The sequence below is a fragment of the Chenopodium quinoa genome, unplaced genomic scaffold, assembly GCF_001683475.1.
Source record: "Chenopodium quinoa cultivar QQ74 unplaced genomic scaffold, ASM168347v1, whole genome shotgun sequence".
NCBI lineage: Eukaryota > Viridiplantae > Streptophyta > Magnoliopsida > Caryophyllales > Amaranthaceae > Chenopodium > Chenopodium quinoa.
The window spans coordinates 10,530,840-10,675,018 of record NW_018743292.1 but is presented as its reverse complement, the minus strand read 5'-3'; the positions used below and the strand labels follow the sequence as shown (position 1 = coordinate 10,675,018).

The following is a 144,179-nucleotide window of genomic DNA, read 5'->3' as shown; positions in this document are numbered from 1 at the left end:
TGGCTTCTCGAAGATTGAAATTCTGTTTCATCGAAATATCACAAGTAGCCGCGCCAACTTCCCACAATAGTTCAACTCCTCTATCAACGGTTGCATGTAAACATCCAAGTTGCCCTTAGGGTTTTTAGGACCAGGAACGAGAAACGAAAGGAACATGAATTGTCTTTTCATACACATTGAGGGAGGCAAGTTATAAGGGGTCAAAATGACAGGCCAACAAGAATATTGTCCCCCAAACTTACCATGAGGAGCAAAACCATCTGTACACAAGCCAAGTCTCACATTACGAGGCTCGGAAGCAAACTCTGGAAAGCGACTATCGAGGTGTTTCCAAGCTTCACTGTCACTAGGGTGTGCCATTGTGCCTTGAACTCGGGGATTTTTCGAATGCCATGTCATTTCCTCCGAAATGTTCTTGGTTGCAAACAGTCTTTGCAACCTAGGTGTGATCGGGAAATAAAACAGAACATTCAAAGGCACTAGGCTACCTTTGGAAGTCTGCTTGTATCGGTCGCTGCCACACACCCTACATGTAGACAGCTGAGCATCATCCTTCCAAAACAACATAAACCCTTTCGGGCATGCATAAATCTTTTGATGGGACAATTCCAACCCCTTCACAATCTTCTTCACCTCGTAGAAAGTGTCGGCCATATGGCTGTTGTTCGGAATCGCCTCACTTAGCAAAGAAGCAAACCCATCAACACATCTGTGAGGCAAATTATACTCACACTTTAGACTAGTGATTCTAGCGGCCATCTCTAACACAGACAAAGAACTCCCTTCGTATAATGGCCCTTCAGAAGCTTTCAACAAATCCAGGAAATGCTTAGCTATTGCATTAGGCTCCTCCTCTGATGAAACACTAGCCTGATCTGAGTGCCCCTGATCTTGACTATGACCAAAAGCATCGAAAACCATGTCACGGTATTCATTCGACCGCCGTTCGGGAACTCCCGGATACCCTTCCCCGTGACACATCCACTCATAGTAGTTAGGTATGAAACCCTTGCGATACAGATGAATTTTAACTGTATACGCATCCCAAAGGCGTTTTTTCTTACATTTAACACATGGACACCTAACTTCATTCGGGTTATTACTCTCGGGATAATCTGTGACGTACTGAATGAATTCATCAACCCCTTTCACGAACTCTGGATTAATACTTTGCCCAACCATCCTTTCATACATCCAGCTACGTTCTCTTCGTTTCATGATTACAACTTCTACACAGCTCACGCATATGTACAATCACATTAGTCATAAACCGTATTTCGTAGTCATTATCCACCAAAGCGTTATGAAAATGCAAATGAGATTTGAAATGCTTCCAAAGGATCCTTATCACTCCAACCTAACCCATCCTTGTACGTTTATTTTCACTAGTGAATGTAACCCAGGTTTTCAATTCTATGGAAAAACCGCCAACATTTCCCTACAGTTCTCCAAGTACACGATGTAGGCGATTAAACACACCTACATATGTACCTAGAGAACACGGTAGAGAAATGCATGAAAAGGCAGGATTTTCCCTAGAATAAAAAACAAGGCTTACATTCACCACCTAAGTGAGAATAAGCGTACAAGGACAGTCCCAACCGGGGACTATTCAAGACATACTCCTAATGTGTATGCCTTGAACGGGTATCTAGGCATATGATTATGCAAATGATTCATTTATTATATATATAAAGTGAAGGACACATGCATTTTACTAAACAGAGATATATCATAATTAAACTAAACTAAGCAAATAAATAAGCACGCTTATTAAATATTATATTAAACATTATATCAAACAAAAATATTAAACTAAATACACTAACATACACTTTATTAAACTAAACTAAACTAAACTAAACTAAAATAATAAACTAAACTAAACTAAACTAAAATAAACTAAACTAACATACATTATTACCCTAAACTAAACCAAACTAAACTAACATGTTATAATACAATAATTAAAAACTAAACTTAAATAAACTTAACTAAACTAACATATCATAACACATTCATTTCAAATATTTCAACAAATTAAAATATAAATACAACAAATTGTAAATACAATAACTAAAAACAATAATAAACTAACATATATCTACACACCATTAGTCACTAACATGCCAAGTATAAACTAAATTTATAATTTTAGCTTTTAAATACTCTCTAACCTGTAGATCTGAAGTTGTTATTGCCAAAGAACCAAGTAAAGCTACAAATCCTACAAATATTCAAATTACAAACAAAAAATAAAAGTATAAACTAAATTTATAATTTTAGCTTTTAAGTTTATGCTTGCATTTTGTATAAAAAAATGAATAAATGATGTGAACTTATATTAAAAAATAAACAAAAAAAAAAAGGGGAAGAGTACCTACTGGCGGCGGCGGCTGGGGGGCGTGATGGTTGCAAACTGGCCAGCGGGTGTTCAAGTGGGGTTGGTGGTTGTTAGTAACAACTCCAAAAAAAAAATTAAGAAAAAACACCCAAAAAACCCGAAAAAAAAACCAAACAAACAAACACCACTTACCACTATCCAACTGCGGCGGCTGTGAGTGTTGGTGGTTGTGCTAAAATTCGGGGGTGGTTCTGTTGAACTCCGGTAAGCCCTAGGTGACATGGTGGTGGTTAGGGTTTTCCTCAAAATTGTAAAAAAAATAAAATTAAACCAAAAATGCTACACTTACCGGCGGCGGAACAGCGGCGGTACAGCAGCGGGATGGTGGTGCCGGCGTCGATCTCCTTCTCCCTCTCTCTCTTTCTCCCTTTCTCTCTCTTCCTCTTCCTCTTTCTCGCTCTTCCTTTTTCTCTCTGGTTTCTGGTTCTGTTGCTGTTCTGTTTCTGTCGCAACTCGCCTTATTTTTTTAATTGTTGTTGCCTTCCGACGGAAATTATTTCCTCGGTATATCCAGGTTGCGACGGAATATTCTGTCGGAAATTATTTTCCTACGGAATATTCCCTCGGAACTTGAAGATTCCGAGGGAATATTCCGTCGGAACCTGAATATTCCGACGGATTTTTCCAACAACTCCGATTTCCATCGGAAATTTTGAATTTTGCGAGGGAATTTTATTCCGTCGGAGCAATTTCGTCGGAAATAAGCCTATTTCTAGTAGTGTACATAGAGCCCGTGTGTAGACACCTGATTATGTCTCCCCAAAAACCAAACCCAATGATGAGTACCTTTCACGTCTTTGATTATCGAGTTAGGTGAAGAGTTGAAGATTCTCGTGAATTCCCTTTAGCCTTGACCATTTATAACCTTTCCTAAAATGTTTTAACCCAAAATCATTTATTTCGTGTCCCTCAAAATCATCCATTTCGTGTCATCTTTATAAAATCGTCCAAACCAGTTATTTTGGTCCATGATTCTGGTCCAATTGTTGTTTAGTTGTATGGGGCTTGAAAAGAAATTTCCAACGATATATTATAAGCCCAAATACGACTTATAACGAATAAGTTATGGCCAAAATACTAAAACGAGTCCAAACCGGACCTAGGTCCATCATACCTACGACCCAATGATCATGTGGAGGGTCCAATACCTTAATCCCACTCCTAAACCAATTAGGATTCATTAGGAACTTCTAGAAGTCTTTATATGGTTCTAATCTATCCTTTTCGAAAGATAAAGATCAAAGAGTTTGAAATTGAATAAAACTTCTCTTTTGAAAATCCTTATTCTATTTGAATTCAAAGACGTTCATATATGATTTTTTTGCCTCATAATTTTTATCCAAATCTTGGATGGTTGGATATCCCTTGAAATTATCTTTTCAATGATATGTCATAATCCCAATTCCAAGCTATAACGAAAAAGATATGAATAAAATACCAAACTCTATCCAAAATTGACACTATCCCACTATTTCGACCATATATTTTATTCTACAAAAGATATCAATTTGATTCTAATTGTGTTGGAAAGTAGACTTCCAGAGTTTTCCAACGGTATATTATTTATCTTATTCCAATTTCTGGATCAAAAGTTATAAAAAAAAAAAAACAAAATTCGCAAAATTGCAGGGTCATCGAGTCGTGACAAGGCTGTCGCGCCGCGATGGAACCTGTTTTACTTTGATTTAATTTCTGACTCTTTTCTGATCCTTCGACCCTCTTTTTTACTTATAAATAGAGGTCGTTTCACCCCATTTTCAATCATCAACAAGCTTGATCACCAACGATCATCATCAGATCCCTTCTCTAATTCTTTCTCTCTCTTGATTCTTTATTTTCTTAGCCTAGCCTAACCACATCCCAACACCTTCTTGATATTCTTTTTTCCCAAGCAAACACCATACCTCCTTCACGAGCCTTGAATATCTCTAGCCAATCTCGAAGTTGCCTTTGACTTCGACGTGAAAGGTTGATAATTCTGAGGGCTTGGTCCCAAATCTTGATTTATTTGATTTAATCTTTCTTGAAGTTACTAACATGTGTATTGTTTTGATAGAAAGAGATAATACGAGACATCAAAGTGAGTAATTTGATCTCCCTAATATTATTTTTTTAATTCCTAGTATTATGTTTAGGGTGTTAATTAATATTTCTAATATCATGTTTCTAGTATCATGTTTAGGTTAATGCTTTGATCTTTATTATTAGTGACATGCAAGGGTTTGTTACTAATCCGTTTAGTAAGCCTAGGATCTTGCTATAAATCATGTTTGATGAGATTATGATTATATCGATTATGATTTTGATTATGATGATGATTTGTTGTGTCAATAATTATGTTACTTGATTATTCATGATTGATTGTTATTGCTTGATCACGCCCCTTTTTGCAGGTTTAAAAGGAATTTGTACTTGAAATCACGTCTAATAAGATAATTAATAGTTTGATTTAGGGCTAATATGATTTTAATTCAAGTGATCACTAATAATAGATTTATTTGTTATTAAATGAAGGGCAAAAACTAACTTTTGATTAGTTGCCAAGGAAATGGGAGGTGGGACAAAGATTACATGAAGTGGAGATGGCAACCTCAAGATTGTGACATTCCAAGGTATTGTTAATTTGTAATTGATAATCCCTTTTGCAATCATTTGTAAATGAAAGCTAAGTTGTTACTCGGACTTGCATTGTTGTTTACGAAATGAGTACGTGTTCAAGTGTTAGACTCGAGTATTTTATGAAGCGTTTTCGTGTTTTATGACATTTTGATCCAAGGAATTGTAGATGTTTATTTTGTAGGTAAAACAGAAATTTTGATTTTGTATGGTAGCTGTATGTGCTAATTGCTAAGCTAGGATTTGGACTGTTTGAAAATAATACTCTTTGATTCAAATGTTAGGTTCAATGCAACAAATATGCTGGAATTGATTAGAGGAAAGAGGCTAGTCTTTGCTGGTGATTCAATTAATAGGAATCAATGGGAATCATTGCTTTGTTTATTGACGAGTGCTGTTAAAGATCCCACTAGGGTGTATGAGACACGAGGTCGAAGGATTACTAAGAATAGAGGGGCTTATAGTTTCAAATTTGTGGTATGTACTCAGCTCCTTCAGTACTTTTGTGTTTCTATAAATTGATCCTCCTTGTTTCGATTCGTTTCCTTAGTTTTCATAGAATATCTGAGCTGATTATTACTCTGGTGATTTGGCAATTTAGGATTATCAGTGCACAGTTGAATTCTATGTGACCCATTTCTTAGTGCGTGAAGCAAGGTGAGGATGGGTAGGAAGCGTAAGGAAAGTTTGCGAATTGATAGCATAAATAGAGATTCAGCAAAATGGAGAGGAGCTGATATCTTCATCTTTAACACTGGAAATTGGTGGACTCATTTCAAGACAAAAGCAGGGTGAGTTAATTTTTATGAAATATTGAAATAGACTGTTTAATACTTGTTGAGTTCAGATTGGAAAGCATCAGCACTATTAGGAATTATGAATCGCATTTATAATAAAATTGTCACATCTCCTAAAATAGCAACAATTATGATTGGGAAGGGAATGAAAACATCGAAAGGATTTATTTTCCCCCGAATCACAAGGGATTGTGACAATGTGATTACTGATTCCAAGTGGAGTAATAATTTAAGACTTTCGTTAAGGATTGTCTCAATTCTCTCAAAGTTATTAGTATCTTATGTACGAATTAGGACTTTCTATTATGCCTTTCTGAATTTGTACTAAACAATGCAATTGCATGAAGGATTAACTATTACCAGGAAGGTAAGCAAGTTTATCCACACCTTGATGCTATAGCAGCTTACAAAAAAGCTCTTCTGACGTGGGCGACATGGGTCGATAGATATATAAATCCTCACACAACCCAGGTTTTCTTTCGAAGTACAGCACCAGCTCATTTCAGGTTGGTTCTCTACACTAACATATAACTTACATAAGAGTATGTGCATCAAAGGTTGCAGTGAACCTTTTCACTTTAACAACCTGTCTGGTTTGCTGAACAGAGGAGGGCAATGGAATACTGGCGGGCATTGTAGAGAAGCAAGGAGGCCACTAAATGAAATGTACATAGACAATCTTGATAAAGATCATATTGCTCGGGAGGTCATCAATACGATGAAAACTTCTGTTACATTTGTGAATGTAACAGGATTATCGTCATATAGGATTGATGGTCATCCTTCCAAGTATGGGAAAAACCCAGGAAAGAAGGGATCGTCAGAAGATTGCAGTCATTGGTGTCTTCCCGGTGTTCCAGATGCTGGAACGAGCTGATTTATCATCAGTTACTTTATAAAACAACAGAAGAATATGTATGCTAGGTGGTGAGCATTAGAACAGTATTATTATAGGCGTTCACACATTCTTTGATTAACTTTTTACATTTGATATCTGCCGTTACTCTGTTAGATACTTAGATTCAGATTTTTTTGTAATCAATTGTCATGAAAGCGGGAAACAATGTATGCTACTGACTAGTGTAATACTTGTAATAACACGATATTGTATGGTTAAGGGAATCAAGATTGATAGCAAGTATGTAATAGAGTATCAATTTACAACGGATTGTAATAAGATTTGATGGAACTAACTTGTATCCGATTATCTTACCTAAACACAGACCTACGCAAAATCAGTATCACTTGATATTATTTGGAGCTTTAGATTGGTTTTTCACAGAGTAGAAAATTAATAGTCAATAGGTATGAAGATGATTCATTCCAAAATTGATCTAAAACAAACCATACTCGAACCATTGACTATTCACTCAAAATGCGACTCAAACAATATTAGACCAAATGGAATATGATCCGAAAGACCACTTTGGCACCTCTAGTCTAAGGTTAGGCTTTAAAGAACAAAATGGTAGTGTAATTAGGGCGCACATAAATGATTCTATCAGAGTAACAGGATCATAGACAAATGATTGGATTTACCCTAATTTGATACGAACTACGTTAATAATCACATTTGCTGAACTAATGACAAGTAAAAATGCCTCATACATCTAAAAGCTGGACTGGAAGCAAGGTCTAAGCTACAAAGGTGCAATACGAGTAAATAAAATGATACTTCCTTTCGTCTCTATATGTTCTTCCTACTTTGACTTTTTCTACGTCTCAAAATTTCAATTAAAAAGAACAAATAGAGACAGAGAGAGTATGATTCAACATGACATTTTCACTTTTATCTCTTACTTAAGATGAAAACATGAATTTACTATTTACTGAAAGGGCATAAATGATCAGATAGATCAACCAGCAGACTGAAAAAAAGAGCACACACTCAAAAGTAGTAGGTCAACTCTGGATTAATTTCTTTTTTCGTCTCAAACTTTCTGCAGAACTATTTTTTATAGCAGCATTACTTATTTGGGTTTTATGAGTTATCAACAGAATTACATAAGCTGTAAAATTTCAAATTCTACCTTGCGTATTAAGGTATCTAAAATAGTAAAATACTAAAATTATACCATGGATGGTATCATGGTACATATGTGGTTCCTACTGTACATGGAACAGTTGCAGTTCATTTTATTAAGATTTTTATTATTATTATTGTTGTGCGACAGCGGAAGCAAAGGTCGAAAACAAACAAGAAAACAATAAAGAAATTCAATGCAAACAATAAGAACAACACCAAGAATTTACGTGGTTCACTATCGATGTGATAGCTACGTCCACGGGCACCGAGATCGAATGATTTCACTATAAACTGCAAAGATTACAAAGATGATTCTTGTATTTCTCAAGAACGGCTCTCACTCTGTCTCTCTTAACCCTAATACTGATATTAGGGAGGTTTTATATTAATCCCTAAAATAAAAGATACTTGGGCAAAAAGATAATAAAATAAGATAACCTAAAACCGCAAAATCCGCGTTCCGTATTTTTCCTTCTCCGCCCGGTCAGACCGGGCAAGGTCTGCCCGATCGGGCGCGAGAAGAAAAATCCATACGAATGCTTCAACGTATCCAACCCCCACCGCCCGGTCAGACCGGGCAAGGTCTGCCCGATCGGGCGAAGGCTCGCCCGGTCGGGCGAAGGCTCGCCCGGTCGGGCGCGAGAGCAGCTTCTTCAACGAATTTGCCAGGCACCTCTTCTTCTTCCGCCCGGTCAGACCGGGCAATGTCCGCCCGATCGGGCGGACAAAGCTACGAAGTACGAGTCACCTAATATACTTATCAACAATCTCCACCTTGACGAGAACTCGTAGTCAGCAAACGACCCCATCAAGACATAGTGAAAAAACATCTCAAGCCAAACCCGATGCAAGACTCATGCATAAGCCATACATCCCGATAAGTCTTCAACCAAGACCCATCACATACTCGTCTCCAAGTATAACAACTCATAATGCTCCACCTGCATCACAAGCCCCGGGCAAGCTCCACCTTAATGCCAACACACCTACACCAGGAGCTCCCCAACTTCGCCCCTCAGGGCCTACTACATCACGTAGTAATCAATATTTAGCAAGTCTAAGCAATGTTTAAACTTGCTAAACGGAACAGGCTTAGTGAAGAAATCAGCCGGGTTGTCAGCAGTCCCAATCTTCTTCACCTTAATCCTCTTGTCAGTACGTAAGAAATGATACCTGACATCAATGTGCTTCGTCCGATCATGGTGTACTTGATCTTTAGCTAAGCAAATCGCACTTAGACTATCACAATACACTGTAGCAAAATCCTGTGCAATACCCAGTTCACCTACTAGGCCTTTGAGCCAAATAGACTCCTTAGCTGCAGAAGTTAAAGCCATATACTCAGCTTCAGTAGTTGACAACGTAACTGATGACTGCAATGTAGACTTCCAACTAACCACAGAACCACCCAAAGTGAACACATAACCAGTCACAGACCTCCTGGTATCCACATCAGCTGCATAATCAGAATCACTGTACCCAGTGACCAAGCATTCCTTATCATTCCCGTACACAAGACCAATATCAGCTGTCCCTCTCAGGTAGCGAAAAATCCTTTTCACCCCTTGCCAGTGTTCCCTCCCAGGTCGAGCCATAAACCTGCTTACAACACTAACAGCATGCGCAATATCCGGCCTAGTACAGACCATAGCATACATCAAACAACCAACCGCGTTTGCATATGGAACTCTAGACATATAAGACAACTCCTCCTCTGATTGAGGTGACATAGACAAAGACAACTTACAACTAACAGTAGTTGGCGTACTTATAGGCTTCGATTTTTCCATCCCAAAACGAGACAGAATCTTTTCAATGTAGCTTTTCTGAGTCAAGAAAAGCTTACCTCTAGCCCGATCCCTGTAGATCTCCATACCCAAAATCTTCCTAGCTGCACCCAAGTCTTTCATGTCAAACTCCGAGTTAAGCATCTCCTTTAATCTAGCAATATCAGATTTATTCTTTGTGGCAACCAACATGTCATCAACATATAACAAAAGATAAATCATGGAACCATTATCCAGCTTACTATGATACACACAGCAATCATATGAATTCCTGTCAAAACCTTGTGAAACCATAAAAGAATCAAACCTTTTGTACCACTGTCGGGGGGATTGCTTAGGTCCATACAATGACTTTAGCAATCTGCAGGCATAGTGTTCCTTTCCAGGAGCTTCGAATCCTTCGGGCTGCTTCATCAGAATCTCCTCCTCCAAATCGCCATGAAGGAAGGCCGTTTTAACATCCAACTGCTCCAGCTCAAGATCAAAATGTGCTACAATTGACAATAACACACGGATAGAAGTATGTCGAAACCACAGGTGAGAATATCTCAACAAAGTCAACCCCTTCTACCTGACTGAACCCCTTAGCAACTAGCCTAGCCTTAAAACGTATTTGCTCAGTTTCCGACAACCCTTCTTTCTTCTTGTAAATCCATTTACAACCCACAAGCTTCCTCCCTTCCGGTACCTTTACCAGTTCCCACACTCTGTTCTTGTAAAGGGACTGCATCTCTTCACCCATTGCGGCAAGCCATTGCGCAGACTCACTACAACTAATTGCTTGTTTATATGTGGCAGGTTCAAATGACTCTACATCATCAGCTACACTCAATGCATAACCTGTCATCGCATCAACACAGCAATTTCTTCCCTCCATCTCTTCAATCAATCTAACAGGCTTCTTGATAACTCGTTTAGGCATCTCAAGAATGGTGTCAGGTTGACTAGATGACCCCTGATTAGATTGCTCCACCTCATCCCCAGAGTTAGAATGAGTAGGAGTAATCTCAGGTTCAGGAGTACCCGGCACTGGAACATCAGCATCATCATCAATATATTGTACCCGAGGTAAATCAGCAATGGTAGACTGATGTACCTCAAGTACCCCATCTGTCTGTAATAAATTGTCTCCTTCCCTTCTCAAATCTGAAATCTCTGCATTTTTAATTGAATACATGGTGTTTTCATCGAAAGTAACATCCCTACTAAGAATGACCCGACCCTCCGAAGGTGAAAAAATTCTAAACCCCTTCACACCATCCCCGTACCCAACAAAACACCCCTTCTTGGCTCGTGGATCCAGCTTACCCTCAATAACATGATAATAAGCAACACAACCAAAAATCTTCAAATTCGAAAAATTAGGCAACTTACCACTCCAGATCTCAAACGGAATTTTGGAATCAATTCCAGAATGAGGACCCCTATTAATGACATAACAAGCTGTTAACACAGCTTCACTCCAGTACCTCCTCCCAAGCCCTGCATTAGAGAGCATGCATCGAACTCTCTCTAGCAGTGTCTGATTAACCCGTTCTGCTACACCGTTCTGCTGTGGTGTCTTCCTGACAGTATGATGCCGACCTATACCCTCATCTGCACAGAACTGATTAAACTCGTCTTTGCAAAACTCTAGCCCATTGTCCGTTCGTAGCTTCTTGATCTTCCTTCCTTGTCGATTTTCCACCAAAGCTTTCCATTGCTTGAAAACTTTGAAGGCCTCATCCTTTGACTTAAGCAACCTAAGCCATGTGTATCGGGACTTGTCATCAACAAATGACACAAAATAGTGGTAACCTCCCATACCTTCAACTCTAGATGGACCCCAGCAATCTGAATGGATGTAATCGAGCACTGCATCAGTAATGTGAGCACCCTTGCTGAACTTTGACCTGTGTTTCTTACCAAACACACAATGCTCACAAAATTCAAGGTTGGCAACCTTGACCCCGGATAGAAGACCCCTCTTGGACAATAGCTGCATCCCCTTCTCCCCCATATGACCAAGCCTCATGTGCCAAATCTTAGTCATCTCCTGGTGAGATACAGATGCGCAAACCGCAGAACTAGGCAGTGTAACACCCTCAAAAACATAGAGGGTGTTCCTTTTGATACCCTTAAGTACCAACTCAGAACCTCTGAAAATACACAACTCCCCATCTGAAAACACACCATTGTACCCCAATTCATCCAGGGTACCCAATGAAATCAGATTCTTTCCTAAAGCAGGAACATGCCGTACATTAGTCAAAGTTAACCTCCGCCCATCAACAGTCCTCAACCTCATGGAACCAATACCTGTGACCTTACATGGAGCATTGTTACCGACTATAACCATACCCCCATTGCGAGGTTCATATGTATCAAACCAATCTCGACGTGGACACATATGGAACGAACACCCCGAATCTAGAACCCAGTTATCAGATAAATCATCAGACCTAGCAGAACTGACTAATGCTAAATCTTCCTCTGAATTATAGCTCTCATTCGGTTTCTCTTCAACTACAGCAGCCTGGGACTTGTTTTTCCTCACCGGACAATTATTCCTAAAGTGACCCGGTTCTTTACAGTAATAACATGTTTTAGTAGTAGTTTTACTAGATCCATCCTTGCCGTTTCCAGCACCCGACCCAGCATTGTTCCCCTTGTTAAACCCCTTATTCTTTTTAGACTTTCCGGACTTAACAAATAACCCACTACCATTATCCCCATTATCACTCGTAGCTTTCATTCTGAGTTCCCTAGTATGAAGTGCTGCCTTCACTTCTTCTAAGGTTATAGAATCCTTACCAACAACAAAAGACTCTACAAAATTCTCAAAGCTAGACGGTAGAGATACAAGTAAAATCAACGCAGCATCCTCATCATCAATTTTAACATCTAAATTACGTAAATCAAGCAAAATAGAGTTAAGTTTTTCTAGATGTTCCCGTAAGGAAGTACCTGACTGCATCCGGAGGCTAAACAACCGCTGTTTCAGTAATAATTTGTTGGTCAACGACTTAGTCATATACAATGACTCCAGCTTCAGCCACAATCCAGCCGCCGTTTCCTGATCAGCAACCTCCGTGATGATTTGATCATCAAGACTAAGTAATATGGTAGAGTGTGCCTTCTCTTCCATAACTTCTAACTGCGAGTCAGTCGGTCCGTCTCCTGACTCCGAAGTAGTACTCTTTGGAGCCAACGGACGCCATATCTGCTGTTGTTTTAACAGAGCCTTCATCTTAATTTGCCATAGCCCGAAACTATTTTTCCCGGTAAACTTCTCAATTCTTATTGTTGAATCTCCTGCCATTGTTATCTTCAAGAAACTCTCCAAGGATTGAACCTGAGCTCTTGATACCAATTGTTGTGCGACAGCGGAAGCAAAGGTCGTAAACAAACAAGAAAACAATAAAGAAATTCAATGCAAACAATAAGAACAACACCAAGAATTTACGTGGTTCACTATCGATGTGATAGCTACGTCCACGGGCACCGAGATCGAATGATTTCACTATAAACTGCAAAGATTACAAAGATGATTCTTGTATTTCTCAAGAACGGCTCTCACTCTGTCTCTCTTAACCCTAATACTGATATTAGGGAGGTTTTATATTAATCCCTAATTAAAAGATACTTGGGCAAAAAGATAATAAAATAAGATAACCTAAAACCGCAAAATCCGCGTTCCGTATTTTTCCTTCTCCGCCCGGTCAGACCGGGCAAGGTCTGCCCGATCGGGCGCGAGAAGAAAACTCCATACGAATGCTTCAACGTATCCAACCCCCACCGCCCGGTCAGACCGGGCAAGGTCTGCCCGATCGGGCGAAGGCTCGCCCGGTCGGGCGAAGGCTCGCCCGGTCGGGCGCGAGAGCAGCTTCTTCAACGAATTTGCCAGGCACCTCTTCTTCTTCCGCCCGGTCAGACCGGGCAATGTCCGCCCGATCGGGCGGACAAAGCTACGAAGTACGAGTCACCTAATATACTTATCAACAATAACAAAGAGGCAACCTTTTCGACAAAGCCATGTGATCCCATTCCACTTTCACCACTTCATTCCTCAACTAGCTAATCCAAACCATAATTTCTCAAATTTCATCCACAAAACTTTAAAAAATAAGGAACAACTCCTTATCAAACATTCCACAATTCCACCACAATTATCCACTGCAACAGTGCAACACTCCATAATCTCACTACAAAAACACGAAATTTCAATCCCTAACCCTAATTCCACAATAATTCAATTCCAATCTCTAATAACAATCATAAAATCACATAAAATATTATACAATTATGATATAAAATAGCATTACACTGAACTTATAACAACAATTAAGGAAAAAAAAAGACCTGAATGTAAGGAGTGAGAAGAGAAAGCTGAAGCGCCCAACCAAACTGAACACCGGCGGCAACCGTACAACTGAGTATCAATTTCATCAAACTATTCTTCTCCGATCTCGAATCCGACGAATGCCGGTGAATTTCCGGCGAATCGCCATTAACAACCCTAGAAATGTTGGGAGAATTATGATCAAAATCAACCATTTCAACATCAGCAGTTTGCTTGAGGTGTTTATAGGGGACTCGGATAGACACCGCTGAGTCGGAGATGTCCGCCATGGCTGAGTCACTGACTCGTTAGACTCAGCGAATCGATTGATTCAGATGAATGTCATGAATTGGGAAGATTGGATTGCAGATCTAGGAGGAGAAAGATTCGTTGACAAGTAAAGTGTTGGGAGATTGACTATGGTGTTTTTTTTGGACCAAATGTAAGAAATACGATACGATGTAGCACTTGTTTTTTTTTTTTTTTTTTTAAATAAAAAATTGCGCGTGTTAGAATAGGTTTCGGGTTTGCTGTCTTTCGTTGGTTAAGCCACCCTTTTCGAGTAAAAAACTAGAGGTCCAATCGGGAGAGGTCGGAATAGGGGTGATTATCAGAGGATTAAGTTTTCAAACTTAGGGTTTGTTTAGTTCACGTCATTTTTATTGATTTGATTTAATCTGATTGTCTAATTTGACCAAATTTTGATCTTACTTATACTATAATTAATAAATAAAGATTTATCGAGTCTTGCTAGATTCTTAATAATCTTTATTTTATTAATACTACGGCTCTGTTCACTTTACCTTAAAAAAAATATTAATTAAAAATAATTTTAGTTCAATAAATAATTTTAGTTCAATAAATATAAGTTCAGTTCAGTAAAAATAAGTTCAGTTTTTCAGTAACTTTAAAGAACAAATATAATAGAAAATTAGTAAAACTAATTCCAGTTCAACAAATATAAATTCAGTTCAGTAAAATTAATTTTAGTTCAGCAAAAATAATTTCAATTCAATAAAAATAATTTCAGTTCAGCAAAATAAGGTGAAATGAACGGGGCCTACCTCCGTTTCATATTATTTGCAACGATTAGACATTTTTTACTTACACTTTATGTCAAATCCTTGCAAATAATATAAAACAAATGTAGTTTGTAATTTTCATAATTTTTTTCATTACAAAATTAAAGATATTTAATTTAGCGATAAAAAAATCGTATAGGCGCACGTTATACGATAAATTAAAGTGTGTTAGAACTTTTTTTTTTTAAATGATTTGAACTTATTTTTTCTGATCTGAACTTATTTTTTCTACATTAAGTAAAAATAAGGCGAACTAAACATGCCTTACTCGTATTCAAAGTTAGGTTAACTTAATACGAAGTACTCCCTCACATGAAAGCCTGTTTAGGGGTCTATCAAACTAATAGTTTAATTTCAAGATTGATTTATATGAAATATACACTATCACAACCCCTCGTCATGATGATGTGTTGATTGATTTATTCTTTACTAACAAGTTAATTGTTACTGGTTTCATTAAAAATCATGATAATCCATAAAGTAATAGCTTGAAGTTTAATCAAATAATTGGCTCAAATTAAAGAATCGATTTTAGACTTTGTAGTTGCTTGCTTTCTTATACGTAGTACTGTAGTAATATTAATATTTGTTGATTTCATTTCATTTCACTTGATGAAGTGTAGCTTGGGCCGAGACATGCAATCCTAGGAGGCATCTAAGATAGTTCCTAAGGGCCGAGGAAACCCTTGATTAGTTTATAGTGGGCTTGGCATAAAGTGTACGTACATTACTAAGGTAATCTTATTGACTATTTTTTTATTCTTATTAATTAGTAATTACTCCATCCGTCCCTAAATTAGAAGCCTATTTCTCTTTATTATGTGAGTAATAAATATTAGAAATAGACTTCTAATAAAGGGACGGAGGGAATACTACATACGTTTCCAAGTTTTCTTGTTTAATCATTTGTACATGGATGTATGCCTGTATTTTTTTATTTTATTTTTTTCTCTCTTTTTTTTTGACAAAGGATTAATTTGCGTATATTGAAAGAGTTAGCTAAAACAATAAGAATTAGGCCTATTAAGACCTTTACAATAACAAAGCTACGAGCAACACTTGTTCTTATGAACATAAGATAACAAACCAACTTAAAAGAAACTGCTTTCTTCGTTATCCCATGAGTGTTGGAACCACTTTGTAGGCAGCACTGTCGTGATTCTAGCGAGCCGAAGCCTACATTACATGTTATTCCCGGTGTCCTTTTTCCACCAAGGGTGAAGCTTGGGTAATTATTGACCATGGTAGAAACTCTTTTTAACTTGTGGAGCTTGAAAAACAAAACCAAAGCAAGAAACGAAAGGAAGGTAATATCACGGTAACAAGTAACTCTCTTATGAACACAAGATAACAAACCAACTTAAAAGAAACTGCTTTCTTAGTTATCCCATGAGTGTTGGAACCACTTTGTAGGCAACACTGTCGTGATTCTAGCGAGCCGAAGCCTACATTACATGTTATTCCCGGTGTCCTTTTTCCACCAAGGGTGAAGCTTGGGTAATTAACCATGGTAGAAACTCTTTGTAACTTGTGGAGCTTGGAAAACAAAACCAAAGCAAGAAACGAAAGGAAGGTAATATCACGGTAACAAGTAACTTGATTTCTCTCTTTTAAAGGAAAGAAATTCATGATTGGTAGCATACTATGAACCCCAAATAATATGGGAGTAGCGTACAGATTTGAAAATTTGAATGTAATGAGTACAAAACCCATCATAGACCTGAAAACATTGAAAGAACTCCAATTATCAAAATTAGAGCCAATTGACGATGAAACAAAACACCAAACCTTCAAGTCGTACACTCGCAAACCTAATAGCTGAAGAGCCATCAACAAATGACTTTCACCCAACTTGTTCTTCAAGGCAAACCCACTGCCAAGGAAGCATAAGCTAAAACTGACTACAACAAGGAGACCAACTGCTCCAAATCCCAGACATGAAACAAAGGCGAAGGGCAGGGCATTTTTCCTCCCCACCACCCAATACCTAGAGTCTAACCCAAAATAACTTCCCCTTACCACTTCAAGATTGGACAAGCCCACCATGGCCATCCAACTAGAAACCAAACAGGGACACATTAGAAGAAAAAAAAAAAACAATCCAACAAAACAAAAGGGGAGACATCCAACCTCACAACAGAAACTTAAACTCAAAACTAAGGGCTTGTTTGGCATCGTTTATTGTTTTTAGTTTTCTGTTTTTATTTTTAAAACACAAAACCAAAAACAGAAAACAAGAAAAAGTTGTTTTCACTTTTCTGTTGTCAGATTTCAAAATTATAATGATTTTAATAAGTTTAACTAATCTTTATTTCATTATATGACATATATCATATGAGTTTAAAAACAAAAAGCCAAAAAATAGAAAACCACATCAATGCCAAACGAACCTTAACATACTAGCTTCAAAATAAGAAGAACTAAGGAGAACGAAGACTTACAGAGCCAACTTCAGAGCAATTTCGAAACTCGCCAAAACCAAAGAAGATAACCAGAACAGAGAATTTTGAAACTGAGCTCAAGAAATCTACGAAACCCTAACTTCACCAAACACCGTCGCGATTTCCTTTTTTCCGGCAACCCCCCGACGGCGGCGTTAGAGTTTGCCCAAGACCCCTAAAATTGTCAATTTCGTCCCCTGAACACACAAATCTGAACCTAGATCCTTCTTCTAAGCGGCGAGAATTCCTGGTGGAACAAGGCTTCCTCGTCTATCTATCGGAAAACTGACGGTAACAATTAACCTTTCCGGTGAGAAGAGGGTAGCACTAAACGGAGTTCGAAGCTCTTCATGGAGCTTGGTTACGCTTCAACTTCACCAAACTAGAACACGAGTAGTATAATACTTGAAAAAAAAGGAAAGGGAACTCGCCGGAGAACCGGCCGCGGCGCCGGAACTTTGGTGAGTTCTAGGTTTCAAATGGGGTTTTTTGTGTGAACGGAGGAGAGAGAACAGAGCGTTTATTGGTTTTTTTTTCTTGTATGTGGTTGTGTACATTGGAGTATTCACGTTTGTCATGCACAAGTTGTATACGTTTTCCAATTCACATTTAGTTTAAAAAAAAAGAAACAAAAAAGTATTAATATTTATTAAATTAGTTAATTCGATTTTATGCCTTTTTTGGGCGTGTTTTTTCCCCTCTCGGTTGTGATCTTCTTTTGATTTTATTTTATTTTGCTTTATATATATGTATAAATGATTATTTTTATTGATTCTTAGCTTAGATTTATATGGAATACTTTGCTTAAAGCTTTAAAGAGTACTAGTAGAGTAACGTAATAGTAGTGAGATTTTATCTATATATATACGAAGTATTTTGCAAGCTTAAAGGATACTTCTAATGTTGTTAAAAGGGTTGGAATATGAATATATGTCTTAGAACATAGAGTGTTTGGCCACCCTAATAAAACATTCTAGCTTCGCCACTAGACTTGATTGATATTGTATGAGAAGTATATGATATGAGAAGTTAAGTCTGTTGCTTCTTTCATCAAGATCTAGTTTGGTGATGTGAAAAGTATGCTTTTGGAGTTTTGGATATGGTGTGAGGCTTAGGTTTAATTTGTAAATGAGACTTATTAATCCATCTACAAAAACTTTGAATGAATTGAAATAGGGATGTCAGTGGGGCGGGTCTAATAGGAGACCCGCCCCATCCCCGCCCCGATGGGGCGGGGATGGGTCTAGCTTTGGCGGGTCGCGGGCGGGATGGGTCTAAAATCCATACCCGCCATGGGTGATGGGGCGGGGATGGTTTTTATGTAATACCCGCCCCGCCTAGACCCGCCCCACACCCGCCCCGCCCCGCCCCGCCTGACCCACCCCGTACCCGCCCCTCCCCGCCCCGCCCCACCCCATACCCGAGCCATACCCGCTTTATACCCGACCCATACATGCGTAAGATAAGTGATTAATGCGATAAAATCATAAAAAAAAAAAAAATTGTGCTAATTGTACTGACTTACCCAGCCCAGTAGCCCACTGCCAGTGCCCACCCTCAAATGCCTCAATCCCTCATTCTCAAAAAACAAAAACCCTAATTTCTCAGAATTCCTCTCACTCTCTCCTCTCAATCTACTTCCACGCATGGTCACACACTCACACCCCTCTCTTCGATTCTTCTTCTTCAACCTCGTGTGCAATCGGATCTTCGTCTTCAACCCGGTATATTTCTCGTCAATTTACTTGATAAATTTTTACGTTTTTGTTTGATCTACTTGAATTCAATTGTATTAACTTTGTTTCCCTTTTTTTTTTCACAGACCACTGTCATTAGCCATTTAGCCCTATTGAAATTACTCCTAAAACAGGTTTTTCTGATACATCTCGAAAGGTAAATGCATGTTGTTTCTATTAATTGTACTGCTAGTATGTGTGTGTGTATTTTTATTCATATTGTTGTATAAAGATTTAAAATTAGTAATTGATTTCCCATAATGTTTATGGTTTTACCTTTTGGCTATGAACGTTTGATGAAGTTCTTTTGTTATAAATCATATTTGTTCATAAACCTAATTTAGTCGGCAAAAGCCTATATTAACTAAAGTTGTCAGGTCCAGGAATCTCTATTGGGGTGACATTATTAATATAGGGATTAGGGAGTATCAAGTATGTGGGGAAACTTATTTCATAATCTAACAAAATTGTCAACTCCCTGGATGTCTTTTAACCATAAAATTATTTATTTCATAATCAAATTTGCATCATACATCAGCATTATATGTAACTTGGGACTACCATTTTCTGAATTGTAAATATGTATGACAGAAAATGCATACTTTCATAGTTTCATGACCATGCAATTCATTGCAAAATATAGGACATAAAATATTGATGCAATTTGCAATAATTCTCACTTCTTTAACACTAAGGTGCAGCAGAAGCTTATAGTAGTGAACAAAACTTCAAATGGTTATTTATTTATTTATTTATTTATTTTATGTTTGGGCTCACCAATTATAGAAGCTGTGCTAGAAGCATGATCTGCCTGACTGCCTGTGCCCTGTGCGGCTGTGCTGTTGTGCATTGCTATTATTATTGCTGTTTCTGAGATATTAAATGTGTTCAATACTGCAGTCAATATGTCTAGTGCATTAATTGTCTTTATTTAATTTTTATAGGGGAGAATGACATCAAAAAATGAGAATAATGCTAGTGTTCCCACTTCAGCTAGTAATACTCCAATTGCATTAGATGATGATGATATTCCTCTGGAGACTAATTCCGATCCTTCTCTCCTACCAATTACTAGTAGGCATACTTCGGCAGTGTGGTCTGACTTTAAGAGAAAGAGAGTTGGTGATGTGATAAAAGCTGAGTGCAACCATTGCTCTAAGCTACTTGCTGGTGGGTCAAAAGCAGGAACTACTCATTTGAAAGATCATATAAAAATATGTCCAAAGAGAGTATGTCAAGATCTTCGACAAACAAGAATGTTTGGTACAAAAAAAAACTTGAATGATAAGAATGACACGATGACATTGGCTCCTTATGAATTCCACCAAGAAGATGGAAGAAGAGACTTGGCAGAGATGATTATTTTGCATGAGTATCCAATTAGCATGGTTGAGCATATTGGTTTTAGAAAATATAGCAAGACACTCCAACCTGGATTTAAAGTGTCGTCTCGCAACACAACTAGAAAAGATATTATGAAAAGATATGAGCTTGAGAAGGATAATGTTGCAACCTTGTTGAGGAAAGCAAAGGGTAAGATTGCCTTAACTACTGACATGTGGACAGCTGACAACCAGAGAAAAGGTTATATGGCGGTCACCTCACATTTTATTGATAATACATGGAAGTTGCAAAGTCGGATCATAAGGTATCGTTTTCTGGTTACTTATGATTTTTTTTTTTTGGTTGTCTTTGTATTGCTATAGTTTTTTGTGTGAAATTTAAAATTATAAGAATTATAAGTTATGATGATAGATGATAATAATGAGCCCATATATCCACAATAGTATTGAATAGACAAATAATATATGTTATTTTCATTGGTTTTGGTAGGTTTTTATATGTCCCCGCCCCTCATACTGCTGAGGTTCTTGCTGATGCTTTGAAAGAAAGCATTCAATCATGGAATCTTGATCTTAGGTTGTCTTCTATAACCGTGGATAATTGTTCAACTAATGATGCAATGATGGAAATTTTGAAAGGAGTGTTTCCATATGGCTCACTTTTATTGCGAGGTGATTTTTTTCATATGCGTTGTTGTGCTCACATATTAAATTTGATTGTTCAAGATGGTTTAAGTGCTGTGGTATCAAATGGTGTTCAAAGAATCAGGGATAGTGTTGTGTTTTGGACTGCTTCTGATAAGAGAGTACAAAGGTTTGAACAAGTGGCTAAGCAAATAGCTCGTGAGTGTAGTAGAAAGTTAGCACTTGATTGCAAAACCCGATGGAATTCTACTTATGAAATGCTTTCTATTGCTACTAGTTATAAAGAAGTGTTTGTTGTTTTAAGTGCTCGTAATAATTTATATAAGAATCCACCGACCCCAGAAGATTGGGAAAAAGTTGAGAAAATATGTGAACATTTGGAAGTGTTTAGTATAACTACCCTTAATTTTTCAGGAACAAATTACCCTACGGCCAATCTTTATTTTCCTAAAATTTGTGCTTTGAGAATTGCTATTTCTGGTTGGCTTTTATCTCCTCATGATTATGTAAGGAAAATGGCCGACATTATGTTACAAAAATATAACAAGTATTGGGCTAGTGTGAATGGTTTAATGGGAGTGGCAACAATACTAGATCCTAGATACAAAATGGCTCTTATTCGCTTTTATTTTGCAAAATTTTTTGAGGAGCATGACTTTGAAATTGAGGTTGGTAGAATTAGTGATCTTCTACGAAGATTGGTTGATGAGTATGGGTCTAAGATGGGTAAAACTCAAGGTAGTAGCAGCCAACAAGCTTTTGATTTGGATAGTAGTAGCAAATCCAATGAGGAGACCTTTATGCAAGAATTTGCAGAATTTTTGCAACAAGATAAGGACTCAAGTCATGAAATTTCAGAATTGGATAAGTATTTAGATGCTGCTAATGTGCCTCTAGTCCAAGATTTTGATATTCTTAACTGGTGGAAGACAAATGGAGGCACATATCCCATTCTTCAGCAAATAGCACGAGATATATTGAGCATTCCTGTTTCTACTGTTGCATCAGAGTCCGCATTTAGCACAAGTGGTTGGGTTCTTAGTCCTTATCGTAGTCGGCTTTTACCGGAAGCTGTCGAAGCTTTGATGTGTACTCAAAATTGGATATGGGCTGCTTTTAAAGGTAAATAGCTAATATAACATTTTATTTAATTAATAATATTATTTATTTATTTATTTTAATTAATTAACATTGTATTTGCAGATTGTGGAGATTTTAAGGATGATAAATATGCTAAATTAGTGGGAGAATTAGAGGAAGGATTTGAAACATGTGATATCGATTCTGGAAACAAGTGGACTTTTGCACCGAATAATTCAAGGCCTAATGAATTTCTTCTTATGTATTTGAATATTTTGTAAACTTGTAGTATTTATAATATTTGTACTGTGGACAATTTGGAGTTACTGTTTTTTTTTTCCTCTTATGTACTATTAATTTTTAGTTATATAATATGCAGGATTTTAATACTAAATTGACGGGTATGGGGCGGGGAATTAGCGGGGATGGGGCGGGGAATTAGCGGGGATGGGGCGGGGACGGGGCGGGGACGGGGATGGGGCGGGGGTGGTTTTGGAGTAGGACCCGCCGGGGCGGGGATGGGGATAATTTTTAGACCCGCGATGGGGATGGGGATGAAAATGTGAGGCGGGGATGGGGATGGGAATGCCAAAATCCGCCCCGCCCCGCCCGTTGACATCCCTAAATTGAAAGGAATAGAGAGAAGACTTTTTGAGTTTGGTAGCCTTAGAAAGTGATGAAGGCTATTGCTCGTACATGATTAATGGCTACTAGTAGCTAGCTATAGTTGTTTTTACTAGGTTGTTGTACAAAAATGATGACTAGGCATACCTTTTCCTAAGTTTGACTAGAAAGAGCTTCTAACAAGGCGATGTTGTTGATTCACCCAAATAATAAAAAAAAAAATAATAATAAAAAAAAAAAAACAGGCCATGTTGTGTTTGCCACTTATTTCAAAAAAAAAAAAAAAGTTCGAATAAGATAACGTATTTTTAGGAATTAAGTTCAAATAAGTTTAATTCACAATACACTAATAAGATCTAATTAATAATTTAGATAAGTTCAAATTAGTTCTAATAAGTTTGGGTAATTAAGTTCAAATAAGTTAAATAATTTCATACAATTGAAAATCTAGTAAATAAGGCGCACTCTTGTTAGGGTGTTAATTTGCTAAGATTGAAGTAACACTATGTTTGGTTTATTAGATGTTGTTTGAATTTTTTCTTTGAGCTTATTTATTTTACATGAGTTTATTTTATAAATTTTGTTTGAACTTAATTATCTGAACTCATTAGATTTTATCTAAATATATCTGAACTTATATAATTTCATTTAGTTTGAACTTATTTTCTTTTTGTTTGAACTTATTTTCTTAGAATCTTTATAACTTATATATTGTGTCTAGCTTTTAATTATCTGAACTCATTTTATTTTATCTAAATATATCTAAACTTATATAATTTCATTTTGTTTGAACTTATTTTCTTAGAATTTTTATAACTTATATATTGTGTCTAGCTTAATATTTTGTTTGAAATTAATTTTTTGAGCTTACTTTATCAGAAATTATTTTTTTCTAAAATAATACAAGCTATGTAAAATTAGATGAAACAAACACACCCTTAATGTATACAATTTATCTTATAGAAAAAAGAAAGTTAGGCCCAAAATAAAATAAATAAGAATTGATAAGTTTAAATCATACTTTGTATAAATAAAGATAAGACAAGATAAATATAAGGGTTGTAAGATAAATAATTTTTTATGGCAATAAGATAAGATAAGTGAAATTCATTTGAAAAGAACACTACCTTAGTGTAATTGATTTTCATCCTTTTATAAGCAAGTTGAGGGTTCAAATGAAACAAAAAAGTTAGGGTTTAGAAGTGTTATAATCTATAGGTAATTTTTCATCCATTAATAAGCGTATAATTTTGACCATATACATTTGTCAATACACTACTTTGATCTTAAATATTAGTTCAGTCTTTGTCACCGAGTCAAAATTTTAACGATATTAAGGTATAATAAATAATATAAGATAAAAGATGATAAGGTAAGATAGAATAAAGATAAGATAAATAATCTAGAGGTCAAGAAGATATATAAGCTAAGATATATTATATAAGTGGAAATCAAGTAAATGGAACATTACCTAAGGCATTATTTTGTTCCTGCTGTTAATAAATTCAATAAGTTTGAATAATATAAGTTGAAGAAAAAATATATTCAGCTAACAAAATAATAATAATTAGTAAAAATAATTTCATTTCATTAAAATAGTTTCAATTCGGTAAAAATAAGTTCAATTTAGCAAAAATAATTTCAATTCACCAGTAAAAATAAGGTTTAATCTGTAACTAAAAATTAGTAACCTTAAAGAGCAAATATAATAGAGAATCAGTAAAAAAATTAAGTTCAATAAAATTAGTTTCTATTCAGTAAAAATAATTTCTATTCAGTAAAATTAAGGTGAAGAGAACAATGACTTAGTAATTTGCTAGTTTTGTGCTAACCTTCTTGCCTAGAAGTGAGAAGGAATAAGAAAGATCCAATATCATGTAACAACGAGCTAAATATATGCTCCCTAATATCAATAAATATAATTGATGGTGCAAGTATATGCACAGTGCATAGTGTACATTCGATAAACACAGAGTACAAAATAAAATAAAAAAACACTAAAACAAAAGAGCATAAACTCCAATTAATGAACATATATAGCATCATTTTAGTTATAGCTCTTTTGTTCATTAAAATTAGTTTTCATGTTCTTTGGTTTTAGCTAGGCTTGATGTATGTTCAATGGATGTACATTGAGGCATTGGGCATTGGGCATTGTGCAAACGCCTTCACTATTATATTTGCGCCTTAAAACGACTTTCCAATTTTTTACAATATTGTAATCGATAAATAGAGAATTTGCCCCCTAAAATGACTTTCCAATTTTTACAATAATACTGTATTGAGATAGCTAGATAAATAAAAGAAATTAAATAATGCAATTATATCTAGGGAAAATAAGCCTGTGATATACTCTCTCTGTCCCAATATATAGTTCTTGTTTTGTTTTTTCACGGTATTTAAGAAATGAGAAAAGAAAGTGAATGAAGCACATAGAAAAAAAGTGAAAAGTACATTTATAGACAAAAGTTAGAGAAGATAAAGTGAATGAAGTAAAAAAAAAGGTGAAAAGTACAATTATAGACAAAAGCTAGAGGGAGAAAGTGGAAAAAAATACAAAGCAAGTGGAAATTTTAAAGGTAATTTAGAAAGTATAATGGATAAAGTTAAAAAATTGAGGGTATAATAGTCTTTAAAAACTATCCAAAAATTGAAATAAGAACAATATTTTGAGTCTCCAAAATAGAAAACAGAAATTATAATAAGGGACGGAGGAAGTACCAAATTCCTAACTTAGTTATGGTTTGATGAGCCATCATATCTTAATAATAACGGTATCGAATCATAAAAAATCTCTCCAACTTTTTGCTGCTTTTTTCATAAGATTGAATGAGTAGCAAATTATGAGATTCCAGCCACATCAATTATATATTTTCTGGATTTTTCTTACTACTAATTCATCTTGGCATTTTCTATGTCGGAGTGCTTATGAACACAAACATATTACATCGAGGGCTAATTAATAGAAATGTCGGACTATAGCAACTTGTTTTTATGTACTACCAAATGTACGTCACCATCAACATTAAACAAAAACCTTAAAATAAACTATTTTTAAATACATTACTAGTCAATATCATAATCTCTAAATGTTATTATTATCAACCTTTAAGCTAAGCTCAATAATTAATTACTTATTCCAAAAAATCCAAGGCCGCAATGCAATGTCAGTGCCATGCAACTTGAATAAAATAGACATTACACTAATGATAGAGTGATATGTAATGTACATAGTTACGCTTGTTTGTAGGATAATCGAATTGTCTAAGTCCCTACTCGAATTTCTATACGTAATTATTTTATTGTCTTTTATCATTATCTGTATACAAAAAAAAAATGTGGAAATTAAATGATAACCATGTAATATATTTATCGTTCTCATCAGCAGCGAAGACTCGAGAGAGATAAGGAGATATATTAATTTACTAAAATACTTATTATTAAAATGTAACAACTAATTATACTATTAAAAGAGCTAGTTAATTAAATACAACACTTGGAGATTTTCTCTCTCTCTCTCACTCAATCTAATCTCTCTTGTTGGTCTAGTTAGAGACCAAACCCTAGATAGAAGGGAGAGAAGCATTTTAAAATTCCAAAAAAAAAAAAAAAAACAAAAACAATAATTTTTGGCCAAACTATCCAGCTAATTACTTAAAATAATTACTTATACTTTTTTTTTTTTTTTTTATTTCTCTCTCTTACATTTTTTTTTTGTTTTTGTTTTTTTTTGTTTACATAAGTAAACTTCTAATAATGGCTGCTTGAGCACTGTCACTGTCAGTTGAAGCCAAGAGCTCGGCTAATCTGTCGCTTAGATCATCCACTTCCCTATGCAAGTTCCTAATATAATTGCAAGTCTCCTGCAAAACCCTATTTGCCGACTGCCCAAATAAATAAAAATAAATGTTAGTCAACACCATATTTTAATTTGTACATCATATATATAATATACAAATATTTTCTACGAATATAATGTACCTAGATGACTTAGGGTTAAAAAAAAATTAAATGCAAGATAAGAAATTAATGGAAGAAAAAAGAGTCCCACATCACAAGCAAATTGTTTGCTAGTTGCACCACATAATAATAAATTTATTTAATATAGTTCTAATATAATGGGCATATATATATGTGTATAATGCCAATAATTTTATAACATCTAACTTATATACTACGATTTAATGAACTTGTGACTTATCTACCCTAACACAATGGAGTCCACACAAAATTTATGCTTCTTCTCATAGTTTCTAAAGTCTTCACAAAATGAAGAATGAATAATAAAATGTGCATAATATTAATTAAAGTTACATTCTATTATTCCTATAATAGTAATGTGAAAGCATTTATATCGTCATTTCAATGTTGTATACAGGACTCCAGAACCATCACATACAGTGGGGTTTGGAAGAGTTCAGATGTATGCAGTCTTATTCGTCTATCTGTAAATAACGCGCAAAAAAGACTATTTACGGATGCTAGCTAGCTAGTTTGTATGTGTATGTATGTATATGTATAAGTATACCTTGTCAGAGCTTCGTCTTCCACGTATCTCAGGAACAAGCTGCTGCAACTTGTGAACGAGGTCCACAATTTGATCATCACTAATGCCAGAGACACCAGCTGATTGCTGCCTTGACCGTGATCGTCGGCTAGACATAGTGATGATACAATGAAGGAGAAAATGCAAGTGATCGACGAATGAATCTAAGAGAATGAAGGTGAATTAAGAAGACGCAAGCAAGGAGAGTTTAGTTTGTATGGTGTTGTTGTTTATTTGTCAGAGAATAAGAAAGAAGGGTTAGTATATAAAGGAAATAGAAAGAAACTGTTTAAAAGATAAAAAAAAAATATTTTAAAAAAAATAAATAAAAATTAAGGACAAAGAGGTGAGGAAAGCATGAAGAAGAGGGAATGGGAGAGAGAAAGAGTGGAGGGTGTTGGAAGTGAAGAAGACAAGTGCATGGGAGAACGCAGTGGGCTAATTTAACTTAAGGGATGGATGGCTAGATACGATCGAGTAGCTTTTATTTAATACAAGTAACAAACAATATAATATAATGTTATTATGTTACATTGCATAATAATAAGTTGAAGAGAGAGAAAATGCATATATTGCATTGTGTTTGTGTTTGTGTTTGTGGCATGTTATTGTAGGGAAGTGTCCTTCTCTTGGTGTCCCCAATTTGGGGTTAGTCTTCAAGTGGGTAAGGGTGAAGTTTGCTTCTATTTCAGCATACGAAAGGGGCCTCTTTGTGTCAGTCTTACCATGCATCCCCATGTATCCTTGCTTACATACTACGATGCCCCGATACTCCCTCTGTTTCCTTTAGCTAGTTACTTTGGACGTAGCTAATTATTGTTGGAGGTTTAAATTGATACGAACAATATATGGTATATTTTGGTAAATGACCTCTTAACTGCTGTGTGTCAAGTCTGTTTATTATTGAAAAATGTGTTACAGTTTGACTAGCTACATAAGCATGCCAGTATTCTGAATAATTTTTCAATTTTTTTTTATTACTATATATGAACAACTAACTTATTAATGCATCGGGTTAGAAGGGGTAAGTAGTGAAGTAGGGGAATTTAGGTAGTTTGACCAAAACAAGAATTGTGAAAGCACGACAAAGTTTACTAAAAGAAAACATGTGAAGTTGTCTTTAAGCTATCCATGAAATATAATATAGTGAAATATTTGAAGGAACAAATGAGTAGATAGAGCTAAATTTATGTTGGTAAATGATCGATCGAGTCATTTAAATCAGTCCAATTTAGATCAATTGATTATTATGATACATTTGGTTAGGGTCAAGTAAACTGACTGGATACGTCAACAAATTAAATTAAAATCTACAAAACAATTGTAGCATTTTAGGCTCATGCATATGTAGCATGTGGTACGTAGAAATTTTTTTGGACTCCTTTGATTTGTCCTTTATATATTTCAAGGTGGCAAGAAAACATGTTATTTGACAATTGTTACTCGTATGTATCAAGAGATGCAACTCATGCTCTAAGACATTATATCTCACGTTGATTACTAGATATTCAAGTTCAATTAATTATCCTTAACTTCGTTAAATCGCCACAACAAGATAAGATCCAAGTAAGGTATATTTATAAGGCAAAAGCTAATGAGCGCCCCCGGGACGTTAAATAAGAGAATTAAATGGGGAAATATTAGAGTAAAACTAACATTAATTACACTGAACGACACGTGATTTTGTCATGCATTCCTAACTTAATACTATTTTAACCAATATAATTATTCTTTATCTAACGCCCCGAGACATTCGTTAACAAGATTCTATTTACAAAGTCACAATCAAGAAATATGATACATGTACAGTAGTATTATTTACCAAACTATACATTAATATGTTATATAATGATCTCATTAACACCACAATATTTCATAATTAGCTGTCGAACACAACTTTATTAAAAATAAAAAACCAATATAACTAGTTTAATTACTATTATCTTTATACTTTCGTAATAGTAAAATTTAGAAATTACTACGAAGTACTAGCTAGCTCAAAAGATCAGATGTACTAATAACATCAGTCTGAGTAAATGAATCAAAGATATATACGATCAACTATAGTGAATTATATATAGGATAATTAAGAGTATGTTGCTATCTAATTAGATACTCCGTATAATGTTAAAACGTATATAATAACGTACTATGTTGAAAATAGAAAGATATAACCCTAGGTATATGTAGCTTGGATGCATTAGGCATAAGCAAAGATTAAGAATTTAAAATCGAAAAATGGCGGTTTTGTAACTCAAAGAGGATCCGTTAGTTGAGGTATTGGGAAAAAGCCACAGAATGAAGGAAGGGAGTTTGACATGGTTGACCAGTCAGACTGATAAAAGGTGACAAATTCTGAAATTCTCTCTTTAAAAATTTGTATGATTACATCACAAATTAAACTCGTGGCATCTTGGAAACTCACATTACACCGACCCGAATCCTAGGCCTCTTATTTGGTTTATTTTTTGTGTAGTTGTACCTTTACACAAACTACGTTGTATCAGTTGTTGGCTTATCAAAATTATTATAATACTCCTTGGAGTATGGAGTAATAGGACTAGTACTAGTAGTTCCTTTTGTAAAAAAAATAAAAAAAATGAAAAAATAACTAGTAATTCCTTGTCAATAATAACTACCGAGTAGTGTGAATAAAACCCTGTTTTTTTCACTTTATTTAGATATTGTATGAATTTTACTAATGATTGTGGCGTTAGAAAAATATTTAAATTATTTCCTAAAATGGTATTAATTTAGGAATGTATATCAAAATCACGCGTCAATCGGTGTAATTAATATTCATTCTAATTTAATAATTCTGCTTTTAGCTATCATATCCAACGCTCGGTGGCTTTCGTTAACATGTGCCTTTATATTTCCTCTAGTTTCTTTAATTTGCAAACAATCTTTGGACATGCTATTTTAAAAGTTGATTAGAGTAGATAATAAGCAAACGACTTTGAAAATTTGTCCGTTTACATTATCTAAACTCTTCTCAATGTGTGTGGCATACCATTAAGGTGTATTGCAATTTACAAATAAGTTTTAAGCTGTAAAAATAATCAGCAACTTTAAAAAACAAATATACTAGAGAATCAGATTACTCGTAGTATAAATGAGTTTTAAGCTATATAAATATAATTAAATACTCCCTCCGTCCTATAATACTTGACAAACTTTCCATTTTCGTCTGTCCCATAATACTTCTCACACTTTGCAATTTCGTTCGTCCTATAATATTTGACACGTTACTAAATATAGAATGGGACACTAATAAAAATATATTTTCCCACATTTTTTCTTTCCTTACCTACCCCACTCCCACCCCACTTGTTGTTTTTCTTGCAATATAAAAATACAAAAGAGAATCTCTTATAAAATAAACAAATGTGTTAAATAGACCCACTTGTAGTTTTCTTAAACTACGTGTCCACCTTAACGTCCCAAGTATTATGGGACGGAGGGAGTACTTTAAAAAAACAAATATAATAGAGAATCAGTTTAAATAAGTTTCAATCCATTAAAATAATTTATGTACAATAAAAAAAGAAAAAGAAAAAAAAAAAGAAAAAAAAAGGTGCCTAATTCCACTTGTTAGCATTTTCTTAATTTATTTATTTATTTTTAATTTTTGAATGGATTTTTATTGCATGGCCGGCCTTATACTCCTTATGTGAAGAAGGTTTGAGATCTGATTGCGGGAAAAATTAAGGTCAAGAATATGATTTTATTTGGAATCAAATTATAAAATTGTGATATCTAGCGCAGATATTTATTTATGGATCGATTTCGACTTTGTTTTAGAAAAAAACAGATATAACGAAAGTGAGTTGAATTTAAGGTATCTAACGGACGAGAGATTAACACATTGGAGCTAATCAACAGCAATAACGACTTAAGGTATCAAAAAGTCATTCCATTTTTGAAAATATAAACACTCAATTTAATAAATAGATAATGAAATCCAAGTTCTGTCTTCTTCTGTAATTATCTACATTATTAGTTTATTACCAGTCCTTGTCTAACTGACTTAGTTGTGAAGCCCTTGTACAGTCGAGTATAACATAAAGTTATGGTATAATATACATGTAACACGGTTAATTAATTATACTTGTATACGTTTGATTAAATTTTATTATATGAACAATAATGCATATAAAATAAGGTTGGTAAGGTCAGAGTGATAAGCTAATTAATAATAAGTATAATTAATTAAATAAGAAGCATGTGGGAGAGATATGATGCCTCTTTTCTCCGGCGAGATTCCTGCTTAAATGTCAGTAATTTGTCGACGTTATAACAAATATTACTTTTTTGGTTAGTCGTTATTTTTGTGGTGGTGGAACTAAAGCTTAGAGCATTAGAGTGGTCATAACTCATAATCCCTTCGATTTGTGCATGCAACACTTGCGCTTAGGTCTTCCTCCCACGCATCTTGCGTCGTCCAAAAGACAGAATCACGCTAACGACAACAAATCAGTGACGTAGATGAGTTTCAATTTCAATTCAATAACTGATACAGGGTATAGTTTCCAAGACTTTATCAGCTGTTCTTTTCAATTGTTTATGTTCAAAAATAGACGAGCGTTTATTGTAAATGTTATCTTTTATGTGTTACTACTCAATCATGCAAATTATATCCGCATCTAATTAATTATTTAGAAAGATTTATTTGAACTCAGTGACATATATATAAGTGGATAATGTTCAACTACTACTCGTTAAAATGACTTTAAATTGTTTTTAAAATTAAAATGATATACATACATACTGCATAAAACAATTTATTTAAAAAATAATAAAAGAATTATACACCATTATTATACTACGACCTAAGTAATACGAGTAGCTTAATTTAGATATAAGTATTATACATAGTCACATACAAATTATAAAATCATAAAAGGTTTACCTTTTGGTTGAGGAAATATTTACAAGGAGGGATGACCGTAATTAACTGACTTAGAATGTAAATAAACACAACTTATATGAATGAATAGAGTAAATATATATATATATATATATATATAATATATATATATATATAATATATATATATATATATATATATATATATATATATATATATATATATATATATATATATATATTTGTGTAAGTTTATTATACTATTTGAACCATCTCTTCGTACTTTTAAAGTAGGCGTTTCATGATCTTGCGGTTGGTATTGTACTTCCTATAATCCTGACCTTGCCGTTGTATTGTACTTCCTATAATCCTATCAATGCACTTTCTTACCACATAGTAGCACATACTAATATACTTCGTACTATGTTTATTTAAGTAGTGAATCACATTTGTTTGTGATCTGACAAAACCATATCTTATACTCCCTTCGTCCCATAATATAGTTCCTATTGTGTTTTTTTCACGGTATTTAAGAAATGGGGAGAAGTGGAAAAAAACTAGACAAAAGTACAAGGCAATGCAACTGGATAATTTAAGGGGGAAAAAGTGAAAACTACAATTATAGACAAAAGTTAGAGTGAGAAAGTGAAAAAAGTACAATGCAAGTGGATAAGTTAAGAGTAAATTAGAAAGTTCAACGAATAAAGTAAACAAATAAGGGTATAATGGTCTTTACATACTATTCAAAAATAGAAAGAGGATCAACATTTTGGGTCTCTAAAATAGGAAAACAGAAACTATATTGTGGGACAGAGGTGAAGATATGATGGTATAGCAAACCCTATTTTGGTGAAGATATGAGCAGCAGCACGTGCCCCTATGTCTTGAGTCTTCGAGAACTTCTGGATCCGCTTCACAATTCAACCGCCTCCTTCTCTAATTCCCCAAGTGTAGAGAAAGAGAAAGGAAGGAAGCCATATCCAATTGCCCGACAACTGGATTCGTACTTGACCCGCTTCCGATGAGCTGCATCAACCACAACTCGTCCAGGAACAAAGTCAGACAACCTAGACTATGTCAAAGGAGAAGACCCTGTCAAGTCAACACAGACATCGCGACCAAGATCCCAAGAATAAAGTAACAAACCTGCAGGTCTGAGGGCCTCGTCATTCCCTCCAGACAACCCAATGTCAACCTCCTTTTTAGCTGAAATCCCAAATGGATAACAAACATCAACAAGGGTATCTCGCACAACGTTATGCCGAACCACTATACCAGCACACGACACCGCGTGATCACCAAAAAAATCCCCAGTAAAAACCCTTGAATAAGCAGAGCACGGCGTCGAGACAGAGAACAATGGAACACCCAAGCGGTAGCACTAAACACACCGGTAAGTCTTTGCGTTCATCGTCTGACCCAGGCCCGAAATACGAACCGCCCGAAGCCAAGCAGAGGTGTGATCTCCCTGCTGCGATTTCCACAATGCTAATTGACGAGGAGATATAGAGAAGGTGGATTCTGCAGAACCGGTACCCTTTGTGAAATTTATATCTGCCAATTTCTTCATGAGTTTAGGGGCAGCGACCTCACTAAGATTACTCAAAATGTCAGACTCCACCGTTCTATTGAACAGGCTCAAAATGTCACTAGGATTATTATTATTATTATTATTATTATTATTATTATTATTATTATTATTATTATTATTATTATTATTATTATTATTATTATTATTATTCTTCAAAGTCATACAACCTACAAAAAAGTAGTGGGAAGCTGAGATACAATCTGGGCCCCCACTCCTCTAGTTATAGCAAATCCTATTCTAGTGAAGATATGAGCAGCAGCACGTGCCCCAATGTCTTGAGTTTTCGAGAACTTCTGGATCCGCTTCAGCAATGCAACCGCCTCCTTCTCTAATTCCCAAAGTGTAGAGAACAAGAAAGGAAAGAAGCCATATCCAATTGCACGACAACTGGATTCGTACTTGACCCGCTTTCGATAAGCCGCATCATCCACAACCCATCCAAGAACAAAGTCAGTAACCCAGATTGTGTCAAAGGGGAAGACTCTGTCAAGTCAACACAGACATCATGACCACAATCCCAAGAATAAAGTAACACATTTGTAGGTCTGAGGGCCTCGTCGTTCCCCCTAGACAACCTAATGTCAACCTCCTATCTAGCTGAAATCCCTAACATTATGCCAATGTTTAATGCCCACAATACCAGCCCAATACATCGTGTGATCACCGAAAATATCCCCAATAAAAACCCTTGAACAAGCAGAGCACGACGTTGTGATAGAGAACAATGGAACACCCAACCGGTAGCACAGCACACATCGGTAAGTCTTGGCGTTTATCGTCTAACCCAACCCCAAAATAGGGATCGCCCGAAGCCAAGCAGAGGTGTGATCTCCCTGCTGTTATTTCCACAATGCTGATTGTCGAGGAGTTAAAGAATAAGCGGATTCTGCAGAAGCGGTAACCATTGTGAAATATATATCTGCCAATTTCTTCATGAGTTTAGGGGCAGCGACCTCACTAGGATTACTCAAAATCTCAGACTCCATCGTTCCATTAAACAGACTCAACGCATCCTCAAAGGCTCGTCCAAGACCAACAATGCAAGCATGTCGTAGAAGCTGTGTCTACAACCCAACAGACTGTAACCGAGAAGCAAGAAAAGCATAATGACACATCACCTGCGGATTAACACCAAGCCCTCCAAACGCAAATGGTAAGGTGGAAAGTCGCCACTGCCAATCGCTAAATCCAGGCCCCGAAGTAGTAACAATACGCTCTAAGGAAGATCGAAGAGCTCCGTCGAATGTGTGCTGAGCCACCTCAAAAATACTAGGAGGAAAGTATGCAATGCAAAGTAGAGTTTAGAAACTCCGGTACATGCCTTAGTAACAGTAGCTCACACCGAGGATCATCCAGCATATCAACCTTATCCATAAGCGCAACTAAAACTAGAATCGGAACTAGCGGGACCACCAAGCAACTTAACATCACGCAAAGGTCGAGCAATATTAGGTGGAAAGACACCCACAAGCCTGCTTCAAGGGTCTTCTGTAGGCCAGAAAAATTCAGTTTTTTTCACGTTAAGATGTAACCCAGAACGAGGCCCTTTCGCCATAATCAACTGCAGAACCTTCCCCACCACCAACGTGTCCCCAATAACAGTGTCGTCATCCAAATACCAAGCCTGAAGACATACATCAAAAGTGTTTTTGATTTTACACACCAGGGGTTGTAAAACCAAAACAAAAAGCAGAGGACCAAGGGGATCACCCTGCTGCACCCCCTGAGACGACCATAAGGTGTGGTCCCCGTAATACAATCTAGCTGGATTAGAGTAGTAGAATTCAACCCATCGCGAAAGGCCCGGACAACGACGACGAACTTCATGTAACATGACCGCACGATCAACTAGATTGAAGGCATTTTGAAAATCCACCAACAACATAGAAAGACCAACATCGGAACCACGATCCTCAATCAACCGATTCACAGCATGAAGAATGGCCTCACCTCCCGAAGAAACCCCAACACCAAATTGGAGATCATCAAAGTAACTTCCTAAAGACTGGCCAACCATAACAGCACCAACCTTCGAAACCAGACGCCGCCAAACAGTACCCACAGCTATAGGACGAACACCACCACCAGGCTTGACAAGAGGTGTGAGAGGAGCACTAGAAATATACTCTCCTAGTTCCATAGGACATCTTCTAGCTAGAAAGTGGTTAATCACCCCGGAAATAGAGTCAACTAACTCATCTGAGACATCCACAGCAGCACCACTCAAGCAATCCATAAGGTGCTGAGCACGTAAACCGTCCCTACCACAAGATATGCCACGCGGAAAACTCTTAATCCGATCAAAAACTACAACAGAAGTAGTAACGAGATGAAGGTGATCAACAGGTATATTAGGCAAGGATAGAGCTGGAGAAGAAGGGCGCTTTAATTGTAAATCCGCAAGAGTGGCCTCATTATAAGGAGCAATGCCTGAAGAAGAAAGAACCCAATGCAGCGGTGTAATGACCATCGCATATCTTCTTATGACACTGCTTGATATTACGCTCTCTCCAAATCAAGGTCCTCATCATCAACCATCGACAAAGTAGGAGAATCCTCTGCCTGAGTTTCCCTCACAAGCTGCAAACTACCACTTGGTGCACTCCAAGAACAAATATAGCACGAGAAATACTGTCTTCCTGATGCCAACATTTCACTGAAGACCGAGACTCATGACTACTCCATGGGCGAAAGGTTTTAAGGGTGCAAAGAGGTAACACCAACAAAGAGACCCAATGAGAAATGTCATCAGGCTTGAAGATCACCTTATCAAGAGCGCCTTTCAAAACCTGAGAAAACCCTAAACGACACTTGGGAGGGATAGACTTCATAGTGCGAAACCCCTTAGAGAACAAACTATCAAGGAGAGCCACATCAAAACCACCGCTATGATCTCGCATCAAACCATCCACATGTCCAATATGAACAGGAGAAGAGGGAGCTTGTGACTTGGAGAAATTATGAAGCACAAAACGAACAATACCATATCCTTCATCCGGGAGTGACACGTCCTCACCCGTACTATGAAGACACTTAGAACGAAGCGTCTGAGTTTTGTAGCAAACCCCACATAACCAAATCCCCATACGCGAAAAAGTAACTTTTGCCTCAATATAAATATCCAAATTAGAAGTAAGAGCATGTCGTGTGACACCAATACAACAATGACGATTGTAAAGATGCTTAATCAAAGAACTTCTAGTAAGGCCATTTCTACTCCCATCTTGACAACCACTAAGACCCACAAAAAAAGGACAATGAAACTTCACGGACATAGCTTCACACGACCACCACCAAAAACCACAACCAAAAGCACCTTGAAACACCAACAAAAACCTATACAAAACAACCAAAAATTGCACCAAAAATAGAAGGTGCAAATAGACACTGCAAACTCATTGCCACAAAACTACACCACAATTGCACCAAAACAGTACCCAAAATTGCACCAAAAATCCTTGAAAAATGGCTGAAAATGCTCCCCCATTTACGTTTGAAACAACCACAAAACGTCATCAGAAAAACCAGAAAGATGCCTGAACATCCACGCTGCCACGCGAGTTGAAACTTGAACTGTTGCCTGAAAAAATGCTGCTCAACCCCCTAGAAACCGCACTAGAAATTGATCATAAAAACTACGACCACGACTGAAATCGCTACACCCTTAATTGATCAACGACAGAAAAAGTGATCACCGAAAATTGATCACCAACGCTGCACCCTTAATTGAAAAGTGAACGCTGATCGCTGAAACCAACAGAGATATGACTTGAGCGCACTGGAAACAGACCTGAATTTACCGCAAAATCACTACTGCCACAGAACGCCGGAATGCTGCCTGAAACACGCCGAAAAGCCGCATGAAACTTGTTTGGAAATTGCGCCTCAAAACTGCACCAAAAATAGCCTGAAACCACCCGAATTTTGCCTAAAAAAAACCGAGAACCCACCTGACCTGAACTCGCCTGACCTGAACGACCCTAATCGCCGAAAAAAGGACGCGAAAGCCTACCCTACCCTAATCGCCCCTAAACGAGAGAAACGAGAGAAAAAAAATTATCACATTATTTAATATTATTATCATTATTATTATTAGTATTATTATTATTATTATTATTATTATTATTATTATTAACATTATTAACATTATTATTATCATTATTATTTTTATTATTAATATTATTATTATTATTATTTTATTTTTAGTATTATTAATATTATCACATTATTTAATTATTATTATTATTATTACTATTTTATTAGTATTATTACTATTTTATTAGTATTATTATTATTTAATAATATTATATATTTAGTATAATTATTAAATATTAATTATTATTATTCTCTCAAAAAAAAAATTAAGTGTTATTATTATGATCGTTAAATATTAGAAATTGTTATTAATTATTAATTATTATTATTAATATTAATTATTATTATTAATATTAATTATTAATTATTAATTATTACGTAGTAATTATTTTTATTGTGAGTTATTAATTATTATTATTATTATTATGATTATTAAATATTATGATAATTAAATATTAATTATTATTATTAAATATTAATTATTATTATTATTATTGTTATTATTAATTATTATTGTTATTATTAATTATTATTTTTAAACAGAACAGAGCAAATTTTAGCAGAGCAGCTCAAAAAAATAGGGCCTCAATCTGCTGTGCTCGTGCTAAACTCAAACTCGTGCTACAAAAACGATGTCCATGCAAGCATACAATGCATTACCACTCCAAAATATCTGAGATCACTAAAAACATTGAGTAACTAAAATAAATCGATACAAATTATGCGATCAGAAGTATCTTCGCTATATAAAAACGAAGTAAAAGTACAAAAAAAAAAAAAAAAGTAAAAGAAACAAAATGGTATAAATAAGCGCCACATGAAAAGGAAAGTGGGTCAGGTGAAAATCGGGGTGACGCGTAGAAGAATGAATGATGAGTAATTAGTGAGTAATTACTAATTAGTGATGAATCTGCCACTGCACTCACTCTACCCCCCTCTCTTGCTCCGCGTCAACTCATCATATAGCCGTAGCCTTTTGCGGACCCCACTTCTCCCACTAATAATGTTATCCGATCAATTTCAAAGTTTCCATTGAAACTTGTCTAAAATTTATTATGGTGAGCTCCTTTTATGGTCTTTGCTTGTCATTCTAAGACATTTTAATTATTAGGTGGAATGTATTTATTGGATTATTTTATGTTTAAGGTTGGCAAGATTTTATTTTTTTATAGAATTATGTGGGCTAGATAGATTGAAGTTCCGGTTACTTAACAATCTATCTATATTAATATATTAAAAAGCATCAGAAGAAAGTTTATATGTCACATAAAGTCATAAACCACTTCATTACACCACATCACCCACTCAACTTTTCATCATATGGCTTTTCCTTCCATTTGTTTCTCATTGCATATCATGCATTCATAAAAATAAAAAAGTTCTCTACAAGATTTAAATATACAACCCCTAATTCGAAAAATGATTGTCTTACCACCAAGCTATGTGAATGATGATTAGGGGATTTTGCTCCTACCAATCGGAATGCGCCACGTGGTCCTATCAGGTCCTGCCAAGTGTCCCCCAGTTGGAACTGTCAGGGCTTGCCACGTGGCACGCGCTTATTCGTCCACCTTGGACCTATTATGTCATGACACGTGGCATACTCCATGCCTAATGGAGAAACCGGCCACCCAGACCCAACTTCCGAGGGAAGCCCAATCAGCCCTAGGTTAACCTAAACCTAGGATTGGCACGTTTCCCAAGGTTATAAATACCTCCCTTAATCCTCATTAAGGGGGGATTACAGAAAAAACACATTGATTACACACAGAGTTACAGGCTGATTACGCTAAAAACTCACATTAAACACTCTCACCTAGAGAGACTCAATCACTTTAATTTCCGCATTAATTACTCCTTATTCAAGTACTAACTTGACCGTTGGAGGCGGAGCTCCCACCACCAGGAGTCTCCGTTGTTTTGCAGGTACATGCGTCCGGTTCCAGTCTCGGAATTGTAACTCTCCCGCAGGACATCAGAAAACCCCGAAACATTTGGCGCCGTCTGTGGGGAGAGTACTTCTGAGATGGCATCCAAGTCTGTACCGACTCCTGAAGGGAGGCGTCCCCTAGACGACCCTCAAGTTCAGTCGGACCACGATACTGAGGATGAATTTGAAGTTGAAGCTCACACAGCTTCAGACGGGACCCTAAGGGCCCGACGTACCCGTCATACCGAAAGGAGGGAACGGGAACATCTTCATACAGGAAGCGAGCCAGCAGGCGCACCGCTTGTTCGGCAACAGCCGTCTGATGGGTCTGCTCCCATCACAAGGAACGAACTCATGACCTTCATGAGGGACTTCAAGGGAAAGATTCAAGAGTTGATCAACAAGAAGCCGCCTGCTCTGGTCAAGGAGCAGTCGGCTAAGAAACCCTCCACTTCACTGAAGAGGAAGCAAGTTCAAGGGCGAGAGGCGACTCCTCATCCTAAATCTAGGAAGCGGGAGCCACCTGCCCTTGATTTCACAAAATTCCGTTTTCCTACAGGAAATAGGAAACCTGTTCGTCATATTCAGGCGGACGGGTCGAAGCAAACATTCACAGACGCTCGGCTACTGCTAGAGCAGAAGAAGAGTGACCGATTGTCAGAGTCGGCCTCTACTTCAAACTTTCAAGACAGTCTGCGAAATGCCTCGATGAGGCATACTCAGTCGTATCATGAGAGTCAGTCAGGCGGCACCTCCCGTCAGTCCGGCTTTCATAGCGACCAGGCGGTACCAAACTTACCATTTGTGCCGCAACAACAGTATTTTTTGCAGCCACCTCCGTTTGGTGGACCTGCAGCAAAAAACGTCCAACCTATGGACTGGCAGCTACGGTTGCTTAGACTTGGTGAACAGTCGTCGGCCTTCTCCAAGGAAATTACTGAAGTCGCTCAGCCGGCCAAAGTGAAAAATGTATTAGTAGGCGCCTATGACGGCACTACTAACCCAGAAGACCATCTTATGGCCTTCACCAACCTGATGTACCTTCAAGGGTTGGATGATCCCACCTGGTGCAAGTGTTTCCCAGCGACTCTCAAAGGAATCGCACAACAATGGTTCGGCAACCTGCCGACTGGTTGTGTAAATAGCTTCAGGACGCTTGCTTACTTATTCACCTCTAACTTTGCCATGAACATCCCTGCAAAGAAGACGACCCTTGATTTAGGAACAATTCAGCAGGGCGAGAAGGAGGGGCTTCGTTCTTACATCAGGCGTTTTAACCTGATGAGAATACAGATTCAAGGGTTACCGGATGAGGTAGCCTATACTGACTTTTTCAGAGGTCTCAAGGACGGGTCGACCTTCAAATTTGACTTGGTCCAAAAGAGGGTGGCGACTCTTCAAGAGGCCTTGATTGAAGCGGAAGCCTATATACAGGCGACTGATCTTTGTACGGTAAAACAGTCGGACGGGAAAAGGTTCGACAAAAGAGAAGGACGACAGAAACACTCGTCAAACAAAGATGAGAAGTGAAAAGAGGTCTGGGCGGCTGATTCCTCTAAACAGCCGGCCCAGAAAAAGAAAAAAGAATTCAAACCATACTCCCCAAAGTATGCGTTTAACAAGGATAACCAGTTTATCCTAAAAGAAATCAAGGGACGGATCTCAATTGAGAAGCCGGTCCCCATGAAGGGTTCTGCAAACAACCGGAACCAAGAAAAATTTTGTGCTTATCATGATGATGTTGGTCATCACACCAATGACTGCATCAGTCTCATGCGGTATCTGGACCGCCTGGCTGAGCAAGGTGATCTTGACACTTATATCAAGAAATCTACGGGGAACACTTCCTCAAAAAAGCAGTCAGCCAAAAAGAATCAACAGGCCGACAGCTCCGATACAGATGATGCAGTCGTCTACACCATTGTTGGCGGCTTCTCAGGAGGTGGCCCCACTATTAGGGGCAACAAAGACAATATCAGGCGGTTAGATGTAAATTCCGTTCACCAAGAACGGCCGTCCAAATATTCATTTCCTGAGATTGTCATCACTGAAGAAGATCTAGGAGGGGTAAGAGGGCCGCATGACGACCCTATCGTTATTGAATGTAAAGTGGCCAACCAGAGAGTTGGCCGAATCCTCATAGATACCGGAAGCTCCTCAGATCTCATCAGTAGCAAATGTCTGTCAAAACTAAAATATTTGACTGATTGCATACATCCGGCCTCCCACCCTTTAGTAGGGTTTGGAGGAGGAGTCGTCCACCCAGTGGGACGAGTGGATTTACCCATCCGTCTGGGCGAAAAAGGGGAAGGACGACACATGGTAGTCCGGTTCCTGGTAGTAGAAGAACTCTCGGCCTACAACATGATTCTGGGACGACCAACCCTGAATAATTCCAAGGCTGTTATAATCCCATCTCTTATGTTGCTCAAGTTTGAGAGGGATAATGGAACAGTCGGCTCCCTAAGGGGAGATCAGAGGATGGACCGAGAGTGCTATCTCTCGGATGTCAAGCCCACTGTTATGGCCACTGGGTCAAGTGGTGGGAAAACAGACCTTGACAACGTCAAGGAGAGTGCGCCTGTTCAAGAAGCAGGCGGAAAGAAGAGAAAGGCATCCCAGACAGGTGCCGCAAAAAAAGACAAAAAATAGCAATCATTGGCAGAGGAGCGGTCGGATGAATTCCGCCCTCAGCCGGCTGGTGAGCATACGGACTTGATCTTAGACGACTCACGTCCTGAGCGAACAGTCAAAGTTGGGACGACTGCTCTGAGAGACCTTGGTGACGACTTTCACAAACTATTGAAAGAATACAAGGACATCTTTGCATTCGAAGTCCATGAAATTCCAGGCATTAGTCCTGATCTGGCGGTACATAAACTGGTCGTGGATCCAAAAAAGAAGCCGGTACGGCAGAAGAAACGGAACCATGGTGAAGAAAGAAGTCAGGCGGCAGCCGCCGAAGTGAAAAAATTACTTAATGCAGGGTTCATTCGGCAATGTTACTTCCCAGACTGGGTTGCAAATGTGGTGCTTGTTTAAAAGCCGAATGGCACCTGGCGAATGTGTGTAGACTACACAGACTTAAACAAGGCGTGCCCCAAAGACAGTTACCCTCTGCCTAAAATTGATAACCTGGTCGACTCAACAGCCGGCCATGCTTTGATGAGCTTTATGGACGCCTACTCTGGTTTCCATCAAATTCCTTTGTGGAAGAAAGATCAGGAGAAGACGACCTTCGTCAATGATCAGGGGTTATACTGTTACACGGTCATGCCGTTTGGTCTTAAGAATGTTCCGGCTACCTTCCAGCGAATGATAAACACTGTGTTCTTTGATCAGATTGGGAGAAATGTCGAGGCATACATTGATGATATGATTGTCAAGACTAAACTTCAGAAAGATCATCTGTCGAACCTCCGAGAAACTTTCGCCACACTCAGGCGGCACCATGTCATGCTCAATCCCAAGAAATGTGTATTTGGGGTTGAGTCTGGGAAATTTCTCGGATTCCTTATCAATCAGAGAGGAATAGAGGCGAACCCTGAGAAGGTGCAGGCGGTCATTGACATGCAGTCGCCTCGTACCATCCGAGAGATTCAGAAGTTAACAGGTTGTCTGGCGGCCTTGGGAAGATTTCTAAGCCGATCAGGCGACAAATGTTTATACTTTTTCCAGGCAATTAAGAAAAAGGCAAGGTTTGAATGGGGGCCGGATGCTGAGGCCGCCTTCCAGAAATTGAAAGTTCACTTGCATTCCTTGCCGAGGCTGGTCAGCCCTTTGCCCAAAGAAGTACTCTACATGTACCTGGCTGTCTCTGATCATGCGTTAAGCGCTGTTCTCCTTGCTGAAAGAGACGGCTGACAGCTCCCGGTCTACTTTGTCAGTCATGTACTGAAAAATGCCGAATTGAGGTATCCCCTAGTGGAGAAATTTGGTCTTGCACTCTTCATGGCTGTTAAAAAATTGAAGCCCTACTTTTTGACACATGCAGTCGTCGTGTATACAGACCAACCTATCAAGCGGCCACTGACCATCATGGAGTCGTCAAGCCGAATGATCAAATGGGCCATAGAAATACAGAGCCTCGAAGTTACTTTCGAGCCTAGAAAAGCAGTGAAGGGGCAAGCCTTTGCTGACTTTATTGTTGAGATGACTCGTCCTCCTGACTCTCAAGTTCCAGACCAAGTCTGGAAGGTATATGTGGACGGAAGCTCTACTTCAAATGGTTGTGGAGCAGGCGTCATATGTCAGTCGCCAGAGGGCGACAGTTACGAGTATGCTCTACGCTTCAGTTTTCAGGCCTCAAACAATGAGGCAGAATATGAAGCTTTACTAGCCGGAATCCGCATGTGCAAGGCGGCAGGGGCAAGAAAAATAGACGCCTGTTCCAATTCACAATTGATAGTGAGTCAGTACAATGGCGAATACGAAGCAACCCATCCGGCCATGATCAAGTATTTACAGGCGGTCCGACAAGCAGTCGGCTCCCTTGAGGATTTCCATCTGATCCAAGTGCCGAGATCAGAAAACAACCAGGCGGATGCACTGTCAAAATTAGCATCGTCCGCCTCCTCTGATACTCCTCGAACTGTTTTTTGGGAAGTAATGGAGAGGAGAAGCATCGAGGAAGACCCTATTGGAATCCTAAACAGAAGCTCAACCTGGATGGATCCAATCAGGGCATATCTGGCAAATGGTACCCTGCCGGATGATCATCAACAGGCGGCAGCACTGAAAAAACGAGCAACCTGTTTTGAAATAATAAAGGGAGAACTTCACAAAAAGGGGTACCTTCAACCCTTCTTAAAGTGTGTTACTCCAGAAAAGGGACGAGAGATACTAGACGATCTTCACTCTAGTTACTGTGCTTCTCATATAGGTGGTAGGACGCTTGCTCAAAGGGCAAGGCGGCAGGGCTACTTTTGGCCTACTTTGGAAGCAGATGCAATGGAGATGGTGAAAAAATGTGACAAGTGCCAAAGGTTTGGCAAGCTAATTCACCGTCCGGCTACTGACCTCACTACCATTCATAGCCCACTACCGTTTGCTAAGTGGGGCATGGATATTCTGGGTCCATATACGCCTGCTACAGGCGGAAGGAGGTACATACTTGTTGCCGTCGACTACTTCACTAAATGGGTAGAGGCGGAGGCTGTAAAGGGAATCAAGACGAAGGATGTAATTTCATTCATTTGGAAAAATGTCGTCACTCGGTTCGGGGTTCCCATGTCTATGGTTTTTGATCATGGTCCCCAATTTGAGACGCCTGTTCTCAAAAGCTGGTTGGGTGACCAAGGAATTGCAAACTACTTTGCATCTGTCGGCCGTCCACAAGCAAACGGCCAGGTAGAAGCCTTTAATAAAATCATCTCAGACGACCTCAAGAAAAAGATTGAACGAGCAGGCGGCCTATGGGCGGATGAATTACCACATGTTCTCTGGGCCATTAGGACGACTGAAAAAGGGGCGACTGGAGAAACTCCATTCCTCCTACCTTATGGTGCGGAAGCTGTTCTTCCAATAGAACACTACGAGCCGACTCTTCGAGTAATGCTATATGACGAAGAGGCAAACTGGGAAGCCATGCGCCTGGCATTAGACTCACTTCCTGAAAGGAGGGGCAATGCTGTCTTGCGCCATGAAATTTACCGCCTGAGAATGACTAGATCATACAACAAAAAAGTACACAGGCGTCCACTCAAAGTGGGGGACTTTGTACTTAGAAAAATGGAAGTAGTTGGTAGGGCTAATGAGTCTGGCAAACTAACTCCCAACTGGGAAGGACCCTACCGAATCTGTGAAGAGGTCAGGGACGGTACCTACCGTCTGGAAACACCAGACGGACGACCGTTGCCTCGAACTTGGAATGTAGACAATCTTAAGAAATATTTCTTTTGAATGATGTAAATAGTCAAGGGCTACTTAATAAAAGTTTGCACTTAATGATCAATTTTGTACTAAGAGGGGCATGCCTGCTGAAAAACAGTCGGCTACTCTCCATGTTTAATTTAAGAGGGGCATGCCGTCTGTACCTTTACAGTCGGCTACTCTCCATTGAGTATTTCACTCTATCTTCAGAGGGGCATGCCGTCTGTACCTTTACAGTCGGCTACTCTCCATTGAGTATTTTACTATCTTCAGAGGGACATGCCGTATGTACCTTTACAGTCGGCTACTCTCCATTGAGTATTTTACTCACAATAGGGGCATGTCGTCTGGACATATAGTCGGCTACTCTCCATAAGAAGATGGCCGACTGGTTCCAAACACATAGCCACCCCCCTAACACTTAGCTAAAAAGATTAGGGCCTGGCCGACCCTGTGCCTAACAGGCGGCTACCCTCCTTTTACTTAGCACCTACGTTCACCAAGAACTTACCAAGGCCACAGGCCGAATAATCAGACCAGGCGCCAAGCCAACTGATCAAATCTTCAAAACTAATACGACCTGTCCCAACATCATAGCAGGCGTCCGGCGGCATCCCTCCGGATGAAATTCGTCGCAGAGAGCAGCTCCCTTTTGGGTGGAACATTGCTCTATAAACTAATTACACGGCACCTATACGACTGCCCCCAAGGGCAACCACGTAGCCGTTTTTGAGACAAGGATAACTCTATCACTAACCAAACCAGTGGTAGCAGTTGACATCTGAGTCAGATGACCGTCTGTATTACTTGGGATAAATGCAAAGGGTACCTCTTGAGTTAATAGCCAACAAACATTGGCGAATCAAGGGGTCTAGCCGGGCTCCGCCGCCTGGTACCTCTACTTCTCAAGCAGGAGTGACGGCGATTGAGTAACTCCAAAGTTAACTCATAGTCACTCCCTCAAACTTGGTATGGAACTTAAAAGGTTTGAGTAGACCGCCTGTTTTTCGCAAACAGGGGCTCTCAACCACTACTCCTGCTAGGTTAACAACTTATGAGTTAAAAGCCAACAAACATTGGCGAATAAAGGGGAACAACCGGTACCCACCGCTTGATACCTCTACTACTCAGTTCCTTGGCAACTAAGTAACAATCATGTTCACTTGGTCAGACCACTTTCCTACTTGGTTAAATTTACAAATGACAGGACCGCCTGCCTAAAGAGGATCCAGTTTAAAATAGTTCGAATACCGATTGGATAAATGGCCGACTGATCGTCTATCCTGGAAACAGACAACCAGTCGTCCAGGGGCATAGGCGGCGTGACTAACTATCCGTACCTGTCTGCAACTATCGGCCATGTAAAACAGTCGGTCTAGTGAACAATTGGATATTAGAATATTCAATACTTAGACAAATTTGAATCAAAACAAAAATTCATTAAAAAGAAGCCGGTCATTAAAGACCGGCAAAATATTCAGAGCCCCGGCCCCCTGGCCGGGTAAATACAAAACAAACGGCACGCAGGCCGTGGAAAGAATACATAAAGCTTAAGAAGGGGGCAGATCTTCAATATTAGCAGTTGCCGCCTGGTCAGCACTCTTCTTGCTGGACTCGGCTTCAGTTGCATCCTTTTTTGATGCATTACCCCCAAGCGGCACAAGCGCCACTACCGGCTCCTCCTCCTCCAACGCTTCCTCCAACGCCTCTTCCTCAGCAGCCGCCAGGATCTCTTGATTATATGTATCAGAACACTGGCGGTACGTTTTTTCCCATGAGGCAAAGTCGGCATTGGGGAAGAGGCGGCCCCAAGTCATGCGCTGGATTTGAGCGGAGTCTTCCATCATCTCCCGGACCAGCTCTTTCTTTTCTTGCTCGGCCTTTTCCGAGAGCTCCTGGGTAAGACTCTTCTCCTGGGTCACCAGGCGTTCCTTTACGTTGGCCAAGGATTTCTCCAAGGCTTCGTATGAGTACATCTTTAGGCGAAGAGGTTTCAGCTCGGCCTTGAGATTGGTGATGGTCGCCTCCAGCTCGCCATTCCTCTTCTGGGCCGCCTCTAACTGAGCCCGAATAGCGGCGGTAGCCTGCGCCTGATAATAAAGAATATCAATGGTCAGAACTTCATTTTGGGCAATTTGAAACATTGCCTTATCACAGTTGGAGGCGGCCATGGCTTTTGCAGCCTTTACCTCTTTGTTCTTCCGGTCAAGCGGCTTGCGAAGGCCGTTCACTCGGAGCAGGGCCTAAGTAAAAAGGAACAGGCGTCAGCTTCCAAACAAAAAAGAAAACAGGCGTCCAGAAATTCAAATACTCAAAAATATGCTAAGTATACCTCAGCAAGGACCCCTGCAATCCCGTCTAGGTCAAGGGTGCCGACACCCCTGACCGCCTCCCTTTCAGCTGGAGGAACGACTCTGATCATAGACTTGGCCACCTCTACCAAGTCAGGCTCCTGAGGGCCGGCTGCATCAAGCATAAACAAACGGATTAGACCTAGTAAAAAAGGGAGCAAGTCTAAAATTTACAAGGACAACTTCATACTTCTAGGCGGCCCAGTTGGAGTTTTAGAAGAAGTGGCCGGCTGTTTCTCAGCCGCCACATGTTTCCTGGCAGATCCAGGAGAGCTCGCAACAGCCGTCCTCCGGGCCTTGGGGTCCGGCTGTTGGGAAGAAGAAGCCCTTGGAGCACCCGTCTAAAAAAGAAGAAAAAAAGTCAGTATATGCATAAACACAACTCCAAAAAAAAAGGGTGAAAGGTTCGAAGCCCACCAAGGGTGCCCCCTTCTTGGGGGAGTCGGTTGAAGCTTGTTGCATGATGGAGGCCCGCAACATGGCCGCCGCAGTCTTGGAGGCGGTAATTTTGCTCATAGCGTCCGCTGCAAAAGCAAACAGCAAAGTTAATAGAAGTTATAACAAAAATGCACGGAACAACAGAGTATTCGACAGGCCGACTACCTCTTGAGCATCGACTGCTGAGGCCACAGGCGGCCAAAAAGTACTCGTCGTAGAGCCATTTGAAGCTCGGGACGCAGTGCAGGGGTACTTGCTCTCGTACCCCTGAAGTAGAGTCGACCCTCGACTCTACTTTAAAGAGTCCTTTATCAAGGATCTCTTTCTTAGCCTTGGGGGGAACAGGCGGCATGCTACGGCCGCCTGCAAGAAGGGGCGGATTCCTGTTCCACCTATTGAAGCGCTTGTTCAGCTCAGTGTCTGAACTCTCAATGATGAGGAAGGTGCTCCGCCAGTCCTTCCACTTGTTTGCTTTACTTCTCGTCATGAGGTAGCCCATGTGGCTTGTCAATTGATACCAGCCGGTACCGCCTGCCTTAGGGGTCCGGCTGAGATAGTTCATATGGGCGAAAGCCTCGAAGCTCGGCTCCACCCCGTGCAGTTCGCACCCGGCCACATAGCCGAGTACATTGACCCAGGAGTTCGGGGCTAACTGCCATAACCCCAACTCATACCCATCCAAGATCCGCTGAACAGCCGGATGTAATGGGAAGCGCAGCCCAGCCTTGATGGCCGCCTCGTAGCAGTCAAAGCAGGCGCTATCATAACTGGTACCAGCCGGCCAGACGACTGTGTCTTCTGGATCCGGCACAAACACTAAAAAGTCGGGGCCCATTGTGTGGTTTGCGATAAAGCTCTCCACTTTCTCTTGCATGACTGTGATCCGGCCCCGAGGTACCGTGCAGTAGTAGGGGGTATTTTGCTCTCGGTAAGAGGCGGATGGCTCCGCCCAATTGTCCCCCTTCTCAACTGCGTGAGAAAGCCTCGCCTCTTGCAGGCGACTGTTTTTCTCTTCTGTGTCCAGAGAAGCATGGCCAGAAGAGCTTGACTCGGAATCGTCCTCTGACGAGTCCGAAGAGGACGACTCCTCCCCTCTCCCGGAGGGGCCCGCCTCCTCTCCTTGAAAAGGAGCAGAATTGTTAACTGTAAAATGGGAAGGGGTCACTATGACTCCTCCCTCAGAATTGCCGGCTTTCAGGCCGCCTGGTTTCACTTCCACATCTGGCGCCTGGTCAGATGTTTCACTAATCGGCACCCTGTGGGAGGAGCCGTCTGAATTTGAGATCTTAGCAGTCTTTTTTGTTCTGGCCATCCTGCTCTGCATAGACACAGATACAGTCGGACTTTGTATAAAGGGAAAAGATGGGTCCGGAAAAGGGCAGGCGGCACTCCTAGTCCTAGATTCAGCCGTCCCCGGTGACCGGCTGATCACTAACCTAGGTCGTGTCGTGTGCTTCCGTGGTGCCATTTCAAAAAAGAATAAAAAGAAAATTAAGAGTAAGAGAACCGACAGTTACCTGAACGAGTGACGGTTGATGAAGTTCTGAAAATCCTTTGCAGGCGACTTGTCAGAACAGGCGGTAGGCAGAAAGGGTCCAAAATGTCAGAGCAAGTTCAGGGGTCCGAATGTTCTCAAAAAGTTCTCAAGTGTGAAAATGACTGAAGTCAACACTCCCTTATATAGGCGAAGTGAGAAGGCGAAGGGTCACTTTCAGAATTCAAAATTTGGGCGGGAAAATCTCTCGGCCTTTCGCCGACTGACACCTGTAGCAGGTCGTCGCCTGTTACAGTGCGACACCTGTCACAGGTAACACGTGACCAGTCACGTGCCACCTGTGAGGGGCAAATGATTAGGGGATTTTGCTCCTACCAATCGGAATGCGCCACGTGGTCCTATCAGGTCCTGCCAAGTGTCCCCCAGTTGGAACTGTCAGGGCTTGCCACGTGGCACGCGCTTATTCGTCCACCTTGGACCTATTATGTCATGACACGTGGCATACTCCATGCCTAATGGAGAAACCGGCCACTCAGGCCCAACTTCCGAGGGAAGCCCAATCAGCCCTAGGTTAACCTAAACCTAGGATTGGCACGTTTCCCAAGGTTATAAATACCTCCCTTAATCCTCATTAAGGGGGGATTACAGAAAAAACACATTGATTACACACAGAGTTACAGGCTGATTACGCTAAAAACTCACATTAAACACTCTCACCTAGAGAGACTCAATCACTTTAATTTCCGCATTAATTACTCCTTAATCAAGTACTAACTTGACCGTTGGAGGCGGAGCTCCCACCACCAGGAGTCTCCGTTGTTTTGCAGGTACAGGCGTCCGGTTCCAGTCTCGGAATTGTAACTCTCCCGCAGGACATCAGAAAACCCCGAAACAAATGACAACAATATGATTAACAAATTTAATTACAAGAAAATTGAGTTATAAATTAAAACGTAAATTAATGATCAACTCCATGTAAATATGTAATGAACCCGGCCTAAAAACTAGTTTTATCCTTAAGTTTTTTTTTTTTTTTTTTTTGAAGCAAAGTTTTATCCTTAAGTATACGTAAATATACTTTTACTAATTTAACAGCATATGCATAATAACGTTTCCGTCAAAATAAAATAACGTTAAATTTTTACAAAGTCTCAAAGTCAAACTATTAGAACAGAAAAGGTATTACCTTAATACAAGTATACTTCATGTCATAATCAAATAAATGATGAATCTACTTGATGAAACTGGGATAAAATTCAGCGAGTCATGTCACATCTTATGGGGGTGTGGACGTGTGGTCAACTGCTCGTGTGGATAAACATCACAATTGTTTTTGGGTAAGTTTCATTTAGGCCCCATGAAGTTAATGAAGTCCAATGTCAATTAATTTTAGCCTTTTGGGTCGCGCTATACAAATGAGGCCCAGTAAGAAGTAATTGTGATTTTGGCCATACTTCTTAAAGTAAGGATGACCTTGCTTAAATGTACGAGTAAGATGACCTTGCTTTTGCTCGAAAAGTTTTACTACTTCCCTTCCTATTAACACTTGTACTACTCCTTATACGTTATAATCCACTTATCTACCATTTTTTGTTTGTAATTTGAAAAATGGTTTTATGATTTTTTTTATTTTTTTTGAGGAAGGTTTTATGAATTTTTTTAATACTAATGCAAATACAAAAGAGAAGTTTAAGTCAAAGAGAATAGAGGGGGACCTTCCACCAGGGCCATTTGGGGCCCGACCCCTGGTAAATTTTGTAATTAATTAGTTAATGAAGTTAAATAAACTTATTTAACTCATAACATATAAGGAAATAGTAATTAATTTTGAGCGAGAGGTAAAATTGATTTGAGTTGCAAGCTTCTTTACATTGAAAAGATTTGAAGAGAAATGAGGAAATCAAGGATAAAAAAGCAACAAAGAACGACAAACATTAGACACAATAGTTTTTTTGAGAAATGAGGAGATGGTCCCTCCATCTCCCCCCTCCCGGGGGTTCGATTCCTCACAACCCCCCATTCTTGTGATCAGTGGCGGAGTCAGGATTTTTATATGGTAGGACACCTTACCATCTAAAACCCTTTTATCAACACCTTTATATTTTATTTTATTTTTTTAATAAAAAAACACACATTTGTGAAAGAATGTTCATAATATCAAGACTCAAAAATTACTTAGCAATTGTATTTGTCAAACCTTTATTATTAAAAAAATACATTAAATATTACACCTATTCAAGGCTTTAAACAATAACCTCGTATTTTTTAGATCTTTTATAATAGGTTTGGAATCAAATAGATTTTTCGTATCAAATAGGATGATCCAAAATACTATTTATAAGGATTTATAACTAATAATTCAAGTATAGTCATACATGTAAAAAGAAATGTTAAAATTAAACTTGACTAGTTTTCAAGTTTTGAAAGCATATTATTATATCATCAATTTCATTATCTTAGGTAGAAAAGTAATCTTGCCTAATGTGATCAAACTTTTATGTTGGTAAGTTTTTGTGTTATTTGGGAAATTGGATTAATAGGACATTAAGAGAAAAGAAAAGAGAAAAAAAAAAGGGGGGGGGATTAAGAAGAATAGACAGTGAGAGGGGACAAAAAAAAAAAAAAAAAAAAAAAAACCAAAATGTTGGGCAAGTGAAAAAAAATAAAAATAAAAGAATGTTGGGCAAGAGATTAGAACCATAACCTTTGGTTGAAAAAGGTGATGCTTTAACCACTAGGCTACTTACTAGTAAGCTCTAACATAATAATACACTTTGTATTATATTTAAACAAAATTTTGACTAAACTTTTTTTTAAAAAAAAAACCTGGCAGTGCATGTGCCCTACCAGGAGACAGCGTGGCTCCTATGAATTACTTGTATTTTGGAGCAATGATAAGACAAAAACATTAAATATAAATTAAAGGGGCATTCCGAGAATTGAACTCGGGACCTCTCGCACCCTAAGCGAGAATCATACCACTAGACCAAATGCCCTGCTGATATTCAAGAAAATGGATAATATGAAATAAACTTAAGTTTTACATTAGTTTGTGAAACACAAGTACAAAATCCTATTTTCATGTTCTTTGTTCCCAAATTAAAAGTTCCTCAACATTTCTGGGCTTTCGTTTGAACTTTTAAGGTAATTCAATTATAAAGCATATATTATTTGATTAATCCTTCACTTTCTTCTTAATTTCTCTATCTCTATATTATTGCTTAATTACACATTTACGTGCTCATTAGTTTCATCTGTGTATTAAGCAATTGGTAATACAGTCAAATTCTTGCTGAAAAATAACCTTGAAACTATCCAATTTAATTTAACTGCGTTATAATTATTGCATCGTGTAACATACGCATTAAACATGAGCTATTGTCTACTTAGCGATAAATTTTTGATTTGTATGTTGGTGGTTTGTGGGGTTTTGAAGTCTAGTGCATACCACATGTTCGACGAAATGCAACATGAGAGTTTTGAACTAAAAAAGTGAAGGAAAACTGTGTAGTGGTGTTTCTTAGCAAATGGGTGTTCTTTAATTTGTGGGGTTTTAGTTTAAAGTTATGGGTTTTAATTAGTTTTGTTTCTTCTATCCCAGTTGAATTGATTTCGAGCTGTTGCAAGAGTTAGATTGTTGATTGGTTCTGCAATGTTGAAGAGTGTATTTGGTGAACTGTTTAGTAAAGAAGTGCACAGCAATGGAGGAAATAAAGCTATGCATTGTTTGTATATGATGACGAAAAACATTCACACCGGAAAGGTATATCGCTTTTTTCTATAATTGTTACTTGTATGGTTTACATGCAGGGGCGGAACCAGGAATTTTATTTAACGGGGGCCAAAGTAAAGGGAACTACGATGACGATAAAAATAATGAACATTTTCACACATCAATTTATTAATCCACATATCACAACAACAAAAATATATTTTATATAAGCAATGAATATAGAGTTATAGAACATATTCCAAAAAAATTACCATAGTACTACATGAAGAAAAACATACCTTATCATTTATCTTATATCATTTTAGTTGTGCTCGTCTCTCTTTCATCATATAAAAAGCATCAATGATGGCATCTTCACTAAGTGTTTCCGCTATCTCCTTTTCTATATACACTATTAAGTAGTCCTTCAAAAAATCGTCCTCCATCTTACTTCGAAGGTTTGTTTTCACTATCTTCATGGCTGAAAAAGCTCTCTCAGTTGTTGCAGTAGATGCTGTAGATGCTGGAAGAGTTAATACGAGACGAATTAACCTTGAAACAAGAGGATAATCTTTTATTTTTTCTGTAGTCACTAATCCTTGACATAAATCACCAAGAGTAGTTAAGTTCTTCAACACTGGATGAATAGGAATATCAAGCCAATAATGTTGCAATTCATAACTCAAATGATCTTTCTCATGTTCTGTGAAATCAATAGGATAAAAATCTCGAGCTAGCTTGCAAATATGCTCTATATTGAATGACTTGTAACCATCTCTTGGATTCAAGGCCGCACTTAAAATGAGAAGTTCAGTAGCTCGCTCACTAAATCTTGCGTTTAGCTCTTGCAATTGACGATCTATAGCAGCCATAAATATATCAACTCTATAGTGATGTTCCATTGTCACATTGTCTTTTTGTCTTGATTGTTGCCTTATAGATTTAAGCACATCAACATAAGGAGAGTCCATGTCGGGAACTGTAACACCATTTTTCTCACAAAAAACTTTAACATTATGTAGCAAACTCTCCCACCCATCATTCCTTAAAGTTTGAAGTAATGTCTTTGTAGTGCAAACTAAATGCATTGCATTTACAATATCTTGGGTCTTCAATTGTAGTGCTTGACAAAGTCCATCGGTGATGGCCATAATCTCCTTCACAACATGTATGTTAAATACGAATTCAAATGACATTAACAACTTAACTCCATTAAGAGCATCTCCTCTCTGAGCATAAGTTGTTCCTTCACTAGCTATGTTAGCAAGAACTAAGCGAGTAGCACAATACATTCTTAACAAACTAGATATTGACTTGTAATGCGAGCTCCATCTAGTATCACCTGGTCGTTGTAATGTACCGATTTGATTGAGACCTTTTCCTGTCTCAAGCCCCTCAATCTCAACTAGATGTTCAATTTCAGCCAATTGAGTTGCTTGTAACTCGTCATGTCGCTTTGAAGAGCTAGTGACCACATTAACAACAAAAATCAATTGTTGAAAGAAAGTATGAATCTGTGGCACTTCCCTAGATGCAGCAACAAGAGCTAGTTGTAGTTGATGTGCCAAACAATGAATGTAATAGGCAGAAGGACACTCCTTCATAAATAAAGCTTGTAACCCATTCCACTCTCCACGCATATTACTTGCACCGTCATACCCTTGACCTCTAATATTTTGAAGGTTAAGGTTATGATGAGACAAGACAGCACAAATTTCCCTTTTTAATGTTTTTGATGTAGTGTCTTTGACATGGACCAAATCCAAAAATCGCTCTCTTACCAATCCACTTCTATCAACATATCTCACTACTAATGCCATTTGTTCTTTCTTAGAAATGTCCCTAGACTCATCAACAATCAAACAAAACTTTGCATCACCAATTTCCTCACGTATACTATTTTGCACTTTTCTTGCATAAACATGTAGAATCTCCTTTTGGATTAGTGGAGAAGTGTATTTGGCATTCTTTGGGGCATTATCCAAAATAACCGAATCAACATCTTTATTATATGATGCTAAAAGTTTTAGCATCTCCAAGAAGTTCCCTTGATTAATTGAACTAGAACGTTCATCATGCCCTCTAAATGCACAAGCTTGGAAAGTTAACCATTTAACAGCATCTATTGATGTCTTAAGGCGTAAACGATTCTTGACAATCTCCTCTGCAGTTACTTTCTCTACTATTTTCTCAATGTGAGCGGATTGATTTTTGAGATTAAAATATCACTTTGTTGAAAAGTTATGAGCAGAATTGGAATCTTTCCCCATGTGACACAAAAATGCACAATCCTTCCCATTATTTACTTTCTTCCAATTTTTAAAGCCCTTCACTGTGAATGTATCCGAACCACATCTTCCAAGAGGCTTTTTAGCAAAAAGAAAGCAATAGAAACAATAAGCAGCATCCATTGTGGGAGAATACTCTAACCAAGGAAACTTCACAAACCAACTTTTTTGGAACCTACGTGGGTGTTTTTCGGAACCAGAGTATGGATAATTATCAAGTTTAGGTTGATATGGCCCAAAATCAATGTAAGATCTCCTAATCAAATCTTTTTCATCTGAATCATATGTCTCAATTTGCTTACGCAACCCAGGATCACGCATTAAAAAATCAAGACCAATACCTTCTTCATTAGGCATTTGCTCATCAACATTGTCATTATTAATATTACGTTCGACTTCTTCATTATCAATGATAATTGGCTGATTTGGCTCAACAACAGGTATATCTTCATCACCCCTGCCCTTTTTTTGTGGAAGAAAATAAGAAGTGATAGTCCTCTTTGTCATTCCTAAATTACAAAAATTAACAGCAAAAAAAGCATAATCAAATCTAATGATTATTGGGCAATATATCAAGTATAATTGCAATTGTATTAATTATTCTAATTATTCACAATTTTCATATAATTGTTTGAATTTACACATTTACTGATTTACATATACAATTAGAGTATTAAACCCCAAAATTTCTAATTCAAAATCTCACTCTAACTATTTATTCAACACACTAAACCTGTAATTAATATGAAAATTGAAGTAAACAAACAAGATTAAGTAGAAATTGATAATTAAATTACCTGAATTAAGGAAAATCAACAACAGCAAGCAAGAAACTTCAATGGTGATATGTACTGTTTGTTTCGTCACTTTGGGGGTTTTCACTACTTTCCTTTTGTAATTTTTTGTTGAAGTGAATTGTAATGTTTGCAAGTTGTTATTTTTTTATTAGATAATTCTTTTATCTTTTATTTTTATTTAGTTGCAATATTTATATTTTGTCTTATCTAACAATATAATATAGTAGAATCTAGAAATATCAAGTACCAAACTCATCACATGCGTTAATATTAGTACATAAAGTGTGAGTTTGGTTTTGTATTAATTTTTTTTTATTTGTTTGGCGGGGGCCACATGAATTTTTTATACTTTTACTTGTACTAAAATCCAAATATTACCAATGTAAAGCAATTCACTTGAGGGGGGCCTTGGCCCCCTTTGGCCCCTACTATCTTCCGCCCCTGTTTACATGATTTACATATTAGTCTCATATATACAGTTCTTTTGCTGTTATAGATGTATTCGTATGATGACATTTGGAAATTTATGCTGTTCTGGTTGATGTGCACTTTGTCATACATACGGAGTAGCTTTTATCATTCATTCCCTTTCTTTGGAGGTAGTGGGTGATGGGCTGATTGTGAACATGAGAATTGTAGACTAAGGTTTGAGTGGAGTAATGTATGAGATGTGAGAATTGACAAGGACGGGGTTCTTTGCATTTTTCGTGACTTGTTTCTCTTTAGAATTTGGCTGTGAGCATAAAAATGTCTGCATTCTGACTTATAGCTAGAGTTCGAGGTTAGTTTTTTTTTTTTTTTTTGAAGAAATTGAGGTTAGTTTTTAGAAGGACGTAACACCTGTCATGAGTATGAAAACAATTTATTTTTTGTTAAATGCTGACCCTTTTGGGATGTAGGAATGGCATTTGAGGTGGACTGCAATACACTTAGCATATTGGTCAAATGTAGATTAACTCTAGGATGAGGTTCGGATCTTTATGCCAGAAATGTGTTATAGATACTGAAGTTTTCCTTAGTGAAGGCAGATTCGAAATTATAACCAATGATTAAATGTTAATAGGAAAAGTAGGAAAAGTAGCTGTGTGTACTGGTGCTTGATTTCAGGGCAATCTTAGGCTGGTGTGAGGATACTGAGGAATATTTCGCAATAGATATTAAATCCGAAAAGCACATTGATATTTGCAATCCTTAAAAAATACAAATGCTACTAGCCAGTATTGGTAAATGTTAGTTCATGAACATGAATCAAGAAATCAGGAGTCTTTCCCTTCAGAATTGATCAATTTCCATCTTCTATAAAAATTTGTAATGCAGTTGATGCATGCTAGGTTTAGTTGTTTGTCGCTACACATCCTGTTTAGGAGAGGAGCTTATTTTAAACGGAACTGAGTCTCACTCTGAAGAGCTTTGTAGCCTTTTGTACATTTTGAACCAAGTTGCGATAAACTATGCTCAATTTAGTGTTACGAGTGGATGTGGGCAATATATTTATGGGTTGTTTGCAAGAACAAGATGCTTTATTATATTGTGCCTGATGGCATGGAGTTTAATAAAGTTATCCAAGTGAGATGATCAAGTACCTGCTTAGGACGATATAATGTTCCAGAGCTGAACTTGTTTAATAGTTGCGATACAGGTTGGTGTTGATGAACAGGTTTAGTTTACTCTAAATGGCGAGTTTGATTTGCCCTTAATTTGCTTGCAATTATAGTTAAATTTTGGGTTTTGAGCTCAAAAACAATTATGATTGGGGATAATTGAGCAGCTTTGTTAGCCATTACTTGCAACCACCATCTTTGAACAACTCCCTTGTGCATATTGTTTACTTTATTTGTGTTTTTATTTAACTGACTAAGGTACATTTCTCTCAGCATTATTGTATTGCATTCTCTGCTTCATAGGCAATCATTTTCACGTGAAATGTGATGCTCATGGTGTCCTGAACTATAGACCCAAGTGAGCTAATGAGTTAAGCTCGAGAGGCATTTTTGAACCCTTGGCAGACTCAATTTTTCAGTGTGCAACTTGATATCTGTTAGTTGTTTGCATTAAATTAATGTGATGGCCTTATATTACTACCCTTATTTCTTGGCTGTATCTGTATCTTAAGCCTGTGAGTCAAAAGTATATTTTGCTATTCAATGTCGATTGACTACATGCGTGCTCCTTTTGTTGTGAGTGGCTCAGAGTCCAATTGCTTAGCTAATCTTTTAAAATAGGAACATTTATGTGCTCTTTTAATTTTTGGTATTTCATCTATGTTGATAAATATGCACACTAGGTCAAGACCTCAGTAGACTTGATCCTTGATGATTAATTCCTGTCTGACATGGCCTCCATTTGCAGTCCCACTGTTCTCCAAGGAGCTTCTTTGGGGTGGAAGATTACCTGGATGATAACAATAGCCGGCCATATACATACCAGAAGGAGAAGAAATCAAAGAATCCGCAAAAGCACATATCATTTAAGCAGCGGACAATTGCTTTCATGGAACCTTTTACCCTGGATGTGTTAATCTCTAAGCGATTTGTCCAGGCCTCTCTCACTCATAGAGTGACATGTAAGCAGGTTGCAGTTTCTGGTACCAATTCCAAGGATATTAAAGCTGCTCTCAAGTCCCGATGTGATATACCAGCTTGTTTGGCTGTTGGTAGGATTCTGGCTGACAGAGCAAGAGAAGCAGATGTTTACACAGCTTCTTACACCCCAAGGGCTAGAGACAAATTCGAAGGGAAGATTAGAGCAGTAGTGCAGTCTCTCATTGATAATGGCATCGATGTTAAAGTCTATCTTGACTGATTATATAATGTGATATCAAATCTTCATGGCTGTTTTTGTGACCTAGCCCTGGATTAGCTCATGCTCTTAGTCTAAGAAACCACTGCTGCATGCCTGAATTATAGATAGGTTGATCGGACTACTTGTATATTAGAATGCTGTGATCATAATTTATGACAGTTGGTTTATTTAGTGTGTTTTCTGCCAAGTATGGAACTCTTCAGATTGAGAATTTTTCTTAACTGTAGTCACAGGTTTTGTGGTTTGAACACAACTAGATTGTTTCATCAACTCTATTCCCAACCCGGATTGCCATAATTTTTTCATATATGACAGATATGTACCAATTGCAAGTGTATACAAGTATAAATTTTGAGTCTTGTGACGGACTGGAACATGCTAAGGAATAAACCTAAGATGCTCAAAACGCAAATTCTTAGCTACACACTTGTGTAGCTAAACTAGCTGCACCACTGTACCCATATATAAACATATAGTAATTCAAAAATGAACATAAGTTTTTTTTCCCTTCTTTATATCTTAACTTTCTCTCTTCTTCTTTCTTACCTCTATTAATTTTCTCTCTCCTCTTTTTTTTTTTATTATTTTTTTTTTTTTTTATTTATAAGTTAATTTTCTTTCTTACCTCACTATTATGTTATAGATCGATAATTATTGTCTCTATGATGAACCAAGATTAGATTTAAGGTGGATATTCAAATTTTTAGAGTTATAAAAATTACAATCGAATTTGTGTTCTGTAAATAAAAAAAATATTAACATACAATACTTTAAAATTGAATATTTTGTACAAAATGAACATTTAGTACATTAAAATGAACATTTAGTACACTAAAAATGAACATTAGTATATAAAAAATGAACATAATTTAACGATATATTTTATCTTTATTTTTTGTTAATTATTATATACAATGAATTTGAACCTATATGAATATATGAAATCATGTTCATTTTTAATATACTAAATGTTCATAAGTTTTTAAATGTGTTCATTTGTTTACGTGTTTATGTTTTTTTGTACTAAATGTTCATTTTATATTATGTATTCACATATTTTTATGAAATGTTCATTTTATTAGGTATGGTTCAGCTATTCTATGATTGTATGATAAATGTTCACTTTTACTATACTAAATATTCATTATTTTTTTTTTGACATGTTCATTTTTTATTACTAAATATTCATTTTTACGTGTTCATTTTTTTATTACTAAATGATCATTTTTATTTTTACGTGTTCAAATTTTTTTTTTTTTATTAAATGTTCATTTTGAAGGTCGTGGTCCATCAATTTTATGATTATATGATAATCATGTTCACTTTTAATATACTAAATAATCAAATTTTTATTTATTTATTTATTTTTTTTAACATGTTCACTTTTTAATACTAAATGGTCATTTTTTCTTACATGTTCATTTTTTTATTACTGAATGTTCATTTTTTTTATGTGTTCATATTATTTTTTTATTTAAATGTTCATATTATATGGCGTGATCCTAGCTACACCATGGTGCAGGTAAGACTTATTGTGCTCAGACTGTCTAATAAATTATGAACCATGGGCTAATTATTCAATCCATATAGCCACGCAGATGATCGCTTTGGATTGGTCCAGCCCAAATTGATCGGTTGTGGCATGATTCATGTCTAGAATTGTATAGCACACGACTATATCCGTAATCTGTTAGTTACTAGGCTTATGTCTCCTTGACAACTTGCAACTTTGCAAGCATCATATTGACTATGCCGGAGGCTGGCAAAATCGCTAGCACGTTTTGTGTTGGGCCGCTATGTTGTAGGTCCTTTTCATATGATCATATGCTGGAAGAATGGTTGCAGCGAATAAAAAACCTGCTGTGGTAAAAAATGTTGCAGAAAAAACTGTTTGTCGTGCAACGCTAAGGATGGATTTCATGTCGATTGACATATGTGTCCAATAACTTTGAATATGTGGTTAACTTTATAAGGTTCAGAATGTAAGTATTTGGTCCGCAAAAATTTTCAGGCTGCCAAGTGGCTAGAATTATGAATTATCTTGGATTAGATCAAACCATATTGGTAATTGGTTTGGGCTATATTAGACCAAGTTAATCAATTATTATTTATTACTTCATTTTACAATATGATTCACATTGTGGTCTCGAATGAACATATAATTCTATATTATTGACCATATAGCTCAAATATAATAAACATAATTATTGTGCTCATATTTTTTTAGCTACGAAAGAGGATTGCAAACTATGGAGTATAAATTAAAAGTGTATTATTATTTTTTTTTTTTACTATGAAAGAAAAAGGATTTTTATTAATAAAAGATAGCCAAACGACACTTATAAACAATACCTAGGAAATCTAAATTCCATAAATCACCTTAAAACTAGTTACATCGCAGATTCGATCAATGATTGCCTTAATAAAAAACTTCATCCGAAGCAATACAATATATGAGTTCGCACTAATTCGGTTTGAGATCCATTGATAAATAGTTGTTTGAGAGAAAATACTCATATGGTTTTCGAGATACTTTCGAAAATTATAAAACCCTAAATCTTCAATCTTCGGCAGACGAACAAAAAAAGAAATTAAGCCTAATCGAATAACCACCATCTTAAAGATGAGATCTATTTATTGAATAACCACCATCTTAAAAATGAGATCTATTTATTGAAAGCAAAGTTTTTGGGGCTTACCACCGCTAAAAACACCGGTGGAAGCTACCGGTGGTAAGCCCTTACAAAGGTTCACAATTGAGACCAAAAGAAAAGATATAAAAGAGAAAGAGAGAAAAGGAGAAGAGTGAAGGAAAAAAAAAAAACAGAAAAAATCTAGCAATGGATCGAAGGCTAGAAAAACCCTCCCAAGGAAGAAATCATAGAGGAAACCAGAAAACCCTCTCAAGATAGCTGCATTACTTCATTTATTTGTATTATTATAATATTTACCACGTGCAATCATACTAATAAAATATTTACCTAGTGCATTGAAAACCAAGTTCCAAAATCTTTAATCTTAAGTCATAATCTATAGTGGACAGGTATCAGTAGGTTACAAAATAATTTAAAAGATCTTAACAGGCAGATTAGATTCAAAATTGTGGTTCTCTAATACTATTTGCTTTCAAGTACCAACCACAAATTTTTCACTAGTGTTTGTCGAAGCTCTCATCCTCACAACTTGTTAACATCATATGGACACCTCGAGGGTCACGTGCTGTCTTGGCAAACATCTCATCCATTCATTCAACTTACATTTATAATGTATATAATTTGAATGTTCTTCAACTTAAACTATGAAATAACATTTTCCTCAAATTCTTTAGTAATTTGCAATGCAATGGTCTTAATCAACTAGTATGTACTCCCTCAAAATGCCTTTGTTGGGTTTGAATCCACGAACGTTATGTTTGACATCTAGAGTTAAAGACATCTTTAGTGCAGGATGCTGTCATGAACAGTGGCGGATCCAGAAATATTCTCCTAATATTGCTTGCTCCTTGACTATAGATCCTAACTCACCCTACTCCAATGAGGGAAGTTTGTGTTACAAGGCGCCGTGTGCTCTCTCATTTTCGCCCATTCGATTTAATTCAACAAAGCAAGGGTCGAGAAATTTGTTGGTTGTTCGAGCAGTTTCGATCCCTGAGAGTGCGGATGGAGGTGCCGAAACGAAATCTAGTAGTGTGGCTCTTCCTTTGCAGCTTGGTGGCATGTTTCTCCTTTGGTATCTTTTGAATATTTATTTCAATATATACAACAAGCAGGTCCATAATCTTTACATAGTCTATATTTCTTTTTTGGCAAATTCCATGAATGTTTTGTTTTAATTGCCCCTTTTTATTATTTTTTTTTTTAATTTTTTTTTTATTTTTGTGTGTGTGTGTGTTTTTTTTTAGGTTAGTAATCAAAATGGGGTGATTTGCATTATTCTACTCTGTTTTTATTAGTTGTATCATATTGACTTGATGCATGTGTCAATGTATAATTAATTACATAGGTTAATAACAATAATTGTTATTATATATACTACCTCCGACCGTTTCATATTTTTTGCAATTTTAGAATATTTTATACCTCACAAATAATAACCCAAAGTTGTAAAAAATATGAAATGGAGGTAGTAGATAATAATATACACATTAAGAGCCATCTAATAAAATCTCACATGATACTAATTGTTTATACATTTAACAACAGATATTCAATATGGTACAAGCCGTACAACTATAAAAATCGAGAAATGAAATTTAGATGAATTTTTAATCTAAGCACTCATGTGAGTTATGTTTGCAGGTTCTTAAGGTATATCCATTCCCTTCAACCATCACAGCATTCCAGTTTGGATGTGGGAGTTTGCTTGTTCTTCTTATGTGGGGTTCTAATCTTCATCCAAAACCAAAGATTACCCGTTCACAGGTATATTACAATCAAGCACTTCAATCTTGAAATTTTATAGAGAAAGTAAAATATAGAGAAGTCATAAATGGGCCTTACCGCCCGAGTAATTGAATAAAAAGGAGGAGAGTTTGATCCAATTACATACCGTACTCAAATAAAGCATCATGCTAAAGTCATTGATAAATTTTTATTGGGCGAGTAATCCACTAGACTTATCAATTAACCCCTTTATATATGTGCCACCTTTAATCTTGCAATCTAAATAGGTCATTACAATTTTGTTGGTATACTTTATCAAGCATATTTCAATTATAAACTCATTATTCAAGCTGTCATTGGGCCCTCCCTTTATTGGGTATTGATCATGGGTCAGGGCCATTCATTTTAATATCATCACACCTAACACGAGTCCATATTGGTTTGACCACATAAAGGCCTATCAAGGTTTCATCCTATAACCAATTGATAATTGAAAAAGTAGTCCACTAATCTTATAAGTTGATCATCCTTTCTTCAATTTCTTTAATGTGAGACAATTATTCTCAATTTACATCCGGGTTATGTTTACTATATATAACATACTATAATAGTATATTCAACAATGGACTAATTTGTTTTTGGTGTATGCATTAATTAAAATAAAGTTTGCAGCAATACTACCATTAGCAATAGCACATGCAATGGGCAACCTTCTAACAAATGTGAGCCTTGGAAAAGTAGCAGTCTCATTCACACACACAATCAAAGCTATGGAGCCCTTCTTCACTGTTCTTCTCTCTGTGCTCTTTCTTGGTGAGGTCAGCTTTATATTAAATGTCCTTAAGTTATAGTAATAACTTGTTATATTCCAAAGTTTGTTGTTTAAGTACAATAATTTTGATCAAATTAATTTGTTGCTAAGCTAACTTAAGAATATAATTACAGAGGCCTAATATTTGGGTGGTTTTAACCCTGGTGCCTATTGTTGGTGGAGTGGCATTGGCCTCATTTACAGAGGCTTCTTTCAACTGGTGAGCTTTAATTTAAGGTATTTATTGTCGGATATTACTATATTAGAGATAAATTGTGATAATATTGTGCTTCTGGGTGCACCATGCTCTTTGTGCTCTGGATCCTAGCAAATATTATTACGAAGATAAACAAAAATTAACTATACTTGACAAAAAAATTTCATTCATCTTCATGTTATATTTTTTGTTCGTCATCATGTTACTCTCAAGCCAATGTCATGTTGCGTTTTGTGTAACGTCTTACTTGAGCATAAAAGGCATGGTACTTTTATGTGCACCTAAAAAATTTGTGCCTCAATGTGTACCCATGATCGAATAGGGTTTCTTTATATTCTCAAGGCAGATTGCATATGGATGTTACTAGATTATAGTGAACATATAACTTGTGTTGAGTAATTACATTATTAACAAATTAACTATTGTTCAAAACCAAGAGTGATGAATGATGAAATTGATTTTGCAAACAGGTTGGGTTTTGGCAGCGCAATGGCTTCTAATCTCACTAATCAATCGCGTAATGTGCTAAGTAAAAAGCTGATGGTCAAGGAAGAGGTAAATCACTAAATCATACTCCCTCAATTGGTATGAAGTACGTGATATATTGTAAATTGGAACATACACTTGATTACATGTAGTTAATTAGAGTTTGAATGTGTGTATGTCAACTTTAGACATAAGCAAATTTTGATCTCTTTATCGAATATTGCCAGGAGGGTTTGGACAACATCAATCTATTCTCAATAATTACTCTCATCTGCTTCGTCTTTTTACTACCAACAGCTATTTTGATAGATGGCGTCAAATTTTCACCTTCATATTTTCAATTAGCTGTAAGTTAGCTACTCAAAATGGAATTCAATTCACTAGATTATCATGTAAATAATATTAGCATGAAATCTAATTTGTTTATTTTTCCTTCTTAACTCTACTTAATTAGGCAAATCAAGGGTTAAATATTAAAGAATTGTGTGTGAGAGCCCTTGTTGCCGGACTATGTTTCCACACTTATCAACAGGTAAAAACTCGAATACCCTCTTTATATAAATACGAAGTATTTTTTATATTTTACTAACACAAATTTGTACGCGTTGGATGAAAGGTTTCTTACATGATATTAGGAATGGTATCAGCTGTAACACATTCAGTGGGAAATTGCTTGAAGCGAGTTGTAGTTATTGTGTCTTCAGTGATCTTCTTCCGAACACCCATTTCGCCCCTTAACTCTTTTGGTAAGACCATCTATCGAGTTATTAATTAAACCACACCATTTATAAGATAGTTTTTACAACGTTAATTCTACCTTAATCAATCTTAGAAGACACTAAATGATGTACAAAATCATTAAGATTGGTTTATAATTTGCCAATGCAGGAACTGCCTTAGCACTTGCTGGTGTGTTCTTATACACAAGAGTAAAGAGATTGAAACCAAAGCTTAAAGCTACATGATTTGGGCCATTCTTGTATTCCAAAGTAAAGGGAGTGGATGTTAAAATTAAAAACAAAAGTTGTTTTTTTTTTTTTTTTTTTTTTTTTGAGGTAGTGTGGGCTGGGCCAAAACCCTCTATACTGTGGTTTTATGTCCATTGTAATATATTCACGTCCACACCCTTTGCTTTTGGACCCTAACAAATGAGTGATTTGTGCTGGTCTGAGGCCCACATTTATTATGAATTTCTTTGATTTGGTTGAAGATGTCAACTAGGTTGTATAACTTGTAAACGAGAAAATCCAACACAAACTTCTTTTCTGTATCTTCTTCAGCCAATTTCAGAATTACGTTTTTCGTCATTAAATCGTAGCATTAGTATTTTATGAATCATAGATCACCCGACAAGACGACAACGTATTATGCAACCAGTAAAGTTTACGTCAGATAGGCTTTAAACAGATAACAAGAGTTTCATAACATGCAACAAATGAAAGGACAATGAATAGGTTGACCTCTTTGAATAATGTTAGTATATGAGCCTATTTACCTTGATAGTTGATATGCTACCAAAAGGGGCAGTACTAACTACATTGAGTTGCTTCCAAGCTAAGCTTGCTAAAATGAGATGTAAGAGCTTATCAAGAGAAACATGATGTTCTTCTTCACCAATATCAAGTCCATGCCTTTTCATTATAAAAGAAAAAGATGACACATGTTTTGGGTTTGCCTAGACCTATAAAGATTTTTTTTAAAAAAGAGTATAGCATTCATATATTCAATTTTTTTAAAAGTGTACTACGTATCACTTTATTTTACAATTTACTTTGTTAAAAGTGACCCCCATTATCTTTAAAAATAGGATAAAATTGATATAAAGTCGCTTGCGTTTATCTATTTATTTAGTAGTTTTTCTGCCTCTTATTCTTTGTCCCATTTTTCTTTTTATTCTGTCCCTTTAAATTTACCCTATATTATTTTTGGTTGTAGGAGACCACAACTTTATACGGAATAATTGACAACAGTTCAACTACATTAAACTCCACCATTTTCCTCTCTCACTAATACCGATCATTTCAACCAAAAATTAAGAAAGTAACTCTTGCCCTTTGAAGCAAATAAAAGAGGACAACGGACTAGGCATTACATTTTACTTGAAACAATGAGGATGGAGAATCGCCCGTTTATTTAGATGAAAAGCCCCATATGATTAGGGAGAATCGCAAATTAGGAAATTCACACATAACAATTAGTTTCCCACCTTAACTCACTAGGAAGATCTCTTTAAAGTTTGATTACGTTCCTATAAACTTAATCTCCAAGTAAATAGCTCTACTTACTTTCACTTTATATATTAAAAAATTATATACTACTACGGTACATGTTCAAAATAACTCTTAAAACTTAAAACTTTTTGTGTTGCCTTTTCAATTTCTTTTTGAAGACCCTTTCAAGTATACGACATTGTCCATATATAGTGCATGTTAAAAGGGAAGGAAAAAGGAAGGCACGTTTGCAAGAGATTAGTCTTGGCAGCAAAAGAAGTCCAATTACCAACTAAATTTGCCAAAGTATATTAGTGCTAAAAAGCCTAATTAATTAAATTAATCTTCCGAAAAGGCTAGATTTATTAAGTATAATTTTAAAATTAAAGTTGGAGCATTATCAACAACAAAAAGGTTAGAAATGGGGGCGTGTTTCTCAGATGTAAAAGGCGGTCAACAAGCAATTGGAGGGATTGTTCATGCAAATGATAATGCAAACAATGAAGGAATTAATGAAGCTGTTGATTATATGTACAAAGCTACTGGTTTTCAGCCCCTTTTTACCCACGTTGAGGTCATTTCTCTAGTCTGCTACACTTATGTTTTTACTTTTTTACCAATGTATGGTTCAATTCATTACCCATTTTTTGGTTAGTAATGCTATCCGCTTTATTATCTATGATCCGTTTGGTAGGCAATAATCAATAATGGTAAACTATCGGGTTAGAGAAGTACGTATTGTTGTCTCTACCTTTTATTCTGGTTATTAATAGCATGAGACTTACCTTGCAAAATTAATTATTATTAAAGCTATTGCCACAATTATCATTTCTCAGACTTGTAAGGGTTTGGCAAAAGAAAAATTAATTATAGATTTGTAATTCACTTGTAAATTCAGCAATTAGTGCATGACTTAGGGTGTCATATATATCAAATAAAATAAAAATTGTAGAATAGACCCGGTGCACAATAAACGGTTAGGGCAACATAGTGTCACCATTCAAATGTTTTGACACTAGATCGTGGGTGCAGTACACTCTTGCATATCTGATGGCAAGCTAAGGGCGCCAACCGAGTTTAAAAAGGGGCTTGTGAGCACGTAGCAACACAAGACTACAACGAGTTTAAAAAATGTATACCCTTGCCTTTAAGCTAAAGTAAAGACAAATAAAGTCGATTGGGGCTTGTGATGACCAAGTCTGTCAAGGTGGACGCACGCAGGGTCGACGAACATAATTTATCTACTTCGATAGTTGATATCTAGCGATACACTGGTGCTTTAAAACAAGTGATGATGAATCAATATTTATAAAGGCATGCAATAAGATACAACACAACATAAGTTGTGAAACTTTGATTCTCATTTATTAATCATCAATCAGAAAAGAGTATTTTTAGAATTAAATTATTATTGTTTCCCATTGAACACTAGATCAGATTATCGTCAATAACATACATGATACATCCTTTATTTGAATTAGTTGCTCTATTTTAAATTTATAATTGGCATAAGTTTGACCATTGATATTTTGAAATAGATATTGAGACTATTCCTATAACATTTAGCATAATAATATTATATATATGTATATAGAAATAAAGACAAGTCAAAGTTGACATCAGAATAGTTCACAAAATAAAATTAAAGTGGTAGAAATTACTCGTATTTACTAATAATTTGATCTTAAATGTTCATGGAAAATAATAAATTTACCCATATGTATAAGATTAAGAAGCCACTTCTTATTAAGGATATTTAATTATTCCGATTTGTGTGTGCTTTTGTCAAAAAATTTCAACTTTACACCATTTTAGGTTGTTTATTTAATGCTTGTATATACTACATATATCATTAAAATTTGAAATTAGCTAAGTTAATTGAGCATCCATTTTAGATTGTTTACTAATGCTTAAATATCCTACATATATCATTAAAATTTGAGATTAGCTAAGTTGTGATTAGATTAGCTAAGTTAATTGAGCATTAAGCTTTTCCAATTTAAAATATCACTTTAATTTTTCAATTACATTGTTGCCATTATGGTTCTAGTTTTGATAATAACATTTGTTCTTTTGAAAATAAGTTCAACTAATGCTCCTTCTATTTCCAAATAAAAGTCTCATTTGTTCAATCCACTCTTATTTATGAGTAATAAATACATTTTTTTTAAGTCGATCAAAGAGAATAGTGAGGTTTTTCATACTAAAAACGAATAAATAGGGTGAAATGTAGTTTAGCAAATATTTGTTTAGAATCATTGCTTTACATAATCAATGAAATTTGTCATAATAAGTTAGCTATTTCATTAGCGTATTGGCTCATCTTCCCCTTTAGGTAAGATTATATGACTCTAAAAAAGTTAGTGACACTCTTTCGTAAGAAACTCTCCCGTTCTTAGCATGTGCAAAGAAGTTTGGTATTGTTGAATGTCAGATGTACAAACTAACAACTCGTTGAGTCGTTGGTCAAATGGCCGATGATAGATCGGATATTAATATATGATTTTCAAAAATTATGAAACTTCCTCACTAAATTTGAATTTAATTTGGTGCAATTAATGGTGGATTTACTTAAAATTGAAAGGTCAAATTCTCTCAATTGTAGATACTTATGGCTTATTTGGTTGCACAGAGAAAATAAGAGAAGTGAAAAATTATGGGAATTTGAAAATAGATAAGGTGTTTGATTGACAATAAAAAAAGTGTAAATGTATGAATTGTAAATTCATAAAAAATTGGGACTTTTTAGAAAACATGGGAAGTTAATTACCTAACCCTCCCTCTCCTTAATAAGTAAAAAAATTCCCACAATTTACAATTTTTTTTCATGTCAATCAAATAATTTTAAACAATTCCTAACAATTTGATATAGGTATTTAATTCCTATAAAATATAATTTCTATGAAAAGTACATTTTCATATCAAACTAATAACACTTTAGACGTAAGGATCTTAGCATTTTACTCTTTTCCTTCACTTCTAAGTTACCTCTTTTTTTTTTTTTTTTTTTTTTGGAACACATCACTTCTAAGTTACTTACTTTTATAGTAGCCTGTCCTTTTCCTTTTTGGTTATAAATTGAGTATTTATATCACCTCCATTTTAAGTTAATCGCAAAACTTGTAATTTTTTTTGGAAAATTCTATATGTAGTCTTAAGGGCAATCTATGTATAAGAAGTTATAAAGATGATATATTTATTATTTACACTAATTTGCGCATAATTTTGTCATACATTTCTAACCTAATACCAAATAACAAAAGATATTTAATGATTATTTATAACCCTAAGGACTACATATAGCATTACCACCTTTTTTATTTTTTATTTATTTATTTATTTTTTATTTTTTTTTATTTTTTATTATCACGTATTCACATTTACCCACTGTCCCACTCATTACTTTTGTTTTAACATCATTTCTCACATAGGGGTGAGCAAAAATTCCGGGTACCCATAATTGGATACGGAACCGGTTAGGAACCAGCGAGTTCGAAACTGGAATTGGACCCACTGGTTCCAATTTCGGGTAATAAATTAAGGACCCGTTTACCACCAGTTTTAATTCCAATTCCAATTCCAATTCTCAACTTTTTGGAACCGGAACCGGTTGGCTATCCGAATACCCAATATATGCTAAACTAAATAAGTTTTAAATAATAAAAATATGTTGAATTTATCTAGTTGGTAAAATGAAAAAACATTATTAATACCTAACATAAATACAAATAGCTATGGGTACCCGGAACCAAAACCGGTACCCGGTGGTTCCAATTCCAATTCCTAAATTTTAGGATTCGGTCAATTTCGATTCCGAATTTAGAACCCAATTCTTAAAATTTTGACCGGGTACCCGGTTTACTCACCCCTATTCTCACACTAACATTCATAAGCAATATATGACTTTTTCTGTGCAATAACGGAGTAATTCATATATGTACTTGTGTTCTATAGGTGCAATTAACCTAAAATGGAGGTCATGTCCGATGATAAAAGTGAACAAGACTTTTGCACCAAAAATATACTACGTATATTGACTTTGGAGTAAAAGTATATATCAGAAAAAACTAATTAAGTACGGAGTAGGTACTAGTGACCATACCTCCTTAGGTATCAACCACACGATATCTCAAGGGGCGTTAGTTTTTGGCAAAATATAGTTGTGTAGAGGTAGCTGCTTGTTTTGATAGTAGTGGTTAGCTGTGCATATAGCAATTAGTTGCGACGATATTTGATTAAAATATGCATGTTCGGTTAGTAACCGTTGACGAGTTGTTAACATATAAAAATTACGGAGTAATATTTTTTCCATAAAAGGATATAATAAATTTCAACACCCACGTATGGTTAATTTTCAAAAGCTGATAAAAACTATCTCCACCACTAAAATCTATTCCAACAACTACATTATTTCTTGTAAAAAAAAAAAAAAAAAACCTACTACATTGTCAAACATCATAATTTTTTTTTTAAGTACTAATTTGACTTGGTCAAACCACTAAAAACTAGTGCTAAACACGTCTTAAATGTAAAGTATTTGAGACTTCTAATATAACCTAAAATGTTTAATGAAATTTCATCTAAGTATTTTTTACACAGTATACCTTTAAGTATTTAGCTCTTTTACGTGTACGTGTAAACTGTGAGATTTTATAACATAAATTGAGTGCATAATTTTCCACTAAAACATTAATAATGAAAAAGTTTTTATTCTTTCCCCGAAATATCATTCTTGTATTTGCAACAATTTTTCCCCCTTATTCATAGATATACTTGTACTTTGTAGGTATAATTATAATGCAAACTAAGCAACATGATTAATTTGATAAACATAATTATAGCAAACCTGCAACAGAAGGCAACGCGTCCAATAACTTGATTTACTCCGTAGTTTTTAATTAATACAAGAAGAATTAGTCAAGTACAAAAAGTCTTTAACGAGTATTCTTTATAAATTTTCTAAATATAACAACTGCAGTTCCGTATAACTTCCTCGATTATATATCTATAAAAACTCTGCTAATATTTTCATGAAAGTTGTAAAACCTAGTGAATAACGCTTCTTTTTTAGTTGATTGTTGAATATAATTACCGGAAATTAAAAGGGTTTTTATAATTTGTTGAATAAAAAATCAGCCGTAAAATTTAGAGGAGATTGAATGGGTGGTTGTTTTTCGGATGTGAGTGGTGGAATGGCGGCGGTTGGTGGGCCCATGCCAATGGCGGCGGACGGAGATGGACACAATGATGCAGTCGATTACTTCTACAAACTTAAGGGTTATCAACCTTTGTTTACTCAAATTGAGGTTTGATTTTATTATCTTTAATTTAATTAATTTTTAATTAACTCAGTCAATAAATAATTATAAACCCATTAATTTTTTTAACTGTGTTTTTTGGTGTATTTTAGCTGATATGTATTTTATTTTCTGGGGTACTGTTCTTGTTGGCGGCTGATGAATTTTGTTGTATGGATAATTGTCAAATTGAAGGGACCCAGTTTGGAATATACGAAGTACTAGGTTTTCTTGGGTTTTTTTTTTGAAAACAAGGTTTTCTTGGGTTTGAAAGTTATAATCTTTATTTATCTTGTTAGGGTTCTTCATACAAAAGTATTTTAATGATTTTATACAAGTATAAAGTTTTTCTTTTTGAATTGTTTGGAATTGACTTTGAGGTTGGAGGAATTGAATCTTCTTATAAAAGTTGGAAGTGGGAATTGGATTCAATTAGCCCACCTAACCTTTGAATTGAAGGAGATAAGAATTGAACTCTTTAACCCCGATATTTTAAATGGGAGATGGGAATTGAACCACCCAACCCGAGATAGAGACTCGATAATTGAGCTCTGACATGATTCTTTAGTATCTATGTACGGGGTATTAAAACAACACTGTCTTATGGATCAATCTTTTAATTGAATTTGAAATTTTGAACCCTTGGATAATTATATTGTCCTGTGGATAAATACACATGAAAAAGAAAGGTTCTTTTTTGGTTAAACCAGGCAAACAAAAGGAGACTTGAGAGCCAAGGGCATGAAATGTGACAATTTTTAACTGTTAACTGTCGAGACATTCAAGCTCCTGTGATTTGTTCTACAATTCATGAACTTGGAGGTTATTTTGAAATAATTGTTTCTGTAGCATAAGAGTACATCCAAAATGCTATATCCTATTCATCAGAGACTAGTCAATGGCGAACGTTGTTTTCGTGCTTGATGGAAAGAAAGGATTAGATCGTGCTGGTCTATCTTCTACTTTGATTTTATTATTGTTCTAATTAACTTGGAAAGCTAACCTGGAAGTTCTGTTGTATCTTCCATTATTTGTGGTTTGACGTGGAACTTATTAAGCACTTGGTGTGTCGATCACTCAATTTTTTTTTTTTTTTTTTTTTTTTTTTTTTTTTTTTTTGAGTGTCAATCACTCAATTGTGTATATAGAATTCAAATATCTAAGACCTTGTTTATGGTCAACGTAAATCTGCTTATTATATGATTTCAGTATGGTTTGCGCTGCATGGCCACCTTAGTAGGATTTATCTAAGAAAATGTATTTTTTATTATTATTTTTTTTATATAATGGAAAGGATCATCTTAATTTTACTAAAGGTAAGAGATTAGTGTTGCCCTACGTTGAGATTCCCATGAACATATGTGCATCTATGCATTCAGTACAAATAATAACAAGTGCTCGTAACTTGTTAAATTAACTTGTTTATTTTGTAAGGGTATCTCTTATAAGAAGTTACTGTTACAAATAAAATCTTATATATATTGAACCTTTTACATAGTCTTTGTTTCAATGTTATATCTGCTTGTTGTTCATTGGATCTTAAAAAGAAATGGAGTTGTAAGCTCTCTCATCTTGCTGGATAGGTGTATGAGAGAGAGCTTCAAGCTATAAAGTTGTAAGGGTTTTTGATAGCTAATGGGTATGAAATCCTTATAGAAGGGCAATGCAATTGAATTATAAATTCCTTATAGTATTGATGTGTCTGTTAAAATATGGTGGGTTTATGTATTGGTGTTGGTCAGAAATAAGTCCAATAACTCTTTCAAGGTTTTGGAAGGGGAAAAAAAAAAAGTAGGTTCAATATGTATTAAGTCTCACTCAGTTGGCTTTATGAAAGGAATTCACTGGCTTGGTTGATAGAGGAAGGTTTCTTAAAACCATAACTCTTGATCTGGGACTGTATACTTTCCTTACAGCATGGCTTTAATTAGGAGTCCAAGCTAGCTACTTAATGCTAGTTTAGATTTAACAAGAGGTCTAATTTAGCCTTTTCGACGTTTTGGCGAAAACTCGAGCAACCTTAAATTGCAGACTGTGACATTTGAACTTGTCTTTTGCTTAGAAGTTCAATTCTGGGGATGGAAATTTGTAAGTTAAATATGAAAACAAGTTGGAACACCATGGCATGAACAATTTCAAGAATACTCTCACATTCACAACAAGAGTTAGAGAAGATTAATGAAGTAAATATATATTCATTTTTTTTGAGAAATTTGTGTTAATACTCGTGTTTGTTATTAGTGTTCATGCTCCAATTTTTGTTGTAGAAGGATATGCTCTTCCACTTTTCTCTACTCTATTCTCTTCTAAATTTCTAATTGTAGATATGCCCCCCCCCCCCCTGTAGTCCAGAAATTGCCCATAACACCTATGTTTAGAGTGTTAGTTTTTAGAAGATAAACTAACTTGCTTCTTGTGCTTCTTCTGCATAATTTCATATATGTAAAAATGGGATAGAGAGACCAATTTCCCTATGTACCATGTTGCTGTGACCCTTGTGCAGTATGTACACTGAGGTAGCAGGACAATTTGCGTTGTAATCAGTAAAGTTTCACAAACATTACTAGAAACATTTTATGTACAACTACAACTACATTTGAGAATTGTTTAGATCTGTGATGAGCCATGCTTTGTGTCTTCATCTTGTGCAAATGTTCAATCAAAGGCATGTCTTCCATTGTGGTTTAATTATTAGCTAGAAATTGCCTTGTTTTCATGTAGAAATTTGATAGTTTGCTGGTGTTCTAGGTCTTCTTTGAGGACTAAACATGTTGCACTTTGTTCTGCAGTTATCCCTGTCTGCTTCAAAGCTACTTGATCGTGACATCGTTTCAAAGGTACACTTTTCCGTATTAAGTGGCAGTAGTCAGAGCCTGTATCACATTTAATTTGATATAAGCTGAATGAACATCTTGATAGTGGGCAGTAGGTGTTGGAGTTGCTAGCTGTGTTTCTGCATAGGTGCATATGCAATTGTTATTTGAAGCTGTTGAGATATCTTGATGCTTCAAATGTCACCTTGTTATTAATGGAAACAACTATTATAGCAATCACTGAAACAGTGCAAATTGCACCTGTAGATTCCTAAAGTTAATTGCATTAAAGAGTTTGCCATGGAGAAAGAAATAACGTTTTTCATTGCTCAATACTCTTAACTGATATATTAATTCGTAGATAGGAGACCAAATTATACCTACCACCTTCTTAAAATCTCTCTACATAAATGATTTGGTTCAATGCAGAGTGATCCAATGGCTGTAATTTACATGAAGAAGCGGGATGGAACTCTTGAGGAAATTGGTCGTACAGAGGTTATCTTAAACAGTTTAAATCCTGTCTGGATTGGGAAAATACCTATTGCCTACCATTTTGAAACAGTTCAGCCTCTGGTGTAAGCACCTTCCTTCGACTTTAAACAAGCTCTTATAAATTATAATTCATTAACCAGAAGGACCTCAGACAACTTTAGTCTGACTCATTTATATATTGTTCTGTCACTGACAGGTTTCATGTATATGATGTTGATACAAGATATCACAATTTACCTGTGAAGGTATAGTTTTTTGCTTCATGTCTCTGGGCTTTTTTATGTTTTTAAGATACATGTTTTTCTTGACCAATTTGCCTTTAGGTTCTCATTAGACAATTTGCAATTGTTTGTTTCAGACACTCAAGCTACAGGATCAGGATTTTCTTGGAGAAGCTAATTGTGTCTTATCAGAGGTACTTTAGTTGGATCTTAATAGTTGAGTTTCTTGCACAACATGTTTTTTTTGTGCACCATACATGAGTGTTGCAACTTGTTTAGTGTTTGAGCATCTATTTAAGAGGTGTTATAATGTTTGCTTATGGTTATATCCTCTTTGGCAGATATTTACCAAACGTGATAAGACTTTGACTCTAAAGCTGAGCAACAAAATTAAGAAAACTGCAGGCGTACTAAACGTTCATGCAGAAGAGTGTTGCATCAAAAAGTGCTGCAGAGATTGTATTCCGTTGCACAAATCTGGATAACAAAGATTTGTTATCTAAAAGTGTATGTAAACTTTGTGTGACTGATGGTTGAATTTCTTGTTTTACTTGTGTTTTTTGTGGTCACTAACCCTCACTTCCTTGCTTACAGGATCCTTTTCTGTGTATATCTCGGAAAGTTGAGACTGGAAATGCTGTTCCAATCTGCAAGACAGAGGTCATTAACAACAACCTAAATCCTGTATGGAGACCTGTTTATCTGAACACACAACATTTTGTAAGCAAGGTAAGTTTATCTGCTTCTATTCTATGCTTGTGTTATTCACAGGAGCAAAATATGTGGGCATGAAAGGAGTTGATGTTGCTACATATAATAATATTTTGATGTCTTTTATTCATTAATTCTGTTGCAGGATAACCCTTTGATTATCGAGTGTTTTGATTTTAACAGCAATGGAAATCATACTCTTATTGGGTAATTATCCTTACTAATTTCTGCCTCTCCTTTCCTGCATAATTTCCATTGTTTGTGTGGTCTATTTGTGATGGATTACTAACAAAAGTATACACTTTGAGCAGCAAACTTCAAACATCAGTAGCAGCCTTAGAAAATCTGCAGAAAGAAAAGACTGGTATCAACTTTGTCAAGCCACACAACGGTCGTGAAAAGGTGCTTTGTAATGAGCAATAATTGGATTCCATGGACTCTAACCCCTTTTTTGTATCTTCTAATTATTTAAATTTATGGTTGATGATCACTGTAGGTTCTTAAGGGTCGGTTATTTGTAGATACATATCGTGAAAAGCAGCTGTACAGCTTTCTTGATTACATTTCTAGTGGTTTTGAGCTCAACTTCATGGTTGCTGTTGATTTTACTGGTACGTAAATTCCATTGATGCTTTATAGGTGCATAAGTTAAGTCATTGATTTTTTTAACACTAAAATCCTTGTGGTTGTGCTCTTCTTTGTATTTGTACAGCTTCAAATGGAAATCCTAGAAGCCCAGAGTCCTTGCACTACATTGATCCCTCTGGCTGATTGAACGCTTATCAGCAAGTAAGGCTTCATCGTTCTAGATTTGAGTTTAATTAATACCTAAAATCTCATGGAAACAATGTAGTCGTGATACACTGAACACAATTTCTTATTTTGACTTGAGCCTAGAACTAGTAACTATAGACCATATTCACCAGTGGATTTCTTGCAGGCAATAATGGAAGTTGGGGAGGTTTTACAGTTTTATGATTCAGACAGGCGTTACTCTGCATGGGGTTTTGGAGGAAAGACAATGGATGGCAGTGTCTCCCATTGCTTTAACTTGAATCCAAGCCCGTACAATAGGGAGGTAATATGATGCATCTTATTCCTCCTCACTCCCTGACCCTACCCTTCTTCTTTTGCTGTCATTTTCTTAGCAGCTTGTTCACATAGATTGAGATGTAGAGTCCTGCATTAAACAATTTAAATATCCATATGACCATCATCTTTCCATATGTTAATCTTACTATGGTCTAAGAGTTGATTATGTACTCACTATTCAGTAATTAGTATTCACCATTTTGAAGTATTAAAAGAGTAAAAAAAAAAAAAAAAAAAAAAAAAAAAAAAAAAAAAAAAAAAAAAAAAAAACTTCAAGACTGAAACTTCGGCACCACAATTTTATCTGTATTCCCAGCTCTTGTTCTTCTAGATTCATAGCAATGATAAAGCAATTTTTCCATATGATCATAGGTTACCAAGTTTTGTGTTTTTATTTTTTTTCTTTAATTAATCCTGATTTTGTGATAAATATATGTGAAATGGGCCTTAGCTTGAAGCAAAACTTGGTCTAGAAGCATTTTTCTTCGTCATGCTTCAACTAAGATGTGAATTTAAATGTATCTTGACATCTTATGCAGGTTGAAGGAGTTGAAGGAATTATGGCCGCTTATAATTCTGCTCTTCACACCGTTGCACTTTCTGGACCTACTTTATTTGGTAAAGTAGTTCACAGAGCTGCAGAAATCGCTGGCCAGTCCCTCGAACAGACCAAGAGCAAGTATTATGTACTGTTAATCATCACAGTAAGTACATCTTATGAGATTGCAGTTGCATTCTATTACGTTGTCTTTAAATTTTAATCACATTGCTATGTTGTTTTTCTTTCAGGATGGAGTTCTCTCAGATTCCCAAGAAAGTATAGATGCTTTGGTGAGGGCATCTGACTTACCGTTATCAGTCCTTATTGTTGGGGTGGGTGGTGCTGATTTTACACAGATGGAGGTAAGCTATTGTATTTAGCAAAAATATTATCTCATTGTTGCTTGCACTTGACGAGGTGTGTGGGCAGGGTGACACAGAATTGTTATACTGATGCCTTGAGACTTATCTAAAGTGTGTAAATGTGTATGAACATACGATATGAAGTGGGGATATAGTGTCTGATACCAAAGGCTTTGTTTTACTAAGTGTTTGGCCTTGAATCATTACATTGTAACTTAAATTCATATTTACATCTTGACAGATACTTGATGCTGATAAAGGGCACCGGTTGGAGAGCTCTACAGGTCGTATAGCAACTCGAGACATTGTTCAATTCGTGCCAATGCGTGATGTTCAAGGTTTGTTAAAATCTCATTCACATTGAACTGATTTTGTAATCTTTGTATTTTCACCATTTCACTTTATGTATATCATTAAATGAACTTTCTGGTTACAAGTTTACAATCCTTCTTTTTTCCTAAAACTTAAACAAGATGTTTCATTTTTGCAAATTGGATAGCATTTTAGTTTGGATTGTAAAATAACTTTCCAAGTTCACTAATTTAATTTAATATGGCGGTGTTGTTTTTTCTCGTGTGCAGCAGGGCAAAAACCCATGGTTGAAGCGCTCTTGGAAGAATTACCCGGGCAATTTCTATCTTACATGCGTAGTAGAGACATCAAGCCATTAATGTGAACATCAAAAAGGCATTCCCTCAAGTGCCCTTGTTATTAACCATGCTGTTTAGCTTCACAAAGATGATGTTTGCTGGATTAGTTGAATGAAGGGTAACAAGTACATTTATATGGGTATAGGCTTCGGTAGTTTTTGCAGAGTGGAAACTGTATATATATAAATATCTGCTTAGGTTATTAGTGGTTGTTCCTCGTTTTGAGCCTTCGAGGTATTCATTGGTTTGTTGATGAAGTTGATAGAGAATTCTACGTAGTCTCTGTTAAGTGTTCATTGGTTTGTTTATGGGAGGTGTTAGTTCCATATTTTCTTTATTCTTTGATACCAACTGTAAATTACGGAGTATTGTCTCTAATATAAGATGCTTGAATTTTTCCTACTATATTGATCAATTTTCTAACTTGGCCAGTTTGATTTGAGATTACGAGCAACTAATTGCAAATCTTGGTCAATATAACTATTGTTTGGTAAATCATCTATTTGTCATGCCTCAAAGTTTACTCGTATAATATTATCATTAACTCTTCGGTTAGAACTTCAGAAGTGTATGTTCCTCAAATTTGTACAAGTATAATTCTTCGTGAAAATATTTATATTGTAACTATTTTTTTTTTTTTTTTTATTTATTTGAAAGAAAAATTCATCTAGTAGACCATTTTAAATTTGTAATCTTCCATTTTTAGATGCTAGACCGCCTTAAAGAACCTTCAAGTGTTGAACAATTTAGAAGGCAATCTACCATCAAATTCCTCTAATCAAAGTTTTAGTTTACTTAAAATGACGCCAACAATCTTACAAGATGATGAAGCCGGAGGCTTGGGATATTAACAAGCTGGTGTTTCAACTAGCAGTACTGTATCTTACATGTGAAACAATAGTTGATTAAACTTACAACATCCAAAGTGGATAACATACATTGTTTTCATCATACTTGCTCTAACAAAATCCAGACATCAAAAACATCTGCAACAGCAGAACATTTCTGCTATACATTTTATTACAAAAGCAGGTAGATCTGAATTATTGTTTCAAATGATGTCTATAGCGATCTTTGTCCCTAGCCGAGTAAGCATGGTAATCACGATCTCGATCTGCAACAAAAAGTGAAAAAAAAAAAAAAAAAAAACTCACTTTATCAACTTTGACACATATGAACCACATATCCTCGGGAAAAAAAGAAAAGGAAAAAAAAAAAAACTGCTCACTCACATTCCATATAAGTAGAATTTGAGGTCATACCTCGAGAAGAATGATGCCTTGATTTATCCGAATGACCTCCTGAATTGACAAAGAAGACAAACAGAATCAAGAAAGAAATATCAGATCCCAGCTAACAAAATGAACAAATAGTTGCAATTGATGATCACAAGCAACTGTTAAAGAATCAAGCTAAGGAAAACACTGACCTAAATCCTTAGCTTTATCCCGGGATCGTTGACTTCTTTCTTTCACTATCTCCCGTTCAATATCATCTCGCTCTCTTTCCCTGTCAGAATCTCTCCCCCTCTCACGATCCCGGGACTTCTGTCTATCCCTGTTCCTGTCTCTTTCTCTATCCCTGTCCCTAACCTTCTCTTTCTCTCTATCCCTATCTCTATCCCTTTCTGACTCCCTGTTTCGTTCTCCACTAGTTTCTGTTCTGAGTTCAGGCTTTGACTTGACCATGATGTCCTCTCTTCCTTCACCATCATTTGCCGTGTCCTTGGACTCGTCATCGCTTCTCTTAGAATCTTTCATCTTGTCAAGTGCCTGTTTTACAAGTGCGTCTCTGGATCCCCCAGTATCAATACTAGCTGCAGCACCTGCAGCCGTCTTTGTCACACCAGTATCAGCACTAGCCACTGGTGTATTCAGGGAACCTTCCTGGAATAAAGCGGAAACTATCAGAAAAGGCATGGCAACTTAAACTAGGCAGAACTATAGTATAGTAATTAAAGCTAACAAAAATGAATGAGTGCTAGAGGCAGTCAAATAGACATTGCTGGACCTAATAGTAGGGCCAGTGTGCTAAAATGACAGACGGGTGATGCTTACTTTGGGCACTGCAGTATTCTGTGAATCCCAAGACTTGTTGGATGATGTGAAGGAAACTGACTCCTTACAGACAGGTATATACTTGGCCTTCGGACGACTATACAGATGAGCTAGAACTCTACAGACTTCATCAATACCAGCTTTATCTGCATCAAAGACCTTCCACCATGGTGGATTCTCAGGAAGGGGAACTCCAAACCTTCTCGCAGCAGCATACACAACTCCACAAGCAACCACCTCACTTTTAAATCGAACACATAGTGTAGTCCGCAAACTGAGATACACACAAATGCAGAGTTAAGCTATGATATATAAAGCAAAGAAGAACTCAGCTATCACAAAGAGTACCTAGTCAAACATATATACTTTTTAGTACACACATATTATTTAATTAATATAGTCCCAAAGACAAGTCTAAGCCCTCACAGTGGCCCTTAGTCACGAAAGAAAAAATAACAATAGAAATATCATAATAGGCTGCAGCCTGTGGAAGAAATATAGACAGACAAGGAGATAGTCTGGTCAATCTAGTGAACATAGTCTAGCTAGAATAGCTAGTGGCAGTAGGAGACTAGATGGAAATAGAACTAACTGCATATTGTGGCAGAAAGCAAGTAAAGTACAAATAGCAATCGCAATGGTGACTTTGTATTTGTTGAAATACGATGGCTTTAGCAAGTGGTAGTAATCAATTTAATCATTTCCATTGGTTAATATTTGATGAATTAAAATTTAAACATGCCAGCCTATTAAAGCTCCATTCATGCCAAAGAATTTAGCAATCACAAACAGTCCTCAACGGCTCATTACAACATTACCTCATGACTCAACTACAATACTACAAATTAGATAGAATATGCCAGCATTAAACATCCTGGATTCTTATGCATCATCTGACATGATCTGTCCATGAATTTATTTAAGATAACAATTTTAAATAATATCATTCAGTGCTGAACTGTAGGGAAAGGTCTTAAGGGGCTTAAAGGCTTCTCTGCTGTAAGGGATTAATAATAATATCAATTACATGGGGCAAATTTTCCAGTTATAAGTGCAAGAGTCATTTACACTCTACTCGCTTACATTTGTTTACCTTAGGCATGCTATGGACAGTTCTAGTGTTTGACAAGGCAAAAGGTGCAGTAAAAAGGGTCATAGAGCCTAGGCAAAATCCATAGGAGTTAAGAGGCAAGGCACTTCATCAAAGTAAGACACTACTCTTAAAATACTTCCTCTGTTCCACATAGATTGCAACATGGATGAAATTACGCATCCCAAAGCACATTTTATATGCTAAATATCTATAATTATATAAGAGTATAAATTATAAAAAGTTGATATTGTGAAAGTATTTTACAAGCAAATCTAACAAGACCTCACATGACTATATTTTACTTTACATATAAATCATAATATGTGGTCAAACAAGCGTGATGAATAGTGTAAAAGTCCAATTGTTGCGATATTACTAGAACAGAGGAAGTACATAATAAGTATTAACTGTGTAAAACAGATTGCAAACATGAATTAAAGCATCCAGTCTTTCTATTAGAGTCTTAGCTTTGCCTTGCCTAGGCTTTTGTAAGCGTTTGGGCAACAGCAACTAGGCACATTATAGGCATGCCTAATTAAAAGGACAGTCCTATAGATGTAATTGAGGTGAGTAATGTGGTTGAAATTATACAGCTTAAGTTTCACTAAGCACCATAAATTTCATTACAAATTCTTATTCCCATTCATCATTTCATTCCATGTTGCCAAAGAAAAACACTTAAGCAAGTTAAATAGTCAAGCCCAGTCCGGCATAGACAAAACTTCATACCCTGCAGTTTCCTCTATTCAACGAGTGTACGTTCAAGCCAAGGCCCATTTCCTTTATCTATATTATTTCCCTGTCCTTCAAACCAGTTGGCAGAAGCCGAGTTCCAGGTTAAGGGAAGATTCATTCTAAAGGTAGGAAGTGGTTAGTATTGGGCATTTGGGACAACCGTCCTCTTAATCCCTATATCAAGGGAAAAACTGTTAGCTATACCAGAGAATTGTTAGTTATACTAGAGTATAATTTATACCACAATTGGATAATGTGGCCAAAAAACCTTACCCTGAAATTGTAGATTAAAAATAAAAATAAAAAATAAAAGAGCTTAGAGTTGAACTCTAACGGACCCCTTCCGAAATCACTCAAGGATTGCCATTGATAGTTGTCACTATGATGAGTTCTGCAATTATAGTAGCAGGTTCTTTTGCCTCTAAGACTTCCTAGGAAGCAAAGTATAGTGGCGTACATAGGGTTGTGAGGCAACTAGCAATAACTTCCATCCCTCCAGTTAGACTATCTGCCTTTCCCAATCAGCTAACATTTCCTGCCCTACTTCCAAAAAATCTGCCAGGCACTTGGCCTTGATTTTAACATGAAACACCACAATAATCACTATTACTCATCTAGACAGACGACCAGATAACTGTCTTTAATCTCATTACAGAACATAGACGTACAAGGCAACAAATTATTTTCAGTCTCAAGACAGCTTGAGGGTGTTTCTATAGTGTGACAGCATAAAAAAAGTGATATTCCTAAACCCGTACTGGGTCATAGTGTCATACTATTTGACATATTAGAGTTTGTTAAGATTGATGTTTACGATTATTCACTAGTTCACAGAGAGGGATGTTGACATGTCGTAGCCCTTAGGATGGCTAAGTATGATATAATAGGATCATTCAGTTGGTTGGGCAAGAGGATGTTTTTTAGTGTGCTTGTGATCTAGCAAACAATAAAAAAATCCATTTGAAGAAAGAAAAACAACAAAAAAAAAGTCCCCCCCACCATATATATTTGTAGTTTCACACTCCCTCTAATTTGATGTGAAGACTGAAGAAAAGAGGCAACAGTACTCCGAGAGTAGGAAAATAAAATAATTATGAAAGACAGATAATTTAATCAAAGTTTGTATTTTCCAAATCTTAAATTTTACAGTGCATAGAGGAGTGAGCAGATTTTAGTCAAGATTATTGCATAATGGTGTATACAGCTATACAATTTTTGAGCTGCTGATATTTTTTAACTTCTCCTATTGGCTCTCTACTTCCCTTGTTGCCTTATAGTAGGGTAGAAACAATGAAAATATAAGATAATAATTGTTTTGAGCTTTTATATACTTGGGTGATTTTATTTGGTAAAAATACTATAATAGTTCTAATGACTGTTCATATGTTTCCATATACACCGGGTATTGTGTTTCTCCATTTCCTAGTCTCCATGTTTCCGTATACTGTTACTATTATCCTACACCCAGGTGTAATTTAATACCTTCTCACAATTTCTTTTCTGCATGGACATGTGCAAAGCAAGTGGGGAGGAGAATCTGGGTGTAGGATAGACAATTTGACACTCTGCAATATGTCCTGCATATCTGCAGCAATGCACACAACTATCTCAAAGTCCATGAAAATCGAGGATAAGCAAAAAAAACAATTAATTTTACAGCCCCCCTTCTCACTTCAGGCCAACAAGCATATGCAAACCATAAAATGGTCCTAGCAATGACCCTCTAAGCAAAAAACGATTAATTTTACACCATGTCAATTATGGACTAAGCATGAACTCACCTCATAATTGGATGCAAAATTATTGTGTACGAGTGTAAAGTAACAAAGCCAAAACAAGCCAGCCAAGGGTCATAGCTTGAAAATGTGTAAAGCATAATTGCAGAAGATGCTTAGCTGTGCTAACCTTTCATTTCTGATCACTGTTACAAAGAAACTACATATCTATGAGACTATATATGAGTCTATGAGGCTTCTAGAAAAGATTATAGGCAAACCTACAAGTAACTTAGGATATATAATAAGTATACAATTTCACACAATCAAGATAATTAAAAGTTAAACACATGCATATTGACTAAGTAACTATAGACGGAAACCCCAACAAAAACTCTACGGCACTTGATACGGACTAGGAATTCTCCTAATTGAATGGCATATCATTACAATGCCAAAACCAGCAAAGAGGCATAGCACTCTCCCAAATTGAATGAGTAAACAATAATTGCAAGAGATTAGGAGCTGCCAGAGACTCCTGACCTTTAATTTCTTCTGACTTTAAAAAATGAACTATGAATCAATGTATACCTATGACATGAATGGATGAAACTTCAAGAAGATTATGATTTTAGGATAGAATTCAAGTATTCAAGGCAATTAAGATAAACACAAATTCACGCACTCTAGTCAAAACATAAAGATCCAATAGGTGGCATCACAAGTCAACAAAAAAAAACATTATATTTACAGAGAACAGAAAGATATATGATATTAATTGATGTGAGAAATACCTATCATTTGCTAGATTCCAAGCATCTTGCCTTAACTCTGAAGGTTCTTTAAGTTCAAGGACAGCTAGGTAGTTTGATATGAATTTGTGCGGGTGCTCGACATGACAAATGAAACCCATTTCTTTCAGGAGGTGTCTTTCTGTTCTTATCAAATCCATCTTCAGCTCCGAATATTTCTGTTACAAAAAGGGGATGAAAAAAAATGGTGAGTACAAAGTTTCAAACTTAAAAAGACAAAGACACTAATTTTCCTTTTAAGGGATAGATATACAAGTTAACTGGATAGACAAACATACAGCAATATCCTTAGTAACTAATATGTCAAATTGATAAGCAACAAGAAATGAGAGAAATACACGACTTGATACATACTTTAGAATAAAGATCCAAATGTTCGACAGGTAAATTTTCCCTTCGACATTCCATTCGATGGAAGACAATGAGGACTTGTCTGGCTTTCCTTGGACTCTCCTCAAGTTTTGATGCCAGCCAAACACAACTGGCAGCTACTCTCTGAAAATCAGTAAAATTAAGAAGATTCAGCAGCAGAATCAGTCCAGAAAGAACAGCAAGGGAATAAAAGAATTTCACGTTCAATCAAAATAAAGCAACAGAAGCAGAATATTAACCTTAACATTAAATCGGGCAAATGACTTTTTGCAGTAAAATCGATGGAACAGAACCTGGCCAGTTGCCATAACGGCTTGAGGTCTAAGATTTCACAATTAAGGACAACATAATCCATACTTTATTATCAAGGGCATAAGGCTATGGAGCACAAACACTTCATATTGCCTCAAGCTACCAAGGGTATTAGTACTTCAACACTTCATATTGGACCAAAATCATGGAATATATACAAACAAACAAAAAAAATTACGAGTCCAATACTAGGACACTTACCCATGTCCAACCCGAGTATGAGTAACATTAAAATACATGACAGCAGAAATGAACTTGCACAAGATAGAAACAACGTGAAGGATACAATCTAAGAAGGATGCCGCTCTCTTGAATCAAATCACAGCCATAAATCCGGAGAGTATTTTCGGTTTCCTCATCAATGGCATCTTTCCTTGAAGGGGAATTAGTTAGCTGCTCTTCCGTCAAGTAAAATGTGTCGATTGCCGTGTAAATCATCTTCCACCAATGCCCAACAAAGCTGTAACAAAGGTAAATGTTGATTATATTCAACTCATATACACAGCCTATTGTGACAAGCCAGCCTATATGACATCTTGTAGTAGTAAAAATAAACTAACCAGTACATTCAACACATGCTGCAAACAGGCCCCCATCCCTGAGCCGGGGCAATAGGGATGGGCGACGGCAGTCGGCAGCCAGCCAGCAATGGGCGCAAGGAGAAATGACTAATGTTCATTGTTTGCCATCCTAACAGAAAATATATATATATATATATATATATATATATATATATATATATATATATATATATATATATATATATATAGAATTCTGCAGAATTAAGCTGAATGATAGAAGTGGTTCAATGATATTGAGGCCTTGATAATCATCAAACTTCTTAAGAATTAAGAGGGTGTCCAATATTCGGGGTGCTAAACCTTCGAGCCAAGCCCGAATAGGGGTAGGCTCAGCTCAAGCTCAAATCTTGATGAGCCTCAAAACCCAAGCTCGACTCAGGCTGGCTCTAATTGCCTCAAAAGCTCGGTTCGTGGACTCAATTAGGCTCAATATATGCAACACATTGGCAACCAAATTTGACTCAAATATCAAATTAGGGTAGAAAAATCACATAATTTTTTTCTCGATTAAGAATATGTAAACAAATTGCACATAACAAGATTTCAGCAACAAATCCTGTCGTTATTATCGTTCATAACTTCGGTAATGATAAGCAATTGTTCAATTATCTACCTTATAAAAACCCTAAATTAACTATGCTGACAATAAAGTTAACGTTAATTTGAAACTAAACCCTAGATTGTGAAATTGAGATTCGATGATCAAAAAATATATATTATATATATAACTTACCTCAGAAGCTGCTTTAATACAGAAGAGAAAGATACAAGCCGCTTCAATGGAGAACTCAGAGTAAGTTTCAAGCTTAGAAACCACTTCAATGGAGATTTCTATGTACGCTTCAGTGAAGGAGAGAGAAGGGGTGCAGCGTGAAAAACTTCAAAGAGGGAAAAATAGTTTTGGAAGCATACGATTATACGAAGTACTCCCTTACAACAAAATACAAAGTACTTCGTACACGTTAGGCCCGATTCACTTCACCTTATTTTTGCTGAATTGAAATTATTATTACTGAACTGAAATTAATTTTACTAAACTGAAATTATTTTTGCTGAACTGAAATTATTTATACTGATTCTCTTGCATATTTCTTCTTTAAAGTTACTGATTTTTACTGAACTGAAATTATTTTTTCTAAACTGAGCTTATTTTTGCTGAATTGAAATTATTTTCACTGAACTAAAATTATTTTTTATTGAATATTATTATTTTAAGGTGAAGTGAACAGGGCCTTAATGAGTTACTCCGTATTGTCTTTCAAGGGGCATAATCGTAATATTCCTTACGGAGTACTCGTAGTAAAATGGTTATTTTTACCGCAAAAATCTTACTGCTCCGTCGTTACGCAACTATACAAGGAATAATCAAATAATGCACCTTATCGTGAGTATTCCTCATATAGTTAGTGTAATATGATTTGGGCCTTGTTTGGTTGTTTGGCTATTGGCTGTTTCTTTTGGCTTGTCTGACCAGCTGTTTATATTGGCTATTTATTTTGACTATTTGACTGCTGGCTATTAATAAATATGCTTGGTAAAGGTGGTTGTTGGTTGTTGGTTGTTTTATATAAAAATGACTTTTAAAGGCATTAATATATTTTATTATCCTTGTAATACACATTGCAAATAATGATGATGATGATGATGATAATAATAATAATAATAATAATAATAATAATAATAATAATAATAATAATATTATTATTAAAAAAAATAATAATAATATTAAAAAAATAATAATAATAATAATATTAAAAAAATAATAATAGTAATAATAATTGGATTGGGTAGGTTCCACGTCAATTTTCCGGCGAATTGGACTGCTTCTCCGGCGCGATCAGGGCCTCGGTGGCTGTACGTTCAGGGCCTAGGTTTCGAGTGCAGTTTCTGGGCGAATTTCAAGTGGTTTTTGGGCGAAATTCAGGTGTTTTCTGGGCCAACTTCAGGGTGTTTCGGGATTGTTTGGTGCAGTCTTAAAGGGCGGTTTTCAGGCTGGTTTCTGGCCGTCATTCAGGCGGTTTTCAGGCGTCGTTCTTGGGCTGTTTTAAGGCAATTTTGGGTTGTTTAGGGCGAGTTTCAGACCTGTTTTTACTGGGCGATTTTCAGACCTGTTTCGGGTTGTTTTCAGCGCAAGGTTCAAGCGGTTTTCTCTTTGTTTTTCAGGCTATTTCCTGCTCGGCTTTGGGTGCAGTTTGGTGGTGGTTTGGGTGTGATTTTCGTGCAGTTCGTGGTGCAGTTTTGGTGTGGTTTCGTGAGCAGTTTCTGGTGCAATTTTGGTGTATATAAGGTGCAGTTCATGGTGCTTTTTGGTGGTGGTTGTGGTGCAGTTCGTGGTACAGTTTTGGTGTGGTTTCGTGAGCAGTTTCTGGTGCAATTTTGGTGTATATAAGGTGTAGTTTTGGGTGCTTTTTGGGTGCAGTTTTAGTGTGTAGTTGATGTGCTATTTTTGTGTGTCGTTTTGTGTTCTTTTCGTGGCAAGTTGTGGTGGGTGTTATGCCTCCTATTGTTCGTTTTCATTGTCCATTTGCGGGTCTAAATGGGTTTCAGGATGGTGGGGGTAATGGGCTCACTAAAGCTTATTTACTCACTCATCTCCGTGATCGTCATTGTTGTGGGGATGCACGAGATTTAACTCGACACTCTCTTTCTTCTGATTTGGCCATTTTCTTAAAGGCGGAGTCAACATTTCGTCGTATGGGCATTTGGTTTTGTGGGGAGTGTTTCAAGACGCATACTTTTCGTACGAAGTGTCGACATGGTCCTGGTTCTGATGATATTGTGGCCCCACCTGATTCTGGGGATGGTATTGTTCGGTTCATCCTTTATGGTTTTTCTAAACCGCAGGGTCCATCTTCGGGAGTATCTGATCTTGTTCCTAATGTTCCTTGTGAGCCTCTTTTTTCATTCGATGTTGCTCTCTTGGATAGTTTGCTATCTAAGTGGTTTCGTTCGGTGAAATCTATTCCTCCTAAGTGTCGCTTGGGTTTTTCTCGGGTTCTAAAAGGTGCGCTTGATAAGGTGATATGCAAGCCTGATGACGTCTCTTGTTGGGTTCAACTGCTTGTGTTGCCTCTCTGTGTTCTAAAAACCTTTTCTCCAAGGAGTAGTCGTGAGTGTTCTTCGGGTGTCAGGCGGCAGCGGCAGGAAGAGAGTATCTCCGCTGCTATTCGATCTTGGTGTGAGCCTGGTGGTCCTGTGCATCTTGTGCGGGATACGTTGGCTGATGTGTCTCCACCTCTGTTGGATGCTGATGATGTGCATGATTTGTCTGAGCGTAATATTACGCAATGTAAGAGAAAGATTAGTGACGGACATTACACTGTTGCGGTTCGGGTGCTTTCGTCTTCTGGTCTTGCCCCTTACAATGATGCTACTCTTGCTGATTTGCAAGCTAAGAACCCTTCTTTTCCGGCTCCTATCTTACCGGATATCCCCGTTGATCAGCCCCTTATTGCTAATCCTGCTGTTGTTTTAGATCAGATTAGGGGTTTTCCGCGTGGTACGTCATGCGGTAGAGACGGCTTGCGTGCTCAACACCTTATGGATTGCTTGGGTGGTGCTGCAGTTGCTATTTCGGATGAGTTGGTAGACTCTATTACGCAGGTGGTTAATCTCTTTCTCGCTGGGAAATGTCCTGCTGTGTTGGGAGAATACATCGCCAGTGCTCCTCTCACGCCACTTGTTAAGCCTGGTGGTGGTATTCGACCTATTGATGTGGGTATTGTTTGGAGGCGTCTGGTTTCAAAGGTTGGGGCTGCTTTAATTGGTCCGCGTCTGGGAAACTATTTAGGAGGTCTTCAGTTTGGTGTTGGTGTGCCGGCGGGTGGTGAGGCTATTCTTCATGCTGTTAATCGTTTGGTTGAGGCTTGTGGTGGTGATGTTGGCCTCTCTATGTTGCTAGTGGATTTCCGGAATGCCTTTAATTTGGTTGATCGTACGGCTTTACTGCGTGAGGTCCGTCTCCGTTGTCCAGCTCTCTCGCGTTGGGTTGAATTATGTTACTCTACTCCAGCCAGGTTGTTTTATGGGGAGCATACCTTAAGGTCATGTCAAGGTGTGCAGCAGGGTGATCCTCTTGGCCCTTTGCTTTTTGCTTTGGTGCTCCATCCGTTGGTTTGTCGAATCAGGGATTCTTTCGAATTATGTTTGCAGGCTTGGTATTTGGATGATGGCACTATTATTGGCGACACCTTGGTGGTAGGGAAGGTCGTGGAGTTAATTTTGGTGGAGGGACCTAGTCTCGGCCTCCATGTTAACGTTGAGAAAACGGAAGTTTTCTGGCCCACGGAGGACCCACGTAGCCGTTTGGCCGGTGTCTTTCCTCCTGACATTGCTCGTCCTGTTCATGGTGTTAAGTTGCTTGGTGGTCCTGTCAGTGCGAATGCCTCTTTCTGTGGTAAGCTTGTTTCGCAGAGAGTTTCGAAGACCATTGAGCTCATGGATGTTGTTGTTAAGCTTGAGGATCCCCAATGTGAGCTGTTACTACTTCGTGCGTATACTGGGGTTTCAAAACTCTACTTTTCTATGCGTACGTGTCCTCCTCGTCTTTTTGAAGCGGCCCAGGTTTCTTTTGATGTGGCCCTTCGAGGTTCTTTGGAGCGCATTGTAACTGCTTCGGGGCCAGGTTTTGGTGATTGGCAATGGCGACTTGCCACCTTACCTTTTTCTTATGGTGGATTGGGTGTCTATTCAGCGGGCGATGTTCATCACTATGCTTTCCTTGCGTCGCGTTTGCAGTCTTCTGGTCTTCAGACTTCGCTTCTTCGCAATTCTGGTATTGATGGTCCAGGTCCGGCCTTCGATGGCGCTCTTAGTCTTTTTAATAGGACTGTGGATACTGACCTTTTGCGTAACCCTAGTGAGATCGCTGCCCCTAACCTCATGAAAAAATTGGCAGATATATATTTCGCGAAGGTCACTGCATCTGTAGAATCCACTTTCTCCTTATCTCCGCGTCAGGTCGCCTTATGGAAGTCCCAGCAGGGGGATCACACATCTGCCTGGTTGCGAGCGGTCCCGATATCAGGTTTGGATCAGACTATGAATGGTAAGACTTACCGTTGTGTTCTTTGCTACCGGTTGGGTGTTCCCTTGTTCTCCGTTTCGACTCCGTATTCTGCTTGCTCTAGGGTTTTTGATGGGGATATTTATGGGGATCATGCGGTGTCTTGTGCTAGGATGGTAGGTATTAAACATCGGCACAACGTTGTTCGTGATACCCTTGTTGATATTTGTTTCCGCTCTGGGATTTCTGCAAGGAAGGAGGTTAACGTTGGGTTGACTGGAGGGAATGACGGGGCCCTTCGACCGGCAGATGTGTTGCTTTATTCCTAGGAAAGAGGTCTTGATGTATGTGTTGACTTGACGGGGTCTTCTCCTTTGACTCAATCTGGGTTGTCTGACTTTGTTCCTGGTCGTGTTGTGTCAGTTGCGGCTCAGCGGAAGCGGGACAAGTATGGGGCGTGTTGCAGGGCAATTGGCTATGGTTTTCTTCCTTTCTCCTTTTCTTCATTGGGGGAATTAGAGAAGGATGTTGTTGCGTTGCTGAAGCGGATTCAGGCGTTTGCTAGGACTCAGGATATTGGTGTTCGTGCAGCTGCTCATATCTTTAACAGGATCGGGTTCGCTATAGCTAGAGGGGTGGGGGCCCAGATTGTATCTCGGCTCCCCACTAATTTCTTGTAAATCAATTGAATTTGTAGGTTTTTGTTATATTATTATTAATAATAATAATAATAATAATAATAATAATAAAAATAATAATAATAATAATAATAATAATAATAATAATTACTGCTTATTAATAAATAAAATTATTATTGATTTACTAATTTTTAATTTACTAATATATTAATTATTACTAATTAAAAATTACTAGTTATTAATTATTAATGATTATTTTTTAATACTTGATTTTCATTTATTGATTATTATTAGTTATTAAAAGTTAATTATCATTATTAATAATTATTGTTAATTAATTATTAATTACTATTTATTAATTATTAATAATTGATAATTAATTACTTTTTATTAATTATTAATTATCAAAAACTAATTATTAATTATTAATTATCAATTATTAATCATCAATTAATAATTAATAATTATTAATTATCAATTATTAATCATCAATTAATAATTATTAATTATTAATTATCAATCATCAATTATTAATTACTAATTACTAATTACTAATTATTAATTACAAATTACAAATTATTAATTATTAATTACTAATTACTAATTTCTAATTATTAATTACTTATTAAAAATTATTAATTATTAATTAAAAATTGTTAATTTCTAATTATTAATTACTTATTAAAAATTATTAATTATAAATTATTAATTAAAAGTAAGGATATTAATAATTGGTAAAAAGCCAAAAGCCAATACCAAAAAGCTAGTAAGACTAGCTTTTTATTTTTGGCGTAAAATTCGGCTTTTTAACCAACAAAAAAGCCATTTACCAAACACTTTTTTTTGGCTATTTGAACAAGTTGAAAAGCCAAAAGCTAAGGCAAAAGTTACAGTTTGGGTACCGAACTTTGGGATTTTGCAAATTGGGTACTAAAGTTTGGATTGCCTAAAAGTTTACCTATGAATTGAAAATCGGTTACCACCAGTTCATAAATTTAAAAGGCAAAATAATTTATCTACATTGGAAGGTACAACAATGTCAGAGAATTAAAAAAGTAGTTGTTACAATGCATCAACCATATAAATTAGTTTTTTGTGATCAAAAGCTTTATAATTTCTTCTGCTACTACTGATAATTCTTGAAATTCTTGTTCCTGAGTTTAACTCCAACAGAAGCAACACATATCTTCTTGTCTCTATTGTTTCGGGGTTTTCTGATGTCCTGCGGGAGAGTTACAATTCCGAGACTGGAATCGGACGCCTGTACCTGCAAAACAAACGGAGACTCCGGGTGGATGGAGCTCCGCCTCCGACGGTCAAGTTAGTACTTGTTTAAGGAGTAATTAATGCGGAAAGGTAAGTGTTTTCTCTAGGCGAGAGTAATTAATGAACGTAATCCCCCTTAATGAGAATTAATGTGCATATTTATATGCCTTAGGAGGCGTGCCAATTCCTAGGTTTAGGTTAAACCTAAGGCTAAGTGGGCTTTTTCCAAGGATTGGGCCTAAGTGGCCGGTTATCCCAGGTGTCATGGAAAGGACACGTGTCGTGTTGTAATTGGTCCATAGTGGACGGATCATTGCTTGACACGTGGCAGGCTCCTATTGGCCCATGTGATGGACACATGGCGGAACCTGATTGGTCCACTTGTCAGATGGTGATTGGTGGGGGAAAATCCCCTAATCATTTGCCCCTCACAGGTGGCACGTGACTGTTCACATGTCACCTGTGACAGGTGTCGGCCTGTAACCGGCGACGGCCTGCTACAGGTGTCGCCCCATGACGGGCCGAGCATTTTTCCCGCTCATTTTTGAAATTAAAGGCGACTCTTCGCATTCTCTTTTGCCCTATATAAAGGGATGTTGACCAAGTCATTTGTTCACATTTGCGAACTTTTTCAAGAGAACTCTCGGACCCCTGAACTTGAGCTCTGACACTTTGCAACTTCTGACCTGCCAGGACGACTGTTTTACTAGGCGCCTACTTCATTCAAGCTTTTTTCAGAACTTAAGTTTCAGGTAACCGTCTGTTCCTTTATTCTTCTTTGCTTTTGTACTTTTTCTTTCTTTTTGAAAATGAGACCTCAAAAGCATCCGGCACGGCCTAGGTTAGTGATGAGTGACATTTATGTTACCCTTAGGGGTAGTGTATTGGTCTCTTTTCTCCTGTTTTTCTTAGGTTTTCTACCTCTTTTCTCCTCTTATGGCTTCCTTTTCTTTTATGGATGAAAAGTATGCTTATTTGCGCTTGTTTTGATAATCTTTATGCATAATTTTATCATCCCCATGCTCTCGTGATCTTTGCTATCTTTTGCAGGTTCCATGACGGTCCTAAGCACGGTAGGAGGCCCCTTGGCCAAGTATGGAGGCATGGACAAAGACAAGAGGAGCAAAAGGGAAGAAGAGGAAGCAAGAAGAGGAAGTTCAAGAGGAGGTGTGACCACACCTCTAAGAGGTTCGGTCGAACCTAGGTGTGGTCAAACTTTTGAAAAGTTCGACCGAACCTCCAAGGCAGTTTCAACCAAGTTTTCAGCATGTTTACAGGAGGGGTCGAACCAGGAAAGTTCGACCAAACAAGGATCAGGGAGGTTCGACCGAACCTACCCTGAGTTCGGCCGAACCTACCCTGAGTCCGACCGAACCTACACAGAGTTCGGTCGGACCTTTTCCCGTTTCAGCTGACTTTTTGCGGAGCTTCCTAAGCAATTTTGTAAAGGGTATAAATAGATTTTTTACTCATTAAAGAAGAGAGGGATTTTTTCAGTTTAGAATAGTTTTTAGGTTAGTTCTAGGTTTTTAGAGAGAGAAACTCTCAAATTTTGGAGAGAGAAAGTGAGGAGCACAATGGTTTTCATGGATTTTGGATAATCAAAGGAGGAATTTGATGATTTGAAGATCTCCATTTTATATCAATGAGCATTTCTTACTCTCTTCTCTCTTTATGCTTTATTAATTGCTTTGTTAATCATGTTTGAGTAGATTTCCTTCTACTAGGTGTTGAGTGAAGCTTTGTTATGGTTAATTGAGTTATTTGAGATAAATTTGATGATAATTGTGTGATTAAATTGATTGAATTGATGTTGGCATGTTGTTTGTTTTAGATTGGATTGATCTCCCATGATAGCACACTTAATTGCATGTTAGTTCTAGTTTGACAAGGGATTGTGAATTAGAATTGATATATTTGATTGCATTTTGGGTAATTTTCTTCTATGCACCTAGTCAATGAGGGATCTAGGCTAGGAATTTGAGAGATTGCTCTTGATGGTGATTAATTCCCATTTTAATTCTTTCTTTGCATGATTGATTATCAAATGGATTCTCATTAGCTTATTAATTGTTCTAAGTGGATCTTTTCCCCTAGTAGACTTTATCATACCTTGTTCTTTATATGTGTTTTAGTGTAGTTGTAGTGTCCACTATCCATAAACCGATTTCGGCGTAGCTTAAGCATTAGATCGAGAACAATCCAACATTACCGTTCCTTGTGGTTCGACTCCGAACTTACCACTAGACTTGTTTAGGGGTTAGTTTTAGGATTTATAAATTTATTTGATTGAGTGTGGAATGTGCGACCGTTCTAACGCCCGTCAAAATGGCGTCGTCGCCGGGGAACGGTGTCAATGCTTGATTGTTTTTGATTGCTTGAGTCTAGGTCTTTGTGTATACTTTTCTTTTTATTTTATTTTTTTTAATTTTTGCTTGTTTTTGTAAAAAAAATGGCAAGTAACTCGTTTCCTCAATATGACAATGAGCCTTTTTGTGAATATTTCAATAGACTTGAGGGATATTTGGATTTTTATTGTTGTAGTCTTTGGGAGGCTTGTGAGATTTGTTATTTTGGTTTGAATGAGCAAACTAGGGATGAAGTTGAATGCATGCATAATGGTGAATTTAGAGCATTATCAATTGATGATGCTTGGGATTTTTATGTTTGGTTTGCTTGGGATGTCTATAATAAGGGTAATCATGATTCTATTATTGATATGCAATGTGTTGATACTTATAATATTAGCATGAATTCCCATGATTTGTTACATGATCCATTAAGTGAATCTAAAACACATGATTTCAACTCTATTTCCTCTTTTGTTCATGATGATGAGGTACATGCTCAAGTTGATGCTAATGGTGTGTTTCAATATTCTTCATTATTTACCATGCCTTCTTGTGATGTGCTTCGTTCCCTTAATGATGAATCTCATGTGTTTGATTGTGCCCCCACTCCCCAATGTGATGTATATGCTCATGATCTTAATGTTGATTTTTCCAATCTTGGTTGTACTTCTTCTTCTCTTGTTGAGCCTCAACCTTCAATACCTTTTGAATCCCTTATTGCTACTTTTGAATCTCAAATTAGGTGCATTGAGCTTGATAATGAGCTTGGGCCTAGTAAGGAAATGATTCTTAATTCTATGAGAGGTCAATTAGAGATAATGAAAAAGAATGAGGAGCGTCTTGAGGAGGGAAGGAGAAGAAAAGAAGAGTTAGAAAGCCAATTGTCACCCTTGATGCTTGTTTGTGAAAAATCCCAATTTAATGTGTGTGTTGAGGATGATGATGATGATTTTGAGCAACCAAGAGAGTGTGAGGATCCCATTGGTGAGCATATGAGTGATGGTGAAGGAGTTGAGAATGAAGAGAGTGTTGATTTTGAAAATCCTAACCCTTTTTCCCATCTTGATGAGTCTCAAGTGCATGATTGTGATCCTTTTATCCATGAGTATTTGGATTCATTTAAGGTTATGTCTAATGTGTTTATTGAGTGTCAAATGAAAACCCATAGCCTTTTGAGTGAGTTCATTAAGAATGCTTCATGGGAGAGAGACGATTTTGAAATGAATTTGCATCCATTCATGCATGGCTTTGAGATTTTAGGCTTTAAGGAAGTTAAGGGAGTTGTTGTTCATGATTGTAGTGAAGGGGATTATGTAGTTCCTCTTGGAAGTTGGATGTTTGAGGGAGATCATGATCATGAGTGTTCTTCTTTTGAGGATTCTATGATTGATTTTCATGCTCAAATTGGTGATTTGAGGAATGGTGGTGAAGAAGAGACCATTTGTAAGACCATTGCTCCTATCCCCTTCTCTCATGTCCCTTTTTCAAGGAATTTCAACCATATCCCCTACACTCCTATATCCCTTCCTTCCTTTGTTAATGAGCCTATTGGGGACCCCCTTGCCTATGAAGATTTTTATGTCCCTCATTCGTCTTCAATTGAGGAAAAGGGTGATTTTTCCACCCAAAAAGATTTTTGTGAAGAGAGTTTGCCTTTCTATTCTTCTTCTTATTTTCTTGAATTTTCTTTTGATTCTTCTTCTTCTTGGAAACTCCCTCTTCACCTTCTTTTGCGTGCACTAATCTTGGTGCATGCCCTTCTTATATCATTTGCTTACTTGTTATCTTATGAGATGTGTAGTAGTGCATTTGACAAGCTCTTGCGATCGTTGCAATATTATTTACTAGAGCGGTCAAGCTTGGACCTTAAGCAAGCCTTTCTCGGGAAGTAACCCGTGTTTTATTGCTTTCATTTTCTTTTCTTTTTAGAATAGATTTTCTCTCATGGAAATGTTTGTGTGCCTTTTTCTAGGTACATAACTTGATATACTTTGGTGCATTGATTTGGATCAAGAATCAAGGAAGTTTGGCACCACAATTGCTATCATATGGAAAACAAGATTCAATTCTTGAGAAGAGTGGCTTTGAAAATTTTAATTGGGTCATTTGCGGGTATATACACCCACCTAAAATCCGGTATTATCCTTCCTTGCTCTTCCTCTAATGATTTGTGACTTGTTGGACATATGTTGGTTGGTTGGATGACTTTCTTTCTTTTCTCCTCCCATGGATTCTTTGGTTTAAATTTTGAGCATGTTGCCTCATTCAAGCTTGGGGGAGGGTATTCTATCATGTTTGGTGGAATTTTGATTCATATATGCCATGCACATTTGTATATGCATTTCCATTTTCTTTATTTTGAAAATTCCAAAAAGATTTTGTTTCTATCAAGGCAAATTTGCAATGTGTTTTCTTTTGTTCTTGCTTTGGACATAATAATTTTGGACTTGTATTCTTGAATGTCTTTCTTCCTAAATTTTAGAGGTGTGCACGGTTTGAGAATGTGTTAGGTTGACCCTAGGATATGGTATGCTAAGGTAGTTGGCTAAGAACTTTGGGACCATGAAGCTCTAGTTCACTTGCTTGTGGTAAGATGGAGTTGCTCTCTATAGTGGATATGAAATCAAGAGATAGTTATTGCTATCCCTAGTGATGTATAATTGTTCTAGCCTTCATCATACTTTGTTGAGCGGCATATTTGGATCCTTGGCTATTGCATTCTCATATCTAGAACTTGACTTTTAGCTCCCAAGATCGCGACCGTGCCACTTTAGGGGATGACAAAGGAATTTCTCTTTTTATAGGATAGATTTTCTATTTTTGAGTTTAGTTTATATTTGCCCCTCTTGCTAGCCCTTTTGAGCCATATACCTTCTTTTCTCTAGCCACAATACAAGCCTTGAAGCCTTGGTTTCACTTTAAATCCTACCTTTAGTTTGTGAAGCAATTTTGTTTTAGAGCTTGTTTTATTGTTTATGGTGCAAGTTTAGAATTATAAGTTCATTTGCAAAGCAAGTATGTGTTGTATATAATTTTTTTGCATAAAACCAAATACATTTTGAGAAAAAAGCCGTCCAAAGTTAAAAGAGGCAAGGACATTTACAAAAAAAAAAAAAAAAAAAAAAAAAAAAAAAAAAAGGGATAATTGAAAAAAAAGGGGTAAAGAAGAATGTAAAGCACAAAAAAAAAAAAAAAGGGGGTTTTGTCATTGTTGTTCTCCCTAATTTTGTTATTTTGTGTTAAATAAGCTTGGGGGAAAGTTATTTAATAAGCATACTTGGCACTTTTGTTTTGGAATCGTTTGGATCTTGTGGAAGAAGTTCCACCCGTGCTTCACATAGGTTTACCACCAATTTCAAGAGTTCTCCACACCTTTACTCTCCTAGCTTATATGTTAATACCTTGAAAGTCCTTTTGATCCTAGAGGGTTAAGTCATTCAATGATGGCGGGAAATAGGAATCAAGCCTATAGAGCGAGTTTGCATAGCCAAGATGTCGGGTAACCTTCTCAATGTTTTTAATTTCTTATTTATTTTCCGGTTTCTTCGTGGAATCATGAGAAGCTAACTTGAAAGTGGATTTGAAACTAGTAGAGAGAACGTGGTTCGATTGGTTGAAACAAAAGGTGGAATGTGTTTCCTTTAGTTCTCTATGCTTAGCATATGTTATGTTTCAATCAACCTTGGACATCTTAGAACATGCATACCTTTATTATTTTAGAAAGATTGACATTCATTAATGTTTGTTCCATCATAAAAGTCCACTCTAGAACGCTTGTAACTTTTCTCTTACTTCGATTTATTTTATTTTATTTATTTATTGCCTTGCCTTGATTTTTGTCAAGAGTTATGGGTTAAACTCTTAGGACACCCTTACGAGAGCTTACTCGTCCTCTAGAGCGATCTATGGGGTTTAAAGTGCTTGATGCATGCGCTAAATGCATTCGTGATTCCTACGAAAGTGAGTTAGTGTATATTCTTTCTCTTCTAGTTTTATTTTAAAAAAAAAAAAAAAAAAAAAAAAAAAAAATATACATCGTTTTCCGTTGTGTTTGTTTTGTTTTGCTCGAGGATGAGCAAAAGTTAAGCTTGGGGGTGTTTGATGAGTGACATTTATGTTACCCTTAGGGGTAGTGTATTGGTCTCTTTTCTCCTGTTTTTCTTAGGTTTTCTACCTCTTTTCTCCTCTTATGGCTTCCTTTTCTTTTATGGATGAAAAGTATGCTTATTTGCGCTTGTTTTGATAATCTTTATGCATAATTTTATCATCCCCATGCTCTCGTGATCTTTGCTATCTTTTGCAGGTTCCATGACGGTCCTAAGCACGGTAGGAGGCCCCTTGGCCAAGTATGGAGGCATGGACAAAGACAAGAGGAGCAAAAGGGAAGAAGAGGAAGCAAGAAGAGGAAGTTCAAGAGGAGGTGTGACCACACCTCTAAGAGGTTCGGTCGAACCTAGGTGTGGTCAAACTTTTGAAAAGTTCGACCGAACCTCCAAGGCAGTTTCAACCAAGTTTTCAGCATGTTTACAGGAGGGGTCGAACCAGGAAAGTTCGACCAAACAAGGATCAGGGAGGTTCGACCGAACCTACCCTGAGTTCGGCCGAACCTACCCTGAGTCCGACCGAACCTACACAGAGTTCGGTCGGACCTTTTCCCGTTTCAGCTGACTTTTTGCGGAGCTTCCTAAGCAATTTTGTAAAGGGTATAAATAGATTTTTTACTCATTAAAGAAGAGAGGGATTTTTTTCAGTTTAGAATAGTTTTTAGGTTAGTTCTAGGTTTTTAGAGAGAGAAACTCTCAAATTTTGGAGAGAGAAAGTGAGGAGCACAATGGTTTTCATGGATTTTGGATAATCAAAGGAGGAATTTGATGATTTGAAGATCTCCATTTTATATCAATGAGCATTTCTTACTCTCTTCTCTCTTTATGCTTTATTAATTGCTTTGTTAATCATGTTTGAGTAGATTTCCTTCTACTAGGTGTTGAGTGAAGCTTTGTTATGGTTAATTGAGTTATTTGAGATAAATTTGATGATAATTGTGTGATTAAATTGATTGAATTGATGTTGGCATGTTGTTTGTTTTAGATTGGATTGATCTCCCATGATAGCACACTTAATTGCATGTTAGTTCTAGTTTGACAAGGGATTGTGAATTAGAATTGATATATTTGATTGCATTTTGGGTAATTTTCTTCTATGCACCTAGTCAATGAGGGATCTAGGCTAGGAATTTGAGAGATTGCTCTTGATGGTGATTAATTCCCATTTTAATTCTTTCTTTGCATGATTGATTATCAAATGGATTCTCATTAGCTTATTAATTGTTCTAAGTGGATCTTTTCCCCTAGTAGACTTTATCATACCTTGTTCTTTATATGTGTTTTAGTGTAGTTGTAGTGTCCACTATCCATAAACCGATTTCGGCGTAGCTTAAGCATTAGATCGAGAACAATCCAACATTACCGTTCCTTGTGGTTCGACTCCGAACTTACCACTAGACTTGTTTAGGGGTTAGTTTTAGGATTTATAAATTTATTTGATTGAGTGTGGAATGTGCGACCGTTCTAACGCCCGTCAGTTAGCAATCAGCCGATCACCGGGGACGGCTAAGTCTAGGACTAGGGGTGCCGACTGCCTTGCGGTAATTCAAACTTTGCGCGAGTCCCGGAATCCAACTGTCTTTGAACCTATGCAGGACAGTATGGCAAGAACAAAGAAAACCAAGAGAATAGAAAACTCTGATGGCTCCTCTTTCCGGGTTCCGATTAGTGAAACATCGGACCAGCCGCCTGATACTGCAGGGACCCAAGGCGCCCCTTCTGCCTAGAGCTCTGAGGAGGGAGCTAAGGTAGTTCCTTCCCATTTGACTGTTGACCTGGCCAGTCGGAAGGTGACCCCCGAAGAACAAGAGGGGTCGGCCCCTTCAGGAAATGGGGAAGAGTCGGACTCCTCTGATAGTGAGTCCGGCTCTAGCTCATCGAGCCGCCTCTCTATAAGCTCAGAAGAGAGGCACAGTCGATTGCATGAGGCGAGAGACTCTCATGCGGCTGAAAAGGGGGAAGGCTGGTCGGAGCCATCCGCCTCTCATAGGGAGTTGAACACTCCATATTACTGCCACGTTCCCAAGGGCCGAATCAAGGCCATGAAGGAGCGAATAGAGACTTTCTTTTCGGACCACACAATGGGTCCGAATTATCAAATATTTGTGCCGGATGGTGAGGACACCGTCGTCTGGCCTGAGGGCTCCAGTTATGGGGACGCCTGCTTTGGCTGTTATGAGGCGGCCATCAAAGCTGGATTGCGATTTCCTCTGCATCCGGCTGTTCAACAAATCCTCGATGGGTTCAAGGTGCGGCTTTGGAAATTGGCCCCTAACTCTTGGTTAAACATCCTGGGCTATGTAGCCGGATGTGAAATGCACGGGGTAGAGCCGAACTTCGAGGCGTTCGCTCACATGAACTACCTCAGCCGGACCCCCAAAGCAAGCAGTACCGGCTGGTACCAAATAAAGAGCCACAAGGGCTACCTTATGACCAAGGGAAAAGAGAACAAATGGAAGGATTGGAGAAACACCTTCCTCATCATTTCAAGTCCCGACCGCCTGTTGAACAAACGCTACAATAGGTGGAACAAGGATCCACCTTTTCTAGCAGGCGGTCACAGCATGCCGCGCGTTCCTCTCAAGGCCAGGGAAGAGATCCTGGACCGAGGGTTGTTCAAGGTAGAAATTAGGGTAAACTCTACCACTGGGGTACGAGAGCAGGTGCCCCTAAACTGCGTCCCAGAGTTTCAATGGCTCTATGACGAGTTTTTCCTGGCCGCTTGCGGCCTTAGCAGTCGGTCCTCTAGAGGTAGCCGGTCACTTGAAAATATGCACCCTTCATTTTGATTTGTTTGAAAAAATTTCTAACTTTTGTGGTTCTCATTTGTAGCTGAAGCCATGGACCAGATTTCTGCTTCAAAGAAGGCGGCCGCTTTGCTGCGAGCCTCCATAATGCAACAGAAGCGGACTGCTTCTGACTCTCCTGCCAAGGAGACGCCCACCGTGAGTTTCAACCCTTAGCTCTTTCCTTGAAAAGCTGTTTTTAAATAAGTATTGACCACTCGTCTTTTTTGCAGGCGGGCACTTCCAAACCCTCATCCTCCCACCAACCGGACTCAAAGGTTCGGAAGACGACAGGTGGGAGTACGCCTGGATCTGCCAGGAAACAGTCGACCGACAAGCAAATGGCCACCCCACAAAGTGTGGGGAACCCACAACCTGTTCTGACTCGGCCGCCAAGAAGTATAGCTTGCTCTACTAGACTTGCCTATTTCTTTATCACTTTCTTCATATTTCTGATGCTTTTTGTTTCTGATGCAGGCGGCCCCTCAGAACCTGACTTGGTCAACATGGCCAAGTCCCTGATTAAAGTCGTCCCTCAAGAGGAGAGGGACGCGGTCAAGAGAGTCGGCACCTTGACCTAGGCGGCATCATGGGTCTCCTGTCTGAGGTAGACTTGAAAAATTTTCAATTTCATTACTTTGCATGCCGCCTGCTTTTTCTGACGCCTGTTTTTCCTGCTTTCAGACCATGTTAAGAGTACACGGCCTTCGCAGGCCGATCAACGCCAAAAACAAAGAGGTAAAGGCTGCTAAAGCTATGGCCGCCTCTAACGTAGATAAGACAATGTTTCAAATTGCTCAAAATGAATTTTTGACAACTGATATTCTTTATTATCAGGCGTAGGCCACTGCCAATATTCGTAGCGAGTTGGAGGCGGCCAAGAAGAAGAACAACGAGCTGGAGGCGACATTCAAGAGTCTCCGAAATGAGCTAAAGCCGCTTAGGCAGAAGATGACTCACTTCGAGTCCGTGGAGAAATCCTTGACCGCTGTCAAGGAGCGCCTGGTTCAGCAGGAGAAGAGCCTTACTGATGAGCTCTCGGCCAAGGCCGAAAAGGAGAAGATGGAGCTAGCCCAAGCCATGATGGAGGACTCGGCTCAAATCATGAGGATGACTTGGATGGCTCTCTTCCCAAAAGCTCATTATGCCGCCTGGGAGAAGAAATTCGCTGCTTGTACTGAACAGTACAACCAGCAAATCATGAGGCAGGCCCCTGATGCCGAAACAAGAAGGAAGAGGTGGTGGTGGCCCTGCAGCCAATTGGGGTAGTTGCGTCTACAGAAGCGGCCCCTGATGCCGAAACAAGCAAGAAGGAGGCCTCTCAGAACCAGGCGCCTCTTGTTGATCAGGCGGCCGGTAATACCGAAACCCTACCTCAACCCTGAAGCTTTTTATACTCAACTTTTCTTCGGCCTGCGTGCCGTTTATTTTTGTATCTTTTTACCCGGCTAGGGGGCCGGGGTCTTGAATATTTTTTCCGGTCTTTATGGTCGGCTGTTTATATGATTTCGGCGACCATTTTGGTCGCTTTTGCTCTCCCAATTTTGCTCGTCTTTACTTTATTTTCGAATTTTTGCTAAGTGTCGAGGATATCCTCTTGCATGTCATACCGACTGTTTTGCATGGCCGATAGTTGCAAACAGGTACAATGTAAGGGCTGGCTATGCCCCTGGACGACTGGTTGTCTTAGTTCCAGGTTAGGCAATCAGTCGGTCATTTATCTAGCCAGACTCTAACATATTTTGGTGAATACGTTGGGCTTGCTTAACTTAAGATAGGAGAGTAGAAGAAGTTCTTGAGTTCTGGTTTGCTAAAAAGCAGTCGTCCTAGGAACAAACTCTTCAAATATGTCTGTTTTGAAGAGAAAACATCTTAGCAAGGTTAAGGGTACGAGAGCTCTGGTTTACCTTTAGGCAAGCGGTCCCGTCATACCTTTTGAATCCTGGCTAAGAATGAGAGTGATTATGGGTAATCTTGGAGATAACTCACTCGTCATGTTTATGCCTGAGTAGTAGAGGCACCAAGTGGCATAGGCCGGCTAGTCCTCGTCATATTTACTCGAGATGCGATAGCTTAGTAAGAACAGGGGTTTGAATTCTCCTGTTTAAGAAACATGCGGTCTATTAAAAAACCTTTTAGATTTCGAACCAAGTTTTAGGGAGTGACTATAAGTTTACATTGATGTTACTTAGTCGCCATCACTCTTGTTTGAGTAGTAGAGGTACCAGACGACGGAGGCCGGCTGAACCCCTTTATTCGCCAATGTTTGTTGGCTATTAACTCAAAAGGCACCGGCTGTACTTATCCCAAGTAATACAGTCGGTTATCCGACGCGGATGTTAACCCCTAACACTCGTTGGATCAGTGATAGAGTTATCCTTGTCTCAAAAACGGCTACGTGGTTGTCTTGTTGGACAGTCGTATAGGTGCCGTGTAAGTAGTTTATAGAACAATGTTCCACCCAAAAGGGAGCTGCTCTCTGCGAAGAATTTCATCCGAATGGATGCTGCCGGACGCCTGCTATGATTTTGGGACAGGTCGGATTAGTTTTTAAAAGTTGGATCAGTTGGCTGGGCGCCTGGTCTGATCCTTTCGGTCATAGACCGTAGGCAGTTCTTGGTGAACTAAGTATGGGAGAGTAGCCGGCATGCCCCTCTTTATTGAATGCGTATTTAAAAATTATGGAGAGTAGCCGACTGTTTTACCAGTAGGCATGCCCCTCTTAATACAAAATGAAATAGCGAACTTTTATTAGTAGCTTTCGGCTATTTACATCATTCAAAAATAATACTTTTTGAGATTATCTACATTCTAGGTTCGAGGCAAGGGTTGGCCGTCTGGTGTTTCCAGGCGGTAGGTGCCGTCTCGAACCTCTTCGTAAATTCGGTAGGGTCCCTCCCAGTTGGGAGTTAGTTTGCCTGACTCATTAGCCCTACCGACTGCTTCCATTTTTCTTAACACAAAGTCACCCACTTTGAGTGGGCGCCTATGTACTCTTTTGTTATATGATCTGGTCATTCTCAGGCGGTAAATTTCATGGCGTAAGGCTGCATTGCCCCTTCTTTCTGGGAGTGAGTCCAAAGCCATACGTATGGACTCCCAGTTCGACTCTTCGTCATACAGCATTACACGAAGAGTCGGCTCATAGTGTTCAATCGGAAGAACAGCTTCTGCACCATAGGTTAGGAGGAATGGAGTCTCTCCATTCGATCCTTTTTCAGTCGTCCTAATGGCCCAGAGAACATGTGGTAGTTCATCTGCCCATAGGCCGCCTGCTCGTTCAATCTTCTTTTTAAGACCGTCTGAGATGATTTTGTTGAAAGCTTCTACTTGGCCGTTTGCTTGTGGACGGCCGACTGATGCAAAATAGTGCAAGATGCCTTGGTCTCCCAACCAGTTTTTGAGAATAGACGTCTCAAATTGGGGACCATTATCAAATACCATAGACATGGGTACCCCAAACCGAGTGATGATATTTTTCCAAATGAATGAAATTACATCCTTCGCCTTGATTCCCTTGATAGCCTCTGCCTCTACCCATTTAGTAAAGTAGTCGACTGCAACAAGTATGTACTTCCTGCCGCCTGTAGCAGGCATATAGGGACCCAAGATATCCATGCCCCACTTAGAAAACGGTAGTGGGCTATGGATAGCAGTGAGATCAGTAGCCGGACGGTGAGTTAACTTGCCAAACCTTTGACATTTATCACATTTTTTCACCATCTCCAATGCATCTGCTTCTAAAGTAGGCCAAAAGTAACCCTGCCGCCTTGCTCGCTGGGCAAGCGACCTGCCGCCTACATGGGAAGCACAATAACCGGAGTGAAGATCTTCTAGAACCTCTCGTCCTTTTTCTGGAGTAACACACTTCAAGAAGGGTTGGAAGTACCCTCTCTTGTGAAGTTCTCCCTTTATCATTTCGAAACTGGACGCTCGTTTTTTCATTGTGGCCGCCTGGTGATGATCATCCGGCAAGGTGTCGTCTGTTAAGTATGCCCTGATTGGATCCATCCAGGTTGAACTTCGATCTAAAATTCCAATAGGGTCTTCCTCAATGCTTCTTTTCTCCATAACCTCCCAGAAAATAGTTCTTAGAGCATCACAGGAGGCCGAGGATGCTAACTTTGAAAGAGCATCCGCCTGGTTGTTTTCAGATCTTAGTACTTGAGTCAGATAAAATCCTTCAAGGGATCCGACTGCTTGTCGTACCGCCAGTAAATACTTGGTCATGGCCGGATGAGTCGCTTCGTATTCGCCATTGTACTGACTCACTATCAATTGTGAATCAGAAAAGGCGTCTATCTTTCTTGCCCCAGCCGCTTTGCACATGCGGATTCCGGCTAGTAAAGCTTCATATTCTGCCTCATAGTTTGAGGCTTGAAAGTTGAAACGCAGAGCGTACTCATACCTGTCGCCCTCTGGCGATTGACAAATGACGTCTGCTCCGCAACCATTTGAGGTGGAGCTTCCGTCCACGTAAACCTTCCAAGCTTGGTCTGAAATTTGAGAATCAGGGGGTCGAGTCATCTCTACAATAAAGTCAGCAAAAGCTTGTCCCTTTACTGCTCTCCTTGGCTCGAATGTGATTTTGAGACTCTGAATTTCTATTGCCCATTTGATCATCCGGCCTGACGACTCCATGGTTGTCAGTGGCCGCTTGATCGGTTGATCTGTATACACAACGACTGCATGTGCCAATAAATAGGGCTTCAATTTTTTAACGGCCATGAAGAGAGCAAGACTGAACTTTTCCACTAAGGGATACCTCAACTCGGAATTTTTCAATACGTGGCTGACAAAGTAGACCGGGAGCTGGCAGCCGTCTCTTTGAGCAAGGAGGACAGCGCTTAGAGCATGGTCAGAAACTGCCAGATACATGTAAAGCACTTCTTTGGGCAAAGGACTGACGAGCCTTGGAAAGGAATGTAAGTGAACTTTCAATTTTTGGAAGGTCGCCTCAGCATCCGGCCCCCATTCAAATCTTGCCTTCTTCTTTATTGCCTGAAAAAAGTAAAGGCACTTGTCGCCTGACCGGCTGAGAAATCTTCCTAGAGCCGCCAGACAACCTGTTAACTTCTGAACCTCTCGGACGGTGCGAGGCGACTGCATGTTAATGACCGCCTGCACTTTCTCAGGGTTCGCCTCTATTCCTCTCTGATTGATAAGGAATCCGAGAAATTTCCCAAACTCAACCCCAAAAACACATTTCTTGGGATTGAGCATGACATGGTGCCGCCTGAGTGTGGTTAAAGTTTCTCGGACGTCCGCCAGGTGGCCAGACTGAAACTTGGACTTAACAATCATATCATCAATGTATGCCTCGACATTCCTCCCAATTTGGTCAAAGAAGACCGAATTTATCATTCTTTGGAAGGTGGTCGGGGCATTTTTTAAACCAAACGGCATGACTGTGTAGCAATATAGCCCTTGATCAGTGACGAAGGCCGTCTTCTCCTGATCTTTCTTCCACAAAGGAATCTGATGGAAGTCATAGTAGGCGTCCATGAAGCTCATCAACGCATGGCCGGCTGTCGAGTCGACCAGACTGTCAATTTTAGGCAGAGGATAACTGTCCTTGGGGCACGCCTTGTTTAGGTCAGTGTAGTCCACACACATTCGCCAGGTACCATTCGGCTTCTTAACAAGTACAACATTTACAACCCAGTCTGGGAAGTAACACTGCCGAATGAACCCCGCATCAAGCAGCTTTTTAACTTCGTCGGCTGCCGCCTAACTTCTTTCTTCGCCATGGTTCCGCTTCTTTTGCCTGACCGGCTTCTTTTTCAAATCCACAACCAATCTATGTACCGCCAGGTCAGGACTGATTCCTGGCATTTCATGAACTTAGAATGCAAAGATGTCTTTGAATTCCTTTAAAAGTTGGTGAAAATCTTCACCTAGAATTTTAAGAGCAGTCGTCCCAACCTTGACTGTTTGGTCAGGACGCGAGTCGTCTAGGACAAGGTCCGTATGCTCACCAGCCGGCTGAGGGCGGAATTCATTTGACCGCTCCTCTGCCAGTGATTGCTATCTTCTTTCTTTTCTTTCGGCCCCCAATTGGGCAGCCTTTCTTTTCTTGCCGCCTGCTTTTTGAGCAGACGCATCCTCCTTGACAATTTCAAGGTCTGCTTTTTCGTCACTTGGCCCGGCGGCCACCACAGTGGGTTTGACATCCGAGAGGTAGCACTCCTGAGCCATCTTCTGATCTCCCCTTAGGGAGCCGACTGTTCCATCATCCTTCTCAAATTTAAGCAGCATAAGAGATGGGATAATGACAGCTTTTGAATTGTTCAGGGTAGGTCGTCCCAGGATCATGTTGTAGGCCGAGAGTTCCTCAACCACTAAGAACCGGACCACCATGTGACGGCCCTCCCCTTTCTCACCCAGGCGGATGGGTAAATCCACTCGCCCTACTAGGTGTACGACTCCTCCTCCAAACCCTACTAGAGGGTGGGATACCGGATGTATGCAATCAGTCTTGTATTTGAGCTTTGATAGGCACTTGCTGCTGATAAGATCAGAGGAGCTACCGGTATCTATGAGGATTCGGCCAACCCTTTGGTTGGCCACCTTGCACTCAATAACAATGGGGTCATCATGCGGCCCCTTAACCCCTCCCAAATCTTCTTATGTGATTACAATCTCTGGGAATGAACTTTTGGCAGTCCGTTCTTGATGAACGGAATTAACATCTAACCGCCTGATATTGTTTTTATTACCCCTGATAGTGGGGCCGCCTCCTGAGAAGCCGCCTGCAATTGTGTAGATGACTGCATCATCTGTATCAGAACTATCGGCCTGTTGATTCTTTTTGGTCGACTGCTTGTTCTTTGAGGAAGTGTTCCCCTTAGACTTCTTGACATAGGAGTCAAGGTCGCCTTGTTCAGCCAGGCGATCTAGGTAGCGCATGAGGCTGATGCATTCTTGGTTTCATGACCAACGTCTTCATGATAATGGCAAAATTTGTCCTGGTTCCGATTGCTCGCAGAACCCTTCATGGGGGACGGCTTCTCAATTGAGATCCGGCCCTTGATTTCTTTGAGGATAGCTTGACTATCCTTGCTGAACGCATACTTAGGAGAGTATGGTTTGAACTCTTTTTTCTTTTTCTGGGCCGGCTGTTTAGAGGAATCGGCCGCCCAGACCTCTTTTCTCTTTTTATCATCTTTATTGGCCGACTGCTTTGGTCGGCTTTCTTTTTTGTCGGACCTCTGTCCATTCGACTGCTTTCCAGTACTGCAGAGATCAGTCGCCTGTATATAGGCTTTTGCTTCAATCAATGCTTCTCGAAGAGTCGTAACCCTCTTTCGGACCAGATCAAACTTGAAGGTCGACCCATCCTTGAGACCTCTGAAAAAATCAGTGTAGGCTACCTCATCCAGCAGCCCTTGAACTTGTATCCTCATCAGGTTGAACCGTCGGATATAGGAACGGAGTCCTTCCTTTTCACCCTGCTGAATTGTCCCTAAATCGAGGGTCGTCTTCTTTGCAGGGATGTTCATAGCAAAGTTGGAGGTGAATAAATAAGCAAGCGTCCTGAAATTGTTCACACAACCAATCAGCAGGTTACCGAACCATTGTTGTGCGATTCCCTTTAGAGTCGCTGGAAAACACTTGCACCAAGTGGGATCATCCAACCCTTGAAGGTACATTAGGTTGGTGAACGCCATCAAATGGTCCTCAGGGTTAGTAGTGCCGTCATAGGCGCCTACTAGCACATTCTTAACTTTGGCCGGCTGGGCGGCCTCTGTAATTTCCTTGGAGAAAGCGGACGGTTGTTCTCCAAGTCTTAGCAGCCGTAGTTGCCAGTCCAAGGGTTGGACATTTTTTACCGCCTGTCCTCCAAACAGAGGTGGTTGCAAGAAATATTGTTGTTGCGGTACGTATGGCATGTTTGGTACCGCCTGCTCTTTATGAAATCCAGACCGACGGGAGGTACCGCCTGTCTGACTTTTATAGTTTGATTGAGTGTACCTCATAAAGGCATTGTGTAGACTATCTTGGAAATCTGAAGTGGAGGCCGACTCTGACAGTCGGTCATTCTTCTTCTGCTCTAGCAATAGCCGAGCGTCTGAGTACATTTTCTTTGATCCATCCGCCTATATATGACGAATGGGCTTTCTCTTCCCTGGTGAGGGAAAACGATACTTTGTCAAGTCAATCACAAGCGGCTCCCACTTCCTAGAGTTAAGGTGAGGGGTCGCCTCTCGGCCTTGAACAGGCTTCCTCCTTCCTGAATGAAAGGTTTTATGGCCGTCTGCTCCTTAGAGAGAGCAGGCATCTTCCTATTAATCAACTCCTGGATCTCCCCCTTGAACCCCCTAATGAAGGTCATGAGTTCGTTTCTTGTATTGGGAGCAGACCCTTCGGCCGCCTGTTGTTGATCAGGCGGGGTGCCGGCTGGAATACTGGGTCCAGCTTGATGATCTACCCGTTCTTTCCTTTCGATGTGACGGATGCGTCAAGCCCTTAGGGTCCCATCTGAGGTCGTGTGTGTTTCAACCTCAACTTCATTCTCAGTATCATGGTCTGAGTATACTTGAGGGTCGTCCTCTAGACGCCTCTCTTCTGGAGTCGGTACAGACGTTGATGCCATCTCAAAAGTACTCTCCCCACAGACGGCGCCAAAATGTTTCGGGGTTTTCTGATGTCCTGCGTGAGAGTTACAATTTCGAGACTGGAACCAGACGCCTATACCTGCAAAACAAACGGAGAATCTGGGTGGATGGAGCTCCGCCTCCGACGGTCAAGTTAGTACTTGTTTAAGGAGTAATTAATGCGGAAAGGTAAGTGTTTTTCTGTAGGCGAGAGTAATTAATGAACGTAATCCCCCTTAATGAGAATTAATATGCATATTTATATGCCTTGGGAGGCGTGCTAATTCCTAGGTTTAGGTTAAACCTAAGGCTGACTAGGCTTTTTCCAAGGATTGGGCCTAAGTGGCCGGTTATCCCTGGTGTCATGGGAAGGACACGTGTCGTGTCGTAATTGGTCCATAGTGGACAGATCACTGCTTGACACGTGGCAGGCTCCTGTTGGCCCATGTGACGGACACATGGCGGAACCTGATTGGTCCACTTGTCAGATGGTGATTGGTGGGGAAAAATCCCCTAATCATCTATAGTAGCTTAAATCTGTAGAGCAGGTAAAAAATTTAGTTTGTGCAATGAATTAGTAAATTGTATGTTGTATTAACCATGTTTTAATGACTTCATTTCAGAGTAGAATGTCAAGGCTTAGTGATGGCTATGTTAGTGGAAGTCCTATAAGGTGTCATTGTGGATTGTTGGTACCAGGGCTTGGACTAAAGACAATCCAGGCCAGGAAGAAGGTTTTTGGCCTGCCCTGACTATGATGTGGAAACTGAGAGGAGAGGCTGTAAATTTTTTAAATGGGTTGATACTGAAGACCCTACAGAGTGGCAGACTAAAGTGATAGTAGGTTCTTGAAACTTCGCCCCCTTTTCTCTTTCCCTTTCTCTTTCTCTTTCTTTCCTTCGTTCTCTCTCTTCCCCCTATTCTTTCTGGTTCGAAAACAGAGGAGATCTAAACTCGGTATTTTTTAATTAAATAATTTCCGATGGAATTAAATTCTGTCGGAAATTAGACCTTCCGACAGAATATTCTGTCGGAATACATTTTTCGACGGAACGGAATACATTTTTCGACGGAATATTCCGTCAGAAGTTCTAATTTCCGATAGAATTTAATTCCGTCGGAATTATTGCGAGGGATATTTCGTCGGTAAGGCTATATTCTGTCGGAATATTCTGACGGATTAAAATTCATCGGAAATTTTGAATTTTCTGTCGGAAATTGGCCTTTTTCTAGTAGTGGCTTACATTTTGCTTGTATTTGCTGATTTCATCCTTTTGTTGGCTGATATGCTTCATTGTTGGTTAATATGTATCTTTTGTTGGCTGATATGTACCTTTTGTTGGCCGATATGTACCTTTTGTTGGCTGATATGATTTTATTAATGTCTGATATGTTCCTAAAGTTGGCTGATATATTCCTTTTATTGGCTGATATTTGTATTTTATTGGCTGATCCACATAATTAACTATTTCATCCAACAAATTAATTATATTATACAAGAATATAAAAAATTAAAAATAAAATGTCATTGATCGTTCCTCTTTACTGTCTACTAGATGTTTTCCCTTCATTCCAGCTCTCTCCACTACTACTTTCTCCACCACCATCTTTCCAAGCTTACTCATTTTCTCTCTCCTCACCCTCATCTTTCCAAGCATACCACTTCGCTCATCTTTACTGTGAATAATAGAGGACATATTTAGTAATTAATCCTCTCCATTAATTACATATCTCATTCAGGGCAGGGTAGGCCTCGAGTGCGACCGCCTAGGGTCCACGCCAAAAAGGCCCAAATAAAAATAAAAAAAATAATACATCAGTTTGCATAGTTGTAGAAGTTTACTCTGTACTTTTTACTCGTTAAAAATAAAAATTAAAAAAAAAAGTTGTTTCTATGAGTATCTGCTCCAAAATATTAATCTTTCCCATTACACCACTTCATATTTTCAATTATCGAAATTCAAGCCTTTTAATTTTGTCTAATTAATATTATGGCAATTGTTAAGATATTTAAATAATATTATGCAAAGTTATTATTGTGTATCGAGACTTACTATTTAAATAATATTCCCTCCATCCCCATTTGATTTTTCCATTTGTAATTTTGACACTAGGCCCTGTTTGGTGGTAGCGTTTGAGGTAGCGGTTAGCGTTTTGACCAGTCAAAACACTACTAGAACAAAAATAATAGTGTTTAGCAAGGTAGCGATGTGAGTAGCAATTAGCGGTAAAGGTAGCGTTTAGGTAGCTTTTCTCAAACGTTAAAAATAGTAGCGTTTAAGAGTAGCGGGTAGCGTTTGTTAATTCTTGAAAACTTTTTTTTAACAATTTATATTATTCTTAATATATTTTAGTAATGCAACCGCTACTTTTTCCAAACACTCATACTATCAACCGATACTTTTACAGCTAATCTCTACCCACTACTAATTGACAGCTATTCGCTACCTTAACAGCTACCCGCTACTCGACCGCTAAAAGCTACCCGCTACCGCTAGTTTTGCCAAACAAGGCCTATTTATAAGGTGAGAGAATCTTCTAAATTTCTCTTAATATATAAGGCATAATATAGTCATGTTGAGTCTTATTTGATTCGTCTCAATGAATAAATTATTAATATTCAATTGTTCTATTTCTCACTAATAAGCAACTAACGATATTTATAGTCAAAGTGTTGCATTGGCAAACGTGCACAATCCAAATAAGAAAATCAAATGAGGACGGAGGGAGTATAAGTTACTTTCATTGTCTTTTATTTAAATCTATTGCGTATAAAAAAAATTTGTTTACGTAAGGGGCCCTTTTCTTACATTATGCCTAGGGCCCATAAATTTCCAGGAACGGAGTTGATCCCATTTCCATTTTCTCTCTCCTCTTTCACTAGTCATTAATACTTTCATTCTGCGGTTTTTCTCTAGAGATGATCACTAATCGGACCGCATCACGTCATCGTCATTGTCGTCGTCGTCATTGGAGTCGTTGTTCGTCATCGTTGCCACACGAACATTGGGTGCCGACTGCCGCACCCAATAGTTTGTGTTAAAAATATGAGCAACACTCTAAGCACAAAACCCTTTATTTATACTATTTTGCACTCTGTAATTAAATACGGTGTTGGTTGGCTCGAGGTGGCGGTGCGGTGTTAGTTGCCGGTGGAAAATGATTGGTATTGGAAGGGAGTGAGAGAGCCAAAGTGTTAGAGGGCAAATTTTAACTCTAAAATGTAGGTGAAGCTAAGTAATTTGTGGCTTGGTTTGGCTAATCACATATTAAATCCGTTAAGTGTAATTTTTAATATATTTAAAATAATATTTTATTAAATAAATGACTTAATTAAATTTTTGGAGTCTAAGAGGTGGATTTCAAGTTTAATACATATCTGCAAAAGCATTTAGAAGAAAATGGGGAGAGTACATGTGTATCAGCAAAAGAATATAAAAGAAAACAAAGAAAGTACATGTATATTATCAGCAAAAGAATTTAAGAGTACTAAACTTTCTTATAATGTGTAAATTCTACTCCGTAATATCTAAACGTTACATAAGTCTTAGTAAGCAAAGATAAACACTAATCGAACATTCCCTATTTTTGCTCTTCTTTAACATAAATTTACACGCCTTATCGGCAAAGAATAAATGTATAGCTCCTATAACAGACTAGCTAATACATTGTGGTCCAAAAGTATCACCACATGCTCAAACAAACTAGCTCCTATAAAAATAAATGTATACGCAAAAGGATATGAGCACCGCTAAGTTCCCAACCCTTTCCCCGTCCTTTAAATTACATCCCACGTTGAAGCCTTGAAGCGCATATCAAATTCCAAAACTGTTATAAATTATACAACAATGTACATCTCTCCCTCTAACCAGACTTTTCTTTAGCTTGCACAAATGAGGATCTTGTAGAATAGGGAAAGATAATCTCACAAAGATTATGAACAACTCCTTTGTCATAAATATTTTTCGTTACCACTGCCTCTGCATCTCTCAAAGGCGACCTTCTGAAATAGGATTTCCATTTGCTCTCAGGAGGCTTGCTTTCAGAGTTAAGTCCACTAATACTTGCCTTGAGGGCCGCGGCACTGGCTTTTGCTTCATTTATCTTCCTCTGCAGGCTTATATGATCCTGCCACTTGTATGTCTGGTTGCACAAAACAGAACCAAAAGGATAACATAAGAGCTCCTGGATCTTCCCTTTTATTCCCTTTATAGTTGGGTTTTTTTTTTTTAGTTTGGGGACAGAGGTTAGAGAAGAGGACTTCTGGTTGTTTTTCTCCAGCGACCCCTACCTTTTATAGACCATTCATTTTCCCTTATCAAGGGCACCTAGAGTTTTAGGAACTACGGCAAGCAATTACTTAGGCATTTAATCATTCCATGAGAGATTAAAATTCAGTACCCTAAGCCCTACAGTACATGATGCAAGTATGTAGCTCATTCCTTTAGCTACTACTACAACAGCACTATTCATCCTGACATTTTTTTTTTTTATGCCCAAGGACTTCACTCAACCATAAGAACCAGTGAAAATAATTTAATACCGCCCATCCCCCTAACAAAATCAATTAGTTAAGGCATACCGTTTGAACTACCAATTAAGAAGCATCATACGATCCCAAACCTTAATTTTCAAGTATTTATTACATAGTATTAATCAATGGACAGCGGACAATCGGACATACCTCATTGGTAGTGGTATTTGTAAAACACAGTTTTGCATGGTAGCCGAAGAAAGCAGCCATTAGCAAAGAGACAATGGCAAGAAACACCATCAGAAGTATTTGAGTGTTGTAGGAGCTCAACAACCACTGTTTAAGGACAGAGAAGAATAGAAAGAATCAGTAATCTGACTGTTTGAGTGCATAGACAGGAAATTTAAACACACACTACATGTAAGCATGGAAGTGAACAGGGATATCAAAACAGATCAAAACAGTTAGGTTAAATGTGTAAATGCCAAAATTGTACTCCTTAAAAAGAGAACATGGTGGAGATCTGATTCAGTTTTAGAGCTCAACGGTAACAGTATATGAGACCTTTTGAACCCCAAAGGTTATTTCAGAAATTCAATATTAGGCTTCCTCAGGCATCTTCTTATGAGATTAAAAGCGTAACAGGCATATGAAACTCCCTTTTTTTTTCCTCCTTAAAAGTTAATGGATTTCAGGCCCTCCATCATTCTAATTTTTTACTTATGGATTTTTTTACTCTTATTGGAATATTAATAAATTTCGATTCATGTCCATAACATGTGACTAAGTTTTACGCAACTCTCCTCTTTTATCCGGGCTTGAAACCGGCTGTGAATCTCATCTCCCTTTTTTCTATATCGGACGGTTCCTTATGACAATTCATGTTAGCTGACCCCAAATCATTTGGAGACTAAGGCTTTGTTGTTATTGTTGTTGTTGTTGTTGTTGGAGAATAAAAACTTTTGAAAAAAAATAGAAAAAATAAATAAAAAAAATCAGGCAAATTTACTAAATCAACAGTCAGGAAAAGGGCCACCCTATTCAGGTTCCCATTTGTGTCAATGGAATCCTGATAGTACAATTAGACATTTAGCTTCTATATTGTTTGTATGTCCAATTCTTAACGAACCATCCAATCCTCTCTTGAATTTGACCCAGGAAGCCGGCAAGTCATCAAAAATCATTCTTCCAATCAAAAAAAAAAAAAAAAACAAAACAACTCAATACATCCATAACCAGCAGAACAGGGTAGCTCCTTTTACCCATAGACTGCATCCTGTATTCTAACTTTAATTTTATTCTTCATCCTCTAATCTACATATTCATCCTTGCTTCATTGCATGACAAAATTGATTAGAGTTTCATCTTCCAAGGTGAAAAAGTAAGTCTTTACCCAATAACAAATGGTTAACTGCATAAATCTGGAGGTTAGACACTCATTTTTCACAGGTATCTATGGTCTTCAGAAACAAAAAGCCTAGACTAAACTATTTCTATATTATATCATCAAAGTATGTCATGCTTCTTAGCCTAATTTAACCAATTTACCTGTGCAAGATGAGGAGCTAACCCCCGGACTGAATTTTCAACACCATAGTAGACTGCAGATCACAAGGGAAAAAAAGTATTTCAAACAATATGCTAAATAGACAGGTTCATCATGCAAATTGCCAGGGATTAACAATATCAACCTGTCAGAATATGAATTATCCTCATTTCCTTCAACCGACTAGCCAGAATAAAAATTATCGCAATGGCTCCATATAGACAAAGAAAGAAATGCCTGCAAGAACACAACACATGTTAAAACTGAAGAATGCACGACTCTTTTGCTTCACCTTCCCAAAGTTCAAAAGTAAAATTTTATTTTTAAAGCAATAGAAGAGTAATACCGCCATTCTTAGCCAGTTATGCACTTGTGCATGTACTACTGTGGTTCCATTCATACTAACTAAAGCATATCCTAATTCCTCTTCAACTTCTATTTCGACCGAGCATTGTAAATTAAATATATCATAAACTTACATCATGTACATAGCTCCAAATAGACCCCAAAGCCCCAATATGATGGAAGACAGAGGGCCAGATTCAACAGCCAAATCCAAGCACAAAGTATTGTTGTTATATGGGCCCATGTCTAAGTTCATAATTAATAGATTATCAAATGATATACTTCTTTCATTTCCTTTCCTTTTACTTGCAGGCTTGCAGCACTTTGACTTATGCTATTCACTCTGCTTCGCCAGCACTACCCCGCTTAATATCAGTATAAGTTAGATCATAAATTCCACAGCACAGAAACCAGATACTGCCCATACAAATACTCACCAGCAAAGAAAAGCCATGAAGTACCTAGTGTTTCTTTCTCCAATACAGTTATTCTGCAGGTCAGCAAAACAACTTTGGTCAATAGAATTGAACACTAACATTTTCAAAAAAGAAAAGTGTATGGAATTCACAAACCATCCATCCACAGTGATGATCAAAGCGTGCCACACAACGATCACATACACTGCAATGCTTGGATCTTGCAGGTCTAAACCAACCAGAGATCTTGTCAATAAACAATGAGCACAAGCTCCACGATAAAACATCTAGAAGATAAAGTGGTGTAACTCACTTCCAAATTTTGCAAGTTGAACACTCTTTCTCTGAATATATGACATCATCATAGGGATACGCAGAGACATACTGGGATACATTCTTCTTAGTCACAGTTCCAGGATCTGAAAAGCTAGTTAACAAGAATAATACAACACCTACACCAACAGCCAGTACGCTTATATACCTGCAAAAACATATAATATATATGACAAATCAAAAGAAATTATGTTAAAAAGCATCATAAATAAATAACATCCATTATGTATATTATTTTCAGGTGGTATATTACCTATGAATTTCACCCAAATAATAATTAGGGATGTAAACAAACGAAGATGTCACAATAAAGTAGTATGTTGTTGAAAGTATTGCAAGGTAAAAAATCTGCAAAAAAAACAAATAAATCACTGTAAAAAAAAGGCGCAAAATCAGTTATTAGGGATAGGCTCTGTCTCCAAGTTATACAAACAAAACATGTAAACACTGCCAATGCACCAACACAGAGACAGTATAAAGTATGAGAAGATAGATCTCATTAATATCTCAACAGGACTTCACAACTCTTAATAAATTGCTCCACACATGTTAGCTATCAGCATTCAGCACCATTAAACTGAAAATACAACCATAGCCTATATGCTTAATATTTCCCCCAAGTCTTACACTTACAACATTGCTTCCAAGCCTTTTTTATAAGAGAATTAACATCATACCATCATCCTCGCAATCAAGTATATTCAAAGAATACTTTAGGCCCTTAGTGAGTTACTCCAGTCATACATACTCTGCACACATCAAAACCTCACACTACCTTTTGAATGAATTCACGTAAATAGGTTTTCAATAACCCTAACTAAATCACAAATGTGTTTAACTATTGATCATTTAGTGTTAAGGAATAATCTAACAATATGAACCTCGCCATAGGCCCTAATATGGCCCAATAAAAAAAATTGCTTCTACTTAGAAAAGGGAGCATATGTTCTTTACTGAAAACACAATTATGTCATCCTCATTATTAAATTTATGAGATAGAACTCAAACAAATCACTGTGAAACTAGAAACATATATGCTATATGCACTTGAAGAAAAGGAAAGCATTTTCATGACTAAAGATTTCAAGTATAATTAACACATTTATATAGTGTAGGAGACTATAAAAGTAAGAAGATCACAGAACACTTGTGAACTCTGTAATCATCATATTCAATTATTCATCAACCAAGCTCCACAAGTTTCCAAAAGGAAATACATTATGATTTTTTCTTAACCTAAATAGCTTTTTTTTTTTTTAAAAAAAAAAAAATCATCTCAAAGCTGTAGTCAATTTTATGCATGATCTATAACAGTATGATTTTTGAAACCATAAAAAGTAATAGCAATTATCATGTAAGCAAAGTAATTGTATTTTACATGCCAATCAAAGTCTCAGAAAAGATTGGAATGTATCAGCAGAAGTATTAAACAGATACTAAGGGTTATGAACTACCAAAGATTAAAAGTTAAACTAAAAGTTGAGATAGGTAAGATAGCTGTAGTGCTCATTAGGGTAAGGCAACAGCAGCATTACAGAATTAATCTATCCTGTGTCACAATTTAGGCAGGTAAACTATAGCCAAAAGAATCATCTATCTATCTATGAGATCAATTGAAGACATCTTAACATATAAGTCTGAGGGACCATGACGATAAGATGGTCAAGATCCAACAATTAGCAATAGCCATACCCCATAAAAGATCAGAATTTCCAAATTGCTTCCAGAATTTCCTCTGTCTACTTTAAAAGTCCTTGACTTTACAATTTAAGCTCTTTACTCTTTTATACAATTTATTTATTTATCATATTGTGCTTTCAGATTCTCATATCCTTGAAAGATGCAGTTGCAGCAACTGTAAGATCATACCTAATGAAGAGTTGAGGCTTGCTAGCCAAAGGTACGGCTGGGAAATCTATGTCTGGAGAGGATAGCGATCCCTAAGCATAAATTTATGACATGACTGGCTACCAAACATATATTGAAGAATGAAGATAGGCTACAACGATATGGGTTTGCAACTGTTAGTGCTTGCTTACTCTAGGGTGTGGAGATTAAAACACACGAGCATCTATTTTTTAACAACACAAATAGCAGGAAATGTTGTGACTAGCTATCTCAATGGCTTGGGAATGGTCCTAAGCACAACAGTCTGAATAGTGCAGTGAGGGTAAAAATGAAGACAGAGGGATTCTAAATACAGAAGAAGCACCATTATTACCAATGCTCTGGCTATGATCTACCAGATATGGAGATATGGAATTCTAGAATGAAGTCTTTAATCAAAGACTTCTATTACTCTAATTAAAACAAAAACTGATGTAAAGCATAGAGTTCTAGCTGTAAATCCATATAAAGTATATTCTTAGATAGGCTGATATGGTGTGGTTTGATAGTCTCCTTCTATAATTGACTGTAATTGTCTATTTCAGGCTTTTTTTAGCCAAGGCAGTATTTTATTTTTTAGAAATTTTCGTTTTTCCCAAAGGTTCATCCTAATTGATTCTTGTTCTTGCTGTACAAAATTTGATGGAATGCAATATAATCCTTACCTTTCTTACCGATAAAAATAAAAAAAGGATATACACACTGAGTGACTGAGACAATATCTATAGACAGTAAAGTCAGTCTAAGAAGAAGAACTCAAACCAAACAACTAACCAAAAAAAAAAAAAAAAGGATAATAAATTAATAACATATACAAAAGGTTGAGGTCATAAGGTCCATGTTCCAAGTGGACGAAGATACAACTATATTTGAGGATACAAATAAGCTTCTACAGAATCCAGGGGCACTGTAGCAACACACAGCTACATGGCCTAAACTTCATGGTCAAATGACAAGGTAAAGGAAGGGTTTGAGGAAATACAAGAATGCTACTTAAAGATGGGAAGTATGATTATAAAAACGCAAAATTAAAGGCAAAGGAAGCGTTTTCGAAATTTAAAGCAAGATAATGAAGACTACATATCTTTGTGTGACAAAATGTTTTAAATATATTTCATTGTTCAGGATAAGAGAATTAAGTCTTAAGACTAGATGGAAAGAATAGTTAGATCAACTTTCCAATAAAGATTAGGCCAAGGTGTTCAGAATACTTCTATCCAAGTTCGATCATGAGGTCAAGAGAACTTACTCACTCCCACAAAGATAATATTAGTAGACTTTGGCATGGATGTTAAGAGTACTTAACTACTAATTGAATAAAAATTGTACATACGTAGTGGAAGAAGAGAGTAAAAATGAAAGTAAATAGATGATATAGTAAAGAGAGAGAGAGAAAAAGGGTTGATGTAGTGAGCAAGAAAAAGTGAACAAACAAATTGGAAATCTAAATTGGTTAAAGTTAAGCCAAAGACCTTCCCCTCTGTAGAAAATTAATCCTAACCACATTCTAAGGCCTCGTTTGGTTGAATGTGGGAAATGCAAATTTCTTGGAAATGTATATTCCCATATAATTGGAATTCCTAGGAAATGCTATATTGTGTTTGGTTAACCATGGAAAGTGGAAATTCCCATGGGAAATTCCACTTACCTAAGTCTCCCTAGGTAATTAAATACCTCCATTTTGTGGGAAGTGAAAATTCATGGGAATTTCTACTTCCCATGATTTTGTCAACCAAACAACTCCAAAGAATTTCAATTCCTAGGAATTTCAACTTCCCATGTTTTTATTTGTCAACCAAACAAGGCCTAAGAAGTAGGTGGTAAGTAATCTCATTATTGTAAGTCTCTTCCAAGTACATGTCAAGTTCATCCCATATATATGAAGGCCTTAAATTAATATGACTTAAAGATCAAGACAGGAAAATAGAAACCCATTTCCGATGTACCCATGATGAGTTGATGATGGAAAAACTGCTCTTTTAGCTAAATAACCCTCAAGAATAAGGACCAAACACTTCAAGCTTTTCAACTTCTAACTCAATTTTAAAGCATTCAAGTTCTTCCCCCTCGTAACATTGATTAATTAGACATTGTATCATTAATTAGAGATTGATACATCAACATATACTTAATAATTGAGTTCAGTTCTGCATCATACTTCCTCAATAACTAACTTCAATCATCTCAATAATGAGCTCAAGAGACAGCTTCAAAGTAAAAACATCTGCCCTTAAATCTACTAACTCATTCTTCACAAATTCAAAAGTGAAATATTGCTCAAATCAAACTATAACTCCAACCTTCTGCCTAAACTTTGGCATGAAATCTCTAAAGTTAACAATATTGGTGCACATCTAATATTATCAAACAGTATCATACACAGAATTCTTCCTAGTTTCCAAATCCCAATCACTGAGCATCTTTTTCCAGGGAAGGTAAAAGCTTTGATCAATACTATAAAGTAACTTCATCCCTCCAATTTCATTAACCAACAACAAAAGGAACTACATAAAAGAACAGGCAAATTGGCAACCTGAATTCGATTCTCCTACATTAAGACTTCTCAGTTCTCTTCACTTTGCATATGATCAGACAAGAATTATAGCCGGGACATACAATGAAAGGTACAAAATTAAACTACCAATCCTTACTGATACAAACCAATGAACAATTGACCCAACTCAACTCAAAGAAGTGAGCATGATCCACCCCAAAAAAGTTGCCCTTAATTATTCCCCAGTGTCATTACAAACCCCCAAACATCAATATACCAATCAAAAATTAAGAAAATCAAATCCACAATAACATTTAATTATAAAAACATAAATTAAAATCACTCTAAAAATCAAAATTACCTGCAAAGTAGGGTTAGAACGATAGCAACAGTAGTACTCGACTGACAGAACTGCATTCATACCTCGATCTCCACAAACCCATCCCACAAATCTCCTAAAAAATCCAAACAAATTAATTAGAAGGGTCAATTTTCAAAACCCATGAAATAAAATTAATATTAATAAGATATAGAATGGAAGATTTACAGGAAATAATCGTAGGCGCCAAAAGTGATGAAATTGTGAATGCGTTCGATGAAAGTACCCTGAAAAATTGGCCATTGCCCACATAAAAAGGAGACTATCACTAAAGTTGTGATTATGCCATGGCAGACTAAAGCCCACTGAACCGCCATTGATGGGGGAGGAGAGAGAAGATTTGGTTTTTCAAGATTGAAGACTCGAATAAGGGAAGACTTGTAGTTCAAGGACTTGTATTGTTGTAAGTTACTGATGTTAAAGTTTACTAGAGATTTCTGGCAGATCTCTGCCTGTGAGTCAAATTCATAAATCGGCAAAATTAGTGAGTAATTAAATTTAACGTAAAAAAAAAAAAAAAAAAAAAAAAAAAAGTTTGAAAAAAATTACATTTTAAACGTACAAATTTAGTCTTTGATTAGTTCACCTTATTTTCACTAATTTCAGATGTAATATTTAGATAGGTTGAGTTCAGGAAAAAAATAAGTTGTGATACGGGTTATCTATATACTACCTCCGTCCCCGAAAGAAAGACCCTTTTGGGTTGATTTCACGGGTATTAAGAAAGTTATTGAAAGTATAAAAGTGTATGGGGAAGCAAAGAAAAGTAAATTGAAAAGAGAAATTTACATTGAAATTGCAAAAAAGTAGAGAGAGAAAGTAATAAAAGTATATAGAAAAAACAAAATTTGTATAGGGAAGCTAAAATTTCACAAATATTATTGCAAATTAGGGGGTATTAAAATGCAAATGGGATGAATATTTTGGGACTAAAATTAGGCCAAAAGGGGTCAAACTTTTGGGGACGGAGGGAGTACAATTTACGGAGTACAACTATAATGAGTTTTAATAAGGTATAATAAGTTCAGATAAATTTAGACAAGTTCGGGTAAGTTCTGATAAGATAAGATAGTTTCGGATAAGTAAAAATCAAATGAAAAGAACACACCTAACAAGATAACACGTATTTGTTTTTACAGAGTACTTCCTATGTTCTTTTTTACTTGACTTAATTCTTTTGACACGCTTGTCAATACAAAATTTAAGGATCAATAACTTTAATTCTTCTTAAGTAAAGATTATAAAAGTTATATATTATGATAGTAATTATTGAGACGAATTTAAAAAAACCCTACATAAATATGTTTTCCATACGGTCAATGGAGAGGTGATGAATAGTGTAAAAGTCAAAGCGGGTCAAGTAAAAAAGAATGGAAGAAGTATTTTTTAAAAAATCATATAATAAGGTCATACTCCGTATATACTTTCTCTGTTCCTTTTACAATCAACATTTTGACTTTTATACTATTTATATATTGTACTCCACTTTGACTAGGTTTGATAATTTATAGTCAAGAAAAACTATAGCCATGTGGATCTTTTTAGATTCGTGTCAGTTTATATTTTATTAATATATAATCTGTATATGAAGTAATTTTACATGTTAATAATAAATGATATTAATGATTGAAATAACGCATTGACAACGTGTAATAAAAAGTGTTGCGTTTAAAAGAAAACAATTTAGTTTGATTACACAATTAGTAAGTGGGTTAATATTTCAAAAATAAATATATTCAACAAGGTTGTAAAATAAATATTTAATGCATAATCTAACATGGTACTTTGTATTAATTTTAAAATACATGACAAAACCACTATTTAATCAGTGTAATTTTTAATTGCCTAAGGATTGTACTCTGATATACGGAGTGTCGAAGTATAATTTATTCAAAAAGGTTTTTTTTAAAAAAGCTAAAATTCATTAAAATTGATTTGGGTAATCCCAAGCCTCGAATGAAGTCCACATGCTTTAGGGTTAGCTAGGCCTAGCCCACAAGCTACGTGTCATACCATGCCAAAATATTCAAAAGGTCATCTAAGCCCACTTGCCACTATGTCGTGCTTGCATGCCTAAACCAATTTTCATTGCTCTTAACATGTTTTGTTTTGGCGTGTCAGACTTGATTGTGATTCTCCCAAATAAAGACAAATCATGGCACAACACACACAACATATTATGCCTTTTGGTATTGGGCCATACCAATCATAGGGTTGGCCTAGCCCAATTTCATATTTAAATCCTGTAGATGATAATGTAGGTAAGAAAAAATCATCATTCAATCATTGTGCTTTAATTATTGAGTAAATTATGTCAATTAGACAAATCCCACACACATTGCATTTTTTGTCACATATTTATAGTAAACTACTACCTACTATGTTATATAAAAAATACTCCGTACTATATTATATAACTTCGCCTAGACTGAAATATTCTGAATGCTTCAACATTTGTTTGAATGATCCAATTAAAAAATTGCTCTCTAAAAAGCGATAATAATGTTTAAATATTAGTTTAAAATAAATACCATAAATTTGGTTAATATGATATCAACAAGTCCACCTAAAAAATTCTGAATATGATATCAAGTCCACCTAAAATAAATACCATAAATTTGGTTAACATGATATCAACAAGTCCACCTAGCAATCTAGCATATTAAGAGATCACCTTTAACATTAATTGGAATTAGATGGATGCGCAAAACCGTCAAATGTGAAATTCCAAATACGTACTAAACGAAAGCTTCCCACTGCTAAGGCGCTAACCCTAATGTAGAGTGTCAACCTTTCCAGCCAACCCCAATAAAAAAAACAAGATTTAAAATGATTTATGGCAAGTTTTTCAAATACAGGCAAAATGATCGGAACACTATGGTGCAAAATGACTAATAAATACAGAAACTACTTTTTGACTACAAATGAAAACAATTCAGAAAATTCACAATTTTCCATTAGAAAATAGAAAACCCGATGATTAAAATCCCATAAACTACTAATACTACATTACATAAACATTATACTCAGTAACCCCCATTGATAGCTATATCTAAGAACAAAAAGGGGAAGGAAACCAAAACCAAAACCCCCATAAAAATCCCCCAAAAAAGAAAAACAAATTATACTAGTTTTAATTTCCTTGTTTTTAAGTACATCCGAAAAATTTCTAGAACTCTTGAGATTGAGTATTATCTCCTTTACCACCGCCAATCTTCTTAGGCAAAAGAGTCTGATGAATGTTTGGCAAAACGCCGCCGTTTGCGATTGTTACTTGCCCTAGTAGCTTGCTCAACTCTTCATCGTTCCTCACTGCTAGTTGAATGTGACGCGGTACTATTCGAGATTTCTTGTTGTCTCTTGCTGCGTTTCCAGCCAACTCCAATACCTATATCAATTCCAATTTACCAGAAATTTGTTAGAACAAACCCTAGAATCGCTAATTTTGGTAAAAATTAATTCAATTGAAGTGAAATATCAGCAGAATTAAATTCATTGAATGATTAATTGCAGATTAATCAAGTTTAATTGACATATTAAGAAATCATCGAATTTGCAGGTTTTGAAGTAAAATCGATTGAAACAAATCAGAATCTATTGTAAAACTACAAATTAATTAATACATGTGACTAAATTAAATCATTTGGAATATTAAGAACATTGATTAGCATCAAAAGCCGAGAAATTATAGCTCAAAAACTCCTCAAATCCAAAAAAATCAACCAAAACAAACGAGAAAAATCAATTCAATATCAATCTAGAATAATTCAGAAAACTCAAAACCTAAAAATCAATTTCAAAAACTTTCAAAAAAATACGATCTAAGCGGTGAACTAAAAAAAACACAGAGGATTGAGAAAACGAAATACCTCAGCAGCGAGATACTCAAGAACGGCGGAGAGATACACCGGAGCACCAGCACCGACACGCTCAGCGTACTTTCCAGCCTTCAAAAACCTAGCGATCCTACCAACAGGAAACTGAAGCCCAGCTTTCGACGACCTCGAAACCGATTTGGAAGCCTTAGGCTTGCCTCGGCCGCCTTTGGTGGATGCGCCGACTTCTTTGCCGCTCATATTGTCGCCGGGAACCTAACTGAGATCGGAACCCTAGGAGAGAGAAAATGATCGGTGGAAGAGAATTGCGGTGGTGGTGTTGTAGTGAGAGAAATCAGGGTTAATAATGGTGACTGTTGCGAGAGATGAGAGGTGAGTTTGGTTTATATAGAATGGTTTGGTGTGTTTTGATTGGTTGAGAGGGAGTAACACGGATTGCCAACGTGGCGGGATGGGGTCAAATATGGAAGTTCGCGGGAAAGGTTTGATTTTGTGGTTGGGTTCGAAAAGTCTTTGGATTTATAATTCCCGCTTTGTAAAAAATTTTCATGATGAAAAAATATTGGTCATTTTTTTTTTGAGTAATTCCTTAGTTTTTAAATATATTAAAAAATATATATATTAATATAAATTAAAAAAGTTCGTGCTTGTTCATGAGATTTTGAGCCAAGCCAGCTATGACTCAGACTTGGCTTGTTAAGATATTAAGTCGAGCCCCCTTGAACTAAGCTTTGAACGAGCAGTTCACAAGCAGGTTTGGCTCGTTAACACCACAAGTCATAAAATCTTATACAATTACGAGCCATTATTACAATAGAAACAATGAAAATCAATCAAAAGCATTTAAATGTTTATTAGATTATTCATTCAAAGTAAAAAATTACATGGATGAGGGACCCGAATAAATTAGTGAAGCATATCAGCTTTCCAAGGGGATAGCATATATGATGATCAACTAGTACACAAGGGTCAAGGGCCCTGTTTGGTAAATGGTTTTTCCTTGGCTTTTTGGTTTGCTTTTGGCTTTTCAACTTGGTCAAACAGCCAAAAAAAAGTGTTTGGTAAATGTCTTATTTGTTGGCTGAAAAAACAGTTTTTCCGCCAAAAATAAAAAATTACTTTCATATCCTTATTAATAATTAATAATTAATAATTAATAATTAATAATTAATAATTAATAATTAATAATTAATAATTAATAATTAATAATTAATAATTAATAATTAATAATTAATAATTAATAATTAATAATTAATAATTAATAATTAATAATTAATAATTAATAATTAATAATTAATAATTAATAATTAATAATTAATAATTAATAATTAATAATTAATAATTAATAATTAATAATTAATAATTAATAATTAATAATTAATAATTAATAATTAATAATTAATAATTAATAATTAATAATTAATAATTAATAATTAATAATTAATAATTAATAATTAATAATTAATAATTAATAATTAATAATTAATAATTAATAATTAATAATTAATAATTAATAATTAATAATTAATAATTAATAATTAATAATTAATAATTAATAATTAATAATTAATAATTATTAAGATAGGTCAATTTCCGCTAAAGTCAATAGACTTTGCAGGAACGGACTAAGACAAACAAACTCATCACTGTTTCTAGTATCCCACCTTGCCACACAATGGGCTACAATGTTACCCGACCTTTTTACATGAGAAATAGAGAACACACCACATAATAAAGAGAGGGCTAATATATCGTCAATCATAAGGAACAAAGGAGAACACTCATTAGATTTTTGCTTGATCATATTAACCACATTTTGAGCATCACTTTCCACTTGAATTCTTGTATATCCCAATCTTCTAGCTAACTTCAATCCAATCACCACAGCAGCAGCCTCAACCACCTCAACAGGCCAACCTTCACCCCCTTTTCTCACGCCAGCAGCAAGAACGTTGCCAGAATTGTCTCTGCCCACTACCCCAAGCTGGGTTTTTACTCCCACAAATGCATCGCAATTAAGCGTAACAATGCCCGTGGGAGGTGGTTTCCAGCCATTATCAGCAGAAGGAGCCATCCTCACAGCAAGAAGATGAACTCTTGCTACATATCTATTATACTCACTCACCATTTTTGATAAGTCCGTAGCAATGGCTGTAGGATTGATAGTCTCGTGCTCAAATATCATCTTGTTTCTGCACATCCACGAGGCCCAGCATAAGATTGCAATGTGGGTTAGATCCTCCTTCGTCACCTTTGTTTTCAGCCATAGAATTCTTGTGGTAAAGCTCTCCCTAGGGGCTTGCATAACCATGTCATTAAGAGGACTCAATTCCCAGATTTCGCGTGAAGCGGAGCATTCAAACAAAGAATGAATTATGGACTCCTCTTCTCTCCTGCAAATCACACATGTTTTATCTTCTAGGATATGCCGAAATGCTAGCCTCTCTCGAACAGCCAAGAAGCCCTTACACGCCCTCCACATGAAGTGACAAAGTTTTGGGGGAGCTCTCATGTGCCAAATCAACTTCCATACATCATCCCATATGCTGTCCAGTCCCGGTAGACTACTCGATTTGCCCAGCCAATAGCCCGAGCGTACGCTGTACTCACCGTTTTTGTTCGACCACCAGAACATAGAATCCCTTGGGCATCTATTAAAGAGAGGAATGGAGAGAACAACAACCCTCTCAGCAGCAGCAAAAGTATTATTCACCATCTCAACATCCCATGTATTGCTACCATGGTCAATCAAATCAACCACTCTCAAGTCTGGGTCGCTATCCACCGAGGGTGTGGGCAAAAATGCTGATGTATTACCAGGAAGCCAAGCGTCCCTCCATACACTAATATCACAACCATTGCCCACTCTCCACTTCAACCCTTCAAGCAGCAAGGATCTTGCCCCCCACATGCTCCTCTAAGCGTAACTAGGATCAAAACCCACACTAGACTCCAAAACATCACAATTCACTACAAGAAAACAACTTAATTTCGACGGAAAAATCCCGTCGAAAACATTGAAAAATCCGTCGGAATCGGCCTTTCCGACGGAATTTCGTCGGAAGATGTCTATCGTAACGACCCTTGTCGGAAATTGGACGTTTTCCAATGAAAATTCCGTCGGAAGCACCCTTTCCGACGAACTTTCTGACGGAATGACGTCTGTCGGAGCTGATTTTGACTTAAACTGAAAGTCCGTCGCAACATTTCGACGAACTTATTTTCGTCGTAAATGGGAAGGCTTCCGACGGAATTTGTTCATCGGAAAAGTGGCAGTTCCGACGGAATTGTTTGTCGGAAACGTATACCTTCCGACGGATATTTCCGTTGGAACCTCTTATGCTTCCGACGGATTAATCCGTCGGAAGGTATACGTTTCCGACAAACAATTCCGTCGGAAGGTTCCTGTTTAATAAGCAATAATTTAGCAATAATTTAATTATTTAATTCGATTTTGCTCACCTATATCCTGCACCTAATTTGTGTTAATTTTGAATTGACGATTTAAATATGAAAATATTTTCATATATATATTAACAATAATATTAATGTATATATTTTAATTTGTGCAACTATACAACATAATTTAAAACTAAATACATGTCCAATTATGTACACAAATTCTAAGCTACAGTACCTATCCCTGCACCGCCGCTACCTGGGTCGTCGTTCGTGGGGTCTCGACGCTGATGTGGAATGTTGGAACATGAGTCGTTGCTGGAGAATCGACACATCATCTCTTCATACCTCTCTTGGTTTCTCCTTTCTATTTCGGCCAATCGAGTCTCCATCTCGACTTCCATTTCACTCTGCATCGCTTGCACCCTCTCCTCCAACCTCTGCTCCACCCTCTGGTCCATCTGATCTTGCATCTGGGAAAGAAAGGAAGGCGTGTACTGCTGGGAAGACTTGGAACTCTTCCGGCTGCCGTAATACAGCTCCGCACCTTGGCCAAGTCCCTTCACACGACCTTTCTTGTTTCGACCACCTACAGTTTCCCAGTACAACTCATTTCGACTCTTCTGAATCCCTTGGGTGCTTGCTTCTTCAACTTTCTTCTGGTAGGCCTCCTACAAGATAGACATATGAAAAGTTGCACAAATTAAATATGTAAGCTAAAATCAAAATCCTTTGCCTATTTTCTACATTTGTTAATAAATGAATCATGTCTTTGTCATACCATGTTTATTATAGATAGTTTAAGATGTATATGCCTTGAAATCACAAAATAAACCAAGTCTTAAAGGTTTGGGAGCGAATACGACCAAAATCCAACCAATAGACCCCTAAATGACCTATCCTTTGCCTATTATCTACATTTCTAACTAAATGATCCATTTATTTGTCATAACATGTCTATTATAGGTAATTGGGATTGTGTATGCGTTGAAATCACAAAAAAAAACCAAGTCTCAAAAGTTTGGGAGCGAATACGACCAAAATCCAACCAATAGACCCCTAAATGACCTATCCTTTGCCTATTATCTACATTTCTAACTAAATGATCCATTTATTTGTCATAACATGTCTATTATAGGTATTTGGGATCGTGTATGCATTGAAATCAGAAAAAAAAACAAGTCTCAAAGGTTTGGGAGCGAATACGACCAAAATCCAACCAATAGACCCCTAAATGACCTATCACTTGCCTATTTTCTACATTTCTTACCAAATGAACCAATTCTTTGTCATAACATGCATATCATAGGTTGTTTTAGATGTATATGCCTTGAAATCACAAAAATAAGCTATTTTCTAATAACATGCATAGAACAGTTGTAAGTATTATTGAAGTTAATACCGTAATATGCTGTGCTTTGGTGTTGACTGGTACCGTGCCTTTCCCAGGCACGTCCTTGAAATGCGTCTTGATAAACAGCTCATGAGCTGTTGAGAGCTGCCCTTTAATCTTCGCCGTCTTTGATTATACATGTAGAAAACGATAAACTTTAAATGTTAGAGCACCTGTAGAAAAGAATAAACCCGACTCTCCAATTTAAACGGAATACATAACAACCTCTCCATGAACACATGACAATCATGGCTTTTCATTCCGTGGAGCTTACATGCTTGTAAATCGACGCATCTGCTCAAATTGGAGGCGTAACCATCAAGAAACCGCAGCTGTTTAACCCACTCACCCAAAACTTTTCTCTCGGCCTTGTCAAGAGCAAATGGAGCCATTGGCATGACCTCTTTTCCCCTATCATCTTGCTGAAGATGAAGCTGCGGACGTTTACAATATTTGGCAATGTCATTTCGAGCAGATGGCGTGTCATACGTCTTCTTTTTCACTGCCATTACAGTGTGAAATAACTGATCAAAGAAGTTCTTTTCAATGTGCATGACATCTAGGTTGTGACGAACAAGCAAATGCTTCCAATATGGAAGCTCCCACATCATGCTTTGCTTGAACCACCCCTTCTTATATTTTTTAAGGCGTTGAAGTGATTTGGGCCCATCTGTAGCCTTCGGAAGGTCTTTCACACATTCCCACAGCTCCTCTCCTGACATAATGTGTGGAGGGGCACCCTTTTCGACTTTGTTTCTACAGAACGCAGTTCTACTATTCCGAAAAGGGTGATTCGTCGAAAGGAACTGGCGGTGTCAATCAAACCAAGACACCTTACAACCATTTTCTAGCCAAAATGCTTTGCTTTTGTCCATGCAATATGGACAAGCTTTCTTACCAGATGTGGCCCAACCGGACAACATACCGTAAGCCGGGAAGTCACTAACGGTCCATAGGATGGCTGCTCGAAGATTGAAATTCTGTTTCATGGAAATATCGTACGTATGTGCACCAACTTCCCACAACTGTTTCAACTCCTCAATCAACGGTTGCATGTACACATCCAAGTTGCCCTTAGGATTTTTAGGACCAGGAACGAGCAACGAAAGGAACATAAATTGTCTTTTCATACACATTGAGGGGGGCAGGTTGTAAGGGGTCAAAATGACAAGCCAACAAGAATATTGTCCCCCAAACTTGCCATGAGGAGCGATACCATCTGTACACAAACCAAGCCGAACATTACGAGGCTCGGAGGCAAACTCTGGAAAGCAGTTGTCCAGGTGTTTCCAAGCTTCACTATCACTAGGGTGTGCCATAGTGCCTTGCACTCGAGGATTTTTCGAATGCCATGTCATTTCCTCCAAAATAGTCTTGGTTGTAAACAGCCTTTGCAGCCTGGGTGTGATCGGGAAATAAAACAAAACGTTCAAAGGCACTATACCCTTGGAAGTCTTCTTGTAGCGATCGCTACCACACGCCCTACATGTAGACAGCTGGGCATCATCCTTCCAAAACAACATACATCCTTTAGGACAAGTGTGAATCCTTTCATGAGGCATTTCCAAGCCCTTCACAATCTTTTTCACCTCATAGAATGTGTCGACCATTTGATTGTTGTTAGGAATTGCTTCACTGAGAAGTGAAACAAACCCATCGACACATCTGTGCGGAAGATTATACTCGCACTTTAGACTTGTGATTCTAGCGGCCATCTCCAACACAGACAACAAACTACCTTCGTATAATGGCCTTTCAGAAGCCTTCAACAAATCCAGAAAATGCTTAGCTTGGGCATTAGGCTCCTCTTCTAATGAAACACTAGCCTCTTCGGAATGCACATGATCCTGACTTTGACCAAACGCATCGAAAACCATTTCACGATATTCGTTGGACCCTCTTGCAGGAACTGTCGGAAAACCTTCCTCGTGACACATCCACTCATAGTAATTACGTACAAAACCCGCGCGAAACAAATGGAGTTTAACCGTATCTGGGTCCCAAAGCCGTTTGTTCTTACATTTAGCACATGGACACCTAACTTCATTCGGGTTACTACTTTCGGGATTATCTTTGACGTATTGCATAAATTCATCAACCCCTTTCTCGAACTCTGGATTAACATATGGCCCGACCTTCCTTTCATACATCCAGCTACGTTCTGTTCATTTCATGATTACAACTTCTACACAACTCACGCATATTAGTCACAAAGCGTACTCCCTAACCATTATCCATCAATCATTCATGAAAATGAAAATGAGATATAAAATGCTTCCAAAGGGTCCTTATCACTCCAACCTAACCCATCCTTGTACGTTTAATCCCACTAGTGAATGTAAGCTAGGTTTTCAATTCTACGGAAAATCCGTTAGCATTTCTCTACAGTTCTCCAAGTACACGATGTAGGCAATTAAACACACCTACATATATACCCAGAGAACACTGTAGAGAAATGAAAAGACACGATTTTCCGTAGAATAAAAAACAAGGCTTACATTCACCACCTAAGTGAGAATAAGCGTACAAGGACAGTCCCAACCGGGGACTATTCAAGACATACTCCTATTGTGTATGCCTTGAACGGGTATCTAAGCAAATGATTATGCAAATGATTCATTTATTATATATATATAAAGTGAAGGTCACATGCATTATACTAAATACAGATTTATTATAATGAAACTAAGCATACACTAACAAACACTACATTAAACTAAATAAACTAACAAACACTACATTAAACTAAAGTAATGGTGAAATAAACATAACTAAAATAAAATAAACTAAACTAACACACATTATCATAATGAACTAAACAAAAATATGTTAACATGTTATAATACAACAATTAAAAACTAAACTTAAATAAACTAAATTAAACTAACATATCATAACATAAACACATTCATTTCAAATATTTCAACATATTAAAATATAAATAGAACTGATTGTATACACTACACAGAAAACAATAATAAACTAACATATATCTAAATACATTTATCAACTAACATGCCGAGTATAAAATAAACTTATAATTTTTGGTTTTATATAGTCTCTAACCTGTAGATCTGCACTAATTAGTGCCAAACAACCAAGAAAATCTACAAATCCTACAAAAAAATGCAAATTAAACAATTAGGAACTAAGTTTGTGCTGCCTATGTATATTAATAAAATTTAAATGCTATAAACATATAATGAAAAAACCAAAAAAAAAAAAAAAAAAAAAAAAACAAACACACAACCTGCTGCAGGTGGTGGTTGGGCGTCGTGGTGGTTGCAGACTGGCGGCGGCCTGGTGTCGCGGTGGTGGCTATTTAATTAAAAAAAAAATTATATAAACACCCCCAAAAACACCAAAGCAGTAAATTAAAAAAAAAAATTGGCTTACCACTTACCAAGGCGGTGGTTTGGGTTAATTCCGGTCAACAATTGGTGTTTGTGGTGATATTCGGCGCAGCTGTGGTGAATTCCGGTGAACCCTACGGTGGTGGTTGTGGTTGTTAGGGTTTGCAAGATTTAAAAAAAAAAAAAAATTAAACCAAAGCCTTACCTGCACCGGCGACGACCAGGGGCGGCTGGTGGTGGAGCCGGAGGCGAATTCCCCTCCTCCTTTTCTCCTTCTCTCTTTCTCTTTCTCCCTTTCCCTCTCTTCCTCTTTCTCCCTTTCCCTCTCTTTCTTTTTGCTGGGTTTTGGGTTTCTGTCGCAAAGTGGGAAAAAAATACAAGGGTTTTTTTTTTAATTTGCTGAAGGCTTCCGACGGAATTAATTTCGTCGGAATTAACCTGTTCCGACAGAATATTCCGCTGGAATCGGAACAGGTTATTTCCGAGGAAATTAAAATCCGTCGGAATGATACCTACGGAATTTTCCATCGGAAGGTTCCGATTCCGACGGATTTTTCCTACACATCCAAATTCCGCCGGAAATTTTGAAATTATCGAGGGGATTGAAGTACGTCGGAAGAATTCCGTCGGAATTTAACCTTTTTCTAGTAGTGATTTTTAAAGTATTTTGCTTTGAGGATTCTATGCAGAAGAGTATCCTGGTTGTGGTGAAGCCGCCAAAACTGCTTTGTTAGGAGGGCTTGGTTGAAATAACGGAGGTCCCGAAACCCTTTACCACCCTTACTCTTCGGTTGACAGAGGAGATCCCATCGTTGCCAATGTAACTTTCTTCCCACATCTGTAGAGCCACACCAGAATCAAGCTAAAAGAGTATGGAATTCATCGATCAAAACATTAGGAATTTTAAATATACTCATCATATATGTTGGGATAGCTTGAGCCACAGCTTTAATGAGAATTTCCTTTCCCGGCCTCGATAACAGCTTCTCCTTCCACCCTTGGAGCTTCTTCCACAGTCTCTCTTTAAGCCCTGCAAATATCACCTTCTTTGATCTGCCAATAATGGTGGGGAGACCCAGATATTTTTCATGTTTTTCAACCTCCTAAACACCAAGAATCTCGATAATTTCTCCCCTCCGAACAGTATTAACATTTTTACTAAAGGTTACATCTGTTTTGCTAAGATTTACTTTCTGACCCGATGCCCTCTCATACTTACTGATGATGTCAGCTATAACGGAGCATTCTTGAACATTAGCTCTAGCAAAAAGAATACTGTCATCGGCAAAAAATAAATGAGAAACCCTAGGGGCTCCTCTACATATCCTCGCACCATGAATAAGGTTATTTGTTGTAGCTTTATTCAATAATGTTGAGAACGCATCAGCGCAAAGCAGAAACAAATATGGAGAAATAGGATCACCCTGTCTCAACCCTTTAGTTGGATAAACCAACCTTGAGATTTTCCCGTTAATCTTAAAAGAAAAATTAACACTCTCCAAACACGCCATAATGCGACTTATCCTCATTTCCGAAAACCCCATTGATTCCATCACCATCCCTAGAAAACTCCACTCCACCCAATCATATGCCTTACTCATATCTAGCTTCAAGGCAATATTTCCCGCTCCTCCTCCACCCCCCTCTTCATGTTTTGAAAAATCTCAAAGGCGACAATTGCATTATCAGTAATAAGGCGTTTCGGAACAAAAGCACTTCGATTTTGAGAAACCACCTCCCCTAAGAACCCTTTCAATTTGTTGGCCATCATTTTGGAAATAATTTTATATATTACGTTGCAGCAACTAATAGGCCTGAACTCTGAAATCAGCTTTAGTTCTTTACATTTAGGAATGAGAACCACACAAGTATTGTTAATTTCTTTTAAACCCGCCTCCCCCCTCCACCACTTCTTCACAAAAGAAATAATATTAGACCCTATAATATGCCAGAATTTTTGAAAGAAAAGAGCATGCATACCATCGGGTCCGGGAGCTTTATTTGGGTGCATCTGAAAGAGAGCAGCTTTGATTTCATCCCCTGTAGGTTCCCTATCCAACGATTCATTCATATCTGTCGACACGACCTCCTCGATCCCTTCTAGAGCTTTCGGAAATCCAGTAGGGGAGCTTGATTCAAAAAGGTCCCTGAAATATGCTTCAATTAGCCACTCAAGATCAACCCTCTGTTGCAACCAATTTCCATTTTGATCGAAAAGCCCATTGATGCGGTTGTTTGCTCTCCTTTGACTTGCCTTGTGATGGAAATATTTCGTGTTTTTATCCCCATCCCTAAGTTCATTGGAACGGGCCCTAGCAAACCAGAACGATTCTTCTTGCATATAGAGGGAATCAAGCTTTTCGGCCAGGCTTCTACTCAGATCAATAGTTGCGCCATCCATAGACCCTTCCTTTAATTCTCGGAGCCTTTTCTCAATGTCTTTTATCTTCTTTTTAACAGATCCAAAAGCCTTCCTAGCCCACGAGCTCAGGTCCTCTCCGCAACGAGCAATCTTACGGTTAATGCTTGGCTCTAAGCTTGCCTTCCAGCTTCTATCAACAACCGTTACACAATCCTCCCTTGATAACCAAAGTTGTTCGAATTTAAAGCTCTTCCCACCACCATCTGACGCAACCTGCTTCTTCAAATACACCATAATAGGATCATGGTCCGAACTATAAATTGGGAAATTTCGGACCTCATAATCAGGAAACAAAGACATCCACCCGTCATCTGCAAGAAACCGATCAAGTCGTTCCCGAATAAAAGTGGACATGGAATTGCCTCTATCCCAAGTGAAGAAATTCCCTTTGAAACCCAAATCTCGAAGATGGCACCGATCTATAGCTTCCCTAAATGCATCCATCGACCTTTCACTTCTTTGCACCCCACCCTCCTTTTCAGTCAAGCTTGTTATCTCATTAAATTCACCAAACATAATACATGGCAATGAGCTACATGATTTTAAAGAAGACATCAATGTCCAAGTATTATGTTTCTGATATTGTTCGGCCCAACATAAATACCAATCGCTCTCCATTTAGGAGTATTATTATCATCCAGAATATTCACATCAAAATGGTGATCGAAAAAGGATACAACCTTTGCATTTATATCATTCCACCACAATCCCATCCCTCCCGAGTTACCGACACTACTAATACACAAACCATTAGAAAAACCACATCTATTTTTTATTTTGTTTAATACAGTACTATCAATCATAGACTCCATAACAAAAACCAAATTCGGCCTCTCCCTCCAACATTTATCTTGGAGGGCACGAACTCATCTCGGGTTGCCAAGCCCGTGGCAGTTCTAACTTATAATTTTCATGGCTTTTTGAGGGATTGGTAATGACCAAGACCCTCTACTTGAAATGAGTCATTGAATGATATATCTAGATGAGAAACTATACCTCTTTTCTCACGAGCCATCTCAACACTATTAACATCGAACTCGCTGTCACATGCTTTCCTTTTAGCGCTCCTTTGCTCGAGTCCGATATATTCACGGGTGTCCATCTCCTCCACACCATCAAATTCAGTTTGCAGAGCCTTCTTTTCCACATTCTCCCTGTCCAACCTAACCTCCTCTTCACCTTGACATTCCCCTGTTCCCACCTTCTCACCACCGGCTATGTCACGAGAATCTTCAGCCACCCGCATCACCCCATGCTCATCCTCCTTGGTCTCTGCACCATCCATTCTCGATGCCCTTAGAGGCGGCATTTGCATATTAGTCTCAGCAGCTACAGGTTGAAGAACAACCTTCGAACCACTCTCTCCATCCATAGCTACAAGAGTAGCTTCCCTCGCCTTTGGTACGAATGGCATCACAGCCTTTGTAGGAGTAAAAGATAGCTTCCTAGCAGCACTAGGTGGTCCAACTTTGATGGAGTTGGGGTTATTATACGACAAACGTTTCACATGCCTCACATTTGATAGATTTTCTACCCACCGCTTCTCCTTTTCTCTATTAATCAATGAAACACGAGGCCTTTGGTTTGGGGATGCTACCATGAATGGTCCATATTGAAACACAAGAGAGCGTTCTTCGTCCACCTTCTCTTGTTCGAGGCAGTCCTTATCGAGATGCCCCAACCTCTCACAGAAGTAACAAAAATAATCCCATAGCCTTTCGTACTTAAAACTTACCCACTTCGACATCGAGGGACTGGTAACCACTTTAATTCCTCTTCGTAGGGGTTTTGTTATGTCTAGCATCACCTTAATCCTCATGAATTCATTCCATCCAAGGGGATCTTCCTCATCATACTCCAGAAAACCCCCCATTGCATCCCTTACCTCACGAGCAAAAGCTTCATTCCTACGGCCAAATGGGACATCAAGAACTCTAATCCAAAATAGGCAATTTTCAAAGACCACCTCAGACGGTTGTTCGTCGCCTTCAATAGCCTTCAATAATAGAATTTGTTTATCAAAGGTCCATGGTCTACCATCAAGAACCCTCATTTTATCTTCCTCGTTAAAGAACTAGAAGACAAATAAGTTCGAACCGATCACACGAACAGCGACATCATCAGACAATCTCCACAAGCCTTTCAAGACCCTCTTCATTGCGTCAATATTATATGGTTTCATAGTTAGCATCTTCCCCACCAGGGAAAGTTCTAACTTCAAGGTTGATTTTGCCATGGTATCCTCGATCGAAGTCGCGCCTAGAATGGTGTTTTCCTCATCCGTAAGTTTGAGGTTTTCCTAATCCCTATTTAATTCTTCAGACATCGCCCAACAAGATCAAGAACTATGATTCTACTAATTTATTATAACGAGAGGAGAACATAATTCAATTAGAATTACAAGACAGAAGATCACAATGGAGCACACTCAACCCTAGCAGCGGTTTTTCAAAACCCTACGCGAGGGACTAAATTAATAATTAGAAATTAGTAATTAATAATATTTAATTAGTAATTAATAATTAGAAATTACTAATTAATAATTAGAAATTAGTAAATAATAATTAGTAGTTAATAATTAATAATTGATAATTAATTATTAATAATTAGTAATTGATAATTAATTATTAATAATTAGTAATTTCTAATTAATAATTCATAATTGATAATTATTAGTTATTAATTAATTTATAATTATTAATAATTAATAAAAAGTAATTAATTAGAGCAAGATTAGCCCTATTTCTTAAGACTCTATGTGACATCATCAATTTTTGATTATGTGGTCTTAAGACAAGACTTTATTTTTTTATGCATTTATGTGGCTTGGTCTTAACAAAATCTCAAGTGGAGTCTTGAAAATTCAAGACTCACCTTAACACTTCTACATTGTGTTTTCAACTATATACACATCAAAACACAATGTTTTGATTAAAAAAAAATTAATTAACTTTTTTATTTTTCTAAAACATTAATTATTTGATTTATACAAATTTTTTTTGTAAATATACGTAGTATTTTTTTTTTTTGGAAATAGTGTATATATGCATCCAGCTGCAGCAAGACTCACTAGAAGATATCATTAATTGCAACATGATTTGGTTGAACATTCACTACTACATTTTCGATCAAATACAGCGCCAAAAAATGAGCTATTGCAACGCCCTATCCAAATGTCGTGGCAATAGATAGCCTATTGCAACGGTATTTTTATTGCCATTGCAATAGAGTAGGCTATTGCCACGGAGTTAAAACTAATGCTCTTAGAGGTAGAGCTATTGCCACGGCTCTAAAGAACCATTGCAATAGCCTAGCTATTTTAACAAAAATGAAAGCTAATGCAACGGTGGTGTTGTATCAAATAATTTTAGATAAAGCGCGCATTGTTCCCTCTAATTTTTTCACCAAAATTTTGAACAAACACACGTGATGTTTACCCCAATTTTCTCACCCATTTTCGTTTTCCACTCATTCTCACAAACTCACAGTACCTATTCTCAGATTTCTCACCCAATTTCTCCATTTTCTCAATTTCCCCCAATTCTCTATTTTCCCCACCATCTCACATTCAACTCCAGAAATTCACAGTACCTATTCTCAGAAAATCACGAAAAAAAATCAGTCAAAAATTCGAAGAGGAAAATAAGCAAATAATTACGAGGAAGTACTAGACGAAGGTGGTGGCTGATAGCGGCAGTCAGGCGATGGTGGCGGCAGTCGGGCGGTACAGACGGTCTCAATTTCGTTGTTGCATGTCCCTTCCTTGAGATGATTGCTCGAAATTCTCTTCAAGGCAAACAACGAATTTTCGTTTTTGAGAATTAAATTTGAAGTTTTTGCTTTTGTGTTTGGGAATTTGTATTTGATGCCATGGAAGATGAAGTTTATTGGTAACTCTTGGAATTAAACGGCTAATGGGTTTCGTTTAGCAAAATTGAGATTTTTCATTAATTTCTTAAGATTTTTGCTACTTTAAATAATTAATTATATTAATTAGTCTGATGACATTATGCTAAATTATTCTTTCTTCATTTTTATAGTTTGCTATTGTTGGTTAGCTTGATTTTGATTCAGGTTTAATTTTCAGTTTCCATTAATAAAATATTCGGACCAAATCTCGTCTTTATGATTGCCCTTTGTAGTTCGCTATACACGGATAAAGTTTGCAAGTAATTTGTCTGGTTTCGGGTCGGTTCTCGGGCTGATTAAACTATTTGGTTGCATAGAGATAATCTGGGTGTTCGAGGTTGGATATTATTTGGTTTTTAGGCATGAATTTGTGTTCAAATACCAAGTTATTCGGATTGGTTTGGAATTATGTAGGGAATAAGTCAATTTTGTCAGTCACTCTCTTGCTTTAATTTAAGCTATACTAATACTAATATTGTGAATATTTTTATATGAGTGTTACTCTTTGAGCATTGAATTGCCAAAATTTTCATATTCCAAGTACTGAATATTGTATTTGGGGATTCATTCCTCTGTTTTTTGTCTGATATTGGGTCCTCACCCCTATTGCACCTGCTCCTGTTCTTGATACTTCCAATAACCACCAAATGGTGTGTAGTTACATACTCCATTAATCGAGTTAAAAAGTAATAGGTCTTTTTTTCTTTTTAATTGGGAGATTTATGTCATACATATAAATTGAGTTTTTCTCTAACCAAATTGGCACACAGGTAGAGACTAGAGATGACAGACAATAGGAAATGAAACGATACTCAAGGTTGCTTCTAGATAGGTTTGGTCTCACCTAATATGACGAAAAGATAACAAATACAAGTACAATATATATGTATCAATAATTTAATTTGTTGTTACATGAGTTATGAATTAAATGCAATGTCCAAGTTGAAATACAAATTTAGTTAATGATTTTGTGAAATTAACGTCAATCTTGGGTCAATTGTTTCTTAGCATCACCGTACCCCACTCAGCTACTCTATTAATTCTAGTTGTTGATTTGGGGGAATTTCATATAAATGGATAAGAAGATATATTGATTTGGAGTGGCTGATTTGGTTCAGGGGTAAGACTTTAGTGATCTAAGTTTCTGACTATTTATTTTTTATAATTGGTGGCCGAAAATTGTTTTTTCATAATTGCATGTGTATACAACTCAACCTGTTAACCAATCTAGATCAAAACATCCCTCGATTGAACAAATAGTTGTATACAAATTTTTCATTGGTTTTAAAACTCTTAGATTGGTATTCAATGCATACCAAATTCCATTTGCATCCTTCTAACTTTAATTAGGAAAAGATAAGATTATGTAATTAGGAAGTGAAATTATGGAGCTTGGGTTTGATTTTAGTCGGAAAAGCGAGAAATATGAAAGACTCTAATTAATTTTGGATTAATTAATTTTCAATTTTAAGTCAAGAAATATGACAAACTCTATAATTAATTTTGGATTAATCAATTTTGGATTAATCAATTTTGGGGTTCTCGGCTTTATCAATGTAATGCATCAACTTGATTATATTAAGTTCTTGTCAATT

The 144,179-nt window shown here is 37.3% G+C and overlaps 8 protein-coding genes, 1 long non-coding RNA gene, 1 other non-coding gene and 1 pseudogene across 11 annotated transcripts; 4 read left to right on the top strand and 7 right to left on the bottom strand.

The window, feature by feature from the left end:
- Positions 1 to 2,408: 2,408 nt before the first annotated feature.
- Positions 2,409 to 6,741, top strand: LOC110735940 (protein trichome birefringence-like 6). Its single transcript, XM_021916113.1, is given in 8 exon segments — positions 2,409 to 2,443; positions 4,942 to 5,016; positions 5,305 to 5,497; positions 5,622 to 5,676; positions 5,679 to 5,811; positions 6,165 to 6,323; positions 6,424 to 6,677; positions 6,680 to 6,741. Coding segments are annotated over 8 exon segments (966 nt in total).
- Positions 6,742 to 15,956: 9,215 nt separating this feature from the next.
- Positions 15,957 to 18,147, bottom strand: LOC110736986. The gene is made up of 2 exons (XR_002514310.1): positions 17,475 to 18,147; positions 15,957 to 16,753 (listed from the first exon to the last, which is right to left on the bottom strand). It is a non-coding gene; the product is annotated as an uncharacterized LOC110736986 (long non-coding RNA).
- An 8,461-nt stretch (positions 18,148 to 26,608) lies between these two features.
- LOC110736069 (transcription factor PRE6-like) lies at positions 26,609 to 27,824 on the bottom strand. The gene is made up of 2 exons (XM_021916215.1): positions 27,431 to 27,824; positions 26,609 to 26,786 (listed from the first exon to the last, which is right to left on the bottom strand). Exons 1-2 carry the CDS (start codon positions 27,563 to 27,565, stop codon positions 26,637 to 26,639), a joined length of 285 nt encoding a protein of 94 aa, XP_021771907.1. The 5' UTR covers positions 27,566 to 27,824; the 3' UTR covers positions 26,609 to 26,636.
- Positions 27,825 to 53,012: 25,188 nt separating this feature from the next.
- Positions 53,013 to 53,084, bottom strand: TRNAP-AGG. The gene has a single exon. It is a non-coding gene; the product is annotated as a tRNA-Pro (tRNA).
- A 64-nt stretch (positions 53,085 to 53,148) lies between these two features.
- Positions 53,149 to 59,957, top strand: LOC110736985. The gene is made up of 3 exons (XM_021917328.1): positions 53,149 to 53,232; positions 53,690 to 53,851; positions 59,235 to 59,957. Exons 2-3 carry the CDS (start codon positions 53,741 to 53,743, stop codon positions 59,685 to 59,687), a joined length of 564 nt encoding a protein of 187 aa, XP_021773020.1. The 5' UTR covers positions 53,149 to 53,232; positions 53,690 to 53,740; the 3' UTR covers positions 59,688 to 59,957.
- A 2,967-nt stretch (positions 59,958 to 62,924) lies between these two features.
- Positions 62,925 to 66,900, top strand: LOC110736984 (phosphoenolpyruvate/phosphate translocator 2, chloroplastic-like). Its single transcript, XM_021917327.1, has 9 exons — positions 62,925 to 63,456; positions 63,986 to 64,108; positions 64,735 to 64,887; positions 65,015 to 65,100; positions 65,568 to 65,652; positions 65,811 to 65,930; positions 66,038 to 66,115; positions 66,200 to 66,329; positions 66,472 to 66,900. The coding sequence occupies exons 1-9, from the start codon at positions 63,049 to 63,051 to the stop codon at positions 66,546 to 66,548; spliced, it is 1,260 nt and encodes a 419-aa protein (XP_021773019.1). The 5' UTR covers positions 62,925 to 63,048; the 3' UTR covers positions 66,549 to 66,900.
- A 5,751-nt stretch (positions 66,901 to 72,651) lies between these two features.
- Positions 72,652 to 80,651, top strand: LOC110736982 (annotated as a pseudogene).
- Positions 80,652 to 80,798: 147 nt separating this feature from the next.
- On the bottom strand, positions 80,799 to 88,565 carry LOC110736983 (cyclin-L1-1-like). Of its 2 annotated transcripts, none has more exons than XM_021917324.1 (9): positions 88,386 to 88,565; positions 87,358 to 87,531; positions 86,999 to 87,080; positions 86,742 to 86,882; positions 86,370 to 86,545; positions 82,033 to 82,306; positions 81,405 to 81,861; positions 81,208 to 81,276; positions 80,799 to 81,089 (listed from the first exon to the last, which is right to left on the bottom strand). In XM_021917324.1, exons 2-9 carry the CDS (start codon positions 87,507 to 87,509, stop codon positions 81,019 to 81,021), a joined length of 1,422 nt encoding a protein of 473 aa, XP_021773016.1. In that variant the 5' UTR covers positions 87,510 to 87,531; positions 88,386 to 88,565; the 3' UTR covers positions 80,799 to 81,018. The 2 variants fall into 2 exon arrangements, with proteins under 2 accessions (XP_021773016.1, XP_021773017.1); XM_021917325.1 differs by having other exon boundaries at positions 80,815 to 81,089; positions 81,238 to 81,276.
- Positions 88,566 to 115,877: 27,312 nt separating this feature from the next.
- LOC110736981 (probable protein S-acyltransferase 17) lies at positions 115,878 to 124,950 on the bottom strand. Its single transcript, XM_021917323.1, has 10 exons — positions 124,441 to 124,950; positions 124,255 to 124,348; positions 119,766 to 119,860; positions 119,493 to 119,660; positions 119,336 to 119,408; positions 119,201 to 119,253; positions 118,564 to 118,655; positions 118,421 to 118,473; positions 117,083 to 117,208; positions 115,878 to 116,541 (listed from the first exon to the last, which is right to left on the bottom strand). Exons 1-10 carry the CDS (start codon positions 124,587 to 124,589, stop codon positions 116,263 to 116,265), a joined length of 1,182 nt encoding a protein of 393 aa, XP_021773015.1. The 5' UTR covers positions 124,590 to 124,950; the 3' UTR covers positions 115,878 to 116,262.
- A 2,175-nt stretch (positions 124,951 to 127,125) lies between these two features.
- Positions 127,126 to 128,485, bottom strand: LOC110736979 (histone H2AX). The gene is made up of 2 exons (XM_021917322.1): positions 128,142 to 128,485; positions 127,126 to 127,660 (listed from the first exon to the last, which is right to left on the bottom strand). The coding sequence occupies exons 1-2, from the start codon at positions 128,346 to 128,348 to the stop codon at positions 127,442 to 127,444; spliced, it is 426 nt and encodes a 141-aa protein (XP_021773014.1). The 5' UTR covers positions 128,349 to 128,485; the 3' UTR covers positions 127,126 to 127,441.
- Positions 128,486 to 133,715: 5,230 nt separating this feature from the next.
- On the bottom strand, positions 133,716 to 135,050 carry LOC110735939. Its single transcript, XM_021916112.1, has one exon. It carries the CDS (start codon positions 135,048 to 135,050, stop codon positions 133,716 to 133,718), a length of 1,335 nt encoding a protein of 444 aa, XP_021771804.1.
- Positions 135,051 to 144,179: the final 9,129 nt, after the last annotated feature.

Coding starts and splice junctions, on each gene's coding strand:
- LOC110736069 (XM_021916215.1), bottom strand. CDS start 27,565: ATGTCTAGCCGACGATCACGGTCAAGGCAGCAATCAGCTGGTGTCTCT. Junction 26,787..27,430: donor GAAGACGAAGCTCTGACAAG/GTATACTTATAC, acceptor TTATTTGGGCAG/TCGGCAAATAGGGTTTTGCA.
- LOC110736985 (XM_021917328.1), top strand. CDS start 53,741: ATGTTGAAGAGTGTATTTGGTGAACTGTTTAGTAAAGAAGTGCACAGC. Junction 53,852..59,234: donor AAAACATTCACACCGGAAAG/GTATATCGCTTT, acceptor CTCCATTTGCAG/TCCCACTGTTCTCCAAGGAG.
- LOC110736983 (XM_021917324.1), bottom strand. CDS start 87,509: ATGATTTACACGGCAATCGACACATTTTACTTGACGGAAGAGCAGCTA. Junction 81,277..81,404: donor GGATAAAGCTAAGGATTTAG/GTCAGTGTTTTC, acceptor TTGTCAATTCAG/GAGGTCATTCGGATAAATCA. Junction 81,090..81,207: donor AAATTCTACTTATATGGAAT/GTGAGTGAGCAG, acceptor TTTTTGTTGCAG/ATCGAGATCGTGATTACCAT.
- LOC110735939 (XM_021916112.1), bottom strand. CDS start 135,050: ATGTATGAAAGGAAGGTCGGGCCATATGTTAATCCAGAGTTCGAGAAA.
- LOC110736979 (XM_021917322.1), bottom strand. CDS start 128,348: ATGAGCGGCAAAGAAGTCGGCGCATCCACCAAAGGCGGCCGAGGCAAG. Junction 127,661..128,141: donor TTGAGTATCTCGCTGCTGAG/GTATTTCGTTTT, acceptor GAATTGATATAG/GTATTGGAGTTGGCTGGAAA.
- LOC110736981 (XM_021917323.1), bottom strand. CDS start 124,589: ATGGCGGTTCAGTGGGCTTTAGTCTGCCATGGCATAATCACAACTTTA. Junction 118,656..119,200: donor TTCATGGCTTTTCTTTGCTG/GTGAGTATTTGT, acceptor GTGTTCTTGCAG/GCATTTCTTTCTTTGTCTAT. Junction 118,474..118,563: donor GATAATTCATATTCTGACAG/GTTGATATTGTT, acceptor TGTGATCTGCAG/TCTACTATGGTGTTGAAAAT.
- LOC110736984 (XM_021917327.1), top strand. CDS start 63,049: ATGTACTCCCTCAAAATGCCTTTGTTGGGTTTGAATCCACGAACGTTA. Junction 64,109..64,734: donor CAAAGATTACCCGTTCACAG/GTATATTACAAT, acceptor ATTAAAATAAAG/TTTGCAGCAATACTACCATT. Junction 65,931..66,037: donor CTTCATATTTTCAATTAGCT/GTAAGTTAGCTA, acceptor CTACTTAATTAG/GCAAATCAAGGGTTAAATAT.